Source organism: Mytilus galloprovincialis, chromosome 10 (genome assembly GCF_965363235.1).
Source record: "Mytilus galloprovincialis chromosome 10, xbMytGall1.hap1.1, whole genome shotgun sequence".
Classification (NCBI taxonomy): Eukaryota; Metazoa; Mollusca; class Bivalvia; order Mytilida; family Mytilidae; genus Mytilus; species Mytilus galloprovincialis.
Genome location: NC_134847.1, coordinates 55,835,588 through 55,940,160, shown reverse-complemented (window position 1 = coordinate 55,940,160; position 104,573 = coordinate 55,835,588). Strand labels below are relative to the sequence as shown.

General features: G+C 31.4%; 2 protein-coding genes across 2 annotated transcripts; one reads left to right on the top strand and one right to left on the bottom strand.

Moving 5' to 3' along the window:
• Positions 1 to 5,145: 5,145 nt before the first annotated feature.
• LOC143049532 (uncharacterized) lies at positions 5,146 to 100,207 on the bottom strand. The gene is made up of 60 exons (XM_076223139.1): positions 99,866 to 100,207; positions 76,321 to 80,072; positions 75,257 to 75,388; positions 72,323 to 72,561; positions 71,250 to 71,463; positions 70,693 to 70,811; positions 70,276 to 70,462; positions 66,258 to 66,404; positions 65,514 to 65,758; positions 64,895 to 65,084; positions 64,108 to 64,208; positions 59,853 to 60,069; positions 58,044 to 58,187; positions 57,205 to 57,431; positions 56,388 to 56,592; positions 55,816 to 55,922; positions 54,984 to 55,203; positions 54,166 to 54,327; positions 53,404 to 53,651; positions 51,669 to 51,879; positions 49,945 to 50,060; positions 48,991 to 49,201; positions 48,458 to 48,604; positions 47,288 to 47,514; positions 46,431 to 46,629; positions 45,362 to 45,468; positions 44,800 to 45,013; positions 44,219 to 44,386; positions 43,062 to 43,331; positions 41,398 to 41,519; positions 40,418 to 40,476; positions 39,857 to 40,005; positions 39,253 to 39,504; positions 38,566 to 38,781; positions 37,939 to 38,085; positions 36,607 to 36,711; positions 35,885 to 35,979; positions 35,377 to 35,565; positions 34,272 to 34,343; positions 33,745 to 33,853; positions 33,016 to 33,135; positions 32,349 to 32,427; positions 30,389 to 30,506; positions 29,877 to 29,923; positions 28,986 to 29,109; positions 28,486 to 28,589; positions 27,446 to 27,548; positions 21,212 to 21,362; positions 20,193 to 20,262; positions 19,627 to 19,693; positions 19,174 to 19,259; positions 18,620 to 18,746; positions 17,908 to 17,949; positions 17,485 to 17,571; positions 17,109 to 17,169; positions 16,459 to 16,679; positions 15,083 to 15,268; positions 14,091 to 14,147; positions 12,439 to 12,507; positions 5,146 to 7,562 (listed from the first exon to the last, which is right to left on the bottom strand). The coding sequence occupies exons 2-60, from the start codon at positions 80,000 to 80,002 to the stop codon at positions 7,227 to 7,229; spliced, it is 12,426 nt and encodes a 4,141-aa protein (XP_076079254.1). The 5' UTR covers positions 80,003 to 80,072; positions 99,866 to 100,207; the 3' UTR covers positions 5,146 to 7,226.
• LOC143049531 (bis(5'-adenosyl)-triphosphatase enpp4-like) lies at positions 82,053 to 85,193 on the top strand. Its single transcript, XM_076223138.1, has 4 exons — positions 82,053 to 82,300; positions 82,762 to 83,304; positions 83,336 to 83,481; positions 84,884 to 85,193. The coding sequence occupies exons 1-4, from the start codon at positions 82,087 to 82,089 to the stop codon at positions 85,136 to 85,138; spliced, it is 1,158 nt and encodes a 385-aa protein (XP_076079253.1). The 5' UTR covers positions 82,053 to 82,086; the 3' UTR covers positions 85,139 to 85,193.
• Positions 100,208 to 104,573: the final 4,366 nt, after the last annotated feature.

The following is a 104,573-nucleotide window of genomic DNA, read 5'->3' as shown; positions in this document are numbered from 1 at the left end:
GTAAAATCCGATTTTGTTTGTTTGTTTGTTTGTTTGTTTGCTTGCTTTATTATTTTTTTTTTTATTATGTTACTACATAATGTCGTTAGTATATGGGCCAAAACTGTCAATATTCTTACTAGCATATGCGTGTTTATAGTCTAAAATTTTATTTCGGCACTTCGCTGTTTTCAGTATTTTTTTCAAATCCCGTTTACATGTATGAAAAGTACTCCAGTTGTTGGGATTGATAACTATGACTTTGAGATTCAAACGGCAAAGGTGATAAAGTTATTTCATTTTCAATAATTTGTTTATGGCCAAACAGTTGAGCGGGGAGGGTTATTAGCACAATCATAAGTTTACCCTTATCATCTATCTTAATGGTTTTATATTATCTATTCTCTGATAAAAAAAAAATATTTTCAATATTTTTTAATGGCCAAATAGTTAGGGGAGAGGTGGGTGGGGGGGGGGGGGTCATAAGTTTAACCTTGTCCTCTCAAATGGCTTTAGATTTATTCTCTGATTATTTTTTTTTTTATTTTCAGTATGTTTTGATGGCCAACTAATTAGAAGAGGGGGCAAAATAATAAGTCTACCCTTCCCCTCTTAAATGGCTTTAGATTTATTCTCTGGTTGAATTTTTTGAATTTATATTTTCAATATTTTTTTATGACCAAAAAGTTAGGGGAGATTTTGTAGGGGATGGGGTGGAGCAAAATCATAAATTTACCCGTGCTAAATTTTACTTTTCAATAATGTGTTTATGGCCGGACATTTAGAGGGTGACACAATCATATTAAGTTTACCCTTGTCGTCTCAAATGACTTTAGATCTATTTTCTAATATTTTAGTCAAAGTAAAAGAATCTTAAATCTCATTGTGCATCTATAGTTGTTGTGCAATCATTCTTTATGAATAAATTGAATAATTTTAATGTATAAAACATTATATTAAGAACGGTTACGCCAAGAAGAATGTGAAGGACGAACGTAAAGTGAAGCAACATACACATTAGCTAGAAAGTGCAATATAGTTATATAAATTAATCTATATTAAAGCTATGAATTACTTAAATTATTGAGATTAAAGTAATGTGTGTTTCAAATTAAACTTTTAAGTCTATTAAAATGACAGTTGTTTTTTTCTTATCCGCTTATCGTTAGAACAAATGACAAATTACATAGTAAGTTAGTCTGATCTTGGTCTACTATAAGTGGTTATTGAGAAATAAAGGATATGTCACACGTCAATATATAAGTGTTTTAGTATGTTCGTGCGTTAAAAACACAATGGGTAGGTTCATCGTGAGACTGAGTGTTGTGTTCGTGCGTTAAAAACATAATGGGTAGGTTCATCGTGAGACTGAGTGTTGTGTTCGTGCGTTAAAAACATAATGGGTAGGTTCATCGTGAGACTGAGTGTTGTGTTCGTGCGTTAAAAACATAATGGGTAGGTTCATCATGAGACTGAGTGTTGTGTTCGTGCGTTAAAAACATAATGGGTAGGTTCATCATGAGACTGAGTGTTGTGTTCGTGCGTTAAAAACATAATGGGTAGGTTCATCATGAGACTGAGTGTTGTGTTCGTGCGTTAAAAACATAATGGGTAGGTTCATCATGAGACAGAGTGTTGTGTTCGTGCGTTAAAAACATAATGGGTAGGTTCATCATGAGACTGAGTGTTGTGTTCGTGCGTTAAAAACATAATGGGTAGGTTCATCATGAGACTGAGTGTTGTGTTCGTGCGTTAAAAACATAATGGGTAGGTTCATCATGAGACTGAGTGTTGTGTTCGTGCGTTAAAAACATAATGGGTAGGTTCATCATGAGACTGAGTGTTGTGTTCGTGCGTTAAAAACATAATGGGTATGTTCATCATGAGACTGAGTGTTGTGTTCAGATGAAATTTTAACGTCCACCTTCAATAGCAAACAGAAATGCATAAAATACATTTTTTTTAATAATTCTGATAAAATAAATGTTTAAGCTGCTTTTCAAGATAAAGACTGAGACGTGGACCTACACTATGATTAAACTTTCAGCTCAAAATTTTGAAAATACTAAACAAACATGCACCCTTTAACGAAAAGGAGAATACTGCCATTAGATTACAAATACCATATGGACGAATTTCCAGAATACAAAGTTGTTATAATTTCTGTGTCATTTGATATCTTGTGAAGAGTTGGACAATCATTGGCAATCACACCACATCTTCTCTTTTTTTTTATATAAAGACACGGTATGCATATTGAATACAAATACCATTCAATCTGAACAAAAAGGTATTAGTATGTCCCTACCATCAGTGGCGGATCCAGAGGGGGGGTTCCGGGGGTCCGCACCCCCCCTTTATTTTGGCCGATCAATGCATTTGAATCGGGACATATGTTTGCACCCCCCTGCACCCCCCCTTTGCCCTGGGCTAGCACCCCCCCTTTCGAAAATTCCTGCATCCGCCACTGACCATTACATGCTTTTAAGGTGTACGCATTCGCATGGCGGTTAATTTGCCTTTGGCAGACAAGTATACCTGTCAATGCACCCGGTCTGCCTCAGTTTGGACTTCAAATGATGCCTTCAAGCCTTTCGGTAATCTAATGTTGTCAATTGTTTATTTACATTTTTAAACTTCAAAACAGAATTTGAGTGAGAGCTTTTCTTTTTCTGACTGGTTACAATATGCATCTTTTATTGATCCTATCAAAGCTATATGAAACCAAATTAGAATTACAGTGAAGTTATAGCATTGAGAGAAGGCACGGTTTGTATGAAGTATTTTGATTTTAATAGAATGAAATTCAAAACAGTGTGGCTGTGGCCATTGATTGACACATTAAATTCATCCATTGACTGGGACAATTTACATGAACGTTTGTCTGTAACGACCACTTTTCACGACGTACCTACGATAGACATTTAAACTGTGGGGTCACCAAAGGTTTCTTAACGCCTTTAATTATAAAATAATTCAAAAATTAATCAGGAATAACCTTTATGTTTTGATTTATATAATTTGATATAAATCAAAACATCGTGTTATTTCTGATTAGTTTTTCGAATTACTTTATTAAGGTGTTGAGAACCTTTGGTGACCCCATAGTTTAAGTGTCTTTAAAAAGTACATAGTGAGCAGTGGTCGTTACATACAAACGTTTACCTAAATTGTCCCAGTCAATGGATGAATTTAATGTGTCAATCAATGGCCACAGCCACACTGTTTTGAATTTCATTCTACCTTCGTATATATAATATATACACGATAGTATCGAGATGTATTTGTGCCTGTCTGCAGCTGCATTTATTCCTCTGTAAAACTGTTGAATCAAGTCCAATTTCCATACTGATTTTCTGTGCCTTTTTTCTCTAAAATTTAAAACATTCTCTTGAAAAAGTTGAGAGTTGTTGTATTTAGACATTTGTTATCAAAATATTATAAATGGTCTACTGATTCTGTTCGCAAGTTGTTAAGAATTGGTTCAAATTAGACATTGACTTATAGCATGGACACTTGTCTTGAATTAAAGACCTCAGTTGGCTTTTCATTCAATGCCATTTCTTTAACATCGCTTATGCTACAGAGGGTGAAAAGTTACTTAGTGTTCAGCAAAAAATGCATTAACACTGCACATTGCTTAGCTAGAAACATTCCAACCTGATTGATTGGTAAGTGTTTTGTTTACATCCAATGGCAATTACTTTATAGATAAAAGTAGATGTGTATCGGTTGTCATTGATACAATGCATGTTCGGGACACTAATGATACAATGCATGTTCGGGACACTTATGATACAATGCATGTTCGGTACACTAATGATACAATGCATGTTCGGGACACTAATGATACAATGCATGGTCGGGACACTAATGATATAATGCTTGTTCGCGACACTAATGATACAATGCATGTTCGGGACACTAATGATATAATGCATGTTCGGGACACTAATGATACAATGCATGTTCGGGACACTATTGATACAATGCATGTTCGGTACACTAATGATACAATGCATGTTCGGGACACTATTGATACAATGCATGTTCGGGACACTAATGATACAATACATGTGCGGGACACTAATGATTCAATGCATGTTCGGGACACTATTCAAACTTACAAAATCGTAATAGTGTGTACCAGATTACTCAAATCTAGAAGAAGATAGCTTTAGAATTATTCTAATCGTATGATGCACAAAACAGCACATGTATAATACATTGTTCACTGTTATCCTACAAACTTTCATATGTTTAGTGATGGTACACCCGAGTCTCGTTGCTTTCGTTTCCAGTTTACTATTCACTTTTGTACTTTTGCTAGCCTTACCTATCTCTTACTTAGATTATCAATGTTAACATTAATATGTTAAGTAATCTAACACCGGTCTTGTTGCTTTCTTTTCAATGTTCAAATATGTATGTTTGTTGGCCTCTCATGACTTAAACTGTCAGTGTTCATTCAATATTTTTTTGTAATATAACACCAGTATTGTTGCTTTGTTTTCATTGTTCTTTGTTCACATATGTATTTTCACTTTACACCTCTACTTAAATTGCCAGTGTTCACACACAACACGTTTCTAATACTGCCTTGTAACTTAAGTTTTCACTGTTCACAAACAACATGTTTCTAATACTGCCTTGTAACTTAAGTTTTCACTGTTCACATATCTTGCAGGTGTTACATGGTCATTTTTTTCTTGACCAATGTGTTTTGAATGTCCCTTTGGTGTATTCTGATTCTTTTTCCTACATGTTTAGTTACCTTAACTTTCATTGTTCACTTTTCATAAACATAATTTTTGCTTATATATAAGAAGATGCGGTTTGAGTGCCAATGAGACAATTCTCCATCCATGTCACAATTTTTAAAAGTAAACCATTATCAAACCCTTTTGGTTACTTTCTGCTTTGTCTTGTTTGTGTGTTGTATTTAACTTTAAATTTTCCCATTTCCAATTTGATTGGCTTAGTATAGTCATTGGTGAAGACCAATTGTTGACTGTAGACTGTTTTCTGCTCTATGGTTGGGTTGTTGTCTCTTTGACACATTCCCCATTTCTATTTTCAATTTTACCTGTTACTTCAGAAAATTTTGATACACTTGTGGTTCTGAACTTTTCAGAATATAGGATTGTTTGGAAATAAAATGACAAATAAACAGAGAAACTTTATTTATATCATATATTTATTAATTTCGTTTAATAGCATTACCCATAATTCATCACTGTACCTTATTGATATGGTTTTTATACAAGAGACATGATTCTGTGGTGAGACACATAAAGTTGTTGTATTTTATATAAATAAGCACACATAATTAACAAATATAAATGGTTATTGCTTATATAGACATAAAAAAGCATATAATGAGACACTTATATTGCATAATTAAATGTAATACAGAATTTGTAGCCATCATACAATGTTAACAATACACAATGACAGTCCTCAATTTGGATGTTTAAGTATATAGTCAACACATCCTTACAATAATGCTTTATAGATTTCCATTACTATTATATATATCAAATGATTTGGCTTCTAAACAGTATGAAATTTACAAAATAAGGTATTTCTTTTCTCTTTGATGATATTGGTTGTATGCTTAATATCCAGTGGCAAATATGTCATGCATGTTCAGGACAAATCTTACAGATTGAAGCATCCAATATAAATCCTGATAATTAATAGTCAGTGTATGATATATAGGTCAAATTAACCTAATAATACACGTTTTCAAAAGTGTTTCTAACTTGTTTTCCATAGATCTGATGCATGATAATATATTGATAATAAGACTCTGCTCTATAGTCATGCTATCATTTGATAGAAGAGTGTTTGTTGCTGAACGGATAATTATAAGTCTCAATATAATTAAAATCATTAATGAAATATATAGTAGCTCTGCATGGACTTAGGATATATGAGCATGTAATCTTAATGAATAAGGGTATATAAAATTCTGCTATAACTTATTGCTTTTTTGCTACAAATAGGGTAATGGATCATTGAAAAGTTGAAAATTTCTCACATAGCTTTGATGAATTCTAATAAATTTCCTCTCACATTCTCAGTAAATATTGTGAATAAAATATTATGTTACATTTTGATTATACAATCAAGCTTATATAATATCACACACCTGATCAATTAAATGTTTGATTATAAGGTAACAACTACAAACATTAACAAAACTTAACATGTATCACACACTGGATTTCTTTTTTTTAATATTTTGATTTCATAACGAGACATACATTTATCCCTGAGATGGAGCTTAGCAAAATTTCTACCTCGTGTGGAGTATTTCAGTCAAATTAAATAATAACTTCTCTCTGACATAAAAAAAAGATATGGCATAAAAACAACTTTTATTGTAAAATTACTTTACCTGTATAAGTTAAAAAACAAATTTCATAAAAAAATATTCTAATCTTTGCCTAAGCCCTATAATGCCGATGCTTTATAAGTAGTTTCAGAATACATTAATATCGAGTTTGTGCAATAAGAAACTAAAAAAACTTCACATAAATTTGTAACGTTTCAACACAAAACATTCTAGATTTGACTACACAGATTAAAATTGATTGCTATGCAAAAGACATTAGTTTAAAAATTTACTTTAATTTATGGTAATTCCTACAACTTTAAAGTGCTGTATAATAATTTCATTACTAAGTACTTGCTAATGACATTATTCTGACTTCATAAACATTTGCCATGCAATACAAGGATTACCAATGTAAAATGAAATTTCATTGGTAGTTGCATTTTATAGATGGCCATGGCATCTGGTGAAACCCCTATTATATTGAGTATTATATATGCTTTGTACATAAACATCACAACCATAAATATAAAGACTTTTCAATGATTTCCTTGATTTTAGGAAAATATAAACACACTTCATTTTACCTAATGCTTTTTTTTGTAATGATATAATTTATTGCTATACATGAATAAATATTCTAATGAATCTTTTGAAAGATACCACAATATATTTTCAATAATAGAAATTTCACAATCAAACATTGAAAGTCTTATAAAAATAAAAAAATCTTCATTTTATAAAGACTTAAAACAGTATAATATTTAATGAAATTGTGAAAAAAAACTGTTGATTAGAATCATATAACATTTTAAAGTAAACAATTTATTCCATTCATCCAAGCACCCTTGTATTTGTGTTCTCCAATTGAAAGACATGGTAATAAAAATGCTAGCAAATGGTGAAATCAACAATAATCATTGCGTCTGACTTCATACCACGGAACATCTGGACGATGATAGCCATGTGGTGTTCGTAGAGGATCATATGTCCTGACAAATGGTTGTTGTGGATATCCCATGTATTGCATGTGAACATCGTCCATGCTCCGGTGATGTGATTGATGAGCTGGGTTATCATAATAATCAACTTCATACATTTCCGATCGATCACGATGACGACCTCTCTTGTGGCGAGACTTTTCGTGAATTCTTTCATCATCGTGAGAAGTCTGTTTCTTTGATGGTACTTTCTGTTTTGTCTTCCCCCAATGAGAGCCTCCTTTCTTATGCGATGGACCAGGCTAAAAATAGAAAGTATTTTATTTGATTAAATTTTCTCTTCCTCGGCAGAATCTTATACCTAAATGACACAAATAATCAAAATATGCCGGAAAACAAAGATGTGGATCATTTTACCTACAACACTACTCTAAATTTTGTTTCTAAAAGTCTTAAATTTGTTTTCCATTCAGCTTAAAATACAATTGTTGCAAGCATCATTTTTCTTGTAATAATTTGACATAAAAATATATGGTAAAATACATGTACAGCTGGAATCCTGTCAACATAGAATAAGGAAGGCAGGTCAAAATTACTAATTCCTTTTTGTACCTGTTAAACCATAATTAACCATGAATACATCCATTATTTGTAGAAATCATGGAATGCAGTGATATAACATATTATATTGCTTTAGCTTAGTTTCAAACTGGAAAGTAAAATTGAATATTCTTGATTTTTTTTTTCATTTTGCTTAAAGCTACATTCACAAAAATTGATCAACATCCATGCATATATCTCATCATAAACTTATCTAATTTTGTTTGTATATATACACTAAATCTAGATTATCCCTGAATGACTTTAAACAAGGATACTCTAATATAAGTCATTTAGGTAAAAAATCTAGAGCACGGTCACCCTTAATAAACACCAATGTTTTGAAAAATAAGAAAATTATAGCAGCGAAATATTATTGATTTAAAATCACTAGTTTCTGACTGTACTGTAACTTTTAACTAGGTTCTTGCGAGATTGTATTGTAACTTATAACTAGCTTCTTGAGAGATTGTACTGTAACTTATAACTGGCTTCTTGAGAGATTGTACTGTAATTTTTAACTAGCTTCTTGTAAGATTGTACTGTAACCTTATAACTTGCTTGAAAGAATGTACTGTAACTTATAACTAGCTTCTTGAAAGATTGTACTGTAACTTATAACTAGCTTCTTGTAAGATTGTACTGTAACTTATAACTAGCTTCTTGAGAGATTGTACTTTAACTTATAACTAGCTTCTTGAGAGATTGTACTGTAACTTTTAACTAGATTCTTGAGAGATTGTACAGTAACTTTTAACTAGCTTCTTGAGAGATTGTACTGTAACTTAAAAAGCTTTAGAAATTGTACTGTAACTTATAACTAGCTTCTTCAGAGATAGTGTACTGTAACTTAAATACTTTAGAGTTTGTACTGTAACTTATAACTAGCTTCTTCAGAGATTGTACTGTAACTTAAATAGCTTTAGAGATTGTACTGTAACATATAACTAGCTCCTGAGTCAACATATACAGAGCAGGAATGCAAGCAGCATAATATTGTAGGTAATTTAAAAATATGAAATTTATACTTGAAGACATATACAAAACATACAATCTGATAAATAGAATTTTCGTTGTAGCAATAGCTTTTCATTCAATTAAGGATATCTGCATATCTAATTATTTGTTTGAAAAAAGAAAGAAAAAATTAAAAGGAGAAAATGTCTGTGTCAAAAAAGAATACTTAGACAGTCCAAGCAGATATTATCTCACATCTTTCAGGAAATAATTTAGTTACATGTATTGTTTTCTTATTTCCATTTGATTTTCTCTAATGGAATGTCACAAATATAATGTATTTTAACAGATGGCAGAAATCCTTATATGAATACCTCATGCATTGACGTATACCTGTGTTTTAATGTAAACTTTCAATCTACAATACAAAATTTAAAACACAAGCTGAATATATGTTTGTGCAATGTATAAAATATCATTGTGCTCAAGGTTACTGTATGTGTTATGCTTTTTCTAATTCATTTAAGGTGCCTTGAGTATATCCCTGAAACAATGTCAAAATACTATATAACCTACAATAGAATTATATGACCAAAAAATCTGTAATATTGTTTAAACCGAAAGTGCAAAGTTAATGACATTACCCTGCTGGTATCACTATATATATTGTTGTTCACATGGGCATAAAAACTAAGAGGCTCTAAAGAGCCTGTATCGCTCACCTTGGTCTATGTAAATATCAAACAAAGGACGCAGATAGATTCATGACAAAATTGTGTTTTGGTGATGGTGATGTGTTTGTACATCTTACTTTACTGAACATTTTTGCTGCTTACAACTATCTCTATCAATAATGAACTTGGCCCAGTAGTTTCAGTGGAAAATGTTAGTAAAAATTTACAAATTTTATGAAAATTGTTAAAAATTGACTATAAAGGGAAAAAAAAAAAACTCCTTAGGGGGTCAATTGACCATTTTGGTCATGTTTACCTATTTTAAGGTCTTACTTTGCTGTACATTATTGCTGTTTACAGTTTATCTCTATCTATAATAATATTCAAGATAATAACAAAAAACTGCAAAATTTCCTTAAAATTACCAATTCAGGGGCAGCAACCTAGCAACGTGTCGTTGGATCCATCTGAATATTTCAGGGCAGATAGATTTTGACCTGATAAACAATTCAACCACAGTCAGATTTGATCTTAATGCTTTGGTTTTTGAGTAATAAGCCAAAAAATGCATTTTACCCCTATGTTCTATTTTTAGCCATGGCGGCCATCTTGTTTGGATGGCCGGGTCACCAGACACATTTTTTAAACTAGATACCCAAAAGATGATTGTGGCTAATTAGTTTGGATTAATTTGGCCCAGTAGTTTCAGAGGAGATTTTTGTAAAAGATTACTAAGATTTACGAAAAATGGTTAAAAATTGACTATAAAGGGCAATAACTCCTAAAGGGGTCAACTGACCATTTCGGTCATGTTAACTTATTTGTAAATCTAACTTTGCTGAACATTATTGCTGTTTACAGTTTATCTCTATCTATAATAATATTCAAGATAATAACCAAAACAGCAAAATTTCCTTAAAATGACCAATTCAGGGGCAGCAACCCAACAATGGGTTATCCAATTCATCTGAAAACTTCAGGGCAGATAGATCTTGACCTGATAAACAATTTACCCAATGTCAGATTTGCTCTAAATGCTTTAGTTTTTGAGTTATACGCCAAAAACTGCATTTGACCCCTATGTTCTATTTTTAGCTATGGCGGCCATCTTGGTAGGTTGGCCAGGTCATCGGACACAATTTTTAAACTAAATACCCCGATGATGGCTGTGGCCAAGTTTAGTTCAATTTGGCCCAGTAGTTTCAGAGGAGAAGATTTTTGTAAAAGATAACTAAGATTTATGAACTAGAGGCTCTAAAGAGCCTGTGTCGCTCACCTTGGTCTATGTGAATATTAAACAATGGACACAGATGGATTCATGACAAAATTGTGTTTTGGTGATGGTGATGTGTTTGTAGATCTTACTTTACTAAACATTCTTGCTGCTTACAATTATCTCTATCTATAACAGTACTTTCTGTGGAAAATGTTATTGAAAATCTTCAAATTTTAAGAAAATTGTTAAAAATTGACTATGAAGGCAATAACTCCTTAGGGGGTCAATTGACTATTTTGGTCATACTGACTTATTTTTAGTTCTTACTTTGCTGTACATTATTGCTGTTTACAGTTTATCTCTATCTATAATAATATTCAAGATAATAACCAAAAACAGCAAAATTTCCTTAAAATTACCATATCAGGGGCAGCAACCCAACAACGAAATGTCCGATTCATCTGAAAATTTCAGGGCAGATAGAACTTGACCTGTTGAACAATTTTACCCTGTCAGATTTGCTCTAAATGCTTTGGTTTTTGAGTTATAAGCCAAAAACTGCATTTTACCCCTATGTTCTATTTTTAGCCATGGCCAGGTGAGCTAAAAAAGAAGCAGTTAAAATGGACCGTTTAAATATAGACATTTCCTGTGTTTCTGTTCTAAATTTAAACAAACCCAATACTAACTATCTTTACACAATTCATAGTTTTTTTTCATGGAATTCCATGCTCATACTTTTATCTTCAAATGGGAATTTAAGTGTTCCACAGATCTGAAAATTGCTGATGTGATAAAAATGAAATTTATAAAGTCCCTGACTAAACATTAAATGGTTTCTTTAAACAAAATCTAAGAAACATGCACACCATATCAAATGCAATTATTGGTCTAATATTATTGTGAACTGGCTGCAGACATGGATATAAATACTCCTTAATGATAACTGCCATTCAACTTCATTGAAAAAAATAAGTCAATGATTATAGCTAAACTTTGTTAGGAAGTTAATCTTAATAGCTTGAGATGTTAGTATATTGAATGGATACATTGTTTTTACATCTACTGTGCAGAAAGAATCAGATAAAAAAAGCAAGGTGTTTCACATAAGTAATATATCTTAAGTTATATCTAGGATAGTTATTTGGAAAGAGCACTCAGGTACTAAGTAAAGAAAAATATTGTTTGTTGTTCCATGTCCACTTCTCTTACATTGACCTTAGTAATTACATTTAAATTTAGATTTACAGAACTATATAACTGACATATGAGTAACAGTAACACATGATATTATAGCTTATATTTCAAAGAATCTTAGGGTAATCCCCAATGGAGACTAAGAAGTTGAAGAAAAAATTTGAAATTGGAAATAGGTTTTGTAAATGATTAAAAACATATTGCATTTGAAACCATACTGATTCAGAAATTGTTGATGGACAAATAAATGGACAAATAGAAAACTTCTGGGATATCTCATTTTTCAATCAGTGCAAAACATGTTATTTCTGAGGATACATTTCTACCTATCTATCTAACTAAAACTGTGGACAGGGAACAGCAAACAGAAGCTAAATCAACTTCTTGTTAAATTAAGTCTAACACACTGTATCAACACACAAAACCTATTTTTTTTTAATATTGATGGAAAAGAATTATACATGTGCTCATCTATGTTAACTGACACACAACTGTTTTTTATAAAACACTTTTGACACCACAACCAATGATTACCTCAAAACTTTTCTTTCGCTGTTTAGGACTGTATTGATTAGACCTAGATTTTTCTGATTTAAGTTTTCTCTGTAAAAATTAATATATGTATAAGAATTTCAACCTCATTTAATTCAATTTCATAGGTTTAATTCGGTTGATATTACTTTTCCACACCCAAACCAAACACAAACAACAACAAACGTTCAGAAATAAAACAGTTGCATATTTGTAATGTATCCCAAATTATCCCCCTTTTCATATTAAAGCCAAAGCATATTTTAATTTAATGACTCAATTCATAAAAAAATTTGAAAGTCAAGGTGGGTAAATTTGGTATGAACATTCATTTCTATCAGAGAATAGTGAGCTAATAGAAATATAATTGTGATGACTGAACTTGGATTGATAACTGATGAAAAGTCAAAATGCTGAACTATACTAGCCCTCACTCTATAATTGAGATATTGGAATTCCAAGCATACTGCATAATTGTAGTCTGTGCAAAATTAAATTCTTGTTCATGAACACCATGTCTATAATATCTTTGTGTACCAAACAAAATGCCAAAAATTAATTAGATTGATTTTTCAAGCAATGGGTTTGGCTTGAGACATGATAAGATGTATGTTTTGTTAGATTTATGAACTGAGGGAATTACAAAGAAATAAATTTCATGAATTAGTAAAATTCTTTAAAGTACTCTAGTCTTCTTTCTTTTGAGTTGAATAAATCTTGAAAAGTTCCTATATTCTCAATTCTATTCTGATAAATCCAATATTAATATCTTTAAAACAAAAATATGTAAATCTTTAATTTTGATTGACTAGATAGAAAGATTATAGAACCACATTTACTACATACAACTAATCATTTCATAAAGCAAAGGATTTACTAGCATGAAGCTTTTGCATTTAACAGATAATAAAATAGGTAATGCCAAAATAAGAAGAATGATACTATGCCTATAAATAAATACTATTCAAGCATCATTATACTTTATACAAATATAAACTATAAAACCAATGGTATTTCAAAATGATGATTTTCTGAGATTAATAAAATGAAATAGGTTAATCACCTTTTAATATTATAGCTGGTCTGCAAAAGTATGTTCAACAAAAGTTTGGAAGGTTTTCTTTCAAAATTGCTTTAACCCTTTCCTCCATTGACATTTTTTTTTTTTGCATACTTGATTCACATAGGATTTTTCAATAAAATGCTAAAAATATGCTTTAAAATATACACAATTTGTGAGAAAAAAAAATTTGAGTCAGATATTCTTATGAATATCCTTTTTATATTGGATGCAAATTTTATAAAGTCTGAAGCATACACTTTGTAGTCAAAGCGTTTCAACTGAGGTACTACACAGGCGTCAAAAGATGTCATTATTGAGTAAAGGGGGTGGCATCAAAAGGTGTCACTATGGAGGAAAGGGTTAAAGGTTAGCTCAAGCATTACATTGCAGGACAATGACAGGGGAGTATCAGTGAGTTTATAGAGAATAGATATGATTGGTCAAATGAATAGAAAGGAGTGTCAATTTTTATCCAATAGCAATACAGGAGTAAATCAAATGTTTGTACAACACACTATTGTAGAACAGCTGTAACAAGGAAAGAATTAATGTTAATGATATAACTACAATTCTCTGTGTTATAGTGTTTTACCTCATATGTACCACTGTATATGCTTTCTACTCTTGTTTGGTTCTCTCTCATTTTAGACTAATTAAAAAGTAATAATTATTTCTCTTTTCATTCATTTATAATATTTAAAGTCTAATAATCTTAATTCACAGTGGAAGCTAAATTTACGAGAAGAAAAGGTGAAATGTAAAGTTTGAGCGAAATTTTTTTTTAGTTTTCTTAAGTTTTGAAAACTTCCCAAAATCAAGACATTTTAAAGTACACATCTTCCACATGACCCTGGTCAAATTTGGTACAATTGACACAGAAGTATAAGCATTTCACTGAGTGAAAACTATCATACACTAGGCATGTGAATATAACTTTTATTTAAGCCTACTTAAAGCATAATTTAGCATTTTGAATTAAAAAGCAGGAAGGCATTAAAACAATTAACCTCCATCATTTAAAAGGGGGTATTGTGCCTTAACACATGAATATTAAACAATTATAATTCCATTTTTTAAATGACTCAAATGAGTCCACAATAGTATTTTAGAAACTATGGAAAATCTTCAAATACTTTCTTAGCAACTCATTTCTATTTTTGTTTTTTGTAAGGTCTTTTACATCTTTAAAAACAAATTACATATATAAATATGTTTCTGTCATTTAAATAATTTGAGTGTCCACAACCAAATATGTTTCACTTTTTAAGATAATATCTATTTTGTGGAATGAATTGGAAATTTTAAAACTGTTAATGATGTTTTGGATAACTTTATTTACCTAAGTTGGTTATTAAATTTATAATACAAAAAGAAAGACTGAATAATTATTAGTTATTCAGATATTTTATTTCATTTCAATATTTTTAAATGTAGAGGAAAATATCAAATGATAGCAATAACACAATTTAAATTGTTCAGTTAAATATGTATATGTTCTATGGATGCCTAAATTTTGCTTCACTGCATTGCCCATGCTTAGATTATCAGTCAAAATATGAAAGATGTAAATTATTTTCTGCTTACCTCAAAGTATTCGTCTGACCTACTGGAATGCCTCAGGTCACCAGACCTATTGGAATGTCTTGTATCTAGGTCAGTAGACCTAGTTGAAGCAGTAATCACAGTCCTTGAGGAGCTGGACGAGGCTTTGTATTTCAAACCTTCACGAGATCCATAAGATGACTTTTCTGTACTGCTTCTATCAGATTTCTATAAAAATAACATGTAAATAATATACATTGTCAAGAATAAACAATATAAAATGAACTCATGTATATAAAATTTCAAATTTGTTGTTATGAAACCTTAACAAACAATATCGAAATAAGTCATAATTGAAAATTATCACATATTCTGCATGATTTTGATACATGGAGAAAACTTTTGTTTTTAAAGACAACAAATGGTTCCGGAAATGTTATCTTTTTGAGTAGGCAGGTCAAGGGGAGATGGAGATATCAATACTTCAAACAATTTAGTTATATAAAGGGGAGATTACAAGACTTTAAATTTCCATAATACAGTTATATAAACGGAAGATAACAATAATTTAAATTTCCATAATATAGATATATGAAGAAGAGATAACAATACTTTAAATTCAATAATATAGTTATATAAAGGGGAGATAACAATATTTAAATTTCAACAATTTAGTTATTTAAAGGGGAGATAACTTTACTTTGAATTTCAACAATACAGTTATATAAACGGGAGATAACAATAATTTAAATTTCCATAATATAGTTATATAAAGGGGAGATAACAATACTTTAAATTCAATAATATAGTTATATAAGGGGAGATAAAACTATCTAAATTTCAACAATTTAGTTATATAAAGAGGAGATAACAATAGGTTACAAGAGTGCAATTATTCGTAATGCATTTTCAGTAGGGTACCACTAGTGGTCCATATTTTTTTCCTCAAGGACTTCAACCAGGGGAAAACGGGTAGCAGTTCCGATTACTAGAATTGCCATGGTTGCTTTACAACCAAAAAAATATACAGGGCCATGCAGCAAAAATTTACTTAAAACACAGTTGAAAAAGATCATCTCCTTTTTTCCCTTAATGAAAAGGGCATATTTTTAATGGCTCAGACATGCAGAAATCGAAGATATTTTCTTTACTTTGTAACATGTAAATATGATTTTTTGCATTTTTTAAACTTAATTCGATAAGCTTTAAATTAAAGTAATTCCAATCCTGTACCATCCAATCAGAAGCCGTGCAGGATTCTATTCTGAGTACCTTCTTGGAGTAAAAAGCTTGCTGGTAAAATGTAAACAAATAATTGTGCTCTTGTAACCAATACTTTAAATTTCAATTAAAGTATAGCTAATTACGGCAGTGTATTCAGTAGGAATCTGAATTATTCAAAGTGATAATAATCTCACCATTTTTTCACTGCCTGATGCACTATGGCGTCCTGAAGAACCTAGTTCTCTGGAATCCTTAATTTCTGCCTCCCTCATTATATTGGTGATTTTAATATCGTCTATATTAATACCAGCCTCTTTATGGAGATTGTACTCTTTCCCATCATGGTCAGTCTTTTTAAATTTGTCAACAATCTGCTGAACTTGATTGTCAGCCTGGAGGAAAGGGTTCTTGGAATCTATAAAGCAAAATCAATATTTAAATAGAACTGAGAATGGGTATGCGTCAAAGATACAAAAACATGACCAAAGAGCAGAAAACAGCTATAGGCCACCAATGGGTCTCCAATGCAGTGAGAAAATTCTGCAGCTGAAGGTGGGTTTCAACTGACCCCTTGACAATAATGTATACTAATTCAGCCAAATGGACAATCTTAAAATATGAATGACACAAGTTCAAAGTCTCTGAAATTAAATTGTGAGCAAACATGCATGGTCTCCCACTTTTTTATGAGATAGGAAATAAAAATTGGATGAAAGGCTTTTTGGTTTGATTTTATAAATGAAAGCAAACCACCAAATTATCCATTGGGAACCAAACTCTTCTTGAAAAATAGGAAAGTTATTAATTCAAGACATCACATACATAATACTCATATATAACTTACTTTTTAAATCTTCATCAAAGTTGTTGTGAATGTTTTCAGATGATTCTCTAGTTAAATTTTTCTGCAAAAAAATATATAACAATACATATTCAATAATCAAAAATTCAAAATGTAAAAGAGACTTGATGTGGTGGTAAGAAACTATTCTCTCACATACATACAGCAATTAATGTGATGTGGAAAAATAAAATTTTATGAAATGTAATGTAATAGCTACAAAAGCAAGTTAACTATATAAAATGCAACTTATATTTCAAAACCTTAAGGTTATATAATGTAAAAGATGCTAAATGAATGTTGGAATGTATGGAAAAGATCAGTATTATAGTCGAAGAATTTTTTAGCATTATTCAACAAGTCTTAACTCACTACTTACTGTTTTAGATGATTGTGAGGTAGACTTAGATAAATCTATATGAGTACTTCTTTTTCTTCTGCGACTATGTTGTATACTTTCCCTAACCTGCAAAAAAAAGAAGACAATTTTCACAATGTTAAAGTACTAGTGGTCAAGAAATTAGTTTTACACCTTAATAATACGACTTTGCCTAACAAATTAAAATGTATTTTTGCAGCATCAAGCAAACAATTTTAAAAACTGAATTGTTTGACCTTACTTTAAATAAACGGGGAATGTGTCCACGGGATGCAGATGATGCCCCCCTTTTTTTTGGCCAATCAATGCATTTGAATGGGGAGATATAGTTGGAACCCCCTTTGTCCTGGGTTGGGGACCCCCCCCCTTTTTAAAATGGCTGGATCCACCACTGAATATCACAAAGTAAAATATCTAACTTACCTGTCTGTTGAAGAAGCAATGGAATAAAAATATGAAAACTCCCTGAAAAAGAAAAAAAAGTGGTTTAGAATTTTTAAGATGCAATGGATCACTCAGAAAGGAGGCCACAATATTAGCAAGTTACTTTATTTGTGAATTAAACCAGTTGAGATTATGATAAAGCATTAAACTTTTTACTCAGAAGACTACATTTGGTATAACATGAACGTAAATTTTGTAGAGGGTCATATTTTGAAATCATCTCAATGAAATGGAAATAGTTATGAGTAACATCCATAATCAGATTGGCATTAATTGTTAATAATTTAATTTTGGATGTAACGCGTCTTCTGATTGGCTGACGTTATTTTGTTATGAGCCCATAGACATAATTTAGTCATGTGACCGTGACGTCATCAACGTTTTTTCATGGTTTTCTACGGTTCAAAATGGAATTTAGAATTAAATTATAAGAAATGACTAATATTTTTTCTGTCTATTTGAAAAAACATAAAAAATGTGGTGATCACTGTTAAATAACCCGCTACGCGCGTTATTCAGTGTGCACCAAATTTTTTATGTTATTTCTTCATAGACAGAAAAAATATTACAGTCATTCCTTAAATGTTATAAAAACAAAGACTGTTTATGTTTGTCAAGTAAATTCCAAATATATTGTAGTTTGATTGATCGAATAATTTATCACCTATTTTAACTTTCTACTTTGACTAACCTGTAATGAGTTGAATATTGCAAATAAATACTGAAATACTACTAAATCTTCATTGACAGAAAATACACCAAGCACCCATGTCACACCAAATAATGGCAATATAACACATATACTACGCATACCAGCTCTGAAAACAAAATCAAATAATGGCAATATAACACATATACTCCTTATACCAGCTCTGCAAACAAAATCAAGAAGATAAATTTTAATGAAAAAGGGAAACTTGGGTATGTGTCAATGATACAGCAACCCAACAAAATAAAACCTGTTTTTAGACTATACTGTTTGAAATCTTGGAATCGTCTGAAAATTAATCTGTGTCAAATCTGTTTGCTTTTAGAGAATCATTTTAAGTCATGAATTTACAGATAAAACAGTTCAGTCAAATTTCAGTACTTTTAATAAATAATGCCATTAAAGGAAAATAAAATAATAATGCATATGACAGACAAAATATTCCTGATATATGTTCAATTAGAAATAAAAAACATAGTACTGTAAAAGTTTTGTAATAGATATAGGTAGATAATAATTGATAAAGATAAACTTACTTTGCCTGCTGTTTGGCAGTTTTTGTCAACATAGAATGACTACTGAACATAGTCTTTAGCACCAGAATTAGGATGATTAAATTTATCTGAAATTATTAAATATTCATGTGAGTAACAAACATTTTTTCCATGATTTTTGTATAAAATTTAAATGACAATATTTAATATAATCATTAAAACCAGTTTCTTCTCAAAATAGATCATTAAACATTAGCTAAAATGCAATATTACCAATTATGAAATGATATTCAAAAATGTGTTCAATTTATTTGAATTTTCAACTGTATCAAAAAGTAATTGAAAGTACATTGTAAGCAATTTGAATGTTTTTTGTTTAAATCTAAAACTTAATTCTGCATTAACATAAGCCATTTCCTTACACTAGTTTTTTTAAATCTTACATAATAATTGATAAAATGCTGTTCTTTCTAGATTTTGAGCCATTATACTTACTAATACAACAAGTAAAGCCGGACCAACAAATGCCCATAATAAACCTGACTCAAGAGTCAGCCAACAACTGAAAAAAGAAAAACACCTTTCAATACTAATAAGTAAGGGACGACATCAAAAGTTCAATGTAGGATAAAAAACTTAATTCACATAGTTTTTTCGCTGACCCCCCCTACCCCCTTCTTAACTTAATTTGGGAAAAATTGATTTACCTATATGGATATATGTAAAATTGATTTTAGATTAACAAAACTTGCAGCAATGTTGACCCCCCACACCCCCCACCCACCCCCAAACTATTCGATTTAAGTTTTTTATCCTACATCGATCTTTTGATGTCGTTCCTAAAAGGGGTTGGAAGTGTGAGTCAACAACCCAACCATGCTAGAAAAGAACATAAACACACATCAATCAAACATCTATAAAATATACTTAATTCTAAAAACTTTGTAAGAATTCATTAATGCATTTATTGAGGGAATTGACAAAAATGTGACGTTAAAGTTATTACTTTTTAAGAAATTACAGCATACAAATAACAAAACTCTTCATTCATTAAAACTTACAATTTTGAGTTTCCGTAACCTTCTAACTTGGTAGCACCCATTGATATAGCAACTATAATAACTGGTATAACTAAAAAGAGAAATTGGTGGATCAGAATTTATAAAAAGAACATTTTAAAAATGTGTTAATCACTGTAATAAACATATATCAAAGAATGTTTTACAAATATCAAAATAACACATTCTCGGAATAAGCAATTACAGTTGCAGGACTTTCTCGCTTTATTGAAAAACAATTGGTGACCTTCAGCTACTTTTCTGCTCTTTGGCTGGGTTGTTGTCTCTTCAACACATTCCCCATTTCCATTCTCAATTTTATCTTGTTTTAATATTTCAATGTATTTTTACAAATATGTTTATTTCAGGTACTTAAATTATAGCTGACTATGCAGTATGGGCTTTGCTCATTATTGAAGGCCATAAGGTGACCTTTAGTTGTTGATTTATGTATCATTTGGTCTCTTTTGGAGAGTTGTCTCATTGATAATCATACTTGAAGATGAAATAATAACAAAAAGCAGGAAAATAACTATTAGTTTTCATCAGATAATTATATTCCTTTTTTTGAACTCTTGAAAATAAACAGTCAATGAATAAAAATCATTTAAAGGAAAATATTTAATGCATTTTCTGGATAAGACTGATTCATTCATCAAAAAGGTTAGCTCTGCAAAGTTCATATAACCATGTCACCCTTTGAGGTTATGTTGGGTTTTTTTTTACCCATCTTTGATCACCATTGAGCAACAAGATTAAAAACAGCAATACATGTACAAATATCTTCCCTTGCCTCAAAAGATCTCAAAACAACAAAATTTTGTTCATTCTAAGAAAACTAAAGGAAGGGAAGAGATTATTTTTTAAACTTTGAATATTTTATTAGAAGTCATGACCTAAATTCCAATTACAATTTCAGTCAATAACAGTACAGAATATATGACAGTTTCTCGAACCTAGGCTATTAGTATTTCATGTGATATCTATAGATCACATGTGCATCCATTATATTTACTACTTACTCCAACAGACAGGAATTAACCAGTGAACTCGAGATCGTGTTGAGAAGACATACAGAACACAAAAGGCAACCTCTATACCCTCCGCTAACATCAGAAGAAAATCTACCAGGAAAATATAATGTAGGAGCACTGCCATGCCTGTACATAAATCCTGAAAATATATGTAACAAGAGGCTCTCAAGAGCCTGAATCGCTCACCTGGTAAACAATGCCTTCGGCCATGTTTTTTGACGAAATAGAAAATAAAACACAAACTTTATTTTATACACCCTACTGATCATTCAAATGAAGTTTGGTTGAATTTGGTTGAGTAGTTTTAGAGGAGAAGATTTTTTAAAGTTAGCAAATATGATGAACAAATTGTGAAAAATTGTCATTAAAGGACAATAACCCCTTAAGGGGTCAATTGACAATTTTGGTCATATTAACTTATTTGTAGATCTTACTTTGCTGATCATTTTTGCTGTTTACAGTTTATCTTTATCTATAATAATATTCAAGATAATGACCAAAAACTGCAAAATTTCCTTAAAATTACCAATTAAGTGACAGTAACCCAACAATGGGTTGTTTGATTCATCTGAAAATTTCAGGGCTGATAGATCTTGACCTAATGAACATTTTTACCCCATGTCAGATTTGCTCTAAATGCTTTCGTTTTTGAGATATAAGCCAAAAACTGCATTTGACCCCTATGTTCTATTTAAAGTAAGGGCGGCCATGTTTTTTGACGGATCAAAAATCGAAGCACACACTTTGTGCAGGATAATCTAAGGAACTATCATGCTAAGTTTCATCCAAATCCATTCAGTAGTTTCAGAGGAGCAGACTTTTTAAAGTTAGCAAATATGATGAACAAATTGTGAAAAATTGTCATTAAAGGACATTTACCCCTTAAGGGGTCAATTGACAATTTTGGTCATATTAACCTATTTGTAGATCTTACTTTGCTGATCATTTTTGCTGTTTACAGTTTATCTTCATCTATAATAATATTCAAGATAATGACCAAAAACTGCAAAATTTCCTTAAAATTACCAATTAAGTGGCAGCAACCCAACAATGGTTTGTTTGATTCATCTGAAAATTTCTGGGCTGATAGATCTTGACCTAATGAACATTTTTACCCCATGTCAGATTTGCTCTAAATGCTTCCATTTTTGAGATATAAGCCAAAAACTGCATTTGACCCCTATGTTCTATTTTAAGTAACGGCGGCCATGTTTTTTGACGGATCAAAAATCGAAGCACACACTTTGTGCAGGATAATCTAAGGAACAATCATTTTAAGTTTCATTCAAATCCATTCAGTAGTTTCAGAGGAGAAGATGTTTGAAAAATTGTTAACGACGACAGACGACGACGTCGACGACGACGACGACGGACGCCAAGTGATGAGAAAAGCTCACATGGCCTTTTAGGCCAGGTGAGCTAATAAAAGTTATTTCTATGTAATATTTTGGCTAAAAGAACAATTGATTTGTACTTAGATTACTTGCATTGCATAGTTTGTAAATGAAACGATTTTAAATTTAAACATATATAGTTCTTGAGGTTCCCTAATCTGGATTACAATTATCCAGAACTTATCATAACTAAAAGCTGGAAAACAGAAGAATAGTATATTAGGAACACTATAAATATAGAGCTTAAAATTTCATATTGAAGCAACACTCATTTGAAAACAAATTACATTCATATTTGGACATTCAATACACAAAAAATTATTTAAATAATCAAATGAAATATAAAATTACAATGGCTTTAGATGTTCAATAAAATCCATTGTGAATTTACATCATATATATTGGGGGAGGACAAACACACATAAAAGTAGAAATGATGATAAAACAATTCAAAAGGTTAAAGAACTACAGTCGAACCTCGTTGTGTCGAAGTCGAAGGGACCAGATGAAAGTATTCGACTCATTCGAGGTCGAGTGTGACGTCATATATTTGAAATACCAATATGTGATTTATGTAAACTAGATGTATGTTTATTTATCATTGTGCTTTTTTCGATATGATAATATATGATTGTGTATTTATGTTCCGTATTTTTAAGATTCAACACACAACATTCACAAATAAAATCAATACACAAATATTTACAAAGGTCAGTCACTATATTATATACAATGTTCTAAAGGGAGACAATTTGAGGTTGATAAATGATATAATAACTTTGTGGAAATTCTTTACTCTGAAATGAATGATAAATTAGAAACTAAGGTCAAAGTTCTGAACGGTACAAACAATCGAAAAAGACGAATAAAGAAACCATGGTGGAATGACAAACTAACAAATCAACGGAACATTGTTTGCACGGCAGAAAGAGACTATGTAACTTGTAAACAGGGTAGCTTAAAACAACAATTACGCAAAGACTTTGTTGATAAACACAAAGACTTTGACAAGCTTACACAAAAATATAAACGTCAGTATTGGTACCGCTGCCAGGAAGAGCTGGTTAATTTTAGTGACAATGATACGAATCAGTTTTGGCGTAGAATTGGTCAAATTGGTATTGGTAACGAGAGACAGATGCGTATTCCGAATGAAGTTACTTTGGATGATGGAACTATATCTAACAATTTAGAAACTATTTTAAATAAATGGAAAAGTAGTTTTCACAATTTATTGAACCAAAATGTAAATGCTGCTATTTTAATAAGGTTGAAAATTGTATTCTTAAAGAAAATATTATTTGTATTGATTTAGATAAGGAAATTACTATTGATGAGGTTCATAAAGTTGTAAATGAATGCAAAAAATTGTAAAAGTGCAGGAATTGACCTTATTCAAGCTGAGTTTTGTAAAAATATCTCTATTATTTCTATTTTACATAAATTATTTAACTTATGTTTCAATTCTGGTAATGTACCAAATATGTGGAATAAGGGAATTATAACCCCAATATGTACCAAAATGTTCTACATCAGATCCTAGAGACCCCTTATCTTATAGGGGCATAACTCTAGCCCCATTCACATACAAGATGTATTGTGGTATTATAAATGAAAGATTAGTCAAATGGTTAGATGAAAGGGAGATAATTAATGACGAGCAAAACGGTTTTATGAAAGGCAAAAGTACAATTGATCATATAAGCACTATAACATCAATAATAGAAACAAGGAAAAAGTGTAAACTATCAACATATGTAGCTTTTATAGACTTTAAGAAAGCATATGACTCAATTAATAGAGTTTTTTTGTTTAACAAACTGGAAAATTTAGGTATAAGTTCAAAATTTATGTATTCTTTAAAAGCTTTATACTCTAATGTAGAATTAGAACAATTTCATGTATCATATAATAGTAAAACGAACTCAAGTTACATTGTAAACAAACTTTAATTTTCTTAATTTTCTATATTTATCTTTATATCTATTTATAACTCTGTATTGCTACTTTCACTTTTCATTGCTTCTCTCACCATGACGACGTCAAATTTCACCACTTTGAGTACTTCAGGGATTAATTTCTGTATAAAAATTGTCCTGATGAAGCCTGCCTTGCAGGCGAAACATGTAGACCATAGCAAATAAAATTGTAGACCATTCGAAGTGTTGTTAATTGTCAATTTTGGGTATTATTTTAATGTTGCATTTATTTGCATGATTTGACAACCCTGCATACCAAGGTATCCACTTCAGGGACTCTAACGAAATGATTCACACAGGTGTTGGTTCACCAGATGGAGTCTAATGTAGAATGTAGTGTACGTATTAATGGTAATATGACTGAATGGTTTAATGTTGATTCTGGATTAAAACAAGGTTGTGTTTTATCATCTATAATGTTTAATATATATATAAATAATTTGGTTGAGGATATTAATGCTTTGAATATTGGTATTAACATAGATGAAGAAAAATTAGCTATATTGTTGTATGCTGACGATGTTATTTTAATGGCAGAGAATGAAGAAGATTTGCAAAAAATGTTGAATGTGCTTAATACATGGTGTCTCAACAATGAGCTGACAGTTAATATAAATAAATCTAAGATCATGCATTTTAGAAATCCAGCTGTTTTACAAACTAAATGCATTTTTTCTATTGGTGGTAATGATTTAGAATGTGTAAAAAGTTATCAATATTTAGGCTTATTACTGACTGAATTTTTAGATTATCAGTTAATGGCTAAGGCAGTAGTGAAGTCAGCCAGTAGAGCATTAGGATTATTAATTGTAAAGAGTAAAACGCATGGTGGTTTCCAGTACAAAATTTTTTCAAAACTGTATGATACAATGGTATGGTCAGTTATTAGTTATGGTGCAGGTATTTGGGGAACCAGAGACTTTTCCTGCATAAATGCAGTCCAAAACAGGGCCATGAGATTTTTCATGAGGGTTGGCAAATACACTCCAAATGATGCCATAGCTGGTGATATGGGCTGGAAACCTCCATGCGTTAAACAATGGTCAAGTGTCTTGAGACATTGGGCTAGGTGTTCCATAATGGACCCGTACAGGATAAATTTTAAAATTTTTAAGTGGTCTATACGAAAGTGTAATACTAGAATTAAAAACTGGAGTTTTAGAGTTATAGAAATGTTAAAACTTTATAATTATGAGCAATATTGTAATTTTGAATTAAATGTATTGAACAAAAATTGTATTAAACAAATTGAGGAAGATGTATTTGATAATTTTAAATCAAATTGGTGTACAAGAGTTGCTGCATATGCAGAGGGAAGTAAATTGAGGACTTACAAATTGTTTAAAAATAACTATTGTACTGAAAATTATTTGCAAAATATTATGTCATTAAAAAACAGAAGTTCATATGCTAAATTTAGATGTGGGGTAGCTCCACTAAAAATAGAAACTGGAAGATATGAAAGGAAGGAAGTCCACGAGAGGACATGTTTTAACTGTAGCTCTATTGTTGAAGATGAACTGCATGTCATTTTAAAATGCCCATTATATGTGGATCTAAGACAAATCATGATACATGAGGCGGTACATTTTAATGAACATTTTAACCTTTTATCAGATAATGAAAAATTTATATTTTTATTTAGTAATGGCAATGTTGCTGCTATAGTTGCCAAAACCTGCAACAATATTTTATTAAGAAGAAATAGTATTTTATTTCACTAGTTCTTAATGAAACAAATGTTTTACTATCATTAAGTAAAAATGTATATTGTGAATTTTAATTATAAATGTGTAAAAATATATTTATATGTATATAGTACAATGTATATCTTAAAAGTCTCTCATAAATCTTTTCAAGATTGGTACATGCAATGCAAATGTTTTAATGTTTTAAATCTATGTATGTGAATCTCATTTTATGTTTGTATGTGGTGAGACTATAATAAAATATTGAATCTGAATCTGAATCACTATAAATTATGGAATCACTCTCAAAAATATTTTCATAACTAATCTTAAAAGAATGTGAACAGTGTTCATAGATTAAAAAGACCGACTCATAATAATTAATAAAATATTTTAATCCTTTCAATTATTGTTCTTATTCTAATGGTTAATTTAATCTCAGCTTGGGTCATTAAAATTCCTTTTGTTTGTATACCAAGTGAAATAGGTTCAGCACATTCAAGTTCCGCTTGGACGATCACCAAAGGTGTTGATTAGCGGTCATCATAAACATGTCATTTTAACTGTTTTACAAACAAGTATGTTTACACAGCTTTAATCACTTATGGAAATGAATAGGTTAAACAAGAAAAACATCCGTTATGAGTTTTATTCTGAAAGTTTTTATTTCTTTCGATTTTTTTTAAAATTTTGAACTTCGAGACATTTTGGGCAATTTACATCAGTTTTACATCGACGGGACTTAAGAATTACCTCGGCTTAACCGAGAATTCGAATCATCCGAGTTCGACTCATCAGAGGTTAAAACGCATTGATCAAACGGGAATTATGCCGTGACCGAGAAATTACTTCGACTCATCCGAGTTTTCGACACAACCGAGTTCCACACAACGAGGTTCGACTGTAGTTGTTTCCCTTAGTATGAAGGGAAAGGGAGAATATGTCTACTAAGACAACAAAATTAAAGCCAAAATGTCTTTAATAACAGCAAAAGCAACCTTCCATTAAATTCCCTTAAAGCAATCTTTTTTTTTAAATATAAAATTTGTGATTATTTAACTGATATCAATCAAAATAAAACATTTATCAGTATTCAATTTGTTTAGTCGATCTAAAATCCATCTCCAGTTTAGTCCTGATATGTACATTCCTAGAGTTTACCTTATTCTCTGTCTGTGTAACACCAACCAAGAACAAGGTGTAAGATAGAATCAAAGCAACACACAGGTTCACAAGTATGGTGGATCTATCACTCTTCAAATATCTAAAAAAAAAAAAAAAAAAACAATATTTAACGCATTTAAGGTGGTACCTAACACTACAGGGAGATAACTCTGTAAAATCAGCTTAACGTTTTAATTACGTTGTGTTGTTAAGGGAATATTAAGCTTCTCAATGATCAAAATAAGTGTTTGTCAAACTGCTTTACAACCAGTGTAATTTTTCTGATAAAACTGTTGGTTCAAATGTTTTGAAATTTTTATATTTTTGTCAGAGGGTCAAAGTAAATACTTTGTCAAAATTTTAAGAAAATTAAACGAGCCAAATTAATTTTAGTTAAAGTGTTGGGTACCACCTTAATTAGAAATATGGATTATACATGTACACAGATGAGACAACAGCCCAACAACACAAAAAAAAACATCAATAAGTCAAATGCACCAATCTAAAAACAATTGTTTAACCTAGTCTGTCCAAGTAAATTATCTGTTTTTTTAAATAAGTGGGCAAATTTTGTTAGTTACAATGCAGCTTTTTTGGAAAAGAAATATAGATTCCACAAATGCAACAAGTGTATTACAATATTTCTTCACTCGAGACAGTTAAATTTTAATATTTAAAGCGAGAGGCTTGCCGAGCTTTTTAAATAATTAAAATTTAACTGTTGAGAGTGGAGAAATATCGTAATACACGAGTTATTAGAGTTGTGGAATTTGTTTCTCTTATGATTTTTATCCTTCCTTTTCAAAGATTTGAGGAAAGTTGTGTACTTTTGATGTAACGTCATCAGACATGGTTGCCTTTTTTCATGACATCACTATAAGAAAATTCAGAAGAAAACCAGAAAATTTAACTTCACAATTAAATTTTAACCAATCATTTACTGAGAACAGATTTTTCACTAGTGAGGAGAAATATTTTTCTCACACTGGTCAGGAAATGTGAAAATAGCACCAAAATTAGAGAAACTAAATACTTACCTCCAAAATACAATATATATAATAACTGTGACCAGCAGAAAAAGGAGGGAAATAGCACAGCCTACAGCTGATATAATACTCAGTGCTAAAATATCTGCTGGTGGCTGAAATATAACAAAGACATGCATCATGATGTCTCAGTATATAAAATGTTACTTCACAAATAAAATGAAATAGTAGTTTACCAATGTTACAATTATCATTCCATTTTGATAATAAAAATACTGAGGAAATCAAGAGAACTGTCTCAAAATGAAGCAAGACAGGGTAAAGCTGGATATATAGAGTCTGACCTTACAGATTAAATGAATTATTCATATTACTCAATTTACAAAAAGAACAAACTGTTAAACATTATTTCTGAATGATTTTCCTGTATTATATGAAATGCTGGTAATTCTTACTGTTTTACTGCAGGTCAGAACAGCCATGCCAATAAATAATAATAAAAAGATGACAAAAAATACAAAAAAGGTTTACAGACTTGTCATGTTACTTACTGTTTTTCCTGGACTCATTAAAACAGCAAAATTTGTTGTGTGGTCATATTCACAAGTGGCAGCTACTTCAGTGCTCTTTACTAGTCTAGCCCCCACTGTCGACCAAGCTCCATTTGGTGTGTTCCTTTAATAGAATAAAATATTATCCTATGATCAAAATGTTGAACTCATTGGATCAAAAATCTAGAAAAAACTTTAAACAATAAGAACAAGAATGTGTCCTCAGTACACGAATGCCCCACTCGCACTATCATTTTCCATGTTCAGTGGACCGTGAAATTGGGGTAAAAACTCTAATTTGGCATTAAAATTAGAAAGATCTTATCATAGGGGACATGTGTACTAAGTTTGAAGTCGATTGGACTTAAACTTCATCAAAAACTACCTTGACCAAAAACTTTAACCTGAAGCGGGACAGACGGACGGACAGACGGACGGACAAACGAACGGACAGACGGACGGACGAACGAACGGACGGACGGACGAACGAACGATGGACGGACGCACAGACCAGAAAACATAATGCCCCTAGGTGGGGCATAATAAAAATGCTGAACATGTCGTGAAAAATCCAATTTGTAAAGTCTTAATGATAAAAAAATAATCTGAATTAATAAATGATCTTGAATATTCATAAAGCATGTTTCTGACTTTTATTGCAGTAATCATAATCAAAGTATAGATGTTTCCTCATCTTTCCTTCCCTTTCTCTTTGTGAAATGTTGTGTTTTGTCTACAAAACATCTTACATCCTCCCATGGAACTTCACACACCAATGAACCAACAAAATAAAGCTTTTCTAATAACCTTTAGTCTATAAACCTTTGGATATATATGAAATTGGGTATCTTTCAACATTTTAACTATATTTAATTTTATATTTATACTCACAGCACACTGAAATCCCAAAATGCACAAATAGGACTGGAATAATTAACCTGTAAAGAAAAAGGTTTCATGATTTTTTTTCAAAATGATCTATTGGAAAACTTATACCAAGATTCATGGCAATGGGTTATTACCAGTAATGAGTATGTTATAAAAATTATAATGTATAGTATGTATTAAAGTTATAACAAATGATTGTCATAGAAGGGTTTTTATAGCTCAGGATATAGTGTTTTGCTCATTGTTGAAGGCCATACAGTGACTATAGCTGCTTATATATCTATATCATTTGGTCTCTGATGGAAAGCTGACTCATTGGCAATCACACACCATCTTATTTTCATAGTTATTCATAAAATTCTAGATAACAATATATGTATAACTTTGGTGGAAAGGCCTGTTTTGCATTATGAAGACATATTTTTGATTATGACATAAAACCTTTTATTAGAAAACCATTTTTATAGCTTCACTGAGAAAATTACAATAAAACATTACCAGATACATTAACTTACTGATAAATACTCAAATTCTGCAATCAATGGTGAGTTCAGTTTAGAAGGAGCAGGTTCTATGGAGAAATCTATGACTACTGAATTTACATCATAGCTACTATTGACCAGTCTCGCACCACTGTAAAATAAAACAACAAGAGAGATAAAAACACAACTTTAATGACAGAAAAGATTTTGTAAAAAAATGATATGCAATATCATAATATTAAAGGCATTAATTGATGTGGCCTAAAACAAATAAAAAAAATTTGCCATGTCTATATTAATGTTTCCCAATTTATGGGGGATTTCCCTCATTTGATTTGGTGACCTGCATCTTCAAATGCTAAATTCTATACCCTTTATATACATACAACTGGCATTTAAAGGAGTTCAATGAACATTTAAGCACACATATTCTTATTCTAAACCATTGTATATTAAATAAAAACATTTATGACATGTACAACTGTATAAGCCAGACATAGTAGGCCTACTTCAGCTATAACTGCCATAGAGATTTTGAGAAGTTGGCTGTATGGTTTCATTATTTTTTAAGTTGACATTCCGAACATACATTAACTTTTGGCATTAAAAAATGTCTTGTTTTTTTTCAGGACTTCACATTGTTCGTTAGTTTGAAATCTAAAAACAGTGTGATTTAGTGCTGTATATATGGTCCAAGACCACAGTTATCGTCCTTTGATTTTCTTTGTCCAGAAATATAGTTCCTAGTGTGGACAGTGTGTTACTTGCCAATTTTTTTATACCCTTTCCAAATTTATTTCTCTATGTTTTATGTCTCACAGTGAAAGTAGGGATGTGAAATGACACTGTAAAAAAATTTGGGTCATGAATTTCAAAGTAAAGTAGTGATTTGGTCCAGTTGAAAAAGAGTGTTTTTTTAAGCACTTCTGAAGCTGTCAAAAGATTTCAAGACCCCCTCAACATAAAATTGTCCATATTTTGAGTTGAAGCTGATGAAGTTTTCTGTCATTTTGATATAATTTGTCCCAAAAGTAGTATAACACATTGTAAAAGTATTATTGAGAAAGTGCAGGGGGATTTTTTTTAATTTTCATTTCTTGTCTGAAAGAAATGCACTACTAAATTACTGTGGTCTCAGTCCATATGGAATATACACTTGACCAGAGCTTTCCCTTGAAATTGAAGTAGAAGGCTCAATTAAAATTATAGGTGGCTGTAACATGCGTTCGTTGGAAATGTTATTTATTTGAGGTCGAGTCGACAATATTCTACTTTCGTTTTTGACCTTGATTCTCTGAACACCACGTGGGCTTTGAAAAATGAACATCAAAAGATACTGTTTTCCAGATTCTGAACAATATGATCTACTACACTTTCTTTAATTTGACTGATATTATTCCATAACATAAGCTTGTCATCCTATCTGTTTGTCTTCACGTTTTAAAAGTCAAAAAAGCCAACGAGTTAATGACCATCAGAACGTCTCTATTGTTATCGTTCAATGACCACCGGAACATCTCTCTTGTTATCTTTGAAAGGAAATGATGCATTCTGACTTTAAATAGACAACCAATCAGTGACCTGAATTCATGTGAACTATATTTAGCCCAAGGTAAACACTGACTTTTCATCCTTGTTTATCATGACTGCGACATTGCGACAAAACGTCTCTCTGCTACCTGTATACATTTGAAAAAGATATTTTTTCTTTTTTAATTTATATTTTTGTCAGTGAAGTAGCCGGCACTTGAAGCCACCGTAAACGGCGGATTTCCGCCGGCTACCGGCTTCAATGGAAAGCCCTGCTTGACTAATGTTGAAGTTAGTATGTTGATCTAAATGTCCTTTTTTTTCATTTTATTCTTGGGTTGCTTATTAAAATATAACCCCAAACACACTTCTCCCTTTATTCACATAAGCTTCATATGTTAGAAAATTTGTACATGTAATTTTTGTTACTATAACAATATAAGTACTACCAACTTTAACCTACCCATCAACCAATAAATACTGGTGGAAAAGATCAGAAATATTCCTATAGTATGTACTACTGTATCCTATTGGCTGCTGACCTACAACATATGACAAATACAACATTAAGACAAGCAGTACTGACAGAGTTGCAATGGTAGGACTATGTCCGATAGTAAGTAAAATGTCATAGATTCTTACATCTTTTGCATTATCTATACTTAAGTCTCCTATACTCCTAGCATAAACTTTATTAGTCCTGCACTTTGCTTTAAATATTTTCTTTTTATTAGTTTAAACATATTTATTTATTGTGGATTAGAAAATATATTAATCCTTTATCACTTTGTAGGTGCGAGTTCTGCCTTGTAGCAGCATTAGCCTGCTCTATTTTTAAATCTACAAGGGTGTCTATAACGTGCAAGAGATATGACTCTCTCTTAACATAGGTCAGCCATTTATCATCCCCTCTGATGGACTATCATCGTTTCTCAAGGCAATATTCTTAATTGGTGTCAAAGAGAGCCAAATTTTAGTCCCTGAAATTTTCTCCCTAGAACAGGGATTGAAACCAAGAACCCTTGTGTTCATTTTAATGATCTTGCAACCTGTACTCAACATTTTTTTTCATTTTTCTTTCTTTAGCATATTGATTTGATATTTAAAACAACTTATGAATAAGTACTTACTACCAAGAGTAGCTCTGTTTAACTTAATTTTGGTAGTAGATTCTGTAACCCATGATGGTAAGGACTGGGATTTATCTGGGAAAATCACATCCTTGTTCTGAACCTTCCCAACTTGTACAACTGAAATGGAATTATTCTCATTATGTCAAATTACAAGCCTGCAACAAATTTTTGGTTATTGGAAATGACAAAGTCAATCAGTTTAACAATGTAAAATTTAAAATTACTATTATCAGAAAAAAAAGAACCTTCACACAGTACATTATAAACCAACCTCAAATTTCTTTATGTTTCAATACTGTAAACCAACCAATTGTTGCAAGCGATTTATTTTGGCGTCCTTCAATAGTTGAAAAATAATGCAAATATAAATTGTCGAGAAAATGTAAAAATGGGATTTACCTTATTTTTTCAAGTAAATTTAAAAATCGTGAAAAGGGCTGGTTAAGACTAAAGGCAATTGAAGTATCCACGAAATCTTTCATGAATGACCAACTCTTAATTAGTTGTTCTTATATATCAAAGCTCTACATTACATGTATTAGTTGTTCTTATATATCAAAGCTCTACATTACATGTATTAGTTGTTCTTATATATCAAAGCTCTACATTACATGTATTAGTTGTTCTTATATATCAAAGCTCTACATTACATGTAATAAAGTCTTTCTGTTCTACATATATTGCTATTTTGTATTGCTATTTTGTTTCTATAATAATGTTCCTTACTTATATTATCCTTCTGTACAAGTTTGGTAAATACACTTTTATCTACATGAGTGTAAGCTTTGGAGTAGGTTGTTACTGCTTTGACCACTCTACTGATGCCAACTAAATTCTACAGAGACAACAATCAAGCATTAACTTTAAACTAACAATCTTTCATTAAAGTCACTATAATACAATACAGACTTTTTTTTCCATCAGAGTAAAAAACAATCCTTGTGTCTTGTTAATGTTATAATTCATAAAAAGTTTATTTTAAACTGTCCTAATGCCACCATGGAACTAAAAAGTAATTGAAAAGTTTTGTAAATATATTCTCTATACATGTCAACCTTTTAAAATTCACTTGCTTTATGATACTTTATAGTAACAATTCATCTTGTCATGAAAAATACGTTCCCCTTATAAATAAAATAAATGTGTCTCATTCCAAATGCATATTGTTGATAACAAACTTTAAACAAAGATTATTCATAAAATGATAGATTTTGTGTTAAAAAGTGCAGACTATACATGACCAATTACAGTACCTGTTGTCTTAACTGTTCCCATCTTGGTTTGTATTTTTCATTCAGGAGATTATCACAACAGGAAACAAATTCCTACAAAAATGAAGAAGGTTTGTACTTGTATCAAAATATAGGTAAAAAATTACAACATTGTAAAAAATAAATTATGAATAGTTATTTGCATCAAAAGGACAAGGTTCACTAATGGCACAAAATGGCCTAAAATATCAACTTTATCACAAAACACCAAAAAGGTCTCAATTTGGTTCGTAAATGGGTCTATTTCAAAAGTATAAATGCTAAGTATATCAGTTCTTTTCAAAAGACTACAAGATATTCACCAAAGTAAGCCCATTTTGGACATTTTGTCAAAATATGATGATTTGGTGCATTTTTCAGACCTAAAAGCTTTTGAAACAACTTGGCCGCCACCTACGATCCAGAATGTGTTGTAACCAAAAGATTTCAATTTTGATATAGATTTCATCAATATAAAAACTTTTTGGATCGTAGATGGAGGTCAAGGTTAATTATGCCAAAAACAATTAAAATTATGGACAAAAAGTACCAAAATTGACCTTTTAATACAAATTATTCTAATTTAAGGGGTCATTGCTCCATAAATAGTATAGGAAAGTGCCAGAAAAAATGTTATTGTCTTAGTAGTATTATCACAGGTATTTCTATGTGACATTTGTAATTTTTTGGCCCAATTCAAAAAACATAAAAAAATCAGGGCCAATTTTAACCCTTCGTGAACCTTCTCCTTTATTAATCATGTTAATATGACGCCTGGAAATTTAATCAAGTATATCTGTAATGCTTATTTCTTAATTAAGTATTCTCTATCTATTAGTCATCTTATAACAATACACAATGTGTTTCTTAAACATGGACTCCAAAAAAATATCTTATCATTTCCTGTTTGAATGGTTTTACACTAGTAATTTTTGGGGCCATTTATAGCTTGCTGTTTGGTGTATGCCAATGGTCCATGTTGAAGACCATAAGGTTTACTTTTACAAATTGTGACTTGGATTGAGAGTTGTCTCATTGGCACTCATACCACATCTTCTAATATCTATTAAACCGGCTTGGTTAATTTAATTATAACCAAAATACTTACATCTAACTGATCTACAACAAGAGAGTCTGTCCTTTCAGAGGCATGGTCAGCTACATTATCTAACGTAGATGATGACACTTCAAGGTCACCAGATGTCAGTTCTCCATAGTTATCTGATGTCAGAGCTGTCATGGTCTGGAGAATGTTATCTACATCAGCTACTTCTACACCATTCTTTAAATTGTCAGACTGATGAAAAAAGGAACATATATATGATTTAACAACTTAAAACAAGTCAAAAATTTGTTTATTTAATTTTACTTGAATTAGGGCATGCTATGTAGGGGACAGATGTGACATTTTATACACACAGCCTGTTCAATTGAAATTCTTATAATTATTTTGTGTTTTGCATAGAAATCACAATCATGTATATAATACATGTTGAAATAAGAATTTCAGAATTGGCATAAGCTTGCTAAGAAAAAAAAAGAAAAACTCGCCTCAATTTTTAGACTTTTACTCATATTTCTTTATGGATTCAAACAAAAGGAAAAATTGTTAATACCTGTGCATTGACTTCCTGTAGATCAATTCTGACACATTTGCTATAATCAGGATCTTCCCAAATACCATCTTTCATACAGAACCTAGATACTGTTCCTATATAAATATAGTATCATTGGAGTTATACAATTCTAAATTATAACCTTCTTATATACAATAATTCATAAAGATAGAATTTTTTTTTTTACAAAGTATTGTCAAACAGGAAGTAGGTGTCTGACAGATCTGAAAACAAGAATGGGATCATAGCAAATGGATGCCCCACTCACACTGTCATTTTCTATGTTCATTTGACCGTGAAATCATGGGGTCAAAACTCTAATTTGCTAATAAAATTTAAAAGATCATATCATAAGGAACATATGTAATAAGTTTGAAATTGATTGGACTTCATCAAAATTACCAGGACCAGAAACTTTAGCCTGACAGACAGATGGACTGACGGATAGAGGAATGAATGAATGGACAAAGAAACAAACAAATGAATTTGCTGCGACCCCAAAATTTCAAATTTCTACTTATCCCTGTCAAGCTGCTGATCAAATATAAACTCATTCTGTTTAGTAGTACAAATGTACCTGAGAAATGTCTGATGGAAATATTTGTTGGAAGAATGGACAAATGGAAGGATGGATAGACATATAAGTCAGAATCAACACAGCCCCTTCTCATAAAGTGCAGATATAACAGAAGAGTAAGTAACATTCTAACAACTTAACTTACCTGTCTTATCCCCAGTACATGGAACAATAACTTCAGTATCACCAATTGTACCATTCCATCTTTTACCATACATATCAATGTCTGTGGGGCAATACTTGTAAGAAACTGTAAAATATCAAAGTTATTGTAAGAAAAAGTACAAAATCATATTCACTAACATTAAATCAAATGTTATAGTTGTCCACATGAAGAAGACTCTTCTAAAATAAATCAGACTTTCTCATACCTGCCAACTGTCACTACTTGCGGGGGATTTCCCCCATGAAGGTTCATATTGGAAATTTTGACTTAGCAATTTTGTCCACAATCTAAAACAAAACAATCAATTTTACCATTGGTATGGATTTAAAAAGCATTAAGAAGCAAATAAACAACATTCAACTTAAATTAAAGGCCCCTTTAAAGGTTTTGTAGGACTATGACAGCCATCTTGCACGTAAAACCCTCATGGATATTTTAAAATGTTGGCAGGTACTTTTTCTTTTACTTCAAAGTTTACAATCGGTCATTTTTTTTTAGCTATATCTAGTCGGTAAATGGACAGAAAGTCACAGGACAAAAAGTCACAGGAAATAAAGTCACAAATTTGGTAGGACAAAAAGTCACAGGACAAAAACTCACAAATGATTTGTTGACAATTGTTTTAATATATAAGAAAATATCTTGAAATATTTACTTTTTAATACATATATTCATTTTAAAGTTTAGGAAATGTGTCATTATACTTGAAAAATGAAGGTTTATTTAATTGTAATAATGTAAATTAAAGTGCCAAGTCACTTTGACATTTTGGTTTTTTTTTACAATTATTCGATCATCTTTGATATTTTTTGATATATTTTGTTTACAAAATTGGTTTATATATATACAATAGTTCCAGAAAAATACAAAAATATTTAGAAAAAAATCAGAAAAAATGAATTGTGACTTTTTGTCCTGTGACTTTTTGTGTGTGACTTTTTGTTCTGGGACTTCCTGTCCTACATTCATCTAGTCTACTTCATTGTATTAAAAAGCTTTCTTTGTATAAAGGATATAAAAAAAGCTGAAAGATAGAGCTGTGTACAATTGTCAAAAAAATAATTAATAGAATAAAAGGTCAAAGGCTTGATTTCTTTTTATATTTCTCATCTGTATACATATCGCCAGATGAAATCAATAAAAGTCGTATCAGATATCTCAAATCAGTTTTCCAGTACCCATCACAATCATTCCATACCAAGCATTATCATAATTATAACCCTTCCCCTCTGTTGTATATCTAAAATCTGCTGTAGCCTCTGTTTATGTCTCGCTACATTTACAGCTGAACTCAGAGATCTGTATACTTACTGCCAGACTGGATAACAGTAATAGTAGTTGTAGCCTGTTTCCCTGTTCCTGCTACATTCACTCCCAAACAACTATAACTGATAGAGGTCTGTATGTTGGAGATTTTCAACACATGATAGGTAAAGTTGGCACGATCAATTATTTCATCTGTATAACATAAAAGTACAACATAAAAAAAACATAATCACTATATGTTTTAAAAGGAGATCTCAGGTATAAATCAATGAGACTGCAATCAAAGAAAACCAACAAAAAACAACTACTTGCATTGATGACTGTCACCAGTAAAATAAGCACTGTACACTGTCATGGAGAACATAGAAATAACAACTTATTATATAAATTGCTATTTTCTTGATTATTTATAACAGTTGAACATGTTGTAGTTTTACTTCAAAGGATCTGTGTTATTTTTTTAAACTTTCACATTCAGTCAATTCTTTTGGTTCAAAAATAAACATAAGCATTTGTTCATTCAGTGATGTCTTACGGTTAAACAAGAGACAGTAAATAATCTCCTTTTTGTCTGAATCCTCATCAGTGGATATCATTCATTAATAATATTCAAAAGGAGTATTAGGGTGGGTGTCATTAGTGGAGCAGAAAAATGTGCAAGAAAAACATTACCTGGTCCACCATTAAAACTTTCACCATTTTTGTGCCAGGTAATTGATGAAGGTGTCCCGTATGTTTCTACCACCTGACAGAAAATGTTCAAGGAATCTCCCTGATGTACTGTAGTAGTCATTGGTGATATAGTCACAATTGGTTTACCAATTACTGCAACATCTATTGTCCAATCAGATTGAAGTTTTCCATCACTTATGTGACAAGATATATTTCCTGTCAATTAGAGAAGAACATGAATAAACTCCCGCAATGTTCGACATTCTAAATACAACAAAAGCATTATTTTGTTTGAAGAAAGACATATAAGAATCAACTTCAAGAAATTTGTTTCCTTTTAAATAGTAAAATATCTTACACAATTTCCTTTGTATGCTTTAATTTATCTCGAGATTCAAGTTACTTGAACAGTCTACTCTTTATTGCCAAATATTTGAAGCAATAATTTTCTCCTTTTTCAGCACTCAACATCTCAATTTGACATTAATTATAGGTGCAAGAATCAGGTTTATATCTTAAAATTTTCAAAATATCTAAAAATATAGATTTGTATTCAGGCATTTATATTGATGGAATTTTGTGTTTTAACATTATTTAACTAAGCAAAGAATCAAGTTTTCATCAACTCATGAAAGCAAGGCACTGAAATCATCAGTTTTAAGAACATTTTTGGAAACTAATTCGAACCTGTATCTCCTGTATGCATTGGGTTGACTTTTAATTGATATTGTCTTCTCCCTGGGTACTGTGAATCATCTGGTAACGTCTCTGTCCTCCATCGTGAAGCTGTCGTTGGATTTATAACAGCATTCTTTAGTTTCCAGATAACACCAACATTCCCTACCTGACCAATGATATCAGCTGAGCAGGTAAATGTTACACTGGTATCCTGGTAGTAATTACCAACAACAAATATACCAGTCACTCTAACATATCCATCTGAAAGATACATGGTTTAATAGATGTAGGGAAATGAACAGAAAACTCGAACTGTACAATAAAAATGTATGCTCATTATCCCTCCAGGTGTATTTCTTTAAAAAACCTCAACTTTTGTCATAATTGCTGACATTATATTTGTATCACTATGATGCATACAAAAATATTAGACAATCTATGTTGACCTTCAAAACCATCATCATTCATACTTACTTCACTGTGTAAAACAAATAACTAACAATATCATTTGGACTCTGGCGGTTGGTTGTCTCATTGGGAATCATATCACACCCTCTTATTTTACTATTTGAATTAATCATCATTAAGATATTACATACAATTGATAACATACCCCCATTTCCAATGATAACATAATTAGGATCAACTGACATCTGACCAACAAATCCTGTGGACACAGCCTGTCGTATAGAATTAGAGGTTCCTGCTACTGTACCGGTCTGGTTCACAGTCACTAATGAGTCAACTATTACACTGCCTCTTCTGAAAAAATATAGATTTCATATCTATGGTGATGAAAAAGGGAAAATATTTAAGACACAGGACAATCTAACTTCTTTAGTATATGACAGATTCAGGCAATTCAACTGCAAAAATAAAAGAGACAAAACCCTGAATGCCCTTTTAAAAATACCATTACTTAACAATTTGATATTCAAAACTTATGAAAGAAATTCAATGAAGTCTTGAATTAATATTTACGTAGTGTTTGTTTTATTCTAAAGTTAAAACATGATATATAAAGGTGTTTTCATTTTTATCCTTGTCCATGTCTTTCAATCAAGTATTTCAAATTAAAAATTTAGGTAATGCCTTGAGAGTTCACATAACACCTTTTACAAAAGGGCAAGTTTTCCTGATGTTACTGGGGTTAAGTCAGATACTACTTCCTTACCTGAACATCATTACAGAAACAGAAACAAAACCTGGAGTTCTGTTCAAAACAAAGGCCATCTGTAAAATATGTAAAAAATAATATTGTTACAAGTTTATTGAAAAGTGTAAACCAATAAATATCACATGTCATTGAAACATAATATATTTTCAATAAAAAAAATATTTTCATTTGTTATGTTTTTGCTATTCTAATATGACAAATGTATGACGTGCTTCTTTCACTTTGTGAACAAACCAATGCTCTAAACCAAATAAAATTTGTTTGCACATGCGTATATTGAATACTGAAGAATAATGAATTTTATCAAATTGGCATGCATTTAATATAATTCATTAACTTTAATCACTTCCAAACTCTTAAATGATGCACATTTTTTTACTAATTCATTTATTATGACTGTAATGTGTTGCAATTAGAAATTGACATATTTGACCTAGATATGACAACCGTTCATGCTCATTGTTCAAAACTCCTTCCACTGAAAAATCACATTGCCAGTCGTTTGCTTGTTAACATACAAAAAAGGGAGGTTCATGGAAGAGCCTATACAAACCTTCTACACTTATATACATCGGAAATAGAAATACCCTTAATTGTTTTTATCAGAATCGAAATAATTGATGCAAGCTTTACTTTATTGTAGTTTTAACATGGGTAGGTATTATATTCATGTTATTCTATCCCTCACTATCGCTTGGGCAAAAATAATCATGAATAGTATGCCTACCCATGTTAAAACTACAATGAAGTATAGCTTGCATCAATTATTTCTTAAATTAAACATACTAACAAAATATTAAATAAATCTGTTTCTTAAATAAGATTGTAAATTATTTTTTTTAACCAGTATTACTAACAGATCATCTGTAAAGGAATTTACAATATGAAAATGACAAAACATTTGCATTTGCAATACAAAAAAAATGAGTTAAAATCTTTCACTTAATTCCAAACAAAATCTAATAATGAAATCTTACATTGGTTGTGACTCTTTCAGACAAAGTAACATATCTGTATGATTGTGTATCTAGTAACTGAGAATCGAAATTATCATCCGTTATCTTGATTGATGCAACGAAAGTTGACAGTACAGGTACAGCTGAAATAAACAAGTTATATACTTCACTTAAATTGATTGATATCACTGGGCTGATATTTACCACAATAAGTCAACATTATAAAATTAAAGGTATTTCTTTAGATCAGCATCAAATAAATAATTTCCTTTTTAAGTGTGTGTAATTTAATGAATGAAGTATTATTTTCCCTTATTTTAATGGGAAACAATATTTACATAAAGTTCAGTTACTACACTATTTGTTTATTCCTGTGAAAAAGGCTTGGACTTTCAAACTTGCAATTAAAATGTAAACTTTTTTCTTCTTGTCTACAATATTTATGAATTTGTAAAGAGAGATAAACAAAATTCCTCTGTTTAGGTACACTCATTTATAAGTAATTAACACATTGTTTCTTCACTTCTGTAATAAACTTATCTCATCGACAGATTGTGTCTTCATTTCCATGAACAAATTATCTCCCCTTACACATTGTGTCTTCATTTCTACAAACAAATTATCTCCCCTCCCACATTATGTCTTCATTTCCATAAACAAGTTATATCTTCTCACACATTGTGTCTTCATTTCCATGAACAAATTATCTCCCCTCACACATTGTGTCTTCATTTCCTTGAATAAATTATCTGCCCTTACACATTGTGTCTTCATTTCCATTAAAAACTTATCTCCCCTCACACATTGTGTCTTCATTTCCATGAACAAATTATCTCCCCTTGCACATTGTGTCTTCATTTCTACAAACAAATTATCTCTCCTCACAGATTGTGTCTTCATTTCCATGAACAAATGATCTCCCCTCACACATTGTGGCTTCATTTCCATGAACAAGTTATCTCTCCTGACACATTGTGTCTTCGTTTCCATAACAAACTATCTATCTCCCCTCACACATTGTGTCTTCATTTCCATGAACAAATTATCTCCCCTCACACATTATGTCTTTATTTCCATGAACAAGTTATCTCCCCTCACATATTGTGTCTTCATTTCCATGAACAAATTATTTCCCCTTACACATTGTGTCTTCATTTCTACAAATAAATTATCTCCCCTCACACATTGTGTCTTCATTTCCAAGAACAAATTATCTCCCCTCACACATTGTGTCTTCATTTCCATGAACAAATTATCTCCCCTCACACATTGTGTCTTCATTTCCATGAACAAATTATCTCCCCTCACACATTGTGTCTTCATTTCCATGAACAAATTATCTCCCCTCACATATTGTGTCTTCATTTCCATGAACAAATTATTTCCCCTTACACATTGTGTCTTCATTTCTACAAATAAATTATCTCCCCTCACACATTGTGTCTTCATTTCCAAGAACAAATCATCTCCCCTCACACATTGTGTCTTCATTTCCATGAACAAATTATCTCCCCTCACACATTGTGTCTTCATTTCCATGAACAAATTATCTCCCCTCACACATTGTGTCTTCATTTCCATGAACAAATTATTTCCCCTTACACATTGTGTCTTCAATTCTACAAATTACCTCCCCTTACACATTGTGTCTTTATTATTTCAACAAACAAATGATCTCCACTTACCTGGTGTTTTCACAGATACCACAGGAGTAATAACAGTTCCATAGTTGGTGTCAGCCTCCAACTTAACATTGTAAACTGTATCTGGATCAAGATTAATTACATAACTCTGGGTCTGGTCCTTGTTCACAGGTAAATTCATCACTATGGTATTGATTTTTAAAGTAAACTTGTTTGTAACTGTGTAGAAATCCTGTCTTTGGTATAACCATTTAACTTTAATGGCTGTCATGTTTACTGGAGACACTTCTAGTGTAGGAACAGGTGGAGTCACTGAAAGGATAAACTTTCTTTAAATAGTTCCTTTCCATAGATATTTTTCTAAATCCTACATGAATTATTGAGAAATCCCATTTTAAATGCTTATCTGATAGAAATCCTAAAACGAGGCAAAAAGATTCATTCTTTAATAAACAATATAAGTTCTATAACCATCTTTAGATGTGTATAGTTCACATTTTTTTAACCCCTAAAATGAAGTTGGTAGAGGAGATATGTATATACTTTTTAAAAAAAAACATTGTCAATATTGTAGATATTCAAGTTTTTTTATATGTAATTTTTTTTCAAAAAATTATTGCCTTTATTGAATAAACAAGTAATGGTGTGGCATACTGCTCCAAAATTAGCTAAACAACGAGGTTTACTAAATTTATCTAACAATGGGTAAAATTTCATGCTATTCTGTCAAAACCCAATCTATGTCAAGACTGTTATTTTCACCTTCAGTATCTTCCAGCATTGTCAAAATCGTATTTCTTGTATATACCACCAAAACACATCTTAAATCTGATCTTTAATCCAAACAAGAATGTGTCCATCGTTCATGGATGCCCCACACAGTGGACCATGAAATCTGGGTCAAAACTTTAAGTTGGCATCAAAATTAAAAAGATAATATCATAGGAAACATGTGTGCCAAGTTTCAAGTTTATTGAATTTCAACTTCAACAAAAACTTCCCTTACCAAAAACTTTAATCTGAAGTGGATGAACGAACAGACGCACAGACCAACAAACATAATGCCCTTAGTGAAGTATAAAAAAAACATAAATATTACTGTGGAATCAAATATATTTGTTTTTGGGTCTTATGTTTATAGTTTCTGCATTGTCTCAGTTTTTCTTTATCCAAGGAAAAATATATGTGTTATTACTTACGGTCAACATGAAGCTCAAATGGCAAAGTGATGGTCTGCTGAGGTTGTCCACCATCTTTTACAGTAACAACAACATCAAACTTGGCCTTGGTAACAGATAACAATGCTTTTGTGGCTAACTTAACCATATAAGGACTTATACTCTGTGTTTTAAAATATGTCAGTACATCTGAAAAGGAAAATATTTAGTTGAAACAAATAATGCATCATCATTGTCATCTTTAGTTATATCCTGAATGTTATTGTTACTTTGGGAATATTGTATTACTGATAGATCTTTGATGACCTCTGTTAATTTCATTTTCAGCGTTTCTTGACTTAAAACCTTTTAGAGAGAGTTTCAATGACAATCTTTTTTGACACCATATGTCTCCTGTTATTTTTGTATCATTGGCTTTATACTATATAATTGATATATTCTCCACATTTACTCTATAAAAATAATAAGAAGAAAAACTTAAAAAGATTAGAATTTTTAAGCAGAAATATACCTTAAATAGATAGATAATTATCTAAGTTCAAATTATTTGTGGACATCACAAATTTTCATAATCATTTCAATAAAAAAGAAAATATTCATACCTAATCCCGAAATGGAATAGTCAAGATCTCTATTTTCTGCCTTTACATCAGGATCAGTACAGGTTATATTCTGGATGATTGTGTCAATGGAAGTGTCCACTCTAATTGCAGGTACAACAGGAAGTCCTAGCTTACATTCAGGTGGTTCATTTACATCTTTAACTCTAATATCTACATCAACAGATGACTTCAGTTGTGACAATAGATCATATGCCTAGAAAAAATACCATGATAAGATTACATTCTAGAATTTTTCAACTGTCTGAAAAGGATGAGAAAAAGATTATTGACACAAAGTGTTATGTTAGATTCTTAAATGAACATTTAGTTTTTGACAGAAAATGTCATCCATAGAAAGTTGAGGTAAAACAAGTGAACTGTGAGCTACTGCTCACTGATGATACCCCTGCTGCAAGTGGATAATTTTAATATTGTAAAATGATTCAAGTGTTCAGTAAACAGAAAGTTGTTGAGTGATGAATCTGAAAATGCATCACATGGTATCAACTTCAGTTTATAGGTTATGTAAAATTGCTTTTATGATGATGGCATAAAAACTTACCTGTACTTGTATGGTAATGACTTTGTTAGCATATATTGTTAAAGATGCATTAGTTTTTACAATTCCTGTATCAGGTACTATTTCTAACACACCAGGATATGCTGTCCCTGTAAAGAAAACCAGAAAAATATGAATTCATTGAATACATTATTTGTACTACTGAAATAAATTCAAGAAAATCTACCAATATATATAACATCTGTTTTACTAAAAGATTTTCATTAAAAGGAAATTAATTTTAATGCTTTCACTATAAGAGATAAATATAAGCAAATCAATCAATCTGAACAGATGGAAGAGTAAGCTCCCTTTTGAGTTTTTTATATCATTACATTTTGGAGTGATTTTCTTTCTGTTGAACTTTCTAGAAAGTGCAAAGGTTAAGTTATACAAAGCCTCAGTGATACAAGCATGAATAAAGGGTTTCACTTTACTAGAAACTGATATGGTTCAATTTCTGTTTGTTCACCACCTTATCAAGTACATATTCATCTATCAGGAAAAACTATGGTACAGATATATTATTCTTATGTTTTAAAATATGTCAGCCACTTAATTTGAATTTATTGTGCTGTTGGTTTAAATGTCATTAATGTATACCCCTTATCTTTTAATGTTCATTGACAATCACACTACATTTCCTTAGTTTATGTACAGATTATTAGATTGTCTGCATGTTGATATTGTAAAATATCAGCTGCACGTCACACTAAGAAGCTTTTTGTCTAGTTTGCTCAGCATCAACGAATTTAAAAAGCCTTCATATTGTGTCAAATAACTGATATTTTACAATATCATTATGCCGATTTCCTGATTTATGGGGTTGTATTTACGTCTTTTTGAAGTGTTTTTTGTTGCATCAGCAAACCGGAAGATGACTTGATAAGTTTGGGTCAAACTTATCAACAGCCTTTTAAACATAATGACTTCCCTGATGTGTATTGGTCATAAGGCTGGGTCAACGTATTCAATGTCACAAGGTCATAATAAGCAGTTTTATTAAAAGCTGAGTAGGGTGATATAGACAGTGAGATGACCAATATGTACATTATCTACAGTTCCTATTTACCTTGTATAGAATATCTGATGTTGCCTCCTCCATTGGCTGTAGCATTGACCTGGAGTACAGATGTACCCACAACAGCATCCTCAGGGATTTCCTTTACATATTTAGATTGTGTAAACTCGGGAGTAGATGCAGCGTATTTGACTTGAAGATCTAAGTTGTAAACATAGTCCAGTAGACCATTCTTGACGGTCACAATCAACTGCAAAATTAAGATACCAAAAAAAAAATGTAGTTTCTTGTTAGGAAAGCTGTTAACTTTATCTATGAATCTGTGGTTGAACTTCAGCTGGGAGTAAAGTTATAAAAAATATGAAATCTGAGTATGTTGTCTAACCTTCTTAACTAACCAAACAATTGCAAGCAGACAGCTGTAGCAAAATACAGGTGTAATGTCTATAAAACTTATGATGGTAGTGCTTCATTGGTGCTTAACATCTACTCGTAAATATTAAATGCCTATCAGAATGCAAACATGTTAATGTGATTTAAATAAGAACCCTGCCTTGTACTAGACCAACAAGCTGAGCCGTTGATTTTAATGTGCTTGTTCATGTTTATAGCTAGGAAACCCTGATTAGACAATCTTTTGCTCTTACTCCAAATGCAATGTATTCAGTAAAGAAGCAGGAAATACCAATTGTCCAAGTCTTAAGTTTTACCATGTAATGATCAAACCATGACATCAACTGATACAGAGCATCCAACCAAAAGAACAGTTATTTTAATCAATCTTACCTGGGTATTGCTATCACCAAGCAGTTTATAACAAAGTTCAAATACACCCTGGGATACTCTATTAAGGGCAAATGCTTGTGGTGAGAAGCTTCATGATATTATGTTCTGTCTTTGAATCTTACCTGAGTATTGCTATCACCAAGCAATTTATAACAAAGTTCAAACACACCCTGGGATACTGTTGTTAGGGTAAATGCTTGTGGTGAGAAGCTTCCTGATGTGATGTATTGTAAATGTGTTGTATCAGGTAAGGTAGGATCAGTACAACTCATATTCAGTTTTACACAAGCATCTTTTACCCATATTGATGGATAATCTACTAGTGGTGAACACTCTGCTCTGATCTGTCCTGCAAAACAATAAAATTTAAGCAATATTGTAGCTACATTATATACATGTACAAAATAAAAAATATGGTATACTATATACTATGGATTCATCAATTTTCATGGACTAAAGCTAAAATTTTATTTTATCTTGTGGTCTTTGCATAGTCTTCAAAGAAGCCTGCTAGTAGAAAATTTGTTCTATGGCGTTATGGCCTTTGTAGTTCACCTGAATCCATGAAATTCGGTTAAAATTGGTATCCCACGAACAATAAAAAATAGATATTTCTAACTTTTATCAAGTTCATTAGAATTATAAGAAAAAGGTTTGATTATATAGGTGAATAGTATTTCCTAGTTCAGAATTAGAATCTATATTACTTATGGAAGAGACCAATTTCATTGAGCCGCAACTCCCTCTGAAACCCTACAAAGATTGAAATATTTATGAAATGACGTATAAATGTAGCGTTTTGTACTTCCTAAATTTGTCTATGAAACTATCGTTTTTTCCACAGAATAGGCCAATATTTGAGGAAATATCCCAGGTTGGAGACCATTATAGATCTGTGTCTTATACGCTTTCGTGTATGCTCAGTTGACATACTTCCAGCGAAACACAAGTGAAAGTAAGAAAAACGATAGAAAAAACAGGCCTATAAGGTTTTGTATTACAAGTGCATCATTTTATAAAAATAAACAACATCCATCCTTTTCACTCAGGTGCAGAACTATCGAAAAATGAAATGGGCGTTGAATGGGTCGAAGTCATCCTCCCCTATTATGTGTAAAATCCTCTGGACCAAACTTGCACAATTGTACCACAATTTTGCAGGCATCTTCTAAATGATAATAAGTGCTAAATAACATTCTGAAGGTTGTTCTATCTATTTTATCAGCTAAAATCAGCACTTTTTGATAATGGTGGAACTCAATCATAAATAATCAACATTCTTATCAACTTACTGTTTATGTTAACAGCCACATTAATATTTCTAGTTAATGGTGGCGTTCCTGCATCAGATACTATTATATATAAATCATAACGGTCCTTCCATCTTAGTAATGGTGACGTCAACGTGATATCCCCGGTCTTAGAGACACCAAAGTTATCTGAAATGTAAATAGAAAATCAGGTCATACATGAAATTTAATTTCATTTCACATAGTCTTTTTTAACAGATATAATTCATTGATCAATAATAAGGCGTCATTTATATTTTAAATGCAAAGTAAAATCATATTCAAATTAACAAGAATTCAATATTTGGTTTAGCCTTAAGGGCCCACAGATGGACAACTATTTAACAAATAAAAAGGTGTGGTGTGATTGCCAATGTGACAAGTCTCCACAACAGACCAAATGACACAGAAATTAACAACTATATGTCACCCTATGGCCTTCAACAATGAGCAAAGCCCATACCACATAGTCAGCTATATAAGGCCCCTAAATGACAAATGTTAAACAAATCAGAAGAGAAAACTAGCACTCCTACCTGACTGTGGTGTAATAATGTAAGTTAGATTTCTGTTATCATCGTCTTTATCTGTATCATAACAGTCCATACTGTCCAGAACCTCCCCCACATTTGTTAGTAGTCCAATATTAATTATTCTATTGGTCAGTGGGCAGATTGGACGTTCATTTACATCTTGGATTTCAATGGTCACATTGGCTGTTGATGATAAACCAGCAAGGTCTGTTGCCTGAAGAGTAAAAATCACAAAACTCATTATCTTCGTTAAAACGATGTGCATCTCATTATTCATTTAAAGGTATATTGAGCTGAGTGGAAAGGGAGTAAGTAACTTTCATCACACTCTCTTCTACATCTAAATATAAAATATCCAACTGATTCATCATTTTGAAGGTTTTGTTTATGTTGGAGTATGTTAACTTCTGATAAAGAAATGATTTTTACTATGAAATACTGAGTACTCATTCAGAAATTCAACAATTATAAATTTACAATATATAGGATTTACTAAACTCTCAGGTTTTCCTTTTTAATATACAAAACAATTAAAACTATCAAAATTTGTCTTTTTACATGAAATGAGTAGAAAGACTTTTGGGGGAGGGGAGACAACCATCACTACGGTCCACCCCTTTTAAAAGCATACATTGAACAAAATTGCCTAGTATACTGATATGATACATTGACTGTTTGCCTAACATTAAGTGGTAAGAAGCATCTTCAGGATGAAAAATACACTAATTTTGATGTGTTGACTGTTGAGAGAAAATTAGAAAAAACATGTATGTTTGGTTTTAAGGAGGAAAAGCTTTGCCTAGCAATATATTGCTGATCAACCTTTAACAAGGTGTTAGAATGTTTCTATATAGATGTATAATAGTAGGAAATACCTTGTATAATTTTTTTTTATAAACATATCTGTGTATTAAACATAAACAAAAAATATGTTTTGAAAATATAATTTGTATTTACCTTAACTTTAAACCAATAGAAATTCTGTACTGTTGCATTCTGTGCTTTGCTTATATAGTATTTATTAAAATTGGCTATAAAGTTAATGTTCTCTGCTGCATCCAATGGAGATTGTGCTAAAAATAAAAAATAAAATATGTCTACCTAATATTAAATAATAAAAAAAAAGCATTGTATCCAATGAAAAGATTTTATCTTGCTATGTCTGTTTTAAAGATATTCAAAAGGCATTCCTGTATTAAACAGTAACCCTTTATCTTGTTAGTGTCCAATGGGACTCCAACCAGGGATACTTGTTGCTTATAATCTAACTTTGGGAGACTTCAAAAACTTTCTGAATTTTTTTTTGACAATGATGCATTTGAAGTTTCACATTTTCATATAATACTAACACATCAATTTTATCATTTTTTTTGCTAGATATTTGCGAACCATTAAATGTTGTTACCTTTCAATTGAAAAACTATAAATTCAGAAATTAACGTGTGCATATTTGATTTTCCATGACCTCTTCCAAAAACACAAAATATATAAAAAATGCAATTACAAAAACTTTAAGAAGGAAAATTAATAAAATGTGTATTAGGACCAGTCTGATACTGTCGCAATTATTGCAATTATAAAAACATCACAATAATTTCTGTATTGACAATACTTACTTTAAAATTGAACCATTTTTAACACAGAAAATATTGTAATGGCACTACTTGTGTCCCAACAAATCATTTTATTGCATAGCAATATAATATTTCCCACAGAAAGTAACCAAATGTTAGCGTGCAATAAATTCTAATATTGCACTAGTGCAATAAATCTTCAAATTCATGACGTCATCAACGACAAAATCTCAGTTTAAATCAATTTTGACTTTCAAATATTATATTGCTATACAATAAAAGGGTTATTGCATGAATATTGGGGAATATTGTCCCTTCTGTGTAAAAATTGACATCTAAGTAGTCATAACAATATTGATGAACAATTTGTGCAGAGAAAAACTAAAGATATAGAACTAAATTTGTGCTACAACAAAAAAAGAAAATTGATTGGTTTTAGAAACCATAATAGTGCTCTACAAAAACTTTTGATATGCATAAAACAATTTACTATGAAAAAAAACTGGTACAAACAATTTGTGCTGGGTAAAAACTAGCAAAGATCAACCATAAATGTATTGTGCTTCATCATACATACCAGTTGCTATGATTAGTAAAATATGGAGAAAATAAAGTATGATTTTATATTGAATGCTGAAACTAAAACATTTTTTTACAAAAGTGTCATTTGCATGAATTTACATACATTAATGAAGAAAAAAATAGACGGTGTTCACCTCTTCTTATTTAAAAAAAATCTTTGGCATCTTCTTCAGAAAATCAAAATTCAAGAACTTTTTATGTTGTCCTGAATATAATTGGACCACAGTTTTAAAAGATGTAAATGAAGGATGCAGAACAATTAAGCTAATAAAAAAATACAGTTTTCCTTCTTCTAACAATAATCCCTCAACAACAATTAAGCAATACAAATAAGATATTAAAAAAAATGTAATCATTTGTCTATTCATAAAATAATCACTCATTCTTTTTGAATAAGATCTGTGCCAAATGACAGCCATTTAAGTTTCATGAAGGCAGATAGTAAATTTTACAATTTTACCACTTTCCCTATAAATAATAAGACATGTCATATTGTGAAGGTAAATAATTTTCCTGTTGTATTACCTTGAGATGTGACTGTGACAGTTTTGTAATCTTGTCTGATATCAGGATCAGCCCAGCTTACACCTAAAACTTCAACTCCTATACCAACAGTTTCAGGAACCAATGCTCTATATGGTGTATTTACAAAATAGGGGGGTTCATTGACATCAATAATCTCCAAACTCCATATAACTGAAGTTGTACCTAAGCCGTTTGTCACAGTTACTGCTACCTGAAATTACATTAATCACAGATGCTGAATGGCCAACAAGTAATCTTTTAGCCTCATTACCAAAAATTATAAATATTTTATACAAACTGTAAAATAACTTATTTTCTCTGATACTTTTTTTTTGCTTTGAGTCCTTTCTAGCCTTCTTTAAGGTGATTCATTTTTTCATGAATTTCTCACTTTGACAAAACATTCATATTAAACATGTTAAAGAAAGGCTATCTTGAACATTTTCAATATATTTTACATTAGTAATGTTTCAACTCACGAGAGTCAGGTAATATAAAATGGTTAAGAACATTAATTGGTCATTAACATTAATTATTGTGGAGAGGGTATACATAGGCTATGCCTGTTGCCCATTCCAATTCAATTTATTTGAATAAAATATTGTTTAAACTAAAAAAAAAATTAAACTTAACATTAATTATCTTGAAAGACTTGTCGAATCTCTTGTTCTATTTGTATCTGGCATTATTAATAAATAAACTTTTATTTGATCATATTAAAATTCCTAAGCAATCACACAAAAAGACCAATCTATCTAAAAATATGTTTCCTCTTACAGCAATTTTTATATTCACAATTACCCATCTAGCTTTCGTAGCTCTTTTAGCAACATATTAAACTAGAGGCTTTCAAGAGCCTGTATCGCTCACCTGATTCTACTTGGCTTTTTGAAATCAAATAAAAAAAGATAAAATTTGGCTACAAAGTAACAACACTTGGCCAGCACCTCATTAAGAAAGGAATAATTATGCTATGTTTGGTTTCATTCAATTAAGTTGTTCTCTAAAAGAAGACATTTGTATGTATTTCCAATAGGGTCCTATGTTAAACTAAGTCCCCCCGCTGGCAGCCATCTTGGATAATGGATCGGCTACAAAGTAGCAACACTTGGTCAACATGTCATAAGGAACATTCATGCTATGTTTGACTTCATCTTTCAATGGTTCTCTTGTATGTATTTCCCATTGGGTACTGTGTTAAACTAAGTCCCTCTCTGGCGGCCATCTTGAATGATGGATCAGCTACAAAGTAACAACACTTGGTCAGCACCTCATTAGGAACATTCATGCCATGTTTGGTTTCATTCCGTTCAGTGGTTCTCTAAAAGAAGTCATTTGTATGCATTTCCCATATGGTTCTATGTTAAACTAAGTACCCCACTGGCCGCCATCTTGGATGATGGATCGGCTACAAAGTAACAACACTTAGTCAGCACCACATAAGGAACATTCATGGCATGTTTGGTTTCATTCCATTCAGTGGTTCTCTAGAAGAAGTTCAGAATGTAAAAAGTTAACGCCAACGCCGACGCCAGAACGACGGACGCCAAGTGATGAGAAAAGCTCACTTGGCCCTTTGGGCCAGGTGAGCTAAAAATAAACCATTTACTAGAATACATAAAAATATGGAACTGTTTTTCACATATCATACTTGATGTAATTAAAGAATCTATATCTTTGTATAACTAATGACCAGTAATTTAGCTGTGGTTATTTGTTAATATAATAAAAGTACCCGATATGACCCCATTCTGTCCTTTATACTGTTTTTAACACACAAATTCAGTGGCAGTTGGCCCTGTGTATTAGATGTACGACTTTTAACTTCGAAATAGGAGCTTCCTGTTCCCGTAACGGTTCCTATGGTGATGTCACCCAGGGTAACATCATTACACATTATTTCCTCAATACAATCACCAAAAATCTTAGTTTCTTCTATCTGCAAATTGCTTATTATCTTTTCACATTGTGGTGGATAATTCGCTGTAAAAAAAGGGAATAACTTTATAAATTTCATGCTTTTCTGGATTTACCTTCATCAGGAATGTTGAATGCTCTATGTTTGAAAGCCAATAAATTCATAGTTATTAGTCACCTTTGAAATACAAATTAAACCATGTGCTCATACAATATAGTTCAACATAGGTATGTAATCAGTAACTCAGAGGTTCTAAAGGTTTTTAGGTCCTCAGAGGTCTTTTGGTCAAGAAATTATTGAAGCGTTATTGATCCAATCAATGTTTTTAAAGCAGTTCTTTACATTATGAGTATGTGAAAATTCTTACATTTTCATTAGTCATTTAGTCTAGTAAATGATGACATATTTCTGGACCAAACCATTAAATAAACTTTGAAAGATTTAACTTTCAATTAGAATAAAGCTATAAGCAAAACTTTAGGTGGAAATAACCTTCATTGTATTTCATTTATACACAAAGATAGAACCAGTATTTATAAATGTCAAATATATTCAATAAACAGGCACCAGCTCACTTACTATTAACTGCTACAGAAACATCTAGTATCGTTCTCTGTGTTAGGTTACCAGTTTGAAACATCACAAGATCTGATACATAAACTTGGAAACGAAAACTTTTGGAATTTCGTGGTATTGGTTTGGCAACTATTACTTGTCCATTTCCATTGACAGAAAATATCCCTGAAAACACATGAAGCAGGAACTATAAAATTTGTGTAACATTTTACTTTTTTTTGTTATAATTTTCATCTAAAATTTAAAAAAAAATGTTTTTTAACATAGCATTAATTTTCTTATCTTAGGATTTTAATATATCTGAATGAAAATTATTATGACAAAGGTTTTGAATCTGGCTAAAGTAAATAAATGCACTAAAAAATGTTTGTTTGCATCTCAATCCTGACTTATATATTTTTGAGTTTAGTATGACGTCCATTATCACTGAACTAATGCTATTTTTGTTTGGCGGACAGATGAAGCATGCATCCAGGTGCAAGATTTTCTTGATGTATTGAAGACCCATTAGTGGCCTACAGCTGTTTTCTGCTCTTTTGTCAGGTTGTTGTCTCTTTGACACATTTTCTTTTTCCATTCTAAATTTTATTACGCATTGTAATCAAGAACTATACTTTACAACAAAAGTTTTAGTTAATTATAGCCTTATAAAATATATTCAGTCCTGACAAAAAAATATATTTACTTAACTGAGGCTATAGCAGTAATGGAAAAGATGGGTTATGAAGTATTTTATTAACTAAGGACTTTTTTTCCTACTTCTTTGTTTCCATGATTTATAATGCACTGGATCAATGCCTTTAAATAATGAAAAAAATTACCTTCGTTGTCTCCTGTAATGTTGTATATTATAGTCCTATATTTGACTTTCATGTCATAGTCCCAGCATATAAGGCTTGTAACAATTGCACCAACAGGTGTGGTTAGATTAACATTAGCAGGTATAATATTAGATGGATTCAAACACACTGGTGGATCATTTTCATCAATAACTGTTATGTAGACAGTCGTAGTGTCAGACAGGCCACCATCATCTGTAACCTAAAAGATAATCAATAATTTCTTTTTAATAATATTTACAATAATAAATGAGACTTTGTTAGTTTTGTATGATTCTTAATTTTAGTTCATTTATTCATGTTGCAGTTTTAAGTGTGATGTCCATTATCACTGAACCAGTTCACTTTTTTATTTAGGGGCCAGCTGATACACGTCTCCTTGTGCAGGATTTTCTCGATGTATTGAGGACTCATTGGTGGCCCTCAGCTGTTTTGTGATCTTTGGTCGGGTTGTTGTCTCTTTGAAACATTCCAAATTTCTGTTCTCAATTTAACTGAAAGGTAAATTCACTTGGTTTTATTAGGCTCATACTTCTTATTTCTTATTTTCAACTCTGGGCAGAATTTTACAATATAACATTGTAATCAATACATGTATCATTTCAGTGTGCATGACACTTGTTTCTAGTATAACTTACATAAGGAACCCTAACATCAAATGTTAACTGAATTAATAAATACAAAAATTATAAAACATTTAAACAGAACTTAACTGGGAGCCTTTAAACTATGGTGGTTGATTATTGTCATATTGTTTAATGACCGATAGCTTTAGAAGAGTAATTGAGTACATTAAAATAAAAAGTAACCTCACCTTTAACTGTAAGCTAAATTCATGAACACTTGAGGCATTGAGTGGAATCTGTCCAAGTCTGATCTCTCCTTTGTCTTGGTCCATGTTAAATATAAACTGTCCATCATCTGAGAAAATAGAAATATACTTGACTCGAAGTCAACTCAAACACTTCCCCCTTAAAATTTCTTAATACTGCTGTTACAAATGTATCTCAAAATTCCTCTTATATGACATTACATGTAATTATGTCTATCCATTCTAAACTTTGTGATAAAGATAGATGTTTATACAGACAAAAGAAAATCCATCTTATTGCTTTTGTATTTTGGCTGGTGGTCACAAAAAACTGTTAATTTTCGACATAAGAAAACTGCATGTGTATTATACTGCTAGAAAGTGTAAAAAGTAAATCACATAAAGGATATTTTGACAAAACACAATAAAATTTAATCAATTTGCCCCTAATGGTAGCTGAAAATGACTTTTTGACACCTGACAGTAAAGGACATTTCTATCCCTGTACATTCTCACGAGCACTTGTCAAATTTAAGTTTTATAAACTTTTAAATTATTAGTCTGACTAAACCTACCAATAAAGTATCGCAATGTTTTGAACTGATTGACTGTATCCTGGTCTTCAGCTGTTACCACTCCAATCACTGTACCTGGGAAAGCCTTCTCTGATACAGTAAAGTTACGAAGCCTTACAAAGTATGGATTGCTGTTAACATCCCTCACTATTATTGACATCTGTATAGGGGTCTGTCCTACTTCATTTACAGCAAACACTTCAAACTGAAAAGCAATCAATCAAATACATTCATTAAATACCTTGTTAAAATATCTGCAACCTCTGTTTAAAATATTAGATATAAAAGTTTATTTTTTATATTTTTTGAAATATGATTTCTTAAACAGTAGTCAATACTTAAAACATAACCTCAAAGAATATGTTTGTCATTGACATTGTATATAAATATCTGAGACTTGTCATACCGTATAGTGGGTTATTTTCCGAGGGTGTAAATTTTCGCTTATTTTCGCGGATAGAACAATATCGCCAAAATTAATTTGACTAATTTAAAAGTGTACATGCAAAGGTATTGATAAAAGTTTTGAATCTGCCAAAATAATAACCGCCAAAATATTTCGTATACCTTATTCAATGAAAGTCGTAAAATTTTACACCCGCGAAAATGACCCGCTATACGGTATAAGTAGACATATGTTGGAGTTTGACAATTTTAAAGTTACCTACTCATGCATGCAACATCCACACTTATAGGTTCAATATTTTGTTAAATTCCATAATTCTGATCTAACTTAAAGATGGAATTTATATATAGATATTTTATTGAAAATATCTTCTCTGTTATGAATATTTCTGCAATTCTAATTTTATCATACCTGTAGCGTACGAACTTTTCCCACCAAGCTGGTAATAGGACAGACCACAAGTTTACCATCATATGTTCCTGTGACATTAAATAGTCCTGCGTCTGCTGATGATCCCTGAATAGTATAATTAACAACTCCACCTTGAGGATCAACACAACCTGTTATTATGGTATCACAATTTATACTGTCTTCATTCTTCTGAACTTCAATCTCTGATCCACATCTTGGTGGGTAAACTGAAAAAATATATTCATTGTCTTAAAATAATATTCAATAGTTCAATGTAGTTTATACTCTTGACCATTTGTGTTTTGTTGGATACAGGGGATATGGGTTTTCATAAAGAATTTGAAAAATACCTACATGGGAATAAAGAAGTCAAAATATTTTTAAATTGAGTTTCAAAAGAACTTTTTTATTCAAGTACCAAGTTATGTTATTAAAACACAAGTTTGTTTCTTATTAAAGCCTTCATCCCAAAATGATGTACAGTTGTTGCCTAATAATAGTCATAATCGTTATATGAAAATCATCATAAAAATGAAATGTCAAGGAGGAAATCACAACCATATTGGAGTAAAAAAGAAAACAAAATGTCCCCCAAAAAAATTAGTCCACAGAATATTTCTCTTAAAACTTAAAGGTTTCCCAAAGTTGACCCAAACATTTCTTTTTTGCTAGAGAAAAAAGTCATACTAGGAGGAATCTTCACTTAAAGGGTTGGTTTGATGTACATGTACATTGCACTATCCAATATGGGTGGAATTACTGGTATTCATTTTATGTCTTATTTTATGATTTTGTCTTTTAAAATGTCACAATAATTCCATACAAAAACAATTACTTACAACTGAAATAAACTTTGACATTGACACTAGCTGTCAGTCCACTCCGATCTGTAACCTTCACATTGAACTCAAACAAGTTTTTGCCAGCCTCTGGTTGTTTACGTAATCTGAGGTCACCACTAAATTGACCTATATCAAACGTATCTGAAAAGAATTTTACAACATGTATAAACAAAATCTTGGTTTTCAAAAATATGCATCAAGTTTTTCCATTATCCAATGCAGCACTTAAGGGGGCTCGCGGGTCTAAATCATTTTTTTTATTTAATATAAGATTTTGCTATTTTTTTCTATAGATAGCTTTATCTTATACCTAATAGAAAAATTAAATAAAAAAGAGGGGCCACCGATCATTTACACTCACAATCTGCCTTCGAAAGAAGCATACAATTTTGTAAAGGTACTATTTTTTCTGTTGAACTAATAGGAGAAAAAAGAGGTAATATCGAAATAAAAAAAAGAAATTAATTACAGAAATCTGTTAAATTTTACAATTATTTAGTTAATGTATAGCTTATTTGAAAACAATAATAAAAAATATAGGTCACAGATGAGTAAAAAAAGATATTTCAATTTTAATGCCAAAAAATATCATTTTTGCACCAAAGGGAGATAATTTGGAGCTTTTTCAATGATATAAACATTTTAAAAGTCATCTGGGGCCAAACCTAATCGATTTTTTTGGTTAATTTTTGTATCATATCATAAAGAAATAACTAATAGTGTAATAAATAAAATTTGTTATGAAAAAACATATGTTTAATTTTTTGCTGAAATTTTTGTACCCGCGAGCCTCCTTAAAACCACAAAAAAACATATATATTAATGATGTCTTCAATTGCTTACATCCACACTTTGGTGGATAGTTGTCTCATTGGTAAATACATGTTACATACCACTTTGTTCCCCTAATCAAGCCATTCAATACTTTATAGAGCATGACTTACCCTACTTTTATAAAAGTGTCTCCTTAAATTCCTTTTTTTTTTGGTAAACAAGTCAAAATAAACAAGATAAAATAAGAATCTGTCTAAAGATACAAATGCCTCCCCCCTCCCCCCTCAACCTTTTCAACTTTATAAGTTAAAAAGTGACATAATTCTATAACAGTGAAAATGACAAAATATATCACTACCTAAATTTGAACTCTTGTCTGAGTGTTGTGGTTCTTAGCATTGTGTATTAGTTTCATAATATTTGGATAACAAAACTCAAGTAAGAGTGCGGACTGCGGAAACAAAAAAATGTTCAATTTTCCAAGTTAAAAAGGGGCATAACTGTAGAATGATAAGTGACTTGCTTCCCAAATTCTGTCTGCATGTTGTGCTTCTAAGCATTGTGTACGTGTTTCATAAAACAAATTTGCATAATTAAGGCAAACTAAAGTTAGTGTGAAAAAATAAGGGATAGAATGATCAAAGGACTCAGAAATGGATGGAAAGATGGAAGGTCAAGGACAGCTCATAATGCCCATGTTGCCTACAGTATGGGCATAAACTATTCAGGGGTTTATACATGTACATGCATGTATATCTGTACGGTCAGCTTTATAACCTTTTGTTCCACCATCTTTTTTTCACACTTATATTTGAATAAATTGATTTGTTTAGTGTCTTTCACTTTGAAGATTTCTGTAGGTAATAAACATACTTAACATGGCCATTAGATTTAGCTCACATTAATTCAATTCAAACTCAGCATGAAATGTATGTATCTATATATGCAATATCTACAGAGGCAAAAACTTTCAACTTAAAATTTATGTCAATGAGGTTTATAGATGGTTAAGATTTAACATTAATATAATACCTAAAACTGCTTGTGTACCATCTATCTCATATTTAGTCTGATCACCGGTGTCTGGGTCAGTACAGTTAACCTTGCCAATCGTAGTACCAGGAGTTTCAGATGCATCAATGTTAATAATATAGGTTCCATTGACATAGTGACACACTGGTTTCTCATTAACATCAATGATTCTGACAGTGGGAAAAGCAGTGACAGCAAGTCCTTCCGAGTCTGTAACCTGAAAATATCAGCAGAAAAATGTAAAATCATAAGGAAATTATAAGGCATATATTATAGGACTATGGTTTGCCTTATTCAGAGGAAATTTAAAAATGTCAGTTAAGGTTGGGAACAAGCCCCAAATGAGGGACCATATAGATCTTTTGAATGAATTTAAATAGTGTTTTTTACAAGCAAAGTTATCACTTGAAATGTACCCCATTAAAGGGATAGTCATTACATTGAGTGGTTACCTCTCATTTGAGGGTTTTTCCCCAATATATTCTCTGTTATGAATATTTCTGCAATCAAATTCCAAAAAAGATTTGATCTTTCTGAAACACAAAATACATTTATAACTTTTATATATCTATGGATGCCAAATTTTCCAACTGCATAGGTTAGTCTGTACTCAGAGTAGTTTTTGAGGTGCCGTATTTGTCCATTTGTTATGATGAACTATAATAAGGTTGGGGCACTCAACTAAATGGGGAAGACATGCTCATATTTGTCAGACGTTTTGGTACTAGTATATTGGAGAGATATTTGCCATAATGCCATTCATGCCATTAATGGGCATTGTTTAAAAAAAAGAAATATTAGATATCCTGTGTGTCTGAGTCTAGCTGTACAAAGTTTCTTATTTGAACACAAAAAGAATCCCTCGTCTCTTAAACTAATTCCATCACATTAAACACTAAAGTAAGATGTCTATACTGTTGGATGTAACTGTTTCTGACGCGATTTTAAGTGTGTAAAATAACATTGGACACACAAAAAAACAGTCCATCTCGGAACTGAACTTAATAAATTTGTTTACTATTGGTTCCCTATTTTATATATTAGATGGGTAACCATGGCAATGTATATTCTATTTTTCATTATTACATTGGACTGATTATAGATAGATAGCTCTGATAGATGTAATTCTATTGTATTTCCAAATCAACACGGTAACTAATTAAATTCAATCAATGTTAATCTTTAAAATCATACATCTGCACTGATTTACGAACTCGTCAACGAAATTTTATATATACATGAACCTATAATGCAAGTTTCATAAAATACTTGCGAGATTTCTACGCATAAGAATCTAGCAACATAATTTTCCATAAAATAAATATATCCAAGAGACGTACATTACTCTTTAAAAATAATTGATTGGTACCGACTGAGATATAAATCTGCAATATCAAATTTTATTTAAAAATCTGGCAATATATGTACACATGAGAATGTTTATTATGCAATTTTCTATATAGCTGCGGAACCGTAACTCTTATGGTCCTTTTTTTTATTTTTTTTTTATTTTGCGGACCATCTGCAAATAGTCAAAAAATAACATAAGGACCTAAGAGCTACGGTTCCGCAGCTATTTTCTATAGAGATAATAGATATTTCCAAGTGGTGTAACTCTTTGAAAAAATATTAATTGATCTGCACTGGCATTGGCAATCCAAGACATTGACGATTTAAAATTAAAATGTAAACCTATGTTTTAAGTTTCATAAAATTATGGCAAGAATATTGTACACATTAGAGCACTAATGTTGCAATTTTCCTTATAATTATCATCGTGTGATGTCTACTGCTATGCTGACGGTTTTCACTGTTGAGTTTTTATTCAGGTGTTTACTCAGATTTTAAAAAGAATGTGCTGTGGATTGATTTTAGGTATCTAGTTTTTTTTTTGTCAAGGCTAATAGTAATACTACGATTTTTTACTGTTTCCGATTACTTTGAGATTTTTGTATTCTCAGATCTGCAGTGACATCACAACATGTAACTGACCAATCAATGATTAGCATATGTGTTATATAACAATGCTGAGAGGTAATGCGGATAAGAATCCTCTAGATTTTCCATACACTTCAAAGCAATTAATTTAATTGATATATATTGACGCCAGTTGAATCTAGTAATTTTACCCACTTAATATTGTTAAAGACACTATATAATATCTCCATTTTGATTTTTATCATACTATATCCAGAGACATATATACATGTATATATGTCTCTGCTATATCCTAGCTCTGGTTAAAAAATAATCAACAATAAATAATCAGTTATCACCTCCAAATAGATGAAAAATCTAGAGGAATCCTATCTGCATCACCCCTTGAAAAATTTAAATGCCAGGATGTCCGGATCTGAGAATAACATGTAAAAAAAAACGGCGTCATTTCGTATGAAATAAAAATTGGATCAGTTTACGGACCGGAAATGACTATAAAATCCTGAAATCAGTATTTTCTGAAGTCGTGGTTCTTGTGATTGCTTGAATCATAAAAAAAGTTATTTAATACTTTTTAGTACTAAAAATTACTAGTAAATAGTTTAAGTTTGGTGTTTCATTGCTGAAATTGTTAGAGTTTGATTAATTTCAGATTGGCACCTACATGACCTAGTTTGTACAAAATGCATTATTTTTTTTAAATAAAATGCAAAATTTAGGATTAAATATAAAAAAGTTAAGACTGTTTCCATCTTCATGTATAAACTAAAGGATTTATATAAAATCATGGTTGACGATGCATGAACTTGCAAGCCCGACAGGAAATCGCTTGAATACCTGGACGTGTCACCTCACACCCCTCACAATACCTTTGGAAGTAATACCTTTAGCCATGCTGGTGATCAGATGAGGGAAGATCAAAATATATTTGAAAAAAGTTTATTACTTTAAAGAATTATGAACAAATTTGATTTTCGAAAACAATTTTCACGGAACACTTAATTATGATTTCAACTTTGACTTTTCACCTAATTTCAATATCAACAGTTTAAAAACAACAGACCATGGTATTTAAAAAAAAAGTAAGAATATTTTCCATATCAAGTTAGTTAGTCGGATTAAACAACCATACGATTGACAAGATATCGACACGCAATTACGACTACATCGGTTACTGTAGTTTTGTTTCTTTGTGGTTTATAGACATATCGTTTTTATTCATCGGGAAAGAAGACAAGATGGCGGATCTCGGAGAATTGATACTCTAAATTTAAAATCGATGGTGATCGCTTATCTAGCGGAATAAAACTTTAATATCTATGAATTTGAGCATTTTTATACAGAATGAACATAATAACAATTTTTGATTTTTTTGCGAAGTTTCCCTTTAAACTGGATAAATAGCTTTCTTGAATAAGATATTATGAAATTTTTCAAATCATAATCAATAATATAATAGCAAAAACCGGTGATGACTAAATTGTCTAAAATTAGATATGATTTAACACTCAAGCAATGCTGGAATCAGCATATTAAAAAAAAACAAGAATTTAATTTTTTACGAAATTCAACAAAAGTTTATACCATTGTTTATAGGACCATTGGGACCACAATGTGGTATTGTCTAAATAATAATGAAAATAAATACAGGTTTAGATTCAGCATTTTAAAGAGCCTTACATGTATTTATATATGTTGAAATCAAACACAGTTTAAATTTGGACCCCATCACATTATAAATACCACTTTTGGATATTAAAAGTGGCGATAACTCAACAAGGAGGAAAGCTAAAATCGTGAAAATTGAACGTGACCTTCATTTAGTCACAGGAAACAACATATCTAAATTTGGAAAAAAAAATTTTATTACCTTTAAGGTCGAAAGAGACTGATTAAGGTCAAACTGTAAGTATGTGTGGGTTCTTTTATAACACTAGACCGTATGCATATATAGCAGGCTCCAGAGATATATGATATCTGTATCTTTTTTAATCATGCGTATAATGCATATTTTTTGTATTTCAAATAATATTCAAAATTACCGACAGATTGTGCCTTGGAATCCTATGCAATTTCCAGTACAGAACTGACACATGTAGGTTCTATTTTACATAAAAAATGTAACATCTGGTAGATAATATATAGTCAAGGTCAAACTAAGTAAAAATAAATTTAGGAAGATATTGGAAGATGTGGTATGTGTGCCAATGAGACAACTCTCCAAGTCACAATTATAAAAGTATATAACAGAGATATATATTTTGCTTTGTAAATTATTTGCTAGAGATTATTTGTCTCAAGTAACATTCTAACTTACCAGAATGGTGAAGTTGTAACGGTTCCTTATTTCAAAATCAAGTTTCCCAGATAGAACAATGCCTGTTCCGTTCAGACTAAAAGGTATGGATTGATCTGTCCCTAAATGAAAAATATGAAATAATATGGAATTAAAAGTAAATATCAATGTTTCTGTTATTTCTTATATTTTCTGAGTCTGAATCCCTTTTTTTAGCATTCATAAGGATGTGCAATCAGTGTATTGAACGACTTAACAACCAAATAATCACTTTTGTTACAATCAAACTCTACTTTGTAAGTTTTTTTTTATTGAAATAAAGTCCAAACATTAAACCATCACCAATCACAAAATAAACATAAACAGGACATTGTGTTTAGAAAATGGGTCCCATAATAAAACAAACAATACTTGAACAGTGTTTAAATGTGTTTCAAAGTTTGTATCAAACTTAGTTAATAGTATTATCCCATTACCTTAGTTTATCAGAAGTTTTAAATATATGAAACAATAGTTTAACTATGTCCAAATCTCAAAAATCCAAAAATTAAGAACTTGAGGCAACCGCATGGACTCCATAAAAATAGGAAAACCCGAATGCGTAGACATGATAAGCAGCTTCTGCTGCTATGCATGCATGAGTGCAGACTGTGTATTCAGTCTTAGACGGTGTGTTTTTCTGCTATGCATGCATCAAATATAGACAATAAGAGTAGTATTCAGTCTCAGACACAGTATTTTAGACGATGAATTATATGAGTATGAAAATAGTATTGTTACAATCAAACAATGGACAAGTTTAACTCACCTAAAAGCTGAATTACCGGAGAAGGAAAATCATCTTCCACCTCAATTGTCAGCACCTCAATTCCAAATGGTGCGTCTTCTGAGACGTTGGTTGTCAATGGCGTATTTAGTATGACAGGAGGTTTGTTAAATACATTAACTGTTGTTACAATGTCAGTTACCCCAAAATCATTCTCCACAGTTCCTGTAACCTTATAATGAAAAATTAATTTATTTAAATATTAAAAAAATTATCGCATTACATTTCTTTTCCATGTACTACACTACTTTTCAATCCTCAATAAATAATTAATGGTGATATACCTTTTTTACCTTTTACATTGATTTCATATTTAATAATGCCAAAAAGAAATTGTCACTTTTTTATTATTTGTGGTGTTCGTCTGTCATGCCAAAACACATTGAGTCAGGATCAGATTTAATGAATTTCTATGGTCAGTAATTCCTCAAACAGGATTTCCACTTAAAATCAAATATGAGACCATATCCACAAAATCTCTACTTGAGTTGAAAAAAAAGTACAACACTACAACATTTACTCATAGCGTTTTGAAGAGCAACTTGCCATACTTATTGTGAAAGTGTGGTCAGTTGGTATTAACATATAAATCTTGACTTACGTCGTATTTAACATTAACATTCTGTAAATATGATTTAACACAAATATCCATGGTAATTTTAGATGCAGATATGGTACAGCTAGTACTTAGATAAGGAGACAATGGCCCAGACAAGCTTTCGCTACATCGGATGTTGCCAGTTTGTGTCTCATTACAAAAGAAAGCAGGAAAACAATTCCCAGGAGGAGTACTCTTGTGTATCATAACCTCTGATGACAAGTTGTAACAGGAAGGTTCGTAGTAATCTGAAATTATAGTAAAAAGTATAACAAAAATACCGAACTCCAAGGAAACTCCAAAAAAAATTAAAGTAAAAAAGTATCACAAAATTACTGAACTCCTAGGGAAAGTATAGTAAAAAGTATAACAAAAGTTCGAATCTCTTAGGAAAATAAAAAAAAAGGAAAGTCTTTTAAACTGACAGAATCGAACGTTTTAATTAACCAGTCAACTGAACGAATGGACAACAACTGAACTATTCCTTGATTGGTACAATAATTTTCCGCAGGAGTAATTTTCAATGGCCATGTTTTCCATTTTTATTTATTTAAATTAGTCTTGAATTTACTAATGGAATCACAGTAACTTCTTTAAAACATAGTAGATAATAATACAGTTAAAAAAAAAGGAAATCAATCTCTCAGACACTATTTCGTTATTTTGTGAAAGTATTTCATTTAGATCAAAGTTGTAATGAATTATAATAAATTGTCGGCTTTAAAAAGAAAAATTAAGCATACTTACCAACGTGTAAAATAAAATCTAGTGTGAATGAAGCAACAGTTCCAGCACTTATCTGAACACTGATATTATAGTCTCCGGCTTGTAGATCTATTTTTGATCCTCTCGTCACAACTATTGTACCCTGGGCACCAAATATAAGTGGAAGTCCTGTAAAATATGTAAAAAGAGTACACATTTGTTCGATGATTTTTTTTTCTTCAAAATAAACTTAAAGTAGATTAGTATATTTTCAAAAGTAAATAAGTATATTTTCAAAAGTACAATTTATATTCCCTGAAGTACAATTCATATTTCCTGAAGTGCAATTCATATTTCCTGAAGTACAATTCATATTTCCAAACTCTCAATTTTCTGTGTAAAAAAACTTCTCAAAGATACCAGAAGTCAGTTTCACAAAACAATCTTAAGTCTAAAGTTGATCGTATGTCTAACATAATTCAGTATACTTACGATCATCTTTTAGCCGTAAGATTGTTTGTGAAACTCATTTCTGGTTGATAATTTTGTACACCAAAGATGGATTTCGTCTACAAAAGACTCATCTGCGCCGTTCGAAAAAAAATAAATAAGAACGCCAAATAAAAAATTAAGTTGAAGACCATTGAGAGCCAAATACATTTTGCATATTCCATTCTCTAAATTCCATGATGATTTTTGTCCGTCTTAGTACCCACCTTGAAGATTTGTCAAAATTATTCAAGTTTTAAAATCTTTTACATAAAACTGGTGCTACATGTTGACTGTACAGAAAAAAAAGATTTCCTTGTATAATATAGTAAGAATCGAAACAGGCGGAAGATATACATAAATTAATTCAGAAAGCATCTCTTGGTTTGAAAGTAAAAATTAACAACAACAAAAAATTAAACCCATCAAATTCAATTTTCTATCTTTGATGAAGGAGCTTATGTCCTTGAAGGTTCATCACAGTTTTGACGTTGAAACTAACCCAGGGTAAAATCTTAATGTTTACTACAAATATTTGATTTAAGGTAGCACAATACAAAGATTTTTCACTCCCAATCAGACAACTTTAAACTGATGTAATTCATTTCATCCTTCTTTATATTTTATAAATGAGGTACCAAAAGAAAGAAGAAAGATTAATCTTTCAAATTGTGATAATTTCATTATGACATAATTATTACATAATTAATTATTATGTAATTAGTTGCTATAGTGTGATGTCCACACTTGAATGAATGAAGCATCTTCGTTCTTTAAAGCATCCCAAAATATTTTATAGATTCTTGTTCAACACAGCTTGACCTCCAAAACTGTGTCTCAGATTTCAAAAAACATCAATAGAACAAATTTAAACCCAATTGAATTTAGTGGTCTCTTATGAATTGATGTTGCAAACTTCATTGGAGATTTATGAGAGAATGAAATACAATAGGACAAATCTGAGACACAGTTTTGGAGGTCAAACTGTGTTGTGCAAGAATCTATAAAATATTTTGGGATGCTATGAATAACAAAGAAGCTAAATTCATTCAAGTATGGACATCACAATATGGCAACTAATTACATAACAATTAATTATGTAATAATTATGTCCTAAAGAAATTATCACAATTTGAAAGATTTATCCTTCTTTCTTTTGGTACCTCATTTATAAAATTTAAAGAAAGATGAGTGGAATTACATCAGTTTAAAGATGTCTGATTGGAGATGACAAATCTTTGTATTGTGCTACCTTATTACATAAATAAATGTGAGAAAATACCTTAGAAAGAAAAGACTATTATGAGAAGGTCCTTGTTATAACGAAAATAACACTTTATAAATGCTGTTCTAATCTGAAATCTCTTTAATCAGGAACGGCGAAACCCAATTATTCGAAAACCAAAGGTGTATTAGTACTGAACAATTGAGGAACTCTTTGCTCATTACTCACAATTTCAAAGCTCTTGATTTCTAAACACTTTAACCATACACAGACTGAACCTATTAAATGTTAAAGAACACAGGATTTTGATCAACATATAGCGACTTTCGAAGGCTGGATTTGATTTGAAAATATTTGAAAACAATAGCTTTCCTTTACTTTAAACACTTCTGAGAGATACTATAACCATTTCCAGGTAAAATAACAAGTATACAAAAGACATACAATGGGAACTGAACACAATTGTTAAATCATCGAACTTACGAAGCAGATGACTAGTATGGAGTTTAGGATTATATAGTTATCAAAGGTACCAGGATTATACTTTAATACGCCAGACGCGCGGCGCGTTTCATCTTATATTTAATGCGTTTCCCTCGGTTTTAGTTTGTTACCCCGATTTTGTTTTTTGTCCATCGATTTATGAGTTTTGAACAGCGGTATACTACTGTTGCCTTTATTCATCTACATAGTACTCATTATATTCTCCTCTTATATTTAATACGTTTCCCTCAGTTTTAGTTTGTTTCCTCGATTTTGTTTTTTGTCCATAGAATTACGATTTTTGAACAGCGATATACTACTGTTGCCTTTATTTATTCATCAGTGACGCTCAGATCAAAAACGTTATAAAGCAAAACAAGTGCAAAGTTGAAGAGCATTGAGGACCCAAAATTCCAAAAAGTTGTGCCAAATACGGCTAAGGTAATCTATTCCTGGGATAAGAAAATCCTTAGTTTTTTTTCGAAAAATTCAAAGTTTTGTAACAAGAAATTTATAAAAATGACCATATAATTGATATTCATGTATATACCGAAGTGCTGACTAATGGGCAAGGTGATACCCTCGGGGACGAAACGTCCACCAGCAGTGGCATCGACCGAGTGGTGTAAATAGTTAACAAAGGTACCAGGATTATAATTTAATACGCGAGACACGCGTTTTGTCTACATATACTATCTCATGCAATACTTGCACCAATCTTGACCCAATTCACATTTCATATAGAAGTAAAGTCAAACATGGACAAGAAATTACTAAGTATGACGGATATGCAATAATATATATGTGCAATCTATGATAGAGGTAAAATAGAAATAGCGTAATACAAAAAATAAAACCCATCATCAACTTATGATGGGGATTGAATAAAATTGAGACGTGATACTTCGAATTATTCTAATTGTTGGTTTGTCTGTTTGTCTTTCAAAGACTACACTGAAATTTGTATTAATTGCACACTAGAGTAATAAAGTTAACGGTACCAATTTTCTTGCACCAGATGCGCATTTCGACAATACATGTCTGTTCAGTGATGCTCGTGGCCAAAATATTTGAAATCCTAAGCTTATATAAAAGATGAAGAGCTATAATCCAAAAGGTCCAAAAAGTGTAGCCAAATCCGTGAAAGGAATCAGAGCTTTGCATGAGGGAGATACATTCTTTAATTTATAATAATTTCTATCATTTTGTAACAGCAAATTTTAATAACAAAAAATCCGTATTTTCATGCCAGTATCAAAGTACTGGCTACTGGGCTTGTGATACCCTCGGGGACTAATAGTCCACCAGCAGAGGCATCGAACCAGTGGTAGTAGAGTAAAATGTTTGATAGTTCTAGTATGACAAATGTGTCATAAATACTTTACCACTTTATCAGACACTTTAGAATGTTTTATTGTTACAGTTAAATCATGTAAAGCAGGATATAATAACCTTGTTTAGACTGAACTTAATGAAATTCCATTCATTTTCCATGCAATTTTGTTTGGTTTTAAATCTGGATTTGTTGGAATTTCAAATTTTTGACGATTTATTTTGAATGCCATACTGTAAGAAACTGTAAGAAAGTAAACAAAAGATATACAGTTTTATGACTTAAATAAGCTGACACTGTCAGTATCTATGTTTAGACGATATACCCAGGTATCGATTTTTACATTCCATATTCCTCGGACTACTTTGTCTTGTTCGGAATAGATTATTAAGCATTCTAAAGAAGCAAATGAACGGTTCAACATTTGGTTTTAAACATTATTCATATAAAAAAATGGAATTTTATTGAAACATATGGTTTCTGTCTAACATGACAACGTACTATCTCTAAAATATGAGAAAATATCATACCATGATTTGAGATAAATTGGTATGTCAAACTTGTTGCGCCTGTACAACTTATTGCACCTAGGATAGTAGTATTGGAGGAAATTCCAAGATATATCTCTTTAGGGAAGCTACATTGTAAATCAATGTTTACAAGAGTAATGTTAACCGTTGCTCTTGCTTCAAGGGGAGGCATCCCATTATCGTTGACCTGAAAATAAAAAGAAAGATACAGAAGTTTAGATTACATATGGGTTGTATTATGTGTTTTAACCATAAACATATCGGTTACTAGCTTTAAAATTTGAAGAAAAAAAATAATGAAAAAAATGTTTTTAATTTTACGTTATCACTATATCTTGTGAAATGAAGTTTGAATGTAATATTAGAATGAACAAATAGAAAAATCACTAAACATGAAAGGAAATCAAAATTCGTTACCTTTATACGAATAAGAAGATTCAGATTGTCATTTGGTATTGTATTTGGAATCGACCCAAACGATATTTCGCCAGCTCCTGATATTCGAAAGTTTGGTTTATATACGTCTGGAAAAACATCTATATCAAAATGAAAAACAATGGATATATAAAAAGGAAAAAATCAAAAAAACAAAACTCCAAAGAAAATTCAAAGTTGAGAGTCCCTTTATCAAATGGCAAAATCAAAAGCTATAATACATAAAACGAATGCAAACATTCATTTTCCTGATTTGGCACAGACACTTCGTTATGAAGAAATTGTAGCATTAACCGGGTTTTATAGCTAGCTTAATCTCTGACTTGTATGACAGTCATAGAATATACCATTATATAGACAACAATTAACAACGTATTCAGAAATCTTGGTTCAATTTAATAATGTATTTATATTTCTTTTTATATATTTGCATATATTCCCATTAATTCTAAACATTTAACACCAAACAACGAACGAGTACACGAAACGTTGTAACAAAAAATAATTTACGAAGAATAAGAAACGAAAAGTTCATTTACCTTCAATGCTAAACGACGGAGTGTCGAAACTTAAGTCATCAACTGTCTGCACAATCATCAGAGGATCCCCTATCTGTACATCTCTCATATTGACAGTTACAGGGAATGAAGGTAAGAATTGTGGAGGTTTGTTAAATGTGATGCAAACTGTAGAAGTTGCTTTTCTCCAGGGACGGTTTATTCTATCATCCTGCTCTGATGCTATCACATTTATCTAAAATTTACATTCATAACATTTTTTAAGTTTAAACAAAAAGTATAACACAAATACCCAACTGCAAGTTAAATTTTAAAGGTGCAGTCAAACGTTATAAATCAGCAGAACGATTGAAAACCTGTCATATTTCTGACTTGGAAAAGCTATCTAAAATGCGTTTGGAACACCTGCTATCTAACATTGGATTCTCATGAAGTTCACTCCCTTGCATATGATGTATGAACAGTGTAAAACAGCTTAAATGCCAATAATTGCTCATTTGACAAGCTACTTTGGATATCAGTCTGGGCTAACTGTATAAAATAGATTAAGAGTAATAAAAAAGTGTAAAAAATTGGTTAAATATTTAATGATATTGTACAAACATTAATAACAAATACATAGGACTCACTGCTCTTTAACTTCGTACTTTATTTGACCTTTTCAACTTTTTTTTATTTGAACGTCACTGGTGACTGTTTTGTAGACGAAACGCGAGTCTGGCGCACATAACAAAAAGTACAATCACAAAAATACTGATCTCTGAGGAATATTCAAAACGGAAAGTCCTTAATCAAATGGCAAAATCAAAAGTTCAAACACATCAAACGAATGGAAAACAACTGTCATATTCCTGACTTGGTACAGGACTTGTCTTATGTAGAATATGGTGGATTGAACCTTGTTTTATAGCTATCTAAACACTTCACTTGTATGACAGTCACATCTAATTTCATTACATTGACAACGATGCGTGATTAAAAAAAAGACATTACAGATACATATGTCAAAAAACAGCAGTCAACATTCTGTTACAATCCTAATCTCTAAAAAAAAAACTGGTATCCATGATGAGTTTATTTAAATATAAACTTACACAGTAGTCTGGTTGTGTCACCTGAGCAGGATTAACCTTCAAACAAGCCACAGTTTGATTGTAATCTATATATCCAGAGAATGCTTCAGCAGTAGTATTGAGATCGTATATAATAGTATCATCCGGATCGTAACACAGATCATCAGGAGTAGAATTAACAGTCTTAGCACATTTGATTACATCGTCTACTTTCAGATTGTGCTCAGTTGTTAAGTCGTTACATACAACAAGGACATCACCTAACAAAATAATATATAAAATGTAAAAAGAACTCTCTTAGTACATTTGATTACATCGTCTACTTTCAGATTGTGCTCAGTTGTTAAGTCATTACATACAACGAGAACATCATCCGAATAAGGTTTATTTTGTTTGATAAACTGTAAGAAACTACGAATTTGTATATTTATATGTTACATTTTTTTTGTGAAGAGTTTTTTTAGAGAGTACATTAAATTAAGTCACATAATTTTTTTTGTTGATTTGGAACCTCTCGACTGAAGCAGGTAAGTATATATGTGTAAATGTGAAAATCAGCTCATTTTGGTCCATTATCTGAATGAAATGAATTTTATATAAAACAAAACAGAAAACACATGAACAAACAATCATAATCAAACAAAACAGGTGTTGACAGACACTCACAATAGATTTTCTTCCGCTCTTTCTATCGACTTGATCAAATTGCTGTTGTATTGTGTTTTAATCTGATGTACTATTTGACAGCTCAATCGTGCAGCATCGATTATACAAAAAGCAGAATCACAAAAATACTGAACTTACAGGAAAATCCAATCGGAAAGTCCGTAATAACATGGGAAAAACAAATGACAAAACACATAAAAAACGAATGGACAATAACTGTCATATTCCTGACTTGGTACAGGCATTTTCAAATGTAGAAAATTGTGGATTAAATCTGGTTTTATAGCGCTAACCCTCTCACTTTAATGACAGTCTCGGCAAATTCCGTTATATTGACAATGATGCGTGAACTAAACAGACATAATAAATAAAATAGTCAAAATATTGGTACAGCAGTCATCATCGTGTAACATTTTTTTAAAAGGAACAATTTAACAGAACACAAAAACATTTATCTACAAACACATTCATTGATTCGCGTGTCTGACGTCAGAAAATTTTATACGTCACATATATTTGTCGTTCAATGTATGCATGGTATATACAAACAATTTTAAAATTTCACATGGGCAATGTTAGCATACAGGGTTAAAAAATCAAAAGTATGTAAGAATTAATTTGAGAATTAGACCGAGATTTAAAATAGTCCAAAAGTTACATATAATTTAAAAGAATCCACAAATAGTTCATTCCACTACGCGATTAAATAATTTTGACGTTTGTGGTTCAACGTATTTTCTAATTCATAATAGAAATATATCAAAATGACATATAATAGAACAATATCATACTGACGGGATCTTTTAAAGTACAGAGTCACGTTATAAGAACCAAAGAAACACTAAAAGTCACATATACAAAACACACCAGCAAAAAAATGAAAGATAATACAAACACATCGACGGGATGTTTAAGTACCGAGCCACGTTAAAATAAGAATACAAATAAGAATATAAAATAACAAATAATTTTTTTTGCAAATGTGACAACTATCCAGCAGAAACCACATGACATAATTGTTGCGATATATAGACTGCCATACTGACTTAAACAATATGTTAAAGCCCAAACTGCATAACATGTGATACTAAATGCCCTGACTAGACACAATGTAAACTATTTTAAACAAGAAATCCATTTGCCACCTGATTTAGATAAAAAAAAAAAAAAACCAATAACCGAAAACAATTATTATATAGAACAACACCATATTTGCTCGTTTCTTTCCGTGTTTTATTTGATTTTCCTTATAAGAATTGATGCGACTGTCATACAACTGAGGGGTTTAATGCTATAAAACCAGGTTCAATTCACAATTTTCTACATTTGCAAATGCCTGTACCAAGTCAGGAATATGACAGTTGTTTGATATGTTTTATCATTTGATTTTACCATTTCATTATGGACTTTCCGTTTTGAATTTTCCTCGGAGTTCAGTATTTTTGTGATTTTACTTTATACTACTCGTATCATGAAATGTGTCATTGGTTTATTGCTGATGCATGGACATTATAAGTAAGGTATAATAACTGAAGAGGCTCTGTATTTGTTGGAATAATTTCGTGTAAAATTCCTTGGTTTTAAATTAAGCCAAAACATATATGTAAATCTGGGACTGCAATCCCAGTGTGGAAGTATCAGGTTTAAAGTTTAATTGTTTTTCTTGTAATTGATTTGCTAATGCGTATAAGTTAGGCTCTGTTATGTTTTCATTGTCACAATTTTAAGAATGATACTAGTATGAGGCATAATGGATCATAATGAACAAGGGGACAACAGTCCAATAGAGATTAACGGACCAGGATTTTAACAACTGCTGTACACAGTACGTAATAGTTTCGTCCGTAATTTTCGATATTATGAACATATGAAATAAATTTCTATTATAAACATAATTTTTCGAAAATATTATTTAGCACATCAAAAATTACGATAATTTTTGAACCGATAATATTAATACTTTATTAACAGTGTTATATTCCATCATACATTAATTAATTAGTTTGTGGATGCAGTAAATTAAATAAAAATATTTCTGATTTTTGGCGCTTTTTGATGTGCATCATATGAGTTCATGTATTAACTTGGAATGCAGCATTTTTCTATTTTAACATGCAATAACATGTTTATCAAATATTTATTTCATCAACTTTATACATTTGTAATATCTAAGATAATACGATGACGTATGATTGTCAATAAGACAAACCATTAGTTCAAACAATGTGAATTTAAGCAATTGTATTTCACTTTGGCTTATGACCAGCTGCTCTCGCCGTATGGCCTTACCTTGTTCGCAATTTGGACCTTTGAATCCATCTGGACATACACAGATCCGTGATGCAGCATCTTGTAAACACGTTGCACCACGTGGACATGGGTTCATTATACATGGATCTATGGTGTTTTCACAGTTGTTTCCTTTAACAAAAACGTCTCGTTAACATATGTTCAAACCAAATTATCATTTAACTAAATTATGCATATAATATTTAAAAAGATCATTTAATGCTGTAGTGAACAAAATCATGACTTGTAGACAAAAATCAAAACGAGCAAACGATTATGATATATCAGTTAAGATCAATATGGTGTCTAATTTGATCATAGGTTTATTTCATGATGCAAATGAAGTGTTATTATGAAAAAGGGATCCGATATGTTGTAAAAGAGGGGCGAAATATACCAAAGGGACAGTCAAACTCATAAATCTAAAATTAATTGACAACGCCATGGCTAAAAAGGAAAAAGACAAACAGACAAACAATAGTACACAAGACATAGAAAACTAAAAACTAAGCAACACGAACCCCACCAAAAACTGGGGGTGATATCAGGTGCTCTGGAAGGGTAAGCAGATCCTGCTACACACATGTGGCACACGAAGTCATTGAAGTATTGCGCATGTTATCAGAAACCCGGCAAATAGTCTAATTATACAGGTCAAATTCGTGAAAAGAAAAGGGAGTTGTAGTTACGACATAAGAAATAAAATTTTGTAATAAATACAGTAAATAGTAAATAATCCATTTAGAAAAAATGTTTCCAAACATTAATTGCATTAAAGTTTAATTATTGAAAATAAAGTATACAGATTGTTTGCATCGTTACGTTCGTGTCTATATATCAACTCAACATCGGTTTGCTTGTTTTAGGTATTGAGGTATTTCTATAAGATACCGTTGTTGGTATTTATTACCGAAATTGTTTTAGCCTTTAAGATTAGGTATGTTTTATAAATTGTATTGTTTACTACTCATATGTTATCAAAGATTGAAATGTGCCGTCATCGGTAATATTTCTTTTGAAGAGTATGTAAAAAATGTTATAATATCACAAAATAATAATCATACCTGTATATCCAAAATTACAAAGACAAATATATCCTCCAGATGACACATCTTGACAGTTACCATTCGCACAAGGATTTGACATACAAGCCAGAACAGCTGGAGTAAAATCTACAATAGCAGTTGTGTCTATGGGTTCTGATGAAGTGGACGTTTCAAATATAGTTTCTTCTACTGGTATTTCAGTGGAATTTGAAATAATTCCATCCAAATATGATTCTGCAATCTCTGAAGCCTCTGAACCGTCGTCGGTAGTATCGATTGTGTCGTCCAATTGTTCCAACAGCTTTCTGCTCTTAACAGACTCTTCTGCCATGTTAAAAATATTTGAAGCAGGATTGACCTTTTTCATTCCAATGACTGGTGGGTTATTCAAACTACTTCGATCATCATTCTTCACCTTCAAATTATTGTTTGTTTCTCCCGGTTCGTCATCATCGTCTAAATAAAAGGATTCAGCTGTCATCTTGGTTTTCTTTTTAATTCTCAAATCATTGTTTTCGAACAGAGATACCGTTGGAAACTTGATAAACGGTTTTACAGGCTGTTCTATTTTTACAACGTTTTCCTCTTTCGGGTCTTTGAAGAGATCGTCAGTTTTAACATTTTCCTCGCTGATCTCTTCAGTAGAATTATCTTCTTCATCGTATTCTTCATAGGTTTTCTGACTATCTTCTTCTTCTTCAGAGGTTTTCTGACTATTGTCTTCTTCTTCAGAGGTTTTCTGGCTATCTTTTTCTTCTTCATAGGTTTTCTGACTATCTTCTTCTTCCGAGGTTTTCTGACTATCGTCTTCTTCTTCAGAGGTTTTCTGACTATCTTCTTCTTCTTCATAGGTTTTCTGACTGTCTCCTTCCTCTTCAGAGGTTTTCTGACTATCTTCTTCTTCATAGGTTTTCTGACTGTCTCCTTCCTCTTCAGAGGTTTTCTGACTATCGTCTTCTTCTTCAGAGGTTTTCTGAATATCGTCGTCTTCTTCAAAGGTTTTCTGAATATCGTCTTCTTTTTCAGATGTTTGCTGACTTTCGTCGTCTTCTTCGCGATTTTCGATACCATCTTTGTCGTCATTAGTTTGGCGTACGTGTTTAACAGACGTCTGTTCAACGGGATCATTAGATTTTATAGTTTCTTGGTTAATTTTCTTCTCTATTGGATTTGAGTCGATATGTTTAAGACTGGTATTTTCACTTTTTCCTTGTTTGACCTCTTTAATCTCTTCACTACTGCTTTCCTCTGTCTCGTCTTCAAGAGGATGATTTGAGTCGATATGTTTTTGATTGGTAGTTTCACTTTTTCCTTGTTTGACCTCTTTAACCTCTTCACTACTGCTTTCCTCTGTCTCGTCTTCAAGAGGATGATTTGAGTCGATATGTTTTTGACTGGTAGTTTCACTTTTTCCTTGTTTGACCTCTTTAATTTCTTCACTACTGCTTTCCTCTGTCTCGTCTTTAAGAGGATGATTTGAGTCGATATAGTTTTGACTGGTATTTTCACTTTTTCCTTGTTTGACCTCTTTAATTTCTTCACTACTGCTTTCCTCTGTCTCGTCTTCAAGAGGATGATTTGAGTCGATATGTTTTTGACTGGTAGTTTCACTTTTTCCTTGTTTGACCTCTTTAATTTCTTCACTACTGCTTTCCTCTGTCTCGTCTTTAAGATGATGATTTGAGTCGATATAGTTTTGACTGGTATTTTCACTTTTTCCTTGTTTGACTTCTTCAATCTCTTCACTACTGCTTTCCTCTGTCTCGTCTTTAAGAGGATGATTTGAGTCGATATATTTTTGACTGGTATTTTCACCTTTTCCTTGTTTGCCCTCTTTAATTTCTTCACTACTGCTTTCCTCTGTTTCGTCTTTAAGAGGATGATTTGAGTCGATATATTTTTGACTGGTATTTCCATTTTTCCCTTGTTTGACCTCTATAATCTCTTCACTTCTTCTTTCCTCTGTCTCGTCTTTAAAAGGATGATTTGAGTCGATATGTTTTTGACTGGTATTTCCATTTTTTCCTTGTTTGACCTCTTTTAGCTCTTCACTACTGCTTTCCTCTGTCTCGTCTTTAAGAGAATGATTTGATTCGATATGTTTTTGACTGGTATTTTCACTTTTTCCTTGTTTGACCTCTTTAATTTCTGCACTACTGCTTTCCTCTGTCTCGTCGTGAAGAGGATTATTTGAGTCGATATGGTTTTGACTTGTACTTTCACTTTTTCCTTGTTTAAGTGGGTTGTTGGCTTCGATGTTCATTTGCCGAAAGCCTCCATCGTTTCTCTTTTGTTTAACATCGCTTACGTCAATAGTAATCTCTTTTATAACCTCTTTTATAACCTCTTTTATAACCTCCTTTTCTTTCACATGCTTGAGTGAATCTTCGACGTTGATAATTGTTTGACTTGAGTCTGCCTCTGTTCTATCATTCAAAGAATCAGTTTCGTCTGTATCATCTTCACTAGATTCGCCATCGGTCTCATGTTTAGAAGAACCATTAAGGTCGGAAATATCTTGACGAACGTCTTGTGTCGTACCTTGTGTTGAAGAAGCCTTAGTATTGATACTTTCTTGACTTATGCTTTCCTCTGATTCATCTTGGTCGGAGACAGATTCTTTTTCGGTAAACTTGCTCTGAATGTCATCTTTAGATTTTAAAAGCCTAGAATTATATTTATCTTCTATTATTTCTTTCCCTCTGTTAAGATAATCACCTGTACCAAAAGTTTTAACTTCTTTATTATGGCTTACTTTAGCATTATGTCTATGCTTATTTTCTATAGCCACAAAATCTAAATCCGAAGAACTAGTCATTTGATTATTTGGCACTACAAGATGTGATTCCTTCTTTATATCATCGTTTTCCCTTAGTGTTGTTTTGAATGGTTTATTGCCTTTAATTTCACCGGAGTCTATTGTCTCGGAAGTATCGTCATTAATTTTCATAGGAGTAAATACTTTATCTTCAATTACCTTAAATAAATTACTGTTATCTTTAATTTCATTATTTCTAGTTTTAAACTTGCTCTTTGCTTCCTTTTCAATAAATGTGTGCCCTACTTCAACCTTTTCATCTAAACCTTTCAGGTTGTTTCCTCTTTCGGCGTTGTGTTCTGTTGAAAGATGCTGCTTTTTCGTGTCTTTCACATTCATCAACTCTTTTCTATCTATCTTGTTAATGTCTGATTCGTCGTATTTACTCAATAAATCAAGGAAAGCCATCAGCTCAGTATCTGAAACTTCAGTATCTGAAACTTCAGTATCTGCGTAAGTGTCGTCTTCGACGCTCTCTGAAAAGATGTTGCTATTTAAAGGTGCGGTAACAGATAAAGATTTTTGCACTTTTATGTCCGACTTTTCATTGGTTTTCTTATTCACTGATTTGATTATTGAATGAGTGTCACTTTTATCGCTACTTTCGGTTTCGTCTGACTCTAAATCAAAATCCTCTGAAGTTGATTCATCGAAATTATTATCAGTTTCGTCATTGGAAACATTGTTGTTTTTATCAACTTTTTCATCTTCATTCTCGTCTTCGTCTTCTTTTTTAAATTCCTGTAGCTTTATGTCCGATTCTAAATCCACATTTTTTGTTTCTTTTTCTGGGGTATCGGTATTTTTATCGTCATCACCCGTTACCAAAGACACTAAAACCAGTAGAAAACAAGTGAAAACTATGACTCCCAATTTATGCATTTCACTGCTGTGTCACACGCCTTCACCCAGATTTCATTCTGTACATTTCGTTGGTGAAGTGTTGTACAACCTGAAATGGTAGAAGTATAATCAATGTTTTCCGTAAAATTGTTGTGATAAATAATTGATTTTACAACATTTAAATTAATATAATATTAAGAATACTACGAAATTATTTTTATATGGAGTCAATGGTATTTTTTCACCTTTTTAAAAATAAAATTTTTGTATGATTGGTAATGAGACAAAATTGCGTGGTTATGAATCATATGTCACCGCACAGTTTTCAAAATTGTACAAACCAATATTGCACAGCAAGCTATAAAACATCTCGAAATAACAAACAAAAACAACCCAAAAGACAACTTACGGCCATGTTTATTTTTTTCACAAGCAGATAATTATTTTGACAAATCTAATCGATGACCTGTACAGAATAAATAATTGTGGAGTTTTTGCTCTATTTTAAATGCTAACATATGACTTTTATAAGAGCAGCAAACAGAAATAAAATTGAGAATGGAAATGGGGAATGTGCCAAAGAGACAACAACCCGACCATAGAGCAGACAACAGCAGAAGGTCACCAACAGGTCTTCAATGCAACGAGAAATTCCCGCACCCGGAGGCGTCCTTCGGCTGGCCCCATAACAAATATATACTAGTTCAGTGATAATGAACGCCATACTAAACTTTAAATTGTACACAAGAAAATAAAAGTTAAAATAATACAAGACTAACAAAGGCCAGAGGCTCCTGACTTGGGACAGGCGCAAAAATGCGGCGGGGTTAAACATGTTTGTGAGATCTCAACCCTCCCCCTATACCTCTAGCCAATGCAGAAAAGTAAACGCATAAAAATACGCACATTAAAATGCAGTTCAAGAGAAGTCCGAGTCTGATGTCAGAAGATGTAACCAAAGAAAATAAACAAAATGACAATAATACATAAATAACATCAGACTACTAGCAGTTAACTGACAAGCCAGCTCCAGACTTCAATTAAACTGATTGAAAAATTATTTCTTCATCATATGAATATCAGGCACGTTGTTATTGCGTCCATTTTAATTTTTTCATATGAGTTAAGGTAGATGGGGTGTCTAAATTATAATCCATAGAATTTTTTAATAATTTGCCAAAATGTAGTTTATTATGCTTTTAAAAAACAAATAATAAAAAGAATGGGTCACGGGGTTTATTTTCACACTACAAGTTGTTCAAAATTGACAGTTTTTGAATAGATTATGCATGGAAAACACAACTTTCTGCCATAAAACGAAAACTATACCATAGAATTTTGAGATAAAATATGAGAAGAAAGCTTTAATAGTATGCTTTCAGATAAGAAAAAGAAAAAAATGGGGTCACTGGAACTGTTTTCTTGATACATTTTAAAATAGGTAAATTCCTAACACATTCTATTGTAAAAGTTTCTTTCTCTGAATTGTCTGCCCTTACATTTGAGTTGCCTCCCCTTATGTGGCAAAATTGGAAAAAAATTGAATCAGATTAAAGTTTTCTGTTTTTTTTTTGTAAAATACAACCATAAATATGATAAAACATATCATTTCCTATATTGAAATGAAAATTCTTACACATGAATTACCTACTACTCTCAAAATTTGCACATTCTATTTAAGATATAAACCGATATATCTGGTATTTCAAAATCCAAGAAGGAGGAAGACACCCTATCTACCTTAGGCCACCGACCGTGCGAGGGCTGTATAGCCAGTCAAGGTCGTTAAACACCACCACATATATATATACCTTAAGCCATTTTCTATCTTCAAATAAGACAGCATATCTGCTCCTTTTTTTACTATGAAAAAGAAACAACGAGGATCCGACTATTTTTGCCATTACCACTTTTAACATGTTAGATTGATTGATTGATTACTGGTTGTTGAATGTCCAGTGGCAATCCACATGTTATTTAATTGTATATTTGAATGGCACCAATGATAACATTGTATCGTTCAAATGACATAAAAGTTGTTATATCGAAACCTGCATAAAGTTTAAGGTCGTTGTACTAAAACTAGATAAGGAATTATTATCTTAAACGGATTCGACTTTTAAATGGATGTTTCTATACTTCTTTTCAGTATATTGTTAAGTGGAGCTGGTGCCATTCAAGTTGTATTAGTATCAATGGATGGATTTAGATGGGATTATCTGAATCGAGTCCCCACTCCTAACTTTGATCGTCTTGCCAGACATGGAACAAAAATTGAACATATAGACAATAGTTTTGTTACAGAGACATTCCCTTGTCATTATTCCATTTCTACAGGTGAGTATGTATTGAGACGAAAACCAAACCTAAATAAACGTCTTGGTGTTTATCATGCTTTGGTATGTTACCAATAACACTGAATAGTTTTAGTCTTAGATAATGATTTTATTAGTATTTGTCATTGACTTTGAACTAGCTTTCGGAAACTGTAAGTACTTTAAGAGATATATACTTTGTGTCATTTGTGTTTTTGTGCTTTTTATCGATCTGATGAGTAAAGCTCTACTTCAACTATTTTTTTAATACGTAGTTTGTTCGTATATTGACTGTGATGTTACACCCTGTCCCAGATTAGGAAGAGGGTTATATATAAAATAAACTATAAACTGACAATGAAATGACCCGATTTTGTAAACAACTGAAAAAGAAACAACATGTGTTATACTTTTCAAGAGAAAGAACATCACCTTTCTGGCACGTTTTAAGCTTTTAACTCTTGATTGACCTTTTTATTGTAGGTCTATTTGAGGAAAGTCATGGTTTAATAGGGAATTTTATGTACAATCCGGTTTTCAATTCTTCATTTGACTTTAACACTAGGGAACCTAGGTGGTGGAATGGAGCAGAACCAATTTGGGTAACAGCACGTCGGCAAAATTTAACTAGTGCCTCATATGCGTGGCCCGGTGGGGATGTAGAGATCAGAGGGTATAGACCAAACATATGGTTCCCGTATAGCAAAACTGTTCAATTTAGAGATCGAATTGATGCAACAATTGATTGGTTAACTGTTAAGAAGATTGACTTCGTTGCCCTTTATTTCCAAGAACCGGATTCTACTGGTCACAGATATGGAATATATGCCAATCAAATTCTAGAAAAAATAAAGGAGTTAGATAATTCTATTGGATATCTTCTTGATAAATTTGATTCTCATAACTTATGGGGTCGAGTGAACCTGATAGTCACAAGTGACCACGGAATGACAGGCATAGACTATGCAAATAAGTTTATTGATATAAGAAATTATGTAAATATGACAAATATAATACGCACCGTTGAGAGCGGTTATTCAGCCAGTCGACGGCAAAGAAGATGAAGTTATTCAAAGTCTATACAACGTCCGTCACATGACTGCATACAAAAAAGTAGACATTCCCGAACGCTGGCATTTTAAAAACAACAGACGTGTTATGCCAATTTTCCTCTTGGCAGACAAAGGGTGGTTGATAACAGCGGTAAGTATAATTATCAATAAAACATGCAATGCTTAAAACACTTTGGGATCTGGCGGAACTTTCATCATAAAGATTAATCTAGAATAATATGCTTCGGACACAGCAAATTGCCAACAAAACAATTAGTATTTATATGATATATAAACAATCGATAGACTTTGGACTTTCCCCTGTCTAAAATTTAAGGCTCTGGGCATTGCCGTCTGACCAAATTGGTCGTACAGGTTTAATGTTTTAATTGTCGATCCTTGTTTATCTTTTTTGGGTTTTTTTACGAAGTTTACAAAACTTGTCTTTTCTGAATAGTTCTGCTTCGTTCATAATTCAAAAACGAATATATTTAATAAAAATGAGAATGGAAATTGGGAATATGTCAAAGAGACAACATCGATCAAACCTGTCCTAAACCAATGGACAAATAAGTTGATATTTCAGAATATAAATCCCATAATTATTACATTGCCGTTTTGTATGTAAATCGCAATACATGAACTGCTTGATAAGGAAACTGTTTATTGAAAATTCACGTGGAAATCCCAAAATATATCCCATTTCTGTTTTATGCTCCTTTGGAATTTCGAAACATATTAATCGTTACCCAATACCCATATGACACATACGTATATGTCCTTACTAATAACACAATTTGACTGTCCCTCTGGTATCTTTTGCTCCTCTTTTAGCAGTAAATTCTTTGGTCTACCTATTGTCCCAAGAACCATCCTTCCGTATAATTAACTTCTATTGCATCAGACAATTATTCTGTCTTGTCTTCAGTATTTCTCTATAGACAAGACAGGTTTTAATGACTAATTCTAAACTCACTACTTGCAAAATAAAGAAAATTTAAAAGCATTATATTATTGCCCGATATAATGGTTTAGATAGTATGAACTATAATAAATCTTATTTTAGTAGAATATAACAATTTTGAAGGAAAGCTTGTTATTTACTTGTATGGCAATTATTCCTTTGCGGTTTTTTGTCTTAAATTGCGATTATATAACTATCTTAGATATTTAAATTTTATTTTAACCCAGAAGCATTCTTTAAAAAGAGTCGGTAGATACGAAGAGACTTTCAAAAATTCATAAGTAGAAGATACCAGCTCTATCTTAAATAAAAGCAACAGCAGTATACCGATATTCAAAGGTCATAAATCAATCGAGAGAAAACAAATCCGGGTTACAAACCAAAACCGAGAGAGAAGAGAAAACAAAGGAACAACAGAAAACCCGGAGTGAAACGAAAACCAACGAAAAGACAATTAGTTCACAAAACACTTATGAACTGCACATAAAAAACAATGATAATCATTTGTGATTCCATTTAACTTATTCAGATCAACAATTTTACATGAAAATTGGCTTGATGACTTTTTTTTTTACAGAATAAAACATAATTGGCCACATATTACGGCGGATCTGGTGCTCATGGGTATGATAACAAGTTACTCAGCATGAAACCAATATTTATTGCAAGAGGACCAAACATAACAGAAAACCATTTAGCACCTACCATAAGAAACATAGATATTTATCCTATGATATGTAAACTACTTGGCATAGAGCCAGCTCCAAATAATGGAAGTCTGCAAGCAACTGCTAATTTTCTTGTAAATGAGAAACACGTTGGTGTTGGTGGCATAGTAGGTTAACATATTGAACAATAAACTGTCGATAGTATTAAACAATAAATTGATAGGGATTTTTTTTTATTGATTTCTTTTCATGAAAAGCTCCGGTTAAAATGTAGATGCGTACACATTCATATGCGTGTATTGAAATATACGAAACCGTCTAATTCTTTAATTTGAAATTCATATTTAGGGACCATTATACCGTATGACTATCATGTTATAGCTATTGGTATTAAGCTTCTCAAAATACCCGCATAGAAAAACAAGCACAAAATATACATTCATACAATTGAAACATATTTTGTGCATATTCAGAAAGAGTAAAAATCTAAAAGAATTAATCCAATAGAAATGTTCTGCGAAGTCGGTTTACCTGAATAAAGGAAAGGAATGCGCATTCGATCAACAAAAATAAAAAGATGAATGGGGCAGAAATTTACTATTGCAACAGACCAGCAACATGGACGCTCCAAAAAGTTGTGGTAAATATCTTTGAACTTGCAGATCGCATTGCCGTTTCCCTACATGAAACATCACATTAACCTACCCATTTTTGAAGCAGTTATTTATGCATTCCGCACTTTACTGCTGGATGGAAGAAATCCGGGATGGTCTTATTCTCTACACCCTAGCCTGCGAACTTAGCTCACTGCTCGACCGAAATGATTGAGTTTGAGAGCATACAAAAAAGAAGATGTGGTATGATTGCCTATGAGACAACTTTCACAAGAGACCAAATGACATAGAATTTATACCGCAATCAAGGATAATCTCTTGTTATTAATGATATCTATGTTCTTAATAAATGGTGCTATCACTGGTACGCGATGTCTTTTAAGTTCCTTACATCACTTAATTTAAAGTAAAGTTAGGCGACAAAACTTTTCATTCTTTTACGTTCTGGTTCCCCTACGTTCTGGTTCCCCTACTTACAGCCAAAAAACGTAGATAGTTTGTTTATCTATTTTGGTCAATACATTTATAATTACCCATGGCCAATCATATCACAAAAAGCTGCTTGTTTTAACCAGAGGCGTTTATTGTCACCTTTTGTCTTGGCATGTAACGATGAAGTTTATGTGATTATACATTACTATCCATAATTTTCCTTAACCTACAGCAACTATCTTCCTATTTAAATGCTTCTGTATCAATTTCTCTGACAGGTGTTCATTTTATACTATTTTATAAATAGAATTTATGAAGATGAAATGATAGCTGGTCTGCACGAAGTGCAATGTCCAGAACGTTTTGTTTGTTGGTCCAATAATATTAGATACAATAGGCGGATATATGATGTAAGAGTTGGAATGTTCATGAAATGAAATGAAAAGAGAGGTTGCGTAGGATAGAAAAGGGGTAGAAGGGTTTGACTGCCAATATATTTAAAGAATTTGGAAAAATAAGTAGATTAACTCAAGCCTCATCCGCAATTTTGCACGTCGTGCTAACTAATGGAACTCAATGCGACTGTCATACAATTCAAAGGTTTAGCTAGCTATAAACCAATGTTTTATCTACCATTTTCTACATAAGGCATTGCATGTACCAATTCAGGAATATGGCAATTGTTTTCCATTCTATAGATATGTTTCAGCTTTCGATTTTACCATTTTAGTAAGGACAATTCATTTAAAATTTCCCTTGCAGTTCGGTAATTTTGTTATCTTAATTTTTACTCAAAACGATCTATAATTGATAGTTTATTAGTATTAGCAGCGTAACACTCAGATGTACGTTCCTTTAGAATGTTGTTCATTATACCAAATCGTAAAACTGTTTGACAACAGGCAAAACCAAAAGCTCAAACACATCAAATGAATGACAAACAACTGTGATATTCCTGACTTGGTACAGGGTTTTTCTTATCTAAAAAGGGTAACCAAAAGTCATGACATTGTGTTTTTATGTTGTTTCAAACTGTAAGTTCTTCTATTTGTGAAATTCATTTTTCTTTTCAAATTTAACCTTATGTTTAGAATATTTCATACATACTCCTCACATAACCATAAAAATGTGTCCATGGAGAAAAAATTGAAAATGAAAATGGGGAATATGTCAATGAGACAACAACCCCACCAAAGAGCAGACAGCAGGCGAAGGCAACCAATGGATCTTCAACGCAACCGGAAAATCCTGTACCCGGAAGTAGACCTCAGCTGTCCCCTAAATAAAATTGCGTAGTAGTTCAGTGAAAATATTTGCCTGAGAGAAATCCACATATGGAATAATGCGATGCTTATTGCAGGTAAACAGTCTACCATTACAGCAACTCTTAGTGCCGGCATAGTTTTACTCGTTATTTAGTAACGGACAATTACGAATAAGTTCGCCGAGATAAACCAAATGATAAGTTCAGCGTTAAGATAGACAACCAAGTTTATTTAGATGTTTCATTTATGAAACCGTTTGTATTTTTTTTTTTACAAAAAATAAAACAGCAATAACCTGAATACACAGAGGTCGAAGCGCGCGTTTCAATTTGCCATAATGTATTTGAAAAGGGGATGACTGCATGCACTAAAGAACATAAGTAAAGACGACGATTTAAATGCATCTCCTTCAAAACACTCATTTTTATTTTGCTTCTGGCCATGGCAAATGGATTCTTTGATGTGATAAAATATGCAAATTCATATTGTAAATCCAATGAAAATCTATTTGTTATGAATGAATTATCTGTATAAATCAGTTTTATGGTTGAAGATACAGTTGTTTATTGACAAAAAACGTACAGTTTAAATTCCATTACTAACACTTAGATTTCATTTTACGTATGCATTTTACGATTTGTGAGGAAGATAGAAGTTTGAAGGTGTGAATAAATTTGAACAAAAACTTCAATTGCAAGATGGCCTGCACAAAAAGTAGATTATCAAGCTATACAATGGTGAATTGAGATTCTAAAATATATACAAGGGAAAGTTCAAAATCTTGACTACCTGACTGTCAAATAGTTGCTATTGTCAAATATGTGTATTTGATAGGTAAACATAGATTAAAAAATTCCAATCGTCAGTATGGAATCGACCCAAATAAGTCAATTTAGATTTGAAACTATATTTATTCGCGACTTCCTTGCGAACATATGTGTTGGTTCCCTAGTTTATATTATTCCTACAAAATATTGACTAGCTCCAGTGTCTTAATCCTAAATGTCCACAGTTGCTTAGATGTCATTATTACTGGTTTACCATGCTTTTTGTCTTAGCTTTTTAAGATAACTTTTGAATCGTTTAAAGGGTGGTGAATGTATATAGCAGAATAAACCAAACGGTGTCGACCCTTGTATTATTCTGCGTGTACTGCATACGATTTTTACTGCTTCTACGTCCGTGTTTATTAACGGACACGGACTGGTTTTTCTAAATGAGTTCAGAATCCTATTTTTTATGTTCATATCCATTTAAAACACAAATAATTTATTAAAAAAAAATATAAAGTTTGATGGAACGATTGTCTCTTGCATGTCTTGTCCTGAAAATGCATAAAATATTTTTCACTGGACGTTAAGTAGACAACAATCAATCAATATCGTGTATGTCCTCTGGTCCCATCCATTTTGAATTCTACTTACTCGAATGTTATAACAAATATAAACATAATTTACCAAATTCGTATGGCTAATATTATGCAGCAAAAAACATACCACATAAGACATAAAACACTAATGTATTTAATTACTGTTACATAATGTATAATATCTATCTTATTAACACAGCTGATATTCTATATAAAGATCCTTATTTATAGCATGTCTTTTTAATTTAATTTAATTCAAACGATGACTGTCTTTAAGTTTTTATGTGTGACATAGGTGATAAAGAGTTTAATTAACTTGCTACGAACATTAGCTATTTAGGAGTTAAACTTTAAATTTGGACATCAAATAGACACATCTAACAAGAATGTCGTCCCCACTTATTTCAGCGTTCTATTTTAATTACTTCGTAATATATGATTTTCCTTTGAACAGTTTGATTCTAACGCCACTGATGAGTGGTATGCAGACGAAATGCTCGTCTTGTGTACCAATTTATAAGCCTGCATGGCATCATTACTAAGTTTTTATAATATTTGGGTCGATGCCACTATTGATTGGAGTTTCATCCCCGAGTGTATCACCAACCCAGTTGTTGCCAAAGGATATATTCATTTTCTGTAATCATGGTAATAGATTGCTTAAGCTGTATTTGGCCCAGCTTTTTACGCATTTTCAGTTTTCCATGGTCTAAAGATTTGAAAGCAACTTATGCAGATGAAACGTATCTGATGTAACACATTTCGATCCTTTCTTTGGTGTGTTTTGACGAATTCAATAGTATTGTATCATGAAATTACGTCCGATTTAATGGACACTTTTTCACACAACCGGACACATTTAAATATACATTGTCAATGAAAAGATGTCTAGTGGACAATATTTCACAAGAAATTTTTATAGGAATGTATGTGGTAAAGTATGTTATCGGGTTGTCTTCACTATATCTGAATGACTATCTTTGCACCCAAGGTAATAAATGGCAAAATGTACACTAGTGCAATAAAAAAAACTTCAGGTGAAATCTTGAACACCCATTTTATGGTCAAATTGTATTTGAAATCGTTAAACGTCAATTCTTGCAATACTAAAGATATTAACCTCACACAAAGTTTATATCATTTTATAGATAAAGTTTACAACATATCCTTCGAACAACAGTTTGGTCATAATATCCAAAGAAACATAACTGCAGCAAATGTTTCCACTTTAAGTTTTTAGTTTCTTTAATATATTTCGGAGTTCAGTATGACGTCCATTATCACTGAACTAGTTCATTTTTTTCTTTAGGGGCCAGCTGTAGCACTCCTATGGGTGCGGGGTTTTCTCAATGTATTGAAGACCTAATGGTGGCTTCTGCTGTTGTCTGCTCTTTGGTCGGGTTTTTGTCTCTTTGACACATTCCTCATTTCCATTCTAAATTTGACTTGAACATTTTCGCACATAACTGCTCTATTCTAGAAGCTTTCATTGTCTTTAAACAGGCACATGAACACGAGGTTGGGGTTAATCTGGTTTTTTTCCTGAGCTATCTAGCTTTTTTTCTTATTATATGCTGACTATTGTAATTTCAACCTATTAAAGTTTCACAGGTGCCTGCACCTATTTAGGCTATATTAATTATTGTAGATTTTACAGCAAACAAGGCTGCATAAAGATGAGTGTACTTTTATTTACAAAGTTTATTTGCCTCACTGACAATGAAACTGTTTATGATTATTTGTGTTTAGATTTTAAGATATCTTTACATTCATCATAAATGTTTAATATACATTACCATATGAAATTTGCATAAATTACATTAAACAGGTTTTGAAATCCATAACTTTCACATACGATTTGTTTTCTCTTTATCTGTGTAATGTATAACAAAGAGCATAACTTATCGATCATTAACTTTGCATTTTAACAATACATTCATCTTTTGAAACCGGATAGTACGAGCAAACAATGTACTATTGAGATAATAAAATGTTTTATTAACAGAACCATTGTATTAAATGTCTCTGGTTGTACTCATTCTAATAAGATAAAACACTTTCTAATAAGATATTAAGTGATTCAATGTTGCATAAGCCAATCCGCCTTTAAAACACATGAACATTTGTAGTAAAATAATTTTTATAGAGCAGTATAGACTGCAAATTGCACAAGATATCAGTGTTTCAAAATTGGCGGATCCAGCAATTTAAAAAAGGGGGGGGGGTCCCAACCCAGGATAAAAAAGGGGTACCAACCATATGACCCAATTCAAATGCATTGATCGTCCAAAAAAGCGGGGCTCAGATTGAGAGCATGTTTACAATGTAGTACACCAGTCTACAGCCATTCGAGTTAAAGGTCAATTACATGGAAATTACCAGAAGTCCATTACTAGACTCTTGGAATGGACTTCTGATATTACATGTATCAGTTAAAGGAAGCACTCCCATTGCTTTAAAAGTGAAAGAAGTGAGGGTATCACGCTGGAAATGATATTTCTGTGGATATATCTGGCAATTGACAACAACAAAAAATACAACACGCTAGAATTTCCACATTGAAATGTTATCCAAAACAAACGTATATGGATAAAATTACCAATATATGGTATCGTTACTGTATACTCCCCTCTCACTTCAACCTTGCTTATTCTTAAATTATCACAATGAAAATTAGGAAGCGTTTTGTTGTGTAGAATAGAGTATGTTATACAGCATCATGTAACTTCGTAAGTATCATGGCAATTTATATACATAATAAAGAGATTTCTCGGGATATTAAAAGATTAAAATTCCACTAAAGCAAGGGTCATACATAACAACACAAACAATAAACGTGATGTTACCAGATCTTTTTGTTATGTATCATCTTAGATAAAACTACTGATAACCTTAAATATATACAAATTATTTCTTCTATATTTTGTCGTGAGAATATCTAAGAGGTGTGGATACAATTGCCTGGAGATTTGGCGTACCTAGATTTGAAATGTAACAAACAAAAAACATTCCTATATAACGCATTGGTTATAACATTACATCTATGGTTATAATTATCGCCGAGAGATCCAGTAACAGACGTGGCTTTTTATGATCGCCAGTTGATCCTCGTGGATTATCATATGTATGGTAATGTCCTTAAAGAGTGATTCATAACTGGCCATTTATATGTATGTTATTTATTTAATACTGTAAATAAATATATATAAACCTATACCATATACGTCATGGTCACTCATACATATGTCCGTCTAGAAATAATTCAATTTGATCTGCAGTACTTGTAGAGAATCAACGTCAGAGAAACTATTTATCCGTTCAGTAAAACGTATAACTTTGCTGCAAGAGTGCTTACGATGCAATGTTCACTCTATGAACTACATTTCAAACATGCAGACATATCTATTGTACAAATAATTGATGAGTGTCAAATTTCAAACTCTTTTATGGCATACTATTTCAAGGGGAAATTGCATCTATTAGTTTTCAAACAACAGCATGCATACTATTAAGTCGGACCGCAAATATGTTATTTCAATCCCGTTATTACGTTGAATGGTACCCCCCATGTACTGATAAGTTTATCCCTTGCACATGCACGTTTTTTTTTCTGGCATTATCAGCATTTGGTACAGTACGCTCAGAAAGAAATAAGGAAAGCCAAATCCATAAAAAGAGAAACGTCCTATTGTAAACAGCACAATTGGAGCAGAACATCTTGTTAGAGATAGAGGTAACTTTGTTCAGTGCTTGTTAATGGAACGTTGAATTATTATAAATGCATTTACAGAAGGATACAGTTTGTTAAAAGGGTTGCATGTTTAAAATCAATTGGGGGGGGGGGGTAAAAAAGTAATAAGTCTCATATATTTCAACGTCAGCTTTCACAAAAGAGCTAGTCTGGTAAAGTTTTAAATGATGTGACAGGCTCGCAACATTTCATCTATAGCTAGTCGTCTATCTGTACATCAAACTAACAAATTTAGGTTTACCATTCAACTGTCCGTGAATTCCATGTATAATAACAAACTCTCCAATGGTTTACGAATATTGTATATGGGATATTTTTAAGTATACGCATAATTAAATTTCAAGGACTTTCTTCACTCTTGTGTGTAACAAAGAAACATATAAATGTTCATTATAATGGTTTTAAAGGCAAAGCTTTTTTATAATCTCTTAAACCTTAATCAACCCATGGAAATACAATGTATACCGAACACTTTCATGATCATCCCCAGTTGGCCGTACTGTAAGTTATGACATCTTATTGTCATGTAGTCCATTAAGGTCCATAATTAGAGCAGTTATATGGTTATTTATTCTTAATTTTCGGTTGCTCAGAGAAGGAAAATAAACAAACAAAACACTTCACTTCACTTCATCATAGGGTGCCTTTTTCATTAAAATATTCAGAGGGATGGCTTAATAACATTTAAACCATATTCGAAATGTAAGGTTTGATTTATCTTATTATTTACAGTTACATCGTGACAGAATCAAAAATAGGAATTGTTCTATTTTAGATCCACATCATACTTAGTCAATACCATATTTTCCTTTAAAATGTACTCTTAGCGCCAACGCTTATGTTTTCATCTGTACTTACTATAAGAGAATGGAAATTGGGTATGTACATGTCCAAAAGACAACAACCCGACAAAAGAGCAGAAAACAGACGAAGGCCACCAAAGGATCTTCAACACAGCGAGAAAATCTCCACATGCAGGCGCGCTCCAGCTGGTCCCTAAACAAAATAAGTATATATAGGGTAGAATGTGGACGAATTGATAAAATAGTAGCTTCGTTCTATTCGACAATAGGTTATTGCGATACTATTGAGGGGAAATTCCTTATGTAATTTATGCAAATAAATGAGATTGATAAGTACTGGTATTAATTAAACAAAAACGTCACAGGAAGTGCACTCGTTTATTTTTTGAACGACTACGCGAACATGTGGCTTGCGCGGTGGAACACAGATGAACACCACAATACTTGTAAACCTTTTGATATAATGTTTCTCGTAGTTATAATTCACTTTTAATTTATTCTAAAGATCAATGATCCAAACAATAGTCTAGCCTACTTATCTAAAAGTCTCGAGATTATCTTTTAGTGAAAGTCAGCCTAGGTACTTTAAATCCCTTTTCCGAATTGGTCCAAATTTCGAAGATCCAAACGATTAGTTCACGTATTTAAAGTTAATACGAGAAAGGGCTCTAAATAAAAAATTACGTGTTTAAAGCCAGTATATGCTGTCTACATCTAACGAAAGTAGTATTAGAATTAACATTTAGTACTTATTTGCCATATTTGTCATAAGTCAAGTACGTTTTGGAAAAAGGCCATTATGCATTTATGCATTGCATTTGACATGTTGACAGGCTTTTCATTTAAATACATGTGAATGAGTTGGTTGTGTGGTTGACCGTGACTAGTACCCCCCTACATGTACACATAGACAACTCGAAAATATGACAATTTTTTTTTTAGTGCCGTTCAAATTGACGAATGATCAAACTGTTTTCCATTGTATATAGAAGTCTCCTTATTTTTATAAGTGTACAGGAAATAAGGTAAAAAAAAGAAGATTTGCATTTTCTTGGAATGACAGTCAAAAAACAATGGCACACAATGATATTTGAATTTACATTATCGATATATGCATTGAATTGATAACTCGCCACTGACTTGAGATACTTGTTTAATTATATAACAGAACAGGACTATATCCATCTATACGAAATCTAGAGAAACTGGAAGCCGGAATAAAGGATATACAGATATATAACAGATATAATAATGATTCGTATATTTGACCTAAACTGTGATATACCATGATTAAACGCTAAATTTCCTACTCGAGATTTTTCAATCTGATATTTAAACCAGGGCAACACCACGACCGAACCATGAGAGAAATATCCAATTCTTAATATTAAAAGAATGTATTACAACCATCTGACAAAGGAGATTAAATTAAATCCAAAGCAATCTCTTGTTAATATATTAGCTTGTAATAAGACAGATATAAATGTGTGACATTTTGATATCTCTACAGTCACCTACATTGTACTTTCTTTAAAAATTAGTACATTACAAATTATAACGAGAAATAAATAACAAGAATTTGCATAACCACACAACACCTTCTTCATACATTAAAAGAATTGCTATAAGTTTGTTTTTCTTGCATATATTTCGAATTAGAAATGATATTGACGAAAAATAGCCTCGGAAATTTTTATTATGCAATGGGGTTTTTTTCTGAACAGGAAAAATTGACGTCTTTCGTTGTTCCACTATTTCGCTATATTCTGGTTATTTTGTGTTATCTGCATACGGCAGGCTTTTATTATTTTGTGAAACGTCGTACATTTAATTTCGCGTCGTATTTATACATAATTATATCGTTTTAGAACTTAGATGTTAAATTTATAAAGTTATATTTTCCTTAGTGAAAATTTACTATAACTATACACTTATATGTAGGGTGTAATATAAGCCCTATTGATGATTTATAATAACAATAGTGTGCCCGTGTATGTAAGCCATACATTGTTTTAAATCCTTATTGGATGTGCTCCTCATTATAGAAGGAGGAATTAAGTTACAGAAAAGAAGAAGAAGGTGTCTTATCTAACTTAACATAAATATATGTAACCAATTGATTTTATATACTAAAATAATTGATCAACGATCATGCTGCATTGTGATCGACTAAAGAGCTACTTCAGTTGTGATTAGCAATTTAACCAGAATCTTTGAACAACTGAAGGATATAGAAAACAGATCTGATAAATGCATGAAGCAAAGTCTTGTACTATGAAATTTGAATCGAAATGAATAGGTGTGTCCTTTCTTCTGGGATACTCTCAAATCTGCCTTGTCTCGTAGACAGAAAACAATTTCGCTTTTAAATTAATATTCCAGATTACATGTTTCAAGTGTGAATAGCTATCACATATATGAATAATATAATAACAGGTAAATAATAATGATAAAATTAACAAAGTATTAAATTATTACACTACTTTTAAAACTTGAAATAATTAATTAATCGCATTTTGCATTGACTTGCTTCTTTCTTTAACATGTTTAACAACATAAAAGTATGTAAACTATGAGTATGACCTGTTTGGGTTTGGTTTCGGTTATATGAAAGGAATATTTCAACTAAAACCAAAACGCATTTCAGAACAATTTTGAGTCATATAGATAAGGAAGCATACCAGATATAACTATCCTTATTTTTCTTTCCTGTATTACTTCAGTAGCCCTGTAATACGACCTCTCACGTTAATTTAAACAAATACGTACAATAACACACGAATAATACATTTCAGATTGAAAGTTTTTCATTTGAAACTACTTGTTTGTGAAATTAAAAGCGTGATATTGTGAAATATAAGATTTACAGATGAGTAATTTACGGTTTCGTAATGTCACAACTTTACTCTTATCTGACAAAAAGAACATCGGATATTCGAGATGCCACATATTTCAGAAAATATACATAGTTCTAACGCAATGTTTTCCTAAGCCGAATCTCTCCCTCCCTCTTTTTTGTAACACACAAATTGTATCTACATGTATATAAACTGATTGAAACTTCACTGATGCATTTAATTATTTAAAAAGGATACAGATGGCGAAACTGAATGTAACAAAGTAATCTTAGTCATATAAAATTACTCTAAATATTAGAATAATCAATGTTAAATCTGCAAATTTCCGGATTGTTCTTCTTCGCCTGGATTCGAACTCATGCTTTATATAGAAGACTTCTTATTATAAAGTTATTATATGCTTCTTTATTTTTTTTCTTTCTTCTCAATCCTCTCAATGATATTTCTTTTATGACACCGATTAATACCATCGGTTAAGGATCACTATACGAAAATTCGCCTTATTGAGATTCATTCTACAGTAGTGGTTCATGGGACATATATAGCAATAGATTATTATCATTAGGATGGATTTTCAGATCCAATACTTTAATGGCTGGGCATATCATAGTTTTAAGTTTACACGAACTATTGCTTCTTTCTTTTATTATTAGTTTTTTTCTCCTTTTGTTTTGTTCATTAATAAGTTTTTTTTTGCCGAACCTTTACACATGTATAACAATTCATATAAGAGATCATTTAACCATAAACAATTAAAGTATTTTTGCTATTCTGTTTACACTTCACGCACCCATACAAAAAGAGGTCACGTATGTATTGGGGGTAAAATGTCACTTATCACACAGTTAACAAAACACATGAAACCTTGCCAATCGGATGTATAAAGGAGACCAACATCGCGATCTGTCATGTCTATTTAAATTGACCGCATTTACTTAAAACAAAAAGGGTGCTGGCATCAAAAGACAGTATAGTACAACCCACAAACAATCAACAGTGCTAAACTTGAAAGTTGAGTGTATATATAACCGGCAGTAACTACTTTATTTACATACAAAACTCAGACTTGATCCTTTGAGATTTAACATAAAGAATCAATTTGTTCATCAGTGAACGCCTATAATATGTTTCAACTGTTAACATAAAGATAGGAATTTGAGGAAGTTAAAAGGTCATATGATACGTTCATGTCCGTCCAATAGTGACAATCTGAATGGAAGATATTCAATGAAAAGGATTCATTCACTACCCAACAACTATCAACGATGTGAAAATTACTAGGATTGAATAACATTTTTCACAGCTTTTAAGATTTTACGTCTTCAAATTTTATAGATTGAAATCGTTCAATCAAATCTTAAGTTGAACGGTCAAGCGATAAGTTGCCTCTGACTTATGAATGGGGTTATGTTACAAAGTTATGCGTGTATGAATAAATACGCATAAATAATTGAATTAAAAAATATAAAGAATATACGCGTTTGAACGTGGCAAAATTACAGTTACTCTATAAAAATATAAGAGCATCCTGCATTTTGATAGTTCGCAGGTTTTTTTACTGTTTGATACGAAAAAAAGGAGATTCATTTGGGATACCTTATAAAATATTGAAATAGTTGTAAATCTTAAATATAAATTATATCTAAGAGTTTTTTCAAACATCTTTTTCGTACTGAAGAACGAATTATTCACATTATGTCACATTAAGTAATACACCCCTCTCTTCACAAAGACGTAGAAAGCCAGTATTTGTTAAGATAAATGAACATACACAAGTCACTGAATGTTATAACTGTAAATGAAGGTATCCACGTTTATAAAAAGTGCACACTTGAATGTACAGAAATAAGCATATATTAAAAATAAATCTCAAAATCATTCAAGGGGTCCTATATTCAATGATGTTACTTTTATTTTTATTTATTTTTGTGCACGAAACATTTTCAATATCTAAAATTCATTAAACATAATCGCTTGCACCTGACAGATTTGTTTGTTCAAATTTCATAATAGTTAATAATAAAAGAAAAACATAGTGACTTTAAGGAAATAAAAAGCATTGGTCCTTAAATCTCATTAAAGATTAAATTTAATAACCGAAAATTAAACTTTCGTATACCCTGGTTTTTTTTCTTGTCATGGCTTCTTCTTTTTATCTGTTGAATTAAAACAGTCCTAACACTTCCTGACTGACAACATTTTTTTACTTAAAAAAACAAGGAAATTATTTATGTAAATTACACGTCTAAGTACATGCCTTTTCCCCCTCAAGACATAATTATTAAAATCTATCTTACATTTTATTGTGAAAACCTGTAGTTTTGCATAATTAAATAAATGTCATAAATTATCATTCTTACTAAAATTTGCTGACAGAACAGTCCACACCCACCACCCACCCATTAATCAAATTGTTCGACATTCAGTTCGATATATATATAAGTTCGTACATCACATTTTTGTAAACAGTTTGTATGATATAGTTTAGCTTTTCGTGTTTTGTTATAAATTTAGTAAGGCACCTAACCTTACAATTCATACACGCCTGGACTAATAGTTGACATTTTCAAAGTTGATATCATTTTTGAAGTGTATGGCGTGTCCCGGTGGCGGATCCATTGGGGGGGGGGGGGGGGGAAGGTCGGTGTTGAAATCCCCCTTTTTTTTGCAATCAATGCATTTGAATGGGGACATATAGTTGTACGCCATCTTGGGATGGGAACCCCCTTTTAAAAATGGCTGGATGGATGGCTCTGTTGGAATGTACCTGCGTTGATCATATGACCTTGACATAACATTGCCCTTAAACTAGTACATATAATCAGTTACTAGTAATTAATTTCACATACTTGAATTTGTGAGAAATATTTCATCTTTCAAATACTTTCAGATTACCTGTAAAATTCAGGTGGAAGTTTAACCCATTTAAATCATTCAAACATCGGGAGAACCGCGCCTTCCAATAGTCTGATAACCTTATATTATATACTTAATCCATTTTGACTGACCAACAGGTTTTGACTAAGATAAAGTACGTAGTGGTATTTGTTAATGTGAAATTGAAAGTTTAATATAACAAAAGGTAAACTTTCAATTAGAATATTTATTTGACAATCAGATTCTGAAGAAACCAAGAAGAAAATCAAAAGTACGAATTAAAAATTGGGTTTTTATAACAAGCTGCATAGAAATTGATTATTTGTTAGTTTATACGAAACACTGTGCGTGGTTTTTGTTGTTCTATTGACTTTGTTTTATTAAAAAATTAAAAGTCGATATGTTTTTGTGTATATATACAATAGAATTTGTAATTAAAAGCCATGATTAATAGGCTTGTGAACTAGGTATTTCTTTTTCTAATGCAAACTATTTCCTTATATAATTGGCTACAGTTGTGGAGTAGGAAATAATGCAATTGAACGGTTTATTCCTTGTTATTGATACACATGTATAGAAATGGAACTTGGGACGAACAATTCTATCAGAGTATACGTAGATCGCACGATTTTGCCAATGCGTCCCAACATACAGCAACATTACAAAAGGCAAACAGTATACTAGGCTGAAAAGCTGCGGAGATAAGGAAGATTTCACGTTTACATCTTTTTCGTGGCATAGGGGAATATTCTTCTTTGGGTTGTTCCACATTGAAACAATGTTATTGTTGTGTATGGAACTGTTTATGAATTGATATACTGCTCATCATGCATTCAAAATGATGGAGAAACATTGATTATATAAAATAATTTTATCATAATATTGATATTTTGTGTATAAAGTTTTGAATTAAAAACAATATTATTTCACTTACCTTGAGCAGGTGAAGTTTATTTTATGTCCTTTTCATTTATAATAATTAATTATACAGTAATTATGTACGTTTCAAACTTCCATAGAATACTAATTACAAAGCTTTCGTTATGATAAATATAGACATTTAAATTTCACGACTCATCTAAAAACACGTGTGATCTTTCTTGAAAAAATACATCCACCTCCGAATGATATCACAAACAAAAGATAAAAATTCCAATTATTGTTACATTAAATGACACATCCTTATTTTTATCTACATCTGCATTCATTAAATTTCGCCTGAATTAACGAATACACACCCAGTATTATACAGAACTAGTATTGTGTACCCCTAAAGCAAGTCAACTGAGACTATTTAAATGACAAAAACTAAACTATAAGCTTGACAAAGTGTAAATCTATTTAAATATTTACACTATATCCTGAACTAAACCTGGATGTTTATTTCTTAATAATTCATTGAGCAGGGCTTAAGTAACTTCCTATACAGATCAATGTTCATTTAAATAGCTGGTTTGGAATACTTTAACTCCATTGTACTGTTGCCACAGTTATCTTCCTATAAAACTTATATTTTTTAAATTAGTGAATATTTGATGGAAACTGTTGCTGTCATAAGCAAAAGTAACGAATGCATGGAAAAATAACGGATAATTGAAATAAAAAACGTATGCAACGCAAAAATGAAGAATCATCTATCTGCAAAACAATTAAGAACTTAGAGAAAATTTGTCCGTGAGTGATGGTGGACTATGAGTTCACGAAAGAGCAATTCGCAAAGCAGCCAGTGTATACGCTCCCAGTTAATGAAATCATTAAGTTTGAATTTTCCTCAGGCATAGCGACTTTATAGAGTGTTATACTATTAAACCTGTTCTTTCCTTTTAGGTAAAGTTAGTTTTAATGATATTTTATAGCGGATTTATTTTCTATTTAGAATAAAAATTGTAACCAATATTCTTCACTGTTTCATTAACAGAGATAAATACATGTCTTATCATAAGATTCTGATTGTCTTCTAAGTCATTTGCGGTACGGATCGGTCAAACAAATTTTTGAGGTCCACAAAGGAAACAAGAATATTAATTTTAAACTCTAGTTACTACAATTGAAGTAACACTTCTCCAAAATTTTAACAAACAAAATTTTCAATTAATGAAATGGGCAATTGAATAATCTGATAGCAAATTCATTTTCGGTGTCTAATATAAATAGAAATAAGCAGATGTGGTATGAGACAACTCTCCATCCAAGCCTTCTTCTGTGGTAAAAAGGGTAAATACGCTACATACACTCTCTGGAATTCTGATGAGATGAAAGCAGCTGTCGATTTTCTCATTGACTTTATATACTATTCGGCAATGCAGCCGTTTATTGACAGGTTTAGTGTATCCAGATTGGCACCAACTTTGCCCTTTTTACAGCCGACTTGTTCCTATATTGCTAGGAATCACAATGTATGACAAACATGATTAAAACTAACAATATATATATAATATAAAATAACACTTAATAGACATATATATGCTGATGACACCTTTTCTTCAATACTCTTACTATGCCTCAAAGAACTGCCTTAATTCAATCTAATATATTTTTAAAACAGTTATGGTCCTTCTCTAGATTTGAATATTTGATCAGTTGTACACAGGACACTATAATACAATTAATAGCTTTATACTGAAATTTGAATAAAATTTTGGGTTTTTATATGTCATCTCTAAATCCAATTGGTTTGCTTATTATCACAAAAACTTAATTTAAGTGCCCCTATCAATTTGAAATTCACAAGGTGAAAGTTCAATCATCACTGCAATCTAATCATTGGTGCATAATGTGCCTTTGAATGAAAACGACCTCTCCCTATTTATTTTGAAGTCACTGTATAAAACTTAAAGATCACTTCAGAAATCATTGTATTTGTACTTTTTTCTCATGTACAAGAAATATCCCACAGAAAAAGTTTAAGCTTAAGATTAAGTAACACAAATTAGACCAAAACCAGTCATATAATCAGGTGTTATTTAAGGATTATCAGTTCCTAGTGGAAATAATGGTGATACCAATTCAATTAAAAACTTGGTGATATCATAAGTAACATTTGGTGAAAAATGTTAGTTTTAACTTTTAAATCCATTGCTGATTGATTGTTGTTTGCTTTATGTCCAGCGACAAATATTTTAAAATGCAAGTTCAAGATAAGTCTTAAACCCATGGCTGATTGATTGTTGTTTGCTTTATGTCCAGTGACAACTATTTCATGCACGTTCAGGATGATGAAATTGAGAAAGGAAATGGGGAATGTGTCAAAGCGACAACAACCCGACTAGTATTTTGAGTACATGGTTGATTGATTATTGTATGCTATATGTCCAGTGACAAATATTTCATGCACAATCAGGATGAGTTTTTCAAATCAGCATAAGAAATGATATTGTTTAATTTAAATAAAAACAAACAAGTCAATATAAATTTACATTTTATTTTCTTAAATCTGACCACTAATATTACAGAAAAATACTATTCTGCAATCATTAATCAACATCAGATGCGACCCAACTTCTCAACAGCCTTGTTTTGGCAGTAGATTCAAACTGTTCCAATGTCGACTGTATTTAGCTGCCAAGGAGTTGTTAGTTGGTGTCCTGAAGACAACCTCATTGGACTCTGTACCAGCCCACATGGATTGTAACCTTCTTGTTGGTTTGCTGGTGAGAGCTGATTTTGAGGAGAAGCAGATCCCCTACCTATCACCTGAAATGATTAAAAATAAGCCATAAATGACAATATCAGAGGCATTCTGACTGCACTGAGTCGTTTAAATAATTGACTTTTTTCCCAGAATGCTTTATTTTTGTTAAAAGACAGTTTATAGATATAGGAAGATGTGGTATGAGTGTCAATGATACAACTCTCCTTCCAAATAACAATTTATAAAAGTAAACCATTATAGGTCAATGTACGGCCTTCAACACGGAGCCTTGGCTCACACCGAACAACAAGTTATTAAGGGCCCCAAAATTACTAGTGTAAAACCATTCAGATAGGAAAACCAGCAGTCTTATTTATATAAAAAAACGAGAAACACATATAAATTACATAAACAAACGACAACTACTGTACATCAGATTCCTGACTTAGGACAGGTGCAAACATTTGCAGCGGGATTTAACGTTTTAATGGTACCAAACCTTCTCCCTTTTTCTGAAACAAAAGACAGTTTAGTATACTATAAACTTAAAAGAGATAATATTTTAATAATTATGTATTTTTGATCATGCCTTTTCAAAATGAAAGTTATTGAAATTACTAGTGAAAAAATAAAAAAAAGGAAATTTCAACCACATTTTAAATTCCAATTAGGTATTTGAAATAGCACTATTGGATATAGTTGTATTACTACAGTTCTTTGATAAGCTAATCATTATTTCATTCTGAACAGAAAATCAGCTGAAATGAGTGTCAATGTTAGATGCTTGCAATTTAATATTCTTATCAAATCATGTTCAAGTACAAAGATTATATTTTTTTAAACATAAGAAATACTAAAATAAAGATCCATGTTAAAAGTTTATCGTGGTATAATAAAAACAAGATTTGATATGATGGTTCCTTTAAAACCAAGTTTGGTAAAGATATTGTCTTTGGCTCAAATGCTATTGTTTGGAACTAAAATGTTGATAATCATGGGCCCATGATAGACTTAATCTTGACTCAGCAAAATCAAAAACACCTGGCTTTGTCAATGATTTTATGCCACACTTTTAACTTATAAAGTTTATAACTATTTATAAAGTAGGAGCATAACTATCTGAACAGAAAGGAAATATGTGGTCAAATTTGTATCTTTAAGGTGGTACCTAACACTACAGGGAGATAACTCTGTAAGATAAGCTAAACCTTTTAATTATGTTGTGTTGTTAAAGGAATATTAAGCTTCTCAATGATCAAAACTAGTGTCTGTCAAACTGCTATATAACCAGTGTAATTTTTGTGATAAAATGGTAGGTTCAAATTTTTGAAACTTTTATATTTTTGTCAAAGGGTCAAAGTAAATATTTTGTCAAAATTTGTCAATTAATTTTAGTGAAGGTGTTGGGTACACCCTTAATAAGTTAATTTTAGAAAAATAATTTAAATTGGGGATCTTCACTATCATTTACCCTCTGTAGAATAAAATAGGATAATTCATTATTCAATCTATTTAAAGTAAGTTTTTTTTCGTCACTGTGAGTTACTTCCCCTGTTTAATCATAAATTCTTGAAATTTGTATACCTTTACAAGCTTTAGGTTATTTTACCTGGTTATTTTCGTAATATTTTTTTAATGAATACAAAGAAAAATATAATAATAATAATACTTACTTGGTCTTATAAAATTGAATATTACAGGTAAAATTTTTAATTATTATCCATCAAAAGTTTAAAATACATTTAAAGATATGTCTATATATTGCAACTATTTTAAAGTCCTAATGATCATTGTATAATCTAAGACAAAACAGAATCCCAAATTCTCACAAATACAATGATTGAATATTTTTATGTCAGTAATGAGAGTTGACCATTCTGAAGTATTGTATGAATTTTGGTAAATTTGTTAATTTTGAAATAAACAAGAATGTGTCCATAGTACACGGATGCCCCACTCCCACTATCATTTTCTATGTTCAGTGGACCGTGAAATTGGGGTCAAAACTTTA

Bases quoted from the DNA above. Each gene is read 5' to 3' on its own strand.
- LOC143049532 (XM_076223139.1), bottom strand. From the start codon at position 80,002: ATGCATAAATTGGGAGTCATAGTTTTCACTTGTTTTCTACTGGTTTTA. The intron at 30,507-32,348 runs GTAGGTTAAAGT...TTTATTTTACAG, and splicing joins CAGTATTTATTGGTTGATGG to TGGTGCGAGACTGGTCAATA. The intron at 7,563-12,438 runs GTAATCATTGGT...TTCTATTTTTAG, and splicing joins AGCGAAAGAAAAGTTTTGAG to CCTGGTCCATCGCATAAGAA.
- LOC143049531 (XM_076223138.1), top strand. From the start codon at position 82,087: ATGGATGTTTCTATACTTCTTTTCAGTATATTGTTAAGTGGAGCTGGT. The intron at 83,305-83,335 runs AGAGCGGTTATT...TCGACGGCAAAG, and splicing joins AAATATAATACGCACCGTTG to AAGATGAAGTTATTCAAAGT. The intron at 83,482-84,883 runs GTAAGTATAATT...AATAAAACATAA, and splicing joins AAGGGTGGTTGATAACAGCG to TTGGCCACATATTACGGCGG.